The sequence below is a fragment of the Schistocerca piceifrons genome, chromosome 3, assembly GCF_021461385.2.
Source record: "Schistocerca piceifrons isolate TAMUIC-IGC-003096 chromosome 3, iqSchPice1.1, whole genome shotgun sequence".
Taxonomy (NCBI): Eukaryota; Metazoa; Arthropoda; class Insecta; order Orthoptera; family Acrididae; genus Schistocerca; species Schistocerca piceifrons.
The window spans coordinates 289,775,454-289,919,632 of NC_060140.1; the positions used below are offsets into that span (position 1 = coordinate 289,775,454).

At 42.1% G+C, this 144,179-nt stretch overlaps 1 protein-coding gene across 1 annotated transcript; it reads left to right on the plus strand.

Annotated features, from left to right (window-relative positions):
* The first annotated feature begins 10,320 nt into the window (after positions 1-10,320).
* On the plus strand, positions 10,321-75,269 carry LOC124788600 (facilitated trehalose transporter Tret1-like). Its single transcript, XM_047255869.1, has 5 exons — positions 10,321-10,378; positions 30,426-30,818; positions 51,836-52,095; positions 66,778-66,990; positions 74,793-75,269. Exons 1-5 carry the CDS (start codon positions 10,321-10,323, stop codon positions 75,267-75,269), a joined length of 1,401 nt encoding a protein of 466 aa, XP_047111825.1.
* The last annotated feature ends 68,910 nt before the right edge of the window (positions 75,270-144,179 follow it).

Below are 144,179 nucleotides of genomic sequence, written 5' to 3' on the forward strand. Positions count from 1 at the left end.
ACGGGTAACTATCAAGCGCCATCACCGGGTACACGAATTCCCGCCCTCTGTTTAGGGAAGTTACATGACTTGTGCGTGAACATCTGGTGCGGCATACCTCCACAAACCTACCAACAAATTGTCGAATCCATGATACTCAGAATAAGTGACGTATTGCGTTCCATCGATAGACCAAGAAGTTATGAAGTAGGTTGTCTTAATGCTTTGGCTCATCAGTGCATTGGCAACAAATTTCGCAAACAGTATCCACATATGCCACTGAATGTACTTATAAAATTATATTACTCTAAAACACATAGTTCGGGAGATATGACGTCGCAAGCACTGACATGCGAGAAAAACTATCGCATCATGCATGACGTTTTAATTTACTACCACTTTAGTAGCGACAGTATTCACCATGCATTTTGCGGATAGTACTCATTTATATTCCTAAATGTACCTAGAAAATTATATCATTATACGATTCATCATTCAGGAGATATGACTTCATAAACAGTGAACTGTGTGAAAAACTGGGGCCTCGTGCTTGACGTTTAAATTTATTATTTCTCTGCTACTATTTCTATACCTAACAAATTTCATAGACGGTGTTCGCATGTGTTGCTGAATGTACCTACAAAAGTACGTCACTGGACGACACAGAATTCAGAATAGGTAACATCATAAACACTGAGATTTGTGAAAAAATCCCACATCCTGCAGGATTCTCTAATTTATTGCTTCTTTACTAATAACTTTATTCACTCACATTTTGCGGACAGTATTCCCCTACATCACTAAACGTACCTGCAAAAATGTATCGTTGTGCGACACATAGTTCAGGAGATATGACGTCATACACACTCCATTACACATGAAGTTTTAATTTATTATTTCTTCACTACCAATTCTATTCGCTAAGCATCTCGTAGACAGTATCCACGTACACCACTCGATGTTTCTGTGAAATTACATCGTTGTAGAACGCATAATTCAGGATACACGAATTCATAGAGATTGATCTAGTAAAAATAAAACTGCAGAGCCAAATTAGCTACAGATGCAGGTGAAATATGTGTACAGATATATATGTGACGTGTTTACGCTCTGCAAAGCATTTCGTAAATAGTATTCACGTACAACACTGGAAGTTTTTTGCGAAATTGTATCGTCATAGCTATTACGCTCTGCAAAGCATTTCGTAAATAGTATTCACGTACAACACTGGAAGTTTTTGCGAAATTGTATCGTCATAGCTACCATAATTCAGGATACACGAGCCAAGTTAGCTACAGATACAGGTGAAATACGTTCACAAATATATGTGTGACGTGTGTATACTCTGCAAAGCGGCAGGTAAAAATCTCCTCCTGAGTCCCTCGATCGATTTCTCCTAAACTTGGTGAAAATGTTACTTACTATCTGGAGAAAAGTGCAGTGGCGGTAAGAAGCAGTAGACTCTCGTTGGTGTGGGGATGATGACATGGAGAGAGGAAGGAAAGGAAGAGATTGTCATGCAGAGAGGGGAAAGAAAGACATGGACACAGATAGGGGAGGAGGAGGTGGACATACTGATGGGGAGAGGGAAATGGACAGAGAAAGAGAAGCGAAGGAGATGGCAGAGAGAGAGGGGAAGAGGAGACAGTCTGAGAGATGGGAGAGGGTGGAGGACAAGATGGACAGAGAGAGTAGGAGGAGGAAATAAACAGAGAAAGGGAAGAGGAGGTGGAGAGAGAGAGGGAGAGAGAGAGAGAGAGGGAGTGTGTGTGTGTGTGTGAGAGAGAGAGAGAGGAGTAGATGGACGAAGAGAGGAAGAGGAGGAGATGAAAGGAGAGAGGGAGAAGAGGGAAGAAGAGGAATGGGGGAGAGATAAAAGGGCAGGAGGGATGGACTCAGAGGGAGGAGGAGGAGGAAATGGGCAGAAGGATAGGAACACATGGACAGAGAGGGGAGGAGAAGTGGGATAGAGATAATGGGGGGAAGCAGATGGACAGAGCGAGAGACGGATGTAACAGGGGAAGAAGGAGATGAGTAGAGTATGGGGGTCGAGGAATGGAGTGTGAGAGAGGAGTAGGAGATGGACAAAGGTAGGGGAAGGAGGAAATGAACTAACAGAATTGGAATAGAGATATACGCTGGTTACTCAGCTAGTAAATACCTAAGTAAATTCAGCGTGTACGATGATTGCCGCAATGAATTCTCTAAAAAGAGACTGCAAATAAGATTTCTAAGAAATTCGGTGGAAGCTGTTGACGATCTTAAAAGTACTTAGAAAACTACTAGAATTTACCGTCGGTGATTGGTTAAAATACACTTACAGATCGTTTGACGTTCGTGTTCAGATAAGCATATCAGAAAGTATATTCACACACACGTATATTTATTAGTCTACTGACCACAATGAGCTTCAATTTAGACTTTTACGGTTTTTTCGTCTTGAAAATCCCATCTGTCTCTATTGTACTAATTTTTTACAGAGTTTATAATCACTATTAATTTTCGCGGGAAACGTTGGCAGTTGAGACCTCGAGCGAATACTGCACGGCTTATTTACAAGAGCAATCTACAGCTGCCGTAAGGCGTTTGTTCTTCCACTCCAAGTAACAAATCAGTTTATTTAAGGAGACGGGTGTTTGCAAATTATCTTCAGATTGCTCGAAAATAGGTGTAATACTTTTAACTGAATATTATGTTACTGCAATAGCAATAATTTTTCCCTGCCACTCCATCTGGCGAGAATAATCACAGTGGGCAGATAGCCTTCTTTTGTCGATTATGTAGACAGTCACTAATTTTATTAACATGTTGTCTGAATATTTTAATAAATTCCGAATAACTCTTGCGTCTTAAGTAAATGGCTCTGAGCACCATGGGACTTAACTTCTGTGGTCATCAGTCCCCTTCTTAAGTAAATATTTTAAATTTAAAAAGAGATCAAAGACTGATAAATTCTGCCTGACATGTTAAAATAGAAGTACTGAAAAAGAGAACACAAAAAAAATCTCACGCTCTCACGACCTTATTCCAAACACCCTCTCCACACACGCAGTTGGATCTTCTTGCACTGTACATTGTCCTACATTAGTCACATAATTCAATTTATTTCATAGGTTTTTTTATCAAATAAATGGTAAAATGGCTGTGAGCACTATGGGACTTAACTTCTGAGGTAATCAGTCCCCTAGAACTTAGAACTACTTAAACCTAACTAACCTAAGGACATCGCACACACCCATGCACGAGGCAGGATTCGAACCTGCGACCGTAGCAGTCGCGCGGTTCCAGACTGTAGCGCCTTGACCCACTCGGCCGGCGGTTTTTTTATCCTAATAGGTCTTAAATTCCTATTAGTTGACTGATTACAACAACGAATGTCTGTAAGTTATTTCATAGTGACTAAATCAGCCTCATGAGTGTAATTATCAGTAGTAATTTCCGATGCATTGCATGAGAAGCGTATTATATGAGAGTTTTAGAGAGTATAACTCTTTGTGCAAATTTCCATACAACACTTTGAGGCATACGTGATTTAATACTAAACATAGGAATATTTTACAATTTCATTTATCGCGCAATACAACGCACAAGAATATTGTAACTAACGCCATCTTAGTTTCTCTGAATTAATAGAATTACTATACGAACTAGCGATTTTGCGGCTATCATATCTTAGATACAGTGTGGAAGGTAGCGTTTGATTTAAACGCCGATCTTGAATAAGTGAGGACATTAGCTCGCGGTAGAACAGACGACTATCAACGAACGCATCGTAGCATTGTGTATATCTTTGACATTTCGATTCGTAGTTCCGTGACAAATGAAGGGAGTCAGAAAATGTTTGTAATTTTTCAAGAACTGCCCAGAATTGTGCAAGAGGAAAAGTTTTTAAATCATTTGCCCCAGTGCACTTGAGGAGGAGGTTTTAAAACAGTGTTCGGCCAAACTGATGATGCCATCGACGAAGCTTCACTAATACAACAGAATAATCTGTTTTAAAGCACCCTGCATCTCATGCTTCTCGTTTCTTTTATCTTTAACAACGAATGCCTTGATGAAAGCGGGGAGAGTAAAAAAATTATCGACATTTTAGACTACAAAACGACTAACGGTTAATTGAAAACTGAAGATTAAAAAAGAGTTATAATCGTACCTTGGTGACTTGCTGAGATACCAGTTCTACACCAGCAGAACATAACGTAAGTATGAGATAACTTTTAACAGGCTGGTCTTTCATGCAGTTTATTTGTCTTTGTTGACGAATGTATTGTCCTACGTTGAGCCTAATACAATTACTGTGTGCAGTAGTACACGACGCAGCAATAGCCTGCAGTTTAGAAAGAATCTTTTAGCGCACTGTTTTCGGCGTTAAGAATAAATAACAACTTCCACAGTCATTCGATATGTACATCTTATTGTATAGTCTGCTCCATTGTGACGAAGTACAGTTACAATGCTAGCATGCAGCTGTGCTATAAGAAATGTATCTCTCCTTCACGGCATTTGTAATAACCAGTAGTCTGTGATATACAAACGAAGTTGCCCCTGAACTAATTCATATCCGACTCTTTAGGTAACAAACAGTTCCCGGTAGCTGGAAACTAGACAAGGATCAGTATTACGCTCCTTGAGATAGCGATTGTATTACTTCAAAGTTTGTTACTAACTCCTAAACCTATATTCCAGCAATTTGTGCATATGAGAAGGAGCGAGTTCAAATAGAGACCTTACGTTAAAATGTGGGTTTCCCAGCATCGGTAACATTCTCATAAGTACTTTTTCAGGTTGGATGAAGACGAGATCATATCATAAACCTGACGAAGCACAGTAGGTTTACGTGATAGTAACTTGTTTTAGATGTACCCATATTCTGCATAATTTATATTACTTGCGATTGTTGCAGTGAATTCACTTCATGCGGGGTAAAGATAAAAATGCATTGTTAGCCATTGTGTTTCACCAATGAAGCAGAGAACATACGACAAACGACGTAAACAACAGGACGACTCTGACATAGTAGCATCGGCGATACGCTGCTTCTATTACGAGAATTTACTGCAATGGGAAAAAATAATCCGTACTACAACTATTATGGTCAAAGAGATGTTTTAAGAACACATTTCTCGGAAAGGAAACGAATCATGTATCCTAAAAACAAGTTCAACAATTGTAAAGGACAGACAGTACGAATTAAAATGCTATTTACCGTAAATAAATGGAACATAGTAGCTTAAAAGTGGCCTGTTTTGCGACTAAGGCGTTACTTTATGACAAAGCGCACTTGAGCATTTTATTGTTAAATTCTGCAACCCGGTTTACAATTCAACAGACAGCTCTGCGGTAGCGTGTTCTTCCATAGTGATATCATTAATGATGGAAGTTACAAGCGCGTGCATTACATCTAAGACGATCACAGAGCTATTTTGTTTGTAGAGGGATAAACGTGTTTGTGGTTTTGTTGGAAACGTTATTCCACTTCCTAGAACTCTGAATAGCTGACTGACAAGTGCATGTCGATATAAAGAAGTTATATATACCGACTATTCAGTGAAAGAGTTAAATTTTACTATCATTTTCATCAGCCATTGGAAAGAGGAAAACAGTTATTTCGATAGATTAAAGCGGTAGGAAACAACTCTCTTTAATTAAAACAGGAACATTCGTGGGCGGTTTATTAAAAAAAAGACGTTGTTTGGTTTCCATTATTATTATTATTTCTAAATATAGCATAAATTTGCTAGGAATATTGTATTAAATGTGTTATTATTTTGTTTCCTCGCATACTACTAAAATTGCAAGTCATTGTGCATCAGTTTGATGTACTTACCTTTCTTAGAGATCATTGTGTTAAATGTACTTGTTGTGATCTGGTTTACTTTCTCATACGCTTCCACTGAACAGATACGTTAATAAGTGTGTGACAGGTTTATTTAATTACCTTCCTTAATTCAAGCCAGTTGCTTTCTTAGTTCTTATTTTGTGGCAATAATTTTTTGGATTTTAGGAAGGCCTGAAAAATAAATCTCACCAAACTGTCGAACTTTGTAACACATATTTTTCTCTATATCGATGAAACAAAACTACTAAAACTGGACAAAGTTGTAAATGACAAACTACCCGATGGCTTCTTTCTCGGGTTCTTTGGCTAAAGTTTGTCTGATGATATTCCTGACGTTTTGCTAGCAGGAGTGGCTGGCATTGTCTAAGCTTCACCCTCCATTGCTGGTGGTAGACTGGAGTCGAGCTCTCGGTCGCAGACTCTATGTACCTGGCGCGCCAATGTCCAAGGGCTTTTCTGTGATAAATTCCGTTGAGGTTTCCTCTTGCTACTTGCAACGGGTCCAGGATTTGTTCACCTTGAGGCTTTCTTCTTGAAGCTGTTGTCATGTTTGTGTATTTCTATAGTTTCTCTGAACAAGCGGGTGTAATAGCTCATACAGCTCTACAGTCAGGGCCGGCCGCAGTGGTCGAGCGGTTCCAGGCGCTACAGTCTAGAGCCGCGCGACCGCTGCGGTCGCAGGTTCGAATCCTGCCTCGGGCATGGATGTGTGTGATGTCCTTAGGTTAGTTAGGTTTTAGTAGTTCTAAGTTCAACGGGACTGATGACCTCAGAAGTTAAGTCCCATAGTGCTCAGAGCTATTTGAACCATCTACAGTCAGAACTTCCGTGTCGGCGAATTTTACAGTGTGGTCGGCATCACACAGCGCGTGCTCTGCCACGCCCTATTTCTCCACCTGCCCCAACCCGCAATGCCGCTTATTTTCAGTGATCCTGGTGTTGATTGATCGTCCAGTCAAAAAAATAGTTCAAATGGCTCTAAGCACTATGGGACTTAACATCTATGGTCATCAGTCCCCTAGAACTTAGAACTACTTATGCCTAACTAACCTAAGGACATCACACAACACCCAGTCATCACGTGGCAGAGAAAATCCCTGACCCCGCCGGGAATCGAACCCGGGAACCCGGGTGCGGGAAGCGAGAACGCTACCGCACGACCACGAGCTGCGGACTCGTCCAGTCCTTCCAACATAAACTTTTCCTCTTGTGCATGGTATGCGTTATATTCCCGACATTGCAAGTGGGTCCCTTTCTTCCTTTGCTGATCTGAGACACCCTTTGATCTTCTTTGTCGATTTATAAATAGCCTTTACGCCGTGTTTGAGCAATATACGGCCGATTCTGTCCATAACGCTGGGAAGTATGGCGGTAAGGCCGTGCCCGACATTTCTTTTCCAATGTGTCGCTTCGCCGGTTGTTTGACTCTGTTACACGTCTTATATGACTGGGGGAGTGCCCATTGCACCTCATAACGCTTTCCAGGTGTTGCATCTCGCGTCTGACGCGCTGCGGCTCACATATTCGTCTTCCTCGCGTTATGAGCGTATTAATCATACTGATTACTGGCTCATGTGTTGATTTCACAGTATGAACAGATATCGGCCCGTGTGTGTCTGGTTGCGGTACACGCTGTGTCCCAGGTTTTCACTATCGCTTGCGACCAGCACATCTAAAAAGGGTAGCTGTTTGTCCTTTTCTACTTTCATGGTAAATTTTATGTTGGCATGAAGGCTGTTCAAGTGTCTGTGAGCTGCTACTCACCATGGCTCTACGCAACGAAGGTGTTATCGACTTATCTGTATCGCACCTTAGGTTTAAAAGGTACCAACTCCAGTGCCTGTACTTCGAAATGTTCCATGATGAAGTTGGTCTCCACTGGACTAAGAGGATTACCCATGGTGACGCCTTCCAGCTGTTCGTAGAAGTTGCCATTCGATGTGAAATAGCTCGTGGTGAAACTTGCGTGGAAGAGCTTGATGATGTCTTGCAGGAAAATGGAACCGATGGTCTCCAGAAATAATAATGGGATATTTTGATAAGCGAAAGAAACAGTCAACACGGTTTTTAAAACAAGTAACCGTCCCCATAAACCACGTTGCAAGTTTCGTGCGTGAATAGAAACGACTGTATGATGCCACCAGCGTAATACGAAACACTTCGTCAGTGATTATCATAACAATTTAAATGCCGATTAAAACATTCATAGACGATTGTAAATATACAAATGTCCTATCGATCCTCAAAAGAACTGCCAACATCAACTGCGAACCATGATTACTTATTGCTTGACATATAAATCTCGAGGCTCTCTTGATCAACGTGCAAGAAAAACGAGAACCTTATGAGCATATTCTCCTACTTAAGATAAAAAAACTGCATCTAAAAACATTTCGGAGGAGCAGGGTTCAAATCTGTTCCCCGCTATCAATATTTGTGTTGTAGTGGTTTCTCTAAATCGATAAGGATGAATACTGGGATGGTTCCTTTGAAACAGAGACTGTCGATTTCCTCTCGTAGCTCGCCTAGAGTCTCCAATTCTCTTCATATGATAGCCGTGTTCACTCTTGCTTTCTCAAGATCTTTTATTTTTCTGTAATCTTTTCCGTGGCGTTTTGTTTAGGTGTATGTTTTTTATGATGTTTTTGAAATGTTCTCAATTTTTTGCGGAATAATGTTAAATAGGAGGGGGGAGACTCCATTTTCTTGGCGAACACCCATATGGATTTGAAACGCTTCTGAAGTTTCTCTCGTTACTTTGAATTTCGAGATAGTACCTGTAACGTCTGTTTGATAACTGTCCTTGTATTCCTCTTGTCACCGTTGATCTTCGAATATCGAAATCCTTGTCGATTTCTGAAATGGAATGTTCCATGTCATTAACTCCAACCATTATTCGGCGTTCAAAGTCAGTTAATTTCCATCGTGCGGTCATAACCACGTCGGAAACGTTTTCACATTAATCACATGAGTAGAAATGACAGCTCCGACAATTCCAGGCTCTTTTATAACGCTGTCTCATAACTTTTGTCACCACGCGGGATTAGCCGAGCGGTCTGGGGCTACAGTCATGGATTGTGCGGCTGGTCCCGGCAGAAGTTCGAGTCCTCCCTCGGGCATGGGTGTGTGTGTTTGTCCTTAGGAAAATTTAGGTCATGTAGTGTGTACGATTAGGAACTGATGACCTTAGCAGTTAAGTCCCATAAGATTTCACACACATTCGAACATTTTTTGAACATAACTTTTGTCACCTCGGTGTGTATATTTACCAGACATCAGATACAGGACCCTATAGATGACAGCGTAATAGGTAAGCAATGAATAACGGAAGTTTTTTGAACTGTTGTTGACATCAGGGCTACGGTCGCAGGTTCGAATCCTGCCTCGGGCATGGATGTGTGTGATGTTCTTAGATTAGTTAGGTTTAAGTAGTTCTAAGTGCAGGGGACTGATGACCTCTGATGTTAAGTCCCATAGTGCTTAGAGCCATTTGAAACACTTTTTGTCAATCTGTACAAACAATATGCCATTCACATTACAGCTTCACAAGCTTCTGAATATCTGCAAGTTAACTACTTGCTTAGAGTTCATCATAAATTATTAAACGTAAGGTAACCATAAAAGTTTTATCTTGCGTACATAACCAGTGTGTTGTACATAACTTTCACACACATTGTGGTGTAAATGTTTTTACTGGTTAATGTCAATATATAGTTGTCAATGAGATTAAAGAACACATTCCAAAAAAAAAAAATGGCAACTGTTTTGACCAGTCTTATAGTGATAGCACAAAATTATTTTTGAGATCAAATAGATGCTTTCCATGGGCCACAATGTTCCGAGTCCTGCAGGAAGGGAAAGGTTAAGAGTAAAAAAAAAATTAGTTGCAAAAGAGAGATTTTGGTGCATTGTGTAGCGTTTTCACACATACGTTGTCAATATTTCAATGAAAATGTAAAACCCTGCGAGATCTTAATTTTTTATTATTTTTTTCTTATTCTCGGCGTATATCGATAAGTTACAAAACGGTTCAAAATGGCTCTGAGCACTATGGGACTTAACATCTGTGGTCATCAGTCCCCTAGAACTTAGAACTACTTAAACCTAACTAACCTAAGGACATCACACACATCCATGCCCGAGGCAGGATTCGAACCTGCGACCGTAGTAGTCGCGCGGTTCCGGACTGAGCGCCTGAACCGCTAGACCACCGCGGCCGGCATAAGCTACAGTTATACGGCCGTAACACAAGTACTTTAAGAACGGAAATCCTGAGAAAACACTGGAATTGAAAAGAAAAGAAAACTGACTCAGACTTTCTGCTCTCAGTTCATTGAAGAACAACTATTGCATAGTCCATTTGTTAAGAAGTCATCATAGCATCCTATGGCCTGTTATTTGTTAAGTGTAACTTTCTTCTTTGTACCATCAGATCTGATTTTTAAGGAGCGTGTAATATCTGTTTCAGACAGTGAAAAAAGGAGTTAGTCACTGTCGCAGTCATGGACAAACCTTCTTTGATTAGGAGGAGGCTGCCTCAGCTGTTCGCCGCTCTATCGGGTATGTACGTACGTTGTGTTGCCACTTTTTCAGGTTAACACTATAATTTGGTTGTGAAGCGGATACGCGAAAGTACTGTGCTATAATTTTCAGATACACTGCGGAACTATTAAGTCTATTTATTTCAAGTAAGGCATCACTAGTGATGACAACAAAGTTCGCTTAAAGTAATCATGTGGTCAGTCTAATCGCATAATCATTTCTGTGTGAGGTAATCAAACGTCCCTCTACGTAAGGCAGTCATGTGGCTAGTCCATTCGCAACGGAATCCCATGTTTATTGTTCTGATTACTGGACATATTTTCTATGCATGTTGACGTTGTAGTATCTGGAACGATACCAAGCGACTGCAGCAGACCGTTTTCAATCAGATTTTTATGTTAGGCCAGTTACAACAGAAAAGAAATGGTCTTAAGTAACACACTATGTGATCAAAAGTATCCGGAAACACCCACAAACATACGTTTTTCATATTAGGTGCATTGTGCTGCCACCTACTGCCAGGTACTCCATATCAGCGACCTCAATAGTCATTAGACGTCGTGAGAGCAGAATGGGGTGCTCTGCGGAACTCACGGCCTTCGAACGTGGTCAGGTGATTGGGTGTCACTTGCGTCATATGTCTGTACGCGAGATTTCCACATTCGTGAATATCCCTAGGTCCACTGTTCCCGATGTGATAGTCAAGGGGATAGGTGAAGGGACACGTACAGCACAAAAGCGTACAGGCCGACCTCGTCTGTTGACTGACAGAGACCACCAGTAGTTGAATAGGGTCGTAATGTGTAATAGGCAAACATCTATCCAGTCCATCACATAAGAATTCCAAACTGCGTCAGGATCCACAGCAAGTACTATGACAGTTATGGAGGGGGCTTGCACCCCTTGTTGTTTTGTTTGGGACTATCATAGCACAGGCCTACATTGATGTTTTAAGCACCTTCTTCCTTCCAACTGTTGAAGAACAGGTCGGTGATGGCGACTGTATCTTTCAACACGATCGACCTGATCATAATGCACGGCCTGTGGCGGAGTCGTTACACGACAATAGTATCCCTGTAATGGACTGACTTGTACATAGCCCTGACCTGAATCCTACTGAACACCTTTGGGATGTTTTGGAACGCCGACTTCGTGCCAGGCCTCAGCGACCGACATCTATACCTCCCCTCAGTGCAGTACTCTGTGAAGAATGGGCTGTCATTCCCCAAGAGCAACTGCAGTTATACAGTCTCCTGATGTGGATTTCATTCTCTCTGACGTCTCTCTCGACTCCTCTTCTGAGGCGATGGAGGTTGATGTCAGACTGGGGCAATCATCTCGCCCCAAAACTGAGCCTCCACCTGTTGTGGGCTCTCCTCCCCGACAGAAAGTGAGAATGAAGGTACTCCCACCCTGATAGATGGCTCCCATTATACAGTGGAACATGAATGGATTCCGGGCACATGTGGAGGAACTGAACCTCCTAGCACGGCAACGCCCCCTGTGCTTGTGTTTACAGGAAACGCATTTAAAACCATCTGATGCTCCTGTACTAAGGGGCTATACGTCATATCGCAAAGATGACCTGACTGGAGAAAGGGCCAAAGGCGGAGTCGCTGTGTTTGTCAATAATGACCACCACACCTCTGCCCTCCCCCTGGATACTGACTTGCAAGCAGTTGCAGTTGAAATTCATTCACCTCGGAAGCTTACCGTTTGCTCCCTGTATTTACCCCCTCTGGATGCAATGACCTTAGACGCTCTCACAGATCTTATTGACCAACTCCCCCGCCCATTTCTCCTCCTGGGAGACTTCAATGCCCATCATGTCCTGTGGGGGGGCTCCACTTCTCTTTGCGCTCGAGGTCGAATTTTGGAGAGCCTCCTAACATCTCAAGTGCTGTGCATCCTCAACACAGGTACTCCGACTCATTTCTCTACTGCTACAGGGTCATTCTCAGCCATTGACCTATCTTTCTGCTCTCCAACCCTCACCGACTCTGTTCACTGGGAGGTCATTGACGACCTTCATTCCAGCGATCACTTCCCTATCCGCATTCATCTCCTGGATGGCGTATCACTGGAGCAGCGGCCACCATCGTGGATGATTGGCAGGGCTAACTGGCCACTGTTCACTCGGTTGGCTGTCTTTGACCGCCACAATAACGTACAGGAATTGGTGGATCACATCACGCTTGTGGTCCATCATGCTGCTGACCTGTCCATACCACAGTCTTCTGGCACTCTTAAGCGGCGCCTTGTGCCTTGGTGGACAGAAGAGTGCCGTTCAGCCATCCGGGACAGGCGTGCGGCTCTTCGCCGATTTAAATGCCGCCCAACAGCGGTCAATCTTACCGCCTTTCGAATCGCGAGAGCCAGGGCACGCCGTGTCATTAAAGAGAGCAAGAAAAGGTCATGGCAGGAGTTCCTGGACTCCATCAACCGTTCCACTTGTTCCACAAGAGTATGGGAAGCCATTCGGAGGATTTCCGGTAAACATAGCCGTTTACCAATAGCTGCTGTCCTGAACCAGGGACGCCTCCAAACGACACCCAGAGCCATTGCTCAGACGCTGGCAGAGCATTTTGCACAAAGTACTGCCACTGCAAATCAGGATCCAGCGTTTCGTCGCTACCGTGCGACTGTCGAAAGAGCGACCTTGGACTTTCGGTCGAACAGTTCTGAGGCCTACAATTCCCCTTTCTCCATGTTGGAACTTGAATCGGCACTTACTGAGACTTCTGACACTGCACCAGGTTACGACCGCATCCGGTACTCCATGCTTCGACATCTGCCAGCGGCGTCAAAGGAAATCCTCCTCGAATGTTTTAATCTCATATGGCAGACAGGAGTGTTCCCCACCTCGTGGAGGGAGGCAATTCTCATCCCTCTCCTCAAACCAGGAAAGGACCGCACATGTCCCGGTAGTTATCGTAGTATCGCCTTGACAAGCTGTGTCGGAAAGACCCTGGAACGGTTAACCGGCGTCTGGTCTGGCTGTTAGAGACCAGACAGCTCCTTAGCCGCTTTCAGTGTGGATTCCGAAAATTTCGGTCCACGGTCGACAACCTGACCCTCCTAGAGGCGGCTATTCAGCAGGCTTTTCTCCGTCAGCATCACTGTATCGGTATCTTCTTTGATATCAGTAAGGCATATGATAATACTTGGAGACACTGTATTCTTGCACAAATGCATCAATGGGGCTTTCGTGGCCGCCTCCCGATTTTCATTCAGTCTTTCCTGTCTCAGCGGTTTTTTCGGACCCGCGTTGGTAACACACTGTCTGATCGCTTTGAGCAAGAGAACGGTGTCCCCCAGGGCAGTGTTTTAAGCGTTCCCTCTTTGCCATAGCCATCAACAGTATAACGTCTACAGTGAGGAGTCCAGTACAGTGCTCCTTATTTGTGGACGACTTTGCTGTTTTCTGTTCCTCCTCCAGTATTGCAACCCTGAGCCGGTTAGAGGAGTGGGCTGCGAAGACGGGTTTTCGGTTTTCTGCCGAAAAGTGTGTTTGTGTTCATTTTAATCGTTCTCGTCATCTTTTTACTTTGCCTGCCTTGCATATGGGGGATACTGTCCTACGTTTTAGAGACACGGGGCGGTTTTTGGGCCTAATTTTTGACTCCAGGTTGTCATGGCTGCCACACCTACGTGACTTGAAAGCCAGAACGCTGAAGGCACTGAACATCCTCAAGTGCCTCAGCCACAGGTCTTGGGGTGCGGACAGGGCGTGTCTCCTACACTTTTATGGAGCTTTTGTGCGTTCACGGCTGGACTGTGGGTGCACAGTATATGGGTCAGCGAGGCCATCTTATTTGCGGATCCTTGACGCTGTTCACCATGCTGGGATCCGACTGGCCACGGGTGCTTATCGGACCAGTCCCGTACCCAGCCTCTGTGCTGAGTCTGGCGAACCGCCACTTACCATCTGGCGGCAGCTCCTGCTGGTGCGCCAGGCTTGTAAGTTTCTTGCAGCTCCCAGATCGCCTGCTCACCATCTTGTTGCCCGTCCACCTCTGGACCGTCTTTTTTCCCGCCGTCCCCGGGCTACGTTGCCGTTTGGGATCCGTGTGCAACGTTTACTAGAGTCCCTCGGTGTGGAGTCTGTACAACCCCAAATCCAGGGTTTTAACCGCCTGCCACCCTGGTTGCTGAAGAGGCCCGGAGTGATTTTAGATTTATTGCAGTACAAGAGAGATTGCACTCCTGCCACTGTTTTTAATGCAGCATTTTCTGCCATTTTATCTGAGCACCACGACTATGTAGCTGTTTTTACGGATGGGTCTAAACAAGGGGATTCTGTTGGTTGCTCAGTTGTTTTTCCACATCGTGTCCTCAAGGTCCGACTGCCTCAGACTTTTACTGTCTTTGATGCAGAATTGTTTGCGATCTTGCGGGCACTGGAGCACATGAGACATTCTCCCTCTCCTAAATTTCTTGTCTGTTCCGATTCACTCAGTGCCCTTCACTCATTGCAACGTTTGTATCCGGCAGACAAAATTGTCCAGACCATCCAGGATGCCCTCCTCCGACTACAGCGACTGGGGAAGGTTGTAGCTTTCTGCTGGGTTCCGGGGCATGTTGGCATTGCTGGGAATGAAAGTGCAGATCTCGCAGGCAAGGAGGCGTGTCTCGCCCCACAAGTATCTCAGTGTGCTATCCCCTTGCACGCACTCACCTCGCTGTTGAGCTCACAGGTCATGCGTCGGTGGGAGGATGAGTGGCTGGAAGTGACTGACAACAAGCTCCGTATAGTCAAGCCCACAACGCGTGTGTGGTGAACTTCCTTTCAGCCCCATCGACGGGACGAGGTTCTCCTCACTCGGCTTCGAATAGGCCACAGCCCTATGACGCATGGCTTCCTGCTCCGGCGAGAGGACCCTCCAATGTGTAGTGCTTGCAGCGTCCAGGTCACTGTGCGCCACGTTTTATTGGATTGCGTTTTATTTTCTGACCAGCGGGTCGCGGCTGACTTGCCAGCGGACCTGCCATCTCTTTTAGGCAACAATCGGACGAATGTGGTTAAAGTTTTAAAGTTCTGTGCCCTGTCGAATGTTTTTACAAAGATTTTAGGGAGAGGATCTTAATTTGCTCACTGTGTGACAAACTCGCCCATATTTTATGTAAGCGGCCAGCCAATAACAATTTCCTGTGACATTCTTGTTGCTATGTTTCCCCTTTCCTTAGGTTTTACTTTCTTATGTAGCATTTTCCTTCTTTTCCTGCTTTCTTTGAGTGTGTGCTTTAGTTTTCTTAGGTCTGTCCACATTCGTTCCTTTTAATGTGTGTCAGGGCGCTGATGACCTCGATGTTGAGCGCCCATAAGCCCCAACACACCACCACCACCACCCAACAGCCGGCAAGGGTGGCCGAGCGGTTCTAGGCGCTACAGTCTGGAACCGCGAGACCGCTACGGTCGCAGGTTCGAATCCTGCCTCGGCCATGGATGTTTGTGATGTCCTTAGGTTAGTTAGGTTCAAGTAGTTCTAAGTTCTATGGGACTGATGACCTCAGAAGTTAAGTTCCATAGTGCTCAGAGCCATTTGAACCATTCCCCAACAAACCTTCCAGCACATGATTGAACGTATACCTGCGAGAGTGGAAGCTGTCATCAAGGCTAAGGGTGGGTCAACACAATATTGAATTTCGGCTTCACTGATGGACAGCGCCAAGAACTTGTAAGTCATTTCCATCCAGATGCCCGGATACTTTTGATCACATAGTGTATAAAATAATTAATTCAAAGTCGTCACAGAGGGATGGAATGACTGGTATACACTGAGCAGTCACATCAATGTGACCACCTGTCAAAAGCCCGAATAACCACCTTTTGCAGTGCCGATCGCTACGAGGAGTGCAGAAAGAGAGTCAGTGAGGTTCTAAAAGTTACCGACAGGGATGCGGGGCCATGCCGACGCCAGTGTTTTTGCAGCTGCGCTAGGTTTCGCGGTTGAGGATCCATGGCACGAACAGCCCGATCACAGTTGTCCACAGGTTCTCGACTGGGTAAGTGTCCGGAGAGTCTGATCGGCAGGAGAGTACTGTAAACTCATTATGCTGTTCTTCGAATCACGCACGTGCATTGCGAGCTGTATGACACTTTGCAGTGTTCTACTTGTAGCTGCTATCTTGCTGAGGAAAAACAAATTGCATGTAGCATTGGACATGGTCCCCAAGGACAGGTGCATACTTGTGTTGATCCATTGTGCCTTCCAGAACTACATCATCTAGAGAATGCTGCGAACAGTAAGGCTACCATTCGCCACTCAGCGGATGTCCATTTGCGGTATTGGCGTAAGTTCCGTCGCAAAGAACAGCAGTCAGCTTGGGTGCATGAACCACGTGCCTGCTACGGAGGTCCATGCACAGCAACGTTTGCGTAGCGGTCATTGAGGGGACACTGTGGGTAGCCCCTAGGTTCATCTGGGTGGTGGGTTGCGCAACAGTTGCACTTCTATTCGCCCGTACAGGTCTCCGCACCCGTCTGTAGCGGCAACTTCTGCCACCGAATGTATCAGGATGACCAAATGCGGCGGGAAGAGGTAGAGGGCACCATATTAAGATTCGTTTGAGCCTTCTACGTGATTTATTGTTTCCAGCTACAGTGTCCCTCTTCCTCTCAGTCTGCGTCACTGGGCCCCACAATGCTGAGGAAGCGCCTCAGTGGCCCGTGCAATGCAATGCTGTGTCGAGCCAGCCTTGGCCAGCCACGGAGTTCTGCTGCCGTCAGGATGCGCTGGCTGCTGACCAACTGTCCCCATCCTTGTTGCCTCCGTGTCACTCCGAGGAGCTGCCGAGCAGCCCACTGACAACTGCAAGATGGTCAGCACCATGTTCGCTCGGCAGCATGGCTTAGGATGCGGCAACAACAAGCACCTGTGATCCGTAGCTGAATCTGCGACCCTCGTCCCAGATGTCACCAGTGCATGTTGGAGCCCAGGAGACTGCCCTTGGTAGTGAGCCAAAGAGTGTCCTGCTGCAGGCTCAGAGGGTTGAACCAACGACCCACCGTGGATTTGGACGCTTGTGTCCCATCTGTTTCTGCGTGTAGCTGGTGGTGTGACACGCCCCACTGTCCAGCAGAGCTGCCACACTTGAATGAATCTCGTTAGAAACCCACACCCATTTATATGTGGCTGTGCACCTCTGTTTTGCCATATGCGTCACTTCGCGTCACATACTCATAAGATGCTAGGTTGGCCAGTGGGTCCCTTCTGACTGTGATTTGCGACATGCAAAATTGCTATGTATACGCTTTCAGCAATTTGACGGCTCTGTGGCCTCTATTCTACTGTTGGTATGCATAACTCACTGCGATTCAGCCTGCACCTGGCTGTAACTTGTGCTCAGAATACTGCACAAAACTAACTTTCCTTATCCTAAGCGATGGTGCCGCTACATTCCGTTCACTCTTGTCATCTGTGCCCTGTGGTGCACCACTGTTGTAATGCTCGGCATATTTTTACCACAGTGGCACATCAAAAGCTTACAGACTCAGCCGTTTGGGAAATGCTTTCACTCTCTGTCTGAAAGCCAGTGATCATGCCCTTTTGGACGTTAGAAAATCGTTCTGTTTTCTCATTATGACAAGGTCGTACTGTTTCCTGCCTAGCCCCCACAGTTTCCCGACATGCTTTCTATACCCTTCACTGCTACTGCTGCCTTCTGCCATCTGTTAGTCGTTATTGCAGGTTGGCTTCGAACATAGGTGGCCTCTTCTGAAATGGTACCCCAGACAGCATCACAAAAACGTGCGACAGCAATGCCAGAATCGGAAGCACTACTTTAGCTTTGCGAATCACATGCTGTCCAAGAATCAAGCTGATATCATTCCGCAGGCTGTGTATTTAGAACAGTGCCTGTGTGCTCTCCGCCAGTTCAAATTGTCGGGCTACTGCAAGCAGTACCTCAAAGAAAATGACTTATTGACTCACAGCATGGATTGATAAAACACCGTTCTTGTGAAATACAACTGTCTCTTTACACTGGTGAAGTAATGAGTTCTATCAACAGACAATCAACATCTACATCTACATCCATACTCCGCAAGCCAGATTGAGAAAACACCGTTCTTGTGAAATACAGCTGTCTCTTTACACTGGTGAAGTAATGAGTTCTATCAACAGAGAATCAACATCTACATCTACATCCATACTCCGCGAGCCACCTGACGGTGTGTGGCGGAGAGTACCTTGAGTACCTCTATCGGTTCTCCCTTCTATTCCAGTCTCGTATTGTTCGTGGAAAGAAAGATTGTCGGTATGCCTCTGTGTGGGCTCTAACCTCTCTGATTTTATCCTCATGGTCTCTTCGCGAGATATACGTAGGAGGGAGCAATATACTGCTTGACTCCTCGGTGAAGGCGTGTTCTCGAAACTTCAACAAAAGCCCGTTCCGAGCTACTGAGCGTCTCTCTTGCAGAGTCTGCCACTGGAGTTTATCTATCATCTCCGTATCGCTTTCGAGATTACTAAATGATTCTGTAACGAAGCGCGGTGCTCTCCCCGTATCTGGTATGGATCCCACACCGGTGAGCAGTATTCAAGCAGTGGGCGAACAAGTGTACTGTAACCTACTTCCTTTGTTTTCAGACTGCATTTCCTTAGGATTCTTCCAGTGAATCTCAGTCTGGCATCTGCTTTACCGACGATTAATTTTATATGGTCATTCCATTTTAAATCACTCCTAATGCCTACTCCCAGAAGATTTATGGAATTAACTGATTCCAGTTGCTGACGTGCTATATTGTAGCTTAATGATAAAGGATCTTTCTTTCTATGTACTCGCAGCACATTACATTTGTCTACATTGAGATTCAGTTGCCATTCCCTGGACCATGCGTCAATTCGTTGCAGATCCTCCTGCATTTCAGTACAATTTTCCATTGTTACAACCTCTCGATATACTGTACTACAGCATCATCCTCAAAAAGCCCCAGTGAACTTTCGATGTTATCCACAAGATCATTTATGTATATTGTGAATAGCAACGGTCCTACGACACTCCCCTGCGGCACACCTGAAATCACTCTTACTTCGGAAGACTTCTCTCCATTGAGAATGACATGCTGCGTTCTGTTATCTAGGAACTCTTCAATCCAATCACACAATTAGTTTGATAGTCCATATGCTCTTACACTGTTCATTAAACGTCTGTGGGGAACTGTATCAAACGCCTTGCGGAAGTCAAGAAACAGTGCATTTACCTGGGAACCCGTGTCTATGGCCCTCTGAGTCTCGTGGGCGAATAGCGCGAGGTGGGTTTCACACGATCGTGTTTTTCGAAACCCATGCTGATTCCTACAGAGTAGATTTCTAGTCTCCAGAAAAGTCATTATACTCGAACATAATACGTGTTCCAAAATCCTACAACTGCTAGACGTTAGAGATATAGTTCTATAGTTCTGCACATCTGTTCGACGTCCCTTCTTGAAAACGTGGGTGACGTGTGCCCTTTTCCAATCTTTTGGAATGCTGCGCTCTTCTAGAGGCCTACGGTACACCGCTGCAAGAAGGGGGGCAAGTTCCTTCGCGCACTCCGTATTTCTAGATTTCCAGGAGGCTTTTGATACGGTTCCTCATAAGCGACTTCTAATCAAATTGCGTTCCTATGGAGTATCGTCTCAGTTGGGCCACAGGATTCGTGATTTCCTGTCACAAAGGTCACAGTTAGTAGTAACTGACAGAGAGTAATCGAGAAAAGGAGGAGTGATATTTGGCGTTCGTCAGGGAAATATTACAGGCTCGCTGCTGTTCGTAATCTGAATAAATTATTTGGGAGAAGATCTTAGATCGTTTGCAGGTGATTCAGTCACTTACCGTCTAGTAAAGTCATCATAAGATCAATGATTTATATAAGATATCTAGATGTTGTTAAAGTGCAGGTGACACTAAAGCGTTGAGGTTATGCATATGAGTGCTGATAAGAATCCACTTACGTTATAAGTAACACGAACATTTGGCGATGAGAATTACGAATAACTTAAAATGGAACGACCATACAGATAATATTGTGGGGAATGCGAACCCCAAAGACTGCATTTATTGCCAGAACACTTAGAGGCTGCAACAAACTCACTAAAGACACTACCTACACTACGCTTGTCCGCCCTCTGCTAGAGTACTGTTGTGTGGTATGAGAACCTTACTAAACGGTTCTAGGCGCTACAGTGTGGAACCGAGCAACCGCTACGGTCGCAGCTTCGAATCCTGCCTCGGGCATGGATGTGTGTGATGTCCTTAGGTTAGTTAGGTTTAACTAGTTCTAAGTTCAAGGCGACTGATGACCTCAGAAGTTAAGTCGCATAGTGCTCAGAGCCATTTAAACCATTTTGAAGACCCGCTCAGCTAGCTGTAACGCCGCACGGAACCCATACTCACACATTTGCGTCCGGAATGTCACCTCTCCACATTCACATCAAGTGTTCCACGGTCCAGACGCACTCAAAAATAACTACACTATGTGATCAAAAGTATCCGAACACCTGGCTGAAAATGACTTACAAGTTCGTGGAGCCCTCCATCGGTAATGCTGGAATTCAGTATGGTGTTGGCCAACTGTTAGCCTTGATGACAGCTTCCACTCTCGCACGCATACGTTCAACCAGGTGCTGAAAAGTTTCTTGGGGAATGGCAGCCCATTCTTCACGGAGTGCTGCACTGAGGAGAGGTATCGATGTCGGTCGGTGAGGCCTGGCACGAATTCGGCGTTCCAAAATATCCCAACGGTGTTATGTAAGAATCAGGTCAGGACTCTGTGCAGGTCGCTCCATTACAGGGATGTTATTGCGTGTAACCACTCGGCCACAGGCCGTGCATTATAAGCAGGTGGTCGATCATGTTGAAAGATGCAGTCGCCATCCCCGAATTGTTCTTCAACAGTGAGAAGCAAGAAGGTGCTTAAGACATCAATGTAGGCCTGTTCTGTGATAGTGTCATGCAAATTAACCAGGGGTACAAGGGCCCTCCACGAGAAACACGACCACACCATAACACCACCGTCTCCGAATTTTTCTGTTGGCACTACACACGCTGGCAGATGACGTTCACCGGGAATTCTCCACATCCGCACCGTGCCATCGGATCGCCATACCGTGATTCGTCCATCCACACAACGTTTTTCCACTGTTCAATCGTCCAATGTTTAAGCTCCTTACACCAAGCGAGGCGTCGTTTGGCATTTACCGACGTGATGTGTGGCTTATGAACAGCCGCTCGACCATGAAATCCAACTTTTTAACTGTCGTAGTGCTTGCAGTAGATCGTCATGCAGTTTGGAATTCCTGTGTGACGGTCTAGATAGATGTCTGCCTATTACACATTACGACCCTCTTCAACTGTCGGCTGTCTTTGTCAGTCAACAGATGAGGTCGGCCTGTACGCTTTTGTGCTGTACGTGTCCGCGGTCTAGGCGCTTCAGTCTGGAACCGTGCAATCGCTACGGTCGCAGGTTCGAATCCTGCCTCGGGCATGGATGTGTGTGAAGTCCTTAGGTTAGTTAGGTTTAAGTAGTTCTGAGTTCTAGGGGACAGATGTTAAGTCCCATAGTGCTCAGAGCCATGTGAACCATTTGTACGTGTCCCTTCACGTTTCCATTTGACTCTTACATCGGAAACAGTGGACTTAGGGATGTTTAGGAGTGTGAAAATCTCACGCACGGGCGTATGACACAAGTGACACACGATCACCCGATCACGTTCGAAGTCCGTGAGTTCTGCGGAGCGCCCCATTCTGCTCTCACGAGTCTAATGACTACTGAGGTCGCTGATATCGACCTGGCAGTAGGTGGCAGCTCAATGCACCTAATATGAAAAACGTATGCTTTTGGGTGTGTCAGGATACTTTTGATCATATAGTGTATTTAAGTCTACAGTCAACCCACAAACTGTGATTAATACTAATCAATTGCCACGCCCAGATGATCTCATGGACAAATTAGGCGCTGGACGCTACTTCTCAAAAATTCATTTGCTTGACGCATATCTTCAAATACCGCTCTATGAAGACTCTCAAAAAGTGTGCGTAGTAAATACTCGTTAGGGCTTGTTAAAAATATTTGCTTTTGTCTTTTGACAGTGCTTCCGCACACGCCATTTTCCAACGGTATTTTGAACAGCTGACTGCACAAGTGCCAAACTGTTCAAACTATTTGGACGATATTGTAGTGGTACGTCATACCCCTGAAGAACATATTTAAAATTTTTCGTTAATTATCTGATGCAGGACTATAGTGTATACTGGACAAGTGTGATCTTTTAAACCTGAGTTGCAGTATCTTGGTTATGTCATAAACAGTCAAGGTGTACATCCTCTTCAGTCGCATATGTTAGCCATATGAGATTTTCCAGTTCCTCGCAATATCACAGAATTGCAGTACGTTTTAGGAAAAATGAACTATTATATTTGGTTAATACCGAATGCTGCACAAATCGCAGCTCCATTGCATCGCTTGCGTCTCAAGAATGTAGCCTTTGTCTGGACAGATGAGTGCCAGGTAGCTTCACAAAAACTTAGAGATGCATTTCTCAGTGATCGCTGCTTAGTTTACTTTGATGCTGACAAATCAGTTGTATTGCAAGTTGACGCTTCCTCTTACGGAATTGGTGCATTGTTTTCGCACAGAATTGATGATAAAGACAGACCTATCGGTTTCGCATCAAAAGTGTTGTCCAAAGCTCAGTGTAACTATTCACAAATTGAAGAAGAGGCTTGGCTATTGTGTACGGTGTCACCAAATTTCACCAGTACCCATATGGCGGAAAATTCTACTTAGTAACGGATCACAAGCCTTTGCAGTCCTTGTTTCATTCGACGAAACAGGTTCCTGTACGAACTGCCCAAAAATTGCAAAGATGGGCTTCGTTGTGGTTTCAATACCAGTACGAGATTGTGTATCGTCCGGCGGCTCAACATGGTAATGCGGACGAGCTTTCACGTCTTTCGATTGGTTCTGATACAGACTTAGACGCTTCTGCTGCATTTTGCTGTCACATCAATGCTCAGGATTCTGAATTGCTTAAATCTTTTCTGCTGAACTATAAGAAAATTGCACAGCTGATCCAGATTTGAACATTTTGCTCAACTACATTCGCACATCTTGGCCTCGTTCCTTGCATTACATAGAGAAGTCCGTAGTACGCCGATACTTTGCACGTCGGCATAGCCTCGCTGTATAGACAGGTGTGATTCTTCTTCAGAGTGACAGTGGCCAGTCACGTTTGTTGATCCCAAAAGCTTTGAAAAAAAAAAAAGGGTTCAAATGGCTCTGAGCACTATGGGACTTAACATCTAAGGTCATCAGTCCCCTAGAACTTAGAACTACTTAAACCTAACTAACCTAAGGACATCATATACGTCTATGCCCGAGGCAGGATTCGAACCTGCGACCGTAGCGGTCTCGCGGTTCCAGACTTTAGCGCCTAGAACCGCTCGGCTACACCGGCCGGCGGCGCTTTGCAAGAGAAGTGATACAGTTACTACACCATGGACACGGGGGGGGGAGGGGGAGGGGGGGAGGGAGGGGTTGTTAGTACGTAACAGGTAGCGCGTCGACATTATACTTGGTAGGGTATGGACGCCCAAATAGAACAATGACGTCACAGTGTCACGCAAGTGCGGAAAATCAGTCCGCTCCGCCATAGAAATTCTCTACCTGGCCTAAGTCGCAATCACCATGGCAATATGTTTACATAGACTTTGCGGGACCATTTTGGAACACCCGCTGGTTGATTGTGGTTGACTCGTATAGCAACTTCCCTTTTGCTGTGCCAATGAACTCGACAACATCACGTAGCACAATCCAGGTGTCATCGATCTTTTGTCTAGAAGGTTTACCTGAAGTAATAGTGTCAGACAACGGACCACAGTTCACTTCAAATGAATTTGAAACCTTCTGTGAACGCAATGGCATACGGCATATAACTAGTGCACTATTCCATCCACAGTCAAACGGCGAAGCGGAACGTTTTTTCAGGACATTCAAGCAGCAGACGGCCAAACTTTGGTCCGCACACACCAGGGATCAAACACTGTTTCTGGCCTCATATCGCTCGCACCCACGAGATGGACCATCAATGGCGGAATTGCTTCACGGCCACCGCCATCGGACACTGAAGACCTGCTCCACCCTCCTTAGCATCCGGTGCCGAAGGAAGGCCACAAGTATCGCTTCGTGTCGCATGATATTGTCTTTTAGAGTGTTTTCAGCGACAGCAGACGGTGGGTGCAAGGCAAGATCGTCCGTGTACTTGGCGCTTGCATGTTTCTTATTTCAGATCTCGGTGGCTTACAGCGCTGCCATAAAAATCAACTTCGCCTCTGTCGTGTCCACGATGTTCTTTCAGTTTCTCTTCCCCCAGTTTCACGGGTTCAGAGGGCAACGCGGCCACAGCAGCCGATAGAGGGTTTCACTACTACAGCGCGGGACGATCCCATGGAGACGGAGCCTTCGCCTCCTCTCGTTCTACCGATGGAGCTGGACTCGCCCACAATGCAGCAGTCGCAACCTTCTTCATCTGGTTCATGGAAACAGGAGGTGGAAACGTACCCCTCTGGTCGTTTTCTGGGGGACGATTCCTCCAGAGCGCAGGCCGAATGGCGGGGTACCGCCAGAAGCTTGACGTCCCCTGCAACCACAGCTTCCGGCCCGACTTTGCGCTCACACACGTGTGAGATGGAGTTATCAGCACCTGCCGAGTTTGAAAGGTGTCACATTGTGAGTCTCCATCCTGCATCCCCCCGCCGTGGTCGCACTCCCTAAAAGACGACGGTCCGTCGCTTTAGGGGGAGGAATGTTCTGGCGCCGGAACGAAGACGAAGAACGCAAGATCAGTGACGGAGGTGAAACGACGTCGCCCAATGGTGCGCTGATCAGGACCGCGCCACGACAGGAGGGACACCTACAAGAAGCGAATAAAAGCTGCCGCCTATGCCAGCCTCGAGCGGACATTAGCGGACACTAGTGCTCAGTAGCGGACATTAGTGGAACGTATTCGCAGAGCACAGCACGGCCTAGCAGAGAGTGCTACAAGAACAGTTAGCAGTGATAAACAAACCGTGTGACAGTCTTGCTTGTTTGAACATTGTGTATAGCAAGGACTGGGATTTACGTTGCATGTCGCCCATCGCTTGCGACACCTTTGTGCATTAAATTTAAGTATTGTCTATCTGATTTATAGAAATAAAACTACTAATTTAATATGCTTGAATTGTTGTATAGCATTCCGAGAATGGATCATCCTTTAGGTATCCTATACGAGATGAGGGGGTTAGACCCAACATATGGAACGTCACTGGGTTGGGTTGATTTGGGGGATGGAGACCAAACAGCGACGTCATCGGTCTCGTCGGATTAGGGAAGGATGGGGAAGAAAGTCGGCCGTGCCCTTTCAAAGGAACCATCCCTGTATTTGCCCTAAGCGATTTAGGCAAATCACGGAAACCCTCAATCAGGATGGCCGGACGCAGGATTGAACTGTCATCCTTCCGAATTAGAGTGTTGCAATTCGAGTGTTAGCAGACATAGGTGACATAAAAATGAAAAACTTGCATACTTTGCCTACTTTCATTCCATAATGTCATATGGTATAATATTTTGGGGTAACTCTTCAAGCCAAACAAAAGTTTTCAGAGTCCAAAAGCGTGTAATACGTATTATTTGTGGACTAAATTCACTGACGTCCTGTAGAAACCTCTTCAAAGAACCGAGTATACTAACTAATGCCTCTCAGTATATTTACTCCTTAATGAAATTTGTCCTAAATAATATATCTCTTTTTCCAACAAACAGCTCAGTTCATACATACAATACCAGGAACAAAAATGATCTGCATAAGGACTTAAAAGCACTTACTTTAGTTCAAAAAGGGGTCCACTACTCAGGAACACTCATCTTCAATAATTTGCCAGCAAACATAAAAAATTTAGTTACAAATAAAGATTAGTTTAAAAGGAGCCTGAAAGACTGACTAGTGGCCAGCTCCTTCTACTCCATTGATGAATTTTTTAAAAGAAACAAATGATTTATTGTATATACTCATACTAGTAGTATAGTTATTTCAGCTTAAAAAATAATGTATTGTATATACTCATACAATTAGTATTGTTATTTCAGCTTAAAAAACATTTGACATGTTCCACATCCACGATGATCTCCTCAGCACGGATCTATGGAACGAAAAACTAACCTAATCTAATCTAATCTCCAGTGTGCTAATCACTATGCCATCTCGCTCGGTGACCTCACGGAGGACACGAATGGCATCAGATTGTGTCTTCGGATTATTCCAGGTTATGTTTGTTTGAAAATGATGGCCACATTCTGGTTCGGCACAGACAGAGAGAATGGCATCATAGTGACTGCATTCGCACAAGACATACAGCGCCAACTCAAAGCCTAACCGTGTGGGGTGCTGTTGGGTGCAACCACAAATCACAGTTGGTGCGTGTCCAAGGCACTGTGACCAGTGTGACCTATGTGAATGACATTTCGCAAGCTGTGGCAATACCCTTTCTGCGCAACACACCAGGTGCCAATTTTCAGCAACACCATGCACGACCACATGCTGCTGCATGAACGCTTGCCTTCTTCGTGTCATGGAATGTCAGCTTTTTGCCGTGGCCCGCCAGATCACCAGTCTTGTCCCAAAATGTCGAAAATAAATGGGATACAGTGAAACGACAGGTGCAGCATTGTGACCCAATGCCAACCACCACAGATGAATTTTGGAACCAGGTGAGTGTTGCATGGATGGCTATACCACAGGATGCCATGCGCTCGTTATATGCGCGGATGTCACCACGTATCAGGGCCCGTGGCGCACAATGTGCTTACAAGGCAACAGAATACATGCTGAAGCGAGGTCACTGAAATGCTAATCATTTCTGAAGTACACTCCTGGAAATTGAAATAAGAACACCGTGAATTCATTGTCCCAGGAAGGGGAAACTTTATTGACACATTCCTGGAGTCAGATACATCACATGATCACACTGACAGAACCACAGGCACATAGACACAGGCAACAGAGCTTGCACAATGTCGGCACTAGTACGGTGTATATCCACCTTTCGTAGCAATGCAGGCTGCTATTCTCCCATGGAGACGATCGTAGAGATGCTGGATGTAGTCCTGTGGAACGGCTTGCCATGCCATTTCCACCTGGCGCCTCAGTTGGACCAGCGTTCGTGCTGGACGTGCAGACCGCGTGAGACGACGCTTCATCCAGTCCCAAACATGCTCGATGGGGGACAGATCCGGAGATCTTGCTGGCCAGGGTAGTTGACTTACACCTTCTAGAGCACGTTGGGTGGCACGGGATACATGCGGACGTGCATTGTCCTGTTGGAACAGCAAGTTCCCTTGCCGGTCTAGGAATGGTAGAACGATGGGTTCGATGACGGTTTGGATGTACCGTGCACTATTCAATGTCCCCTGGACGATCACCAGTGGTGTACGGCCAGTGTAGGAGATCGCTCCCCACACCATGATGCCGGGTGTTGGCCCTGTGTGACTCGGTCATATGCAGTCCTGATTGTGGCGCTCACCTGCACGGCGCCAAACACGCATACGACCATCATTGGCACCAAGGCAGAAGCGACTCTCATCGCTGAAGACGACACGTCTCCATTCGTCCCTCCATTCACGCCTGTCGCGACACCACTGGAGGCGGGCTGCACGATGTTGGGGCGTGAGCGGAAGACGGCCTAACGGTGTGCGGGACCGTAGCCCAGCTTCATGGAGACGGTTGCGAATGGTCCTCGCCGATACCCCAGGAGCAACAGTCTCCCTAATTTGCTGGGAAGTGGCGGTGCGGTCCCCTACGGCACTGCGTAGGATCCTACGATCTTGGCGTGCATCCGTGCGTCGCTGCGGTCCGGTCCCAGGTCGACGGGCACGTGCACCTTCCGCCGACCACTGGCGACAACATCGATGTACTGTGGAGACCTCACGCCCCAAGTGTTGAGCAATTCGGCGGTACGTCCACCCGGCCTCCCGCATGCCCACTATACGGCCTCGCTCAAAGTCCGTCAACGGCACATACGGTTCACGTCCACGCTGTCGCGGCATGCTACCAGTGTTAAAGACTGCGGTGGAGCTCCGTATGCCACGGCAAACTGGCTGACACTGACGGCGGCGGTGCACAAATGCTGCGCAGCTAACGCCATTCGACGGCCAACACCGCGGTTCCTGGTGTGTCCGCTGTGCCGTGCGTGTGATCATTGCTTGTACAGCCCTCTCGCACTGTCCGGAGCAAGTATGGTGGGTCTGACACACCGGTGTCAATGTGTTCTTTTTTCCATTTCCAGGAGTGTATATGTCGTGTGAATATGAACGTCCTATTTCAGCTGTTCGAGGTGTTCTGTTCTTTTTTAACGTGAGTGTACATTACAACGGCCTGTAGACGGAACATTGTATTTTCTGCCCGTACTTTAGGCAGTTTCTCGCTAAGCACCATGTTTGCCATCACTTGATGCCCAGACATCTAACAAGAGCACTTAGTCTCTTGCCAGGGTGAAACACTGAAGTGTGTGATCGGATAATAGACTTTCTGCTGTCCCATAGATGACACAAAATGTACACTACTGGCGGTTAAAATTGCTACACCAAGAAGAAATGCAGATGATAAACGGGTATTCATTATACTAGAACGGGTATTCATTATACTAGAACTGACATGTGATTACATTTTGACGCAATTTGGGTGCATAGATCCTGAGAAATCAGTACCCAGAAGAACCACCTCTGGCCGTAATAACGGCCTTGATACGCCTGGGCATTGAGTCAAATAGAGCTCGGATGGCGTGTACAGGTACAACTGCCCATGCAGCTTCAACACGATACTACAGTTCATGAAGGGTAGTGACTGGCGTATTGTGACGAGCCAGTTGCTCAGCCACCATTGACCAGACGTTTCCAAGTGGTGAAAGACCTGGAGAATGTGCTGGCCAGGGCGGCAGTCGAACATTTTCTGTATCCAGAAACGCCCGTACAGGACCTGCAACATGCGGTCGTGCATTATCCTGCTGAAATGTAGGATTTCGCAGGGATCGAAATGAAGGGTAGAGCCACGGGTCGTAACACATCTGAAATGTAACGTCCACTGTTCAAAATGCCGTCAATGAGAACAAGAGGTGACCGAGACGTGTAACCAATGGCACCCCATACCATCAGGCCGGGTGATACGCCAGTACAGCGATGACGAATTCGCGCTTCCAATTTGCGTTCACAGCGATGTCGCCAAACACGGATGCGACCATCATGATGCTGTAAACAGAACCTGGATTCATCCGAAAAAGTGACGTTTTGCCATTCGTGCACCCAGGTTCGTCGTTGAGCACACCATCGCAGACGCTCCTGTCTATGATTCAGCGTCAAGGGTAACCGCAGCCATGGTCTCCTAGCTGATAGTCCATGCTGCTGCAAACGTCGTCGAACTCTTCGTGCAGATGGTTGTTGTCTTGCAAACGTCCCCATCTGTTGACTCAGGGATCGAGACGTGGCTGCACGATCAGTTACAGCCATGCAGATAAGATGTCTGTGATCTCGACTGCTAGTGATACGAGGCCGTTGGGATCCTGCACGGCGTTCCGTATTACCCTCCTGAACCCACCGATTCCATATTCTGCAAACAGTCACTGGATCTCGAGCAACGCGAGCAGCAGTGTCATAATACGATAAACCGCAATCGCGATAGGCTACAATCCGACCTTTATCAAAGTCGGAAACGTGATGGTACGCATTTCTCCTCCTTAAACGAGGCATCACAACAAACTTTCACCAGGCAATGCCGGTCAACTGCTGTTTGTGTATGGGAAATCGGTTGGAAACTTTCCTCATGTCAGCACGTTTTAGGTGTCACCACCGGCACCAACCTTGTGTGAATGCTCTGAAAAGCTAATCATTTGCATATCACAGGATCTTCTTCCTGTCGGTTAAACTTTGCGTCTGTAGCACGTCATCTTCGTGGTGTAGCAATTTTAATGGCCAATAGTGTATGTTCTCGTTGGCTCTCTTACCCAGCTGGACGTTCAGTTGATTTGCAGGTAACACTGAGTGGTTGCTGCAGCGACTCTGGGCGGCTTCTGTCTGGGCACCGTGCTGGGCTGGTCGTCGCCCGCAGGCCCCCTCCTGGAGAAAGAGCTGGAGCTGTCAGAAGAGATCATCTCGTGGCTTGGCGGGATCATGCCGCTGGGCGCACTGGCTGCCATGGTGATGGGGTCCTTCACGCTGGACAGGGTGGGCAGGAGGCTGCCTCTGCTCTGCCTGGCGCCGCCCTTCGTGCTCGGCTGGATGCTGCTCTCCTTCTGCAAGGACGCGTGGGTCCTGCTTGTGGGCCGCTTCATCACTGGCTTCTGTGGTGGCGCCTTCTGCACAGCCTGTCCTGTCTACACTGGAGAGATCTCCGAGAAGGAAATCCGCGGCGCACTAGGCGTCTGTTTCCAGTTCATGGTCACTTCAGGTAAACCTAAACTTTGTAACACTGAAACGTCCCCTTAGAAAAATTATAAATGACTGTGCTGATAGTTAACCCCTTACCGTATTTGAATAAAATGTACTCGGGTTTCCAACCGCGTCAATTGGTTAAAACTACACGAGCTTTCGGCCAAGCACTCCTTGGCCATTGTCAAGTGTTATGACTGCCAGTGGGCTGTTGGTGCTCCCTTATATACGCTAGCTGCCGGCTGTGACGTCACTGGTGCCCGTGACATTGCCATATATGGGCACGTTTTGAGTTGCCTTTCGATGTGCTCTCTTCAACGGCGCGATCGCTGGATCCCACGCAGCGCTGAGCTGGGTGTTTGTGGTAATTTTTATTTTAATAGCTTCCTGTATTAAACTGTCCCAGAAGCCGTTAGTACGAGCCACGACAGAGGTATCGTCAAATTTTATGTGGTGACCGTTTTCCAACGCATGCTCAGGTAACGCAGATTTTTCTGGATAGTGTAGGCGATAATACCTCTCATGTTCTTTCATGCGTTGTTCCACAGTGCGCACTGTTTGTCCGATGTACTTCTGGCCAAACTCACAAGGTATTTCGTAAACTCCAGGTGTTCTGAGACCTACAGCGTCTTTAACTGGTCTCAGTAATTGACGTATTTTCGTTGGAGGCCTGAAGATCGATTTGATCTTGTGTCTTTACGATATTTGATTTTCAAACAGCTGAGCAGAACTGAACGTACTCAGACATTTCGCTCTTTACTTATTCCGATCAACACTAAACTGACACACAATATTTTTTAGCGCAATCTGACTTTCAAAAATCCCTACAAAAGAATACCCTGACTAACAATAACCTATACCTTTCATGAGTCACTTACCACACAAAAATCTTCGTTACTCGAACTACAGCAATACAGCGAATGCCATTACTGCCAGCCAAATAAATGATTCTATCTACTGAAGGGACTAACTACTGATAGACATAGTTAGCAAATTAAAGATTTTGAAAAAAGAACAAACAATCTATTTACCTTAATAGTGTTCAAAAGTCATAATATATATATCAGTTCTTGACATCCTCTCTTACAAGTTTACTGTCTCTGATGGACACACGTCCAGATCATCCGCTCTCAAAACTCCGCCATCTCTCTCCCCACATCCACCACTGCTGGCGGCTCACCTCCAACCGCGCGACGCTACGCGCTGTTAACAGCCAACTGCCCAACACTACAATAGGAAATTCCAACAATGAAAACCAGCCACAGACTGCACACAGCATAGTCACTGATTTTCATATAGAGCGCTACATGGCGTTACCAACATAAAAACCTAAACAACCTACTTAAATACACTAGGCGTCTCTTTCCAGTTCATGGTCACTTCAGGTAAACCTAAATTTTGTAACACGTGTCGCATACGCAACATCCAAAACAGGGGTCCAGTCTGACGAGACGCATTTGGCAGCGTGTTAGTGTGCCTATCCAAATCTGTATCAATCAGTTTAACCAGCGACAAGGAGGAAATCGAATTTCGAAGTAGGAAGTGTGGCTCTAAGATAATGCGACATTTACTGTAAAACATTTTATTTCAGAAACATACATATCCAAAGAGAGCAGCTGCTGACAGGTGTTGAAATCACCTAACTGTCAGTTTAATAAGTCATGCTTGCAAAATACTAACACAAATTCCATACGAAAGAATAGAAAAACTGGTAGAAGCCGACCTCGGAGAAAATTGGTTCGGATTTCGGAGAAATGTAGGAACACGTGAGGCAATACTGACCCTGCGACATCCATAGCAAATAGGTTAAGGAAAGACAAACATAAGTTTGTGGCATTTGTAGACTTAGAGAAAGCTTTTGACAATGTTGACTGAAATACTCTCTTTCAAATTCTAAAGGTGGCAGGGATAAACTACAGGGAGCAAAAGGCAATCTACAATTTGTACAGAAAACAGATGGCAGTTATATGAGTCGAAGGGCATGAGAGGGAAGCAGTGGTTGAGAAGGGAGTGAGACAGGGTTGTAGTCTACTCCGCATGTTATTCAATCTGTATATCGAGCAAGCAGTAAAGGAAACAAAAGAAAAATTTGGAATAGGAGTTAAATTCCAGGGAGAAGAAATAAAAACTTCAAGGATTGCCGACGACGCTGTAATTCTGTCAAAGACAGCAACGAACTCGGACGCGCAGAATGGACAGTGCCTTGAAAGAAGGATATAAGATGAACATCAACAAAAACAAAACAAGGATAATCGAATATAGTCGAATTAAGTCAGGTGATGCCGAGGGAATTGAATTAGTAAACGAGACACTGAAAGTAGTAGATGAGTTTTGCTATTTGGGCAGTAAAATAAGTGATGCAGGCCGAAGGAGCGAGGAAAAAAAATGGTTCAAATGGCTCTGAGCACTATGGGACGTAATTTCTGTGGTCATCAGTCCCCTAGAACTTAGAACTACTTAAACCTAACTAACCTAAGGACATCACACACATCCATGCCCGAGGCAGGATTCGAACCTGCGACCGTAGCGGTCTTGCGGTTCCAGACTGCAGCGCCTTTAACCGCACGGCTACGTCGGCCGGCTAAGGAGCGAGGACACAAAATATAGACTGACAATGGTAGAAAGAGAAGAAGAGAAATTTGTTAATATCTAACACAGAGTTAAGTGCGAGGAAGTCTTTTCTCAAGCTGTTTGTCTGCAGTGTAGCCATATATGGGTGTTAAGCACGGACGACCGACAAACAATTTAGAAAAGAAGAGAATAGACGTTTTTGAAGTGTCGCGCCAAAGAAGACAGCTGAAGATGAAATGAGTGGACCACGTAACTACTGAGAAGGTACTGAACAGAACTGGGGAGACAAGGAATTTCTGTCACGACTTGTTTCGAAGAGGGATCGGTTGATGGGATACATTCTGAGATATCAAGGGATCATGCATTTACCGCTGGAGGGAAATATTGAGGTGGCGGGGGGGGGGGGGGGGGGGGGGAAGGGGGGGAGGCCAAGGAACGAATACACTAAGCAGATTCAGAAGGATATAGGTTGCAGTAGTTATTCTGAGATGAAGAGATTTGTTGAGGATAGAGTAGCATGGAGAGCTGCATAAAACCAGTCCACCACCACAACAACAACGTATTTATTTACTGTCACCTTTACTATACTCCCATCCTGTGTCCTTACAACTCTTCACGCGGATTTTTCATCGATGGAAATAGTGCTATGAGTTCCTTGATGAGGCGTGTCACTTTTTGTTTCACTGCTTCAACGGATTGAAATCTTTTACCTTTTAATGCAGATTTGATCTTGGGGAATAGATAAAAGTCACGTGCTGCTAGGTCAGGCAACGCTAGAAGTCTCTTAGCAGACAATGCGGTATGAGTACGTACTCTTGATTCAGAACCCATGACTTGTTCTTCTACAGTTCCGGTCGTTTTTTTCCTACTGTCTCACGAAGTTGAGCAAGAACCTCAAGGTAGTAATGCTGATTAATAGTTTGACCTTCAGGAAGCCAGCGAAGATACGCAATTCCATAAATATTGAAAAAAACCATCATCGCTTTGAAACTTCATTTGCTCATTTGAGTTTTTTTCGCTCTCGGTGAAGTTGGGCCTTCCAGTGCGTGGATTGGCGCTTAGTTTCTGGACCATAAGTGAAAAACCAAGATTCGTCACACGTTATCTCTCTTTCCAAGAAATTAGGATCATTTTCAGTGGTATTCGAACCGTCAGTACATACAAATTCACAAACCTCTTTTCATTCGATCGTGATAACTCGAATTGACCTTAAGGGACCCGGTATTCCCCTGGCCGTGGAGTGGACCTTGCTATGTTGAAAGTATTGTGGTTGCAGAGCCTAGTTGAAACAAAGTTCCATCCAGTTCTTCTACCGCATGCCGTTCCAAGTCAGTTATGGTGTGGCGTGCAACCAGAAAGTCGAGTCCGAGAATAATGTCGTACCTACCATTGGAAGAACTTCTGCATCCACTTGGAAATAAAGTTCCTCCACTCAAAATTTCAGCACTCCAGCACCAAGTGAATTTTAACGCCCTCCACCTACGCCACTGAACCTTTAGCATGGTTCACTTAACCTATTTCCTCCAATGCTCGCTTACTTACAACCGATTCCTGAGAGTCAGTATCCAACAACATTTTACATAATTTATCCCCCACATAGCTGGTCAGAATAAAATCTGCCACTGCTTTCTTACATGCGCTAACTCTTACTGGGAGCGTGGCACAGTGGACAATCCGCTCCTTGCGCCGTTTAACTACTGCGCGTAAGATTTACCCTGAGACTAAAATTTCTGTTGTTGCTGATTCCTGTTACAGCATTGCCGGGCTAAATGACCAAATTTTTGACATTGGCTACAACGTTGATGTCTGAAATCTTTTTGTACATAATCCCTTCGTCCACAGCGAAAACAAATTATGTCCAGACTACACAATGTCCGGTGACTTAGCCAATGACTCAACTTCATCTAATGAAAATGCAAAATACACTACTTCACTCAAATACTTAGGAAATTCCAAATGAATCTTTCTTGACATTTTCGGTTGTAGCCCCCTCAAAAATGCGTTATGAACCCTCTGCTCTGCTTCTCGCAAAATTACCGAGTTTGCCCTATCACCATCCGTGAGCTCATAGGTACCTACACTGATTTTACGAATACGGTCTGCGAAACCTTCAGTCCATTAATTCTGCTTACAAAAAAACCCTTGTAAGCTGTTTACGACAATATCTTACCGTGTTCTTCTTCCGATATCTCTGTATTAACCCTTCCTAAAAATCGTCAAATGTTTTAGCCTCCCTCAGATTCTCACATTACACATGACATGTACTCTAGCATCTCCCGTTAACTTCAGTCTATCAGCGCGTAGTAAATGCTCCTTAAACCCCTCCCCAATTTGGTGACTGTACCCAAATTGTCAAAAAGGTAAAAACATCTTCACTTCCCTGAGAACGAGGTAAACAGCAGTACCATCCAAAGGGGTGGTTTGGGATGTGACTGTTCCCTCTCTGCCCCTCTGAGCTGATTACCTCTATCTGTAATTTCTCTATCTGATCCCTAAGTTATTCAATAGTATTAGCAGCTGAAAGTTCCTTCTCCACAAGTACAGTTTAATCAAGAGGAAAGTAACCGAAAGAATACAAAAGTGATCCAGCAAAAGACAGGAAAAGGGACAACCCACCTGGATCGAAACGAAAATAATAGAAATCGGCACTTCTTTGTTGCGTGGCACACAGCTGCTGTAGGTGCTCCACACTGCTGACCCTTAATTCCGCAAAGCCCGTCCTCCACGATGATTCAACAGTTTTCCAGATACCAGTGTAAACAGGCATGAGACTCCATTGTCCGTCACCAGATTCAAGGGTGGGTTCTCTGCTGGGCTTAAGGAAGAGGATGGTGGGTGTTTGTCCACGGATGGCTCTTGATAACAGAATAACAAAATTTCTTGGTCAACAGTAATATATTGGTTGTTGGCCTTCTGGGCCAGTTTGCTTCCGCTCTTAATTTTCTCGGCAGCGACGAAGGTAGCCAGTGGACGCTCGGACGTGAGCCCGCTAGGCTTTGCTCGGTTGTACCGCGGTGACTGGAACCACCCGCTGTTGGCCTCTGTTGTGATCGCAGCCGGGGGCCGTGACGGTAATGGACCCGTTCTTGGAAGCTGTGCCATTGGATGTCCGTCAGGAAATGTGGTTTCAGCATGATGGAGCACCACCTCACTTTTCACTGGCTGTCCGGGGACATCTCAACAGACAGCTTGGTGAAATATGGATAGGCCTTGGTGGTCCAACCGCGTGGCCGCCACAAATGACGGATTTAGCCCCTATGGACTACTTCTTATGGGGTCGTATGAAGAGCCTAATTTATGAGACACCTGTAGAGACAGATGAAGATCTGCTGGCACGAGTTCTAGGCGCTGCACAAGACCTTGATGAGACACCAGGTACTTACTTACTTTCCGTGTCCGGAACTAGACTTCAGACTTCCAAAAATCAGCAGCCAATATGGCTTTGTCATTTGCCTCCCATAAGTCATTCATTGTGCAGGGCTGGTCTAAATATGACAGATAAGCAGGTGTTGATGATCCTGGACAGAACCACACAGACAGAGTGTGTTCTCATTCTCTTTTAGGAAACCCCATTGCTGCAGGTTTGTCTTGCACTTTGGCACTTCTACCCTCGTACGGTTTAGGGTTCTCCAGACTGTGTATGGTAGGTCTCCACCAGGCGCCAGTTCTTCTTTTACATCTTTATGGGGGTCTCTCAGGTCTATTTCCCACCTTTTCAAACGATTCTCTGCAGCCGACCCTTCCAGGGCACGGGTACGTGACAGGAAACTCTTCCTCGAAGAAAGCCGTCGGTCAGCAGGCTGGTGTCCATATAAAGGATGTCGCATGTCCTTTTCTTGCTTGTTTTTTTTCGGCTTCCGCAGCGATGTCACGTCGTATGTTGGGCGGTGCGATCCCCATGATTAAGTACATCTTGTGCACTGGGGTTGGTCTCAAGCATCCGGTAACAATCCGTGCCATTTCATTCAGCGCGACATCAACTTTTCTCGCGTGTGTTGATGCAGACCATACTGGAGCGGCGTATTTCGCGGCTGAGCGTAAGGGCTGAAGTTCTCAGGACTTTTGGGTTTGCACACGAGTATCCGCTGGTTAGTTTCCTGATGATGTTGTTTCTAGTTGAGATTTTTTCCCTTGTGGCATTACAATGATGTTTGTAGGTCAGTGTGCGATCCAACGTGACACCAAGATATTCGGGCGTTTTTCAATGCTCGAGACGTTCACATTTAATTCAAGATTTGCCTCCCTGTTCTTTAAATGGACTGCACAGGTGGGATGGAGAGAGTGTACCAGAACATGTTTCGGAGGTACAATGTGTGTAACAACGCTGGTGGTCGTCACATCGAGTCGCTGTTGTAATGCATCGGTACGTTGCGGCTGGTGCCGTAGATGTTGGGTTCTTATTGTTGTCGACTAATGTAAAGCATAAGGTGTACGGTGTAATGCAAATGCGTAAATAATAACGGAACGAGTCAGTATTCTTTTCAAATGGATTACAACAATTGTACTGGGTCACGCCTAAGTACATTCCTCACGTGGGTGTGGATGAGATAATCATCTGCATTGAAACTGTCATAGAACGGAAACGATACGTTTCCGAACATGGCTCTGAGCACTATGCGACTTAACTCCTGAGGTCGTCAGTCGCCTAGAACTTAGAACTACTTAAACCTAACTAACCTAAGGACACCACACACATCCATGCCCAAGGCAGGATTCGAACCTGCGACCGTAGCGGTCGCTCGGTTCCAGACTGTAGCGCCTAGAACCGCACGACCACTCCTGCCGGCTTCCGGACATGGGTTCCTATTCAAAATGTTATGTACTCACTACTCTATACATGTCCTTGAAGTCTGTAACGGGAATTTCCGACCATGCAGTATAAGAGAAAATCAGAAAAACATCATCCACTAAGTCACAACGCGGACGGAAGTATGTGTTGAGTGATACTGACGGATGGTCACTGAAGAGGACTGCGACGAAAAATAAGAGGCCGATGGTTGCAAAAGTCGTTGCAGACGTGGCTGTCGCTCTCGCAGCCCTGACAGCACCAAACCAACCCAAAAGGAGCTCTAAAAACAAGGAATTTCAGGATGAGCTGGAATTCCAAAACCACTCCTCGGTAATGCAAATGCCTGTACCAGGAAAACGTGGTGTCGAAGCTATACAACCTGGAATAGGGAGCAAAGGAAAAAAGTGATTTTGTCGGATGAATCGCGTTTCACACACCAATTTCTGGCCGAGTTTATGTCCCAAGAGTGAAATTTGATGAGAATTCGGTGATGGTTTGGACAGTCATATCGTGGCATTCCATGGGCCCCACTGCTGCTCTGCGAGGTCGCGTTACATTCAAGGAGTTCGTGACCATTTTGACTGATCAGTTCGATGCCATGGTTCAATGTTTGTCCCCCAATCGTGATACTGTATTCTAAGACGCCAGCTGCCTGTTCTCACAGCTCGCGTCATTCAGAACTGGTCCTGTGTGCACGAGGATGAAGTGTCACATCTTCCTCGGCCACCATCCCGAGATGGCTAGAAGCTGTTTTAAACGCTAACGGTATTCCTACAGTGTATTGTGCTTTTGGTGGTTCCCTATTTTTATGCACCTCCAGTATAATATCTTCCAGGTGCTGCCGGAGTTATACAGAGGGCTCTAAAAAATGTATCCACTGTTTAAAAGTCCATAACTGGCAAACTAACTGACGGAGTTGTCTCATCTTTGGTAGTGTAATAGTTTGTAGTTCCGGCAATCGCCACATAAGCGTTGTATTGCGTTGTTTTGTTTTGTCAGATGACAGTCGCCAGACAGTCAGTGTTTCGTATTTAGTTGCACCTAGTTACTCGAGTAAACATGGCTGGAACAAGACTTACATTCGATGAAAGGAAGTCAGTTTTGAAGTCGTATTTTAAGTACGAAAACATTAATGAAGTTCAACGGCAATGGCGAAATGAGTATCAAACAGAGCCATCGACACGTTTAACGATTCGTCGCATTCGAGACAAATTCGAAGCCGAACGCTGTGTCAAAGATGTACACAAACAACGATCTGGACGACCTGTAACAGTAACAAGTCCAGCTAACTCCCGTCGTGTTTTACAACAATTCACTCGCTCACCACAGAAGTCTGTGAGACAGTGTACCCGTGTAACTGGAGTGAGTCGCTCAAGTGTTCGGCGAATTTTGAAGACAGCAAAGTGGAAGTGCTACATCCCACGATTGCTACACGCAATGAACGAGGACGGCCCAGATCGTAGAATGGAGTACTGCGAGTGGTTTACTAACATGGTGGGCAACGATGAAGAGTTTGCAGAGATGAGGCACAGTTCAAACTCAATGGTACAGTAATTCGCCACAATTGCATCTACTGGGCCACCGAAAATACGAACGTCCATGTAGACAAAGCCGTGAATTTGCCAGGAGTAAATGTTTGGTGTGAATTGTCTTACCGGGGCTTGATTGGGCCATTCTTCTTTGACGGCACAGTTACCGGTGAGTTGTACCTACAAAAGCTTCAGACTTCCATTTACCTGCCATGTGAGACTTGTATGGAGACGGAAGAATTTACTTTCAACAAGATGGTGCCCCAGCCCACTACCAAAATCGTGTTAGGGCGTATCTGGACGAAAATCTACCATGAAGATGGATAGGCCGTAGAGGTGTCTCCTCTGGACTTTTACCTGTGGGAAACACTAAAGGACGTCGTTTATCGACAAAAGCCACGCGCATTAGATGAACTTCGAGAATCCATCGTACATTCATGTGCGAATATCCAACTGAACACGTTGCTGTCAGTAGTTCGTGCTGCAGTTCGGCGGCATCGTTTGTGTGGATGTTAATGGTGACCATTTCGAACACCTACAGTGATATCTTTAAGTTGGACTTTAAACTACACTTTCACCAAAAATGAGACAACTCCGTCAATTAGTTTGCAAGTTATGGACTTTTAAACAGTGGATACATTTTTTGGACCCGTCTGTATATGTATTTTTGAATGACTGTTGATGGAGTATAAAGCTGAAAGACTTTCATTAATGCCATACATCTTACATGAACAGATATATGTCCGACTTGTAACAGTACCATGTTGACTACCCTGTCTGATTCACATGCTAACTGCTCGTACCAGTGCGCAGAATAAGTGTTCCGTGGAGCACGTGTTTTATTTCATTTCCCCAATATCGCTCTATGTGATCAACAGCCAATAGTCCGTGCATATTCTGTACTCTACATGAAACACATGTTGTAAGCCTGGCAGTGGGCTGTAACTGTTTTCTTCTGTTCCTTTCTGGGAAAGGCGACGGAGAGTTTCCATTAACCTTCTCGCCACAACAACCGGAGGGATCTACCAAAAAAACGTGCAGGCGGTATACCCGTACATTCCTAGGTGGCCTACACGGTGAGTTCGGCGTACACGAGATGAAGCTTCACTTATTTTAACTGCGAGACGTTACATTGACTCCTCTAGATTCATTGTAAAAGCTTCGATATTTTCAATTTCTCTCTGTTCTGGAGGGAGGCTACGGTGACATCCTCCCGCCCTTTCTCCCATATCCTGATTTGGCCTGCGCGCCATTGTTTCGGAGCCAGACCGCGGATTGGCCACTTAGTACCCACCAAAAATTTCAGCCGTTCCGTTTCACTGTGATGTGGGGCAGGAATTGTTCGTTCGGTCTCTGACTTTGAGTATTTTATCTGTGGCGCTAAGCTCTTTGGCCAACATGGGCGCACGGGCCTTAGTTTTACTATAATACAACATACAGTCACCATTGATCTTTATTTTACAATTGCCATTGCCGACTTTCGCCCATATAAACAGGTACTCATCAGCATTCAACTTCTTCTTTCTGCTGGTAGACAAAACAAATGGCATACTAGGAACTAGAGTACCATAAGGCTGTTTAGTCAACAGTCCTGTAGTCTCAGCTATACTCCACGTATTCCAAGTAATAATATTTGCATCTGGAAACGGTTCAAGGCCACCATAGTCTGCGTGATTGCCCCAAACAACAGCCAACGTAAGCCATGTACTGCCTCCAAACACTGCTTGTACATCACAAGTTCAGACGCAGTCCACGAAAAACTTTTGGTCCACCAATCAATTGCTGTTTATTAAACTGTCCAGACAAGTCAATATCAATAGCTTTTAAGCTCCGATACACAGGTACACTGCGCCGCCAGCGACGACGGTAACCTAGACGTCGCAGAGGAATTGCTGAGGCATCTATAGTAAACCAAAAGGATTTGATTGCCCTCGCAAAGTTTGGTCAACTCTTAATCGCATCAGAACCAACTGTGGGAGACGCGTCGACTCCTTACACAAATGGGGTAAACTTCCTTCGGCCACTTGCGATTGTGGCGCTGAGAGACAGACGGTCAAACACATCGTGCAGGAATGCCCACTAAGGGCATATGAGGGTGACCCACAGGATTTCCTAATGGCGACCCAAGAGGCAATCGACTATATATTTTCTAAGCTGGACGTTTGTTTGTGATTGCTCTTCTGTGAGTGTAAATTTACAATTGGTTGTGTCCTTATATACAAACTGTTATTTATTGTTCTGTTTATACATATGTGTTTTTTTTAATCGTGTTGTTTCTGTAATTTTTATTGTGATGTTATGAGCCATATGCTAAATAAATAAATAAACTCAGTCGTGGCACGTAGCGTCTGCTGGACATTAGCTGAAGGCTGCTGGGAAGAGGACATAGGATGGAGTGGTTGTGAAGAGAACTCCGGATGAAGCGGAAGTCGGGTCATGTGGGATATTATGACGCGCAAAATGCTGACGGCTTCAGTGCTTTCAGGAACAGGGAGTGCTAGTTTGGTATTCACATTACCTTTGTGTGAGGGCTTAGACTTTCGAGTCACACTTGACGCCATGACTTCAGTGTTCGAAAGGAGCCAGTGTCACTTGCGTCGAAAATCTTGGTTCACGGCAGTCCGTCCTGTCCTTGGTAGTAGACAACTTACATGATGGAACTCTAGCCTATCGACCCCAGTTCGGTTCTGGGTTCGTTCTACTGTAAATCTTTTTTTACTCTGTTTAATGGAGAAGTTGTAGCGCCTGACTGGCTAGGAACCGATTCGTTAGCAGATTATCTCTGAAAGCACAGGGTATCCCAATGCTGAGCCATAAGCGAACTGTCTACATTTTCCACAATATATAGGAACGGGACCATCATAGTTAAAAAAACAAAAAATGGTATTCTTTAATTTTCTGTTCATCCTACATTAATCAACTGTCAGCATCGCTTTATCTTTATAATTTGTTAGACCTATTTAGCTTATTAACACTCCTAATGTACCTTAGCATGTGGTATCTGAGATATTTTAGGTTTGGAACTGAATATAAAACAAAGCTAGTCGTCACCGTAAGGTCCTACCGAATTAGGGCGCTTACCTTGTCCAGGATTAATCTGGGCGTGTATCATTTTAACTTCAGGGGTTAGACGGTTCATGAATAACTTAGAGCTCAGCGTGGCCATCGTATTTATAGTGAACTAGTAAACCCTGCAGTGCTTCGCAATTCCTAAACATGTATTGCAGTTGGATATGCATCACAATCTCCTTCTCCCCCCCTCTCTATCTAGCTCCTCCCCCTTTCACTCTGTCCATCCCCTCCTCACCCTCCCCCTATCAATTTTCTCCTGTCCCATCTCTCTACTTCCATCTTCTTCTCCCCCCCCTCTCCCTGTCCATGTGCTCCTCCTCCCATCTCTCTCTGCTCGTATCCTGTATCCTCTTTCCCCCTCTGTCCATCTCTTCCTCCCCCCCCCTCCCCCCTCCCACTCACTCTCTGTCCTTGAGCCTTATATTCTGTTGTTGCAGACAAAGCTTTGATTGGGGGCTACATCGGTTGGGACCGTTGGTATGAGAAAGATCGCCCCACTTGCAGTATCTGTGAGGAGAGAGGCTTTCACGACAATATTTCACACACTTTTTTTAATGTATGAACAGGTAGGATTTAAGCTTCGGATGATACTGATTCCTTAGTAATATTCTGATCATAAGCTGGCGGTCCATAAATATAACTTTCCTGTTTTCAGTTAAAACCAACTGTGAAGAAGAAAACAAAACAGCACATTGTGTATAAGGATAAAGAATATTTGGGAGAAACAATTCGTCAAATGATTAAAATATCCTGCTATCGTAGTTAAAATTGACTTCAAGAAAGAAAGTTAAACCACACGTTTTCGTGTATAAGGATAAAGAATATTTGGGAGAAACAATTCGTCAAATGATTAAAATATCCTCCTATCGTAGTTAAAATTGACTTCAAGAATGAAAGTTAAACCACACGTTTTCGCAGCACAGTATTATTTTTCACAGTCGGTTTTAGCATAAAACCTTTAAGAGTTCTTGATGAAATGTCGTGTCAATCGGTCAATAACTTTTTGAGATTCTTGCTAATATTGTTTCTATGTCATGTATACTGGGTGATCAAAAAGTCAGTATAAATTTGATCACCCGGTATATATGTGATACATGATACTTTAATAAATATCTGGATGGACATATGGACATGGGAAGTGAATCTTTCATATATATATATATATATATATATATATATATATATATATATATATATATTAAAAGATTTATTTCCCATGTCCATCCAGATGTTTATTAAAGTATCATGTAAAAGTTTCAAGTAAACTTCCAGATTTTTGCTATTAACGTTTGCCTTTCATGTATTGCATATGTACTTATTTACCCTATATATTTAAAAAATATGTAGTCTGTGTCCATCCGAAATTTTCGACATTTTTGTTAACGACACTTGCGCTTTATACACCAACGGGAAAAAGAATCACAAGACCAAGAAGGAGTTGTATGACATAAAGGACAGTTGGCAGTAGTGTTTCTACATCTTAAAGATGAAATTCAAATTTCGCGCTAGTAGCGCCAAAATGAGCGTGAAAATCAGGTTTGCTTTAAATACGGACTGTAATGGTCATGAGCGTTCGTCACCTTTGAGACTGGACGTGGAGGACTGCTATTAGTCGAGAAGATGCTATTATCAACACTTCACTGAGTTTGAACGAGGTCGTGTAATAGGGCTACAAGAAGATGGATGTTCCTTCTTGGTAGGAATGTAGCCACTAAACACGATTGCTGGCAGCTTTGTTCACGAGAATGTTCGGTCACAGAAAGGCCTGGTTCTGGCCGGCCACGTGGTATTACCGAGAGTAAAGACCATCATGTTCTGTGTATGGCTCTGTCGCATCGTATGCATCTGTAGCAACAATTTGAGCCGTAGTTGGCGCCAAACTGAGAAAATGCATTGTTACAAATCGGTTACTTCAAGGATCGCTTCGAGCCAGATGATCTACAGGGTGTTACAAAAAGGTTCGGCCAAACTTTCAGGAAACATTACTCACACACAAATAAAGAAAAGATGTTATGTGGACATGTGTCCGGAAACGCTTAATTTCCATGTTAGAGCTCATTTTAGTTTCGTCAGTATGTACTGTCCTTCCTCGATTCACCGCCAGTTCGGCCAATTGAAGGAAGGAAATGTTGACTTCGGTACTTGTGTTGACATGCGACTCATTGCTCTACAGTTGAAAGTTTAGCCGTACCTTTTTGTAACACCCTGTATAGCGTGCGTTCCACTAACCCCAAACCACCTTCATTTGTGACTTCAATGGTGTTAAACGGTAGCTCATTAGAGGGCAGGGGGTCAAGGTCTGTTGTGTTTTCTGGTGAAAGCAGCTGTCCTCGGTGCCAGTGATGGCCGCGTGTTGGTTAAAAGGAGGCCAGCTGAGGGACTGCAACCAACCTGTCTCCGTGCTAGGCACACTGGACCTGCACCTGGACGTACGGTCTAGGATCCGATTTCGTATGACAGCAGGAGGCCAGCTGAGGGACTGCAACCAACCTGTCTCCGTGCTAGGCACACTGGACCTGCACCTGTACTTACACTCTGGCTGAAAATTTGTACGTCAGTCTGCTGATTCGACTAGTTGCGATGTCATTGATGAACAGCACTTCAGCGGGGTATTTTCCAACAGCATTCCGCTCGCTCACATACCCCTTCTGTAACCAAACATTCTCTACAGAGTGTCATCATGTTGCCTTGGCTTGCTCCATTACCAGATCTATCAGCAAATCGAGCACATATGGGACATCATCCAACGACAACTTCAGCGTCACCCACAAACGGAATTAACTGTTAGTCTACTGACCGACGAAACGCAACATGCAATGAGCTCCATACCAGAAACTGATATCCAGCCCCTGTACAAAAGTACATTATGCATGAGTGTCTGCGTGGCGATCTTGCAGTGTTACGCACTTAAATGTATTCTCGAAATTTTATTATTCTACATTAATTACTTTTTGGTGTTTTTCTGTCAGTATATATATACACTACTGGCCATTAAAATTGTTACACCAAGAAGATATGCAGATGATAAACGGGTATTCATTGGACAAATATATTATACTAGAATTGACATATGATTACACTTTCACGCAATTTGGGAGCACAGATCCTGAGAAATCAGTACTCAGAACAGCCACCTCTGGCCGTAATAACGGCCGTGATACGCCTGGGCATTGAGTCAAAGCTTGGATGGCGTGTACAGGTACAGCTGTCCATGCAGCTTCAACACGATACCACAGTTCATCTAGAGTAGTGACTGGCGTATTGTGACGAGCCAGTTGCTCGGCCACCATTGACCAGACGTTTTCAGTTGGTGAGAGATCTGGAGAATGTACTGGCCAGGGCATCAGTCGAACATTTTCTGCATCCAGAAACGCCCGTACAGGACCTGCAACATGACGTCGTGCATTATCCTGCTGAAATGTAGGATTTTGGGGAGCCGAATGAAGGCTAGAGCCACGGGTCGTAACACATCTGAAATGTAACGTCCACTGTTCAAAGTGCCGTCAATTCGAACAGGAGGTGACCGAGACGTGTAACCAATGGCACCCCATAACATCACGCCGGGTGATACGCCAATATGGCGATGACGGATACACACTTCCAACGTGCGTTCACCGTGATGTCGCCAAACACGGATGCGACCGTCATGATGCTGTAAACAGAACCTGGATTCATCCGAAAAAATGACGTTTTGCCATTTGTGCATCCAGGTTCGTCGTTGAGTACACCATCGCAGGCGCTCCTGTCTGTGATGCAGCGTCAAGGGTAACCGCAGCCATGGTCTCCGAGCTGATACTCCACGCTGCTGCAAACGTCGTCGAACTGTTCGTGCAGATGGTTGTTGTCTTGCAAACGTCCCCTCTGTTGACACAGGGACCGAGACGTGGGTGCACGAACCGTTACAACCATGTGGCTAAGATGCCTGTCATCTCGACTGCTAGTGTTACGAGGCCGTTGGAATCCACCACAGCGTTCCGTATTATCCTCTTGAACCCCCCGATTCCATATTCTGACAACAGTTATTGGATCTCGACCAACGCGAGCAGCAATGTCGCGATACGATAAACTGCAATTGCGATAGGCTACAATCCGACCTCTATCAAAGTCGGAAACGTGATGGTATTCATTTCTCCTCCTTACACGAGGCATCACAACAACGTTTCACCAGGCAACGCCGTCAACTGCTGTTTGTGTATGAGAAATCCGTTGGAAACTTTCCTCATGTCAGCACGTTATAGGTGTCGCCACCGGCGCCAACCTTGTGTAAATGCTCTGAAATGCTCTGAAAAGCTAAGCATTCGCATATCACAGCATCTTCTTCCCGTCGGTTAAATTTCGCTTCTGTAGCACATCTTCGTGGTGAACAATTTTAATGGCCAGTAGTGTACATAAAGTTTTGCATCACCTCTGTTCCGAGAGTTCCGGAACTTGTACTGAAAACTGAAATAGAGATCAACATAAACATCATTTCCGCCCTTTTCATTGCTCATGAAAACCACGCATTGCATGTTGTACCTCCATACAGCGTGACCTACAGAGGTGGTGGTCCAGATTGCTGTACATACCGGTACCTCTAACACCTATTTATGTATGCCTGTATTCGTCGTGGCATACTGTCCACAAGTTCATCAAGGCACTGTTGGTCTAGATTGTCCCTCTCCTCAACGACGATATAGCGTAGATCCCTCAGTGTCGTTGGTGGGTCACGTCGTACATAAACAGCCCTTTTCAGTCTTTCCCAAGCATGTTCGATAGGGTTCACGTCTGGTGAACATACTGACCACTCTAGTCCAGCGATGTCTTTATCCTGAAGGAAGTCATTCACAAAATGTGTACGATGGAGCGCGAATTATCGTCTATGAAGACGAATGCCTCGCCAATATGCTGCCGATATGGTTGCGCTATCGATCGGAGGATGACACTCCCGTATCGTACAGCCGTTACGGCGCTTTCCATGACCACCAGCGGCGTACGTTGGCCCAACATAATGCCACCCGAAGACATCAGGAAACCTCCACCTCCTGCACTCGCTGGACAGTGAGTCTAAGGCGTTCAGCCTGACCGGATTGACTCCAAACACGGCTCCGACGATTGTCTGGTTGAAGGTGTATGTGACACTCATCGGTGAAGAGAACGTGATGGCAATCCTAAGCGGTCCATTCGGTATGTTGCTGGACCCATGTGTACCACGCTGGTGTTGTGGTTTTCAAAGACGAACTTCTCCATGGACGTCAGGAGTGAAGTTGTGCATTATGCAACCTATCGCGCACAGTTTGAGTCGTAATACGACGTCCTGTGGCTGCATGAAAAGCAGTTTTCAACATGGTGGCGTTGCCGTCAGGGTTTCTCCGAGCCATATTCCGTAGGTAGTGGTCATCCACTGCTGTAGTAGCCCTTGGGCGGCCTGAGCTAGGCATGTCTCTCTGTATCTCCCCCATGTCCGAAAAACATCGCTTTGGTTCACTCCGACACGACTGGACACTTCCCCTGTTGAGTGCCCCTCCTGGCACAAAGTAACAAAGCAGACACGATCGAACCGGGGTATTCACTGGATAGGCATAGTTGAACTACAGACAACACGAGCCGTGTACCTCCTTCCTGGTGGAATGATTCAAAATGATCGGCTGTCTGACCCCCTCCGTCTTATAGGCGATCCTCATGCATGGTTGTTTACGTCGTTTAGTGACATCTCTGAACAGTCGAAGGGACTTTGTAAGTGATATAATATCCACAGTCAATGTCTATCTTCGGGAGTTCTGGGAACTGGGATGATGCAAACCTTTTTTTGATATATATAATACAGGGTGGTCCATTGATAGTGACCGGGCCAAATATCTCACGAAATAAGCATCAAACGAAAAAACTACAAAGAACGAAACTCGTCTAGCTTGAAGGGGGAAACCATATGGCGCTATGGTTAGCCGGCTAGATGGCGCTGCCATAGGTCAAACGGATATCAACTGCGTTTTTTAAAATAGGAACCCCCATTTTTATTACATATTCCTGTAGTACGTAAAGAAATATGAATGTTTTAGTTCGACCACTTTTTTCGTTTTGTGATAGATGGCGCTGTAATAGTCACAAACGTAGAAGTACGTTGTATCACGTAACATTCCGCCAGTGCAGACGGTATTTGCTTTGTGATACATTACCCGTGTTAAAATGGACCGTTTACCAATTGCGGAGAAGGTCGATATCGTGTTGATGTATGGCTATTGTGATCAATGTGTGCTATGTATGCTGCTTATGCTGCTCGGTATCCTGGACGACATCATCCAAGTGTCCGGACCGCTCGCTGGATAGTTACGTTATTTAAGGAAACAGGATGTGTTCAGCCACATGTGAAACGTCAACTATGAACTGAAACAAATGATGACGCCCAGGTAGGTGTTTTAACTGCTTTCGCGGCTAATCCGCACATCAGTAGCAGTCAAATTGCGCGAGAATCGGGAATCTCAGAAACGTCGGTGTTGAGAATGCTACATCAACATCGATTGCACCCGTACCATATTTCTACGCACCAGGAATTACATGGCGACGACTTTGAACGTTGTGTACAGTTCTGCCACTGGGCACAAGAGAAATTACGAGACGATGACAGATTTTTTGCACGCGTTCTATTTAGCGACGAAGCTTCATTCACCAACAGCGGTAACGTAAACCGGCATAATATGCACTATTGGGCAATGGAAAATCCACGATGGCTGCGTCAAGTGGAACATCAGCGAACTTGGCGTGTTAATGTATGGTGTGGCATTATGGGAGGAAGGATAATTGGCCCCCATTTTATCGATGGCAACCTAAATGGTGCAATGTATGCTGATTTCGTACCTAATGTTCTAATGCTGTTACTACAAGATGTTTCACTGCCTGGCAGAATGGCAATGTACTTCCAACATGATGGATGCCCGCATATTAGCTCACGTGCGGTTGAAGCGGTACTGAATAGCAATTTCATGACAGGTGGATTAGTCGTCGAAGCACCATACCATGGCCCGCACGTTCACCGGATCTGACGTCCCTGGATTTCTTACTGTGGGGAAAGTTGAAGGATATTTGCTATCGTGATCCACAGACAACGCCTGACAACATGCGTCAGTGCATTGTCAATGCATGTGCGAACATTACGGAAGGCGAACTACTCGCTGTTGAGAGGAAAGTCGTTACACGTATTGCCAAATGCATTGGGGTTGACGGATATCATTTTGAGCATTTATTGCATTAATGTGGTATTTACAGGTAATCACGCTGTAACAGCATGCGTCCTCGGAAATGATAAGTTCACAAAGTAACATGTATCACATTGGAACAACCGACATAAAATGTTCAAACGTACCTACGTTCTGTATTTTAATTTAAAAAACCTTCCTGTTACCAGCTGTTCCTCTAAAATTGTAAGCCATATGTTTGTGGCGCCATCTATCACAAAGCGAAAAAAGTGGTCCAACTAAAATATTCATATTTATTTACGTACTACACGAATATGTAATAAAAAATGGGGGTTCCTATTTAAAAAACGCGGTTGATATGCGGTTGACCTATAGCAGTGTCATCTAGCGGGCCAACCATAGCACCTCTGTTTTCCCCGTTCTTTGCAGTTTTTTTTTTTTTTGTTGTAGATTTTTCGTTTGACGCTTATTTTGTGAGATATTTGGCCCGGTCACGATTAAAGGACCACCATATATATATATATATATATATATATATATTCAGGGTGTTGCAAAAAGGTACGGCCAAACTTTCAGGAAACCTTCCTCACACACAAATAAGGAAAAGATGTTATGTAGACATGTGTCCGGAAACGCTTAATTTCCATGTTAGAGCTCATGTTCTCTTTACGGATGAGGCTTCATTCCAACGTGATCAAAATGTTCATTTTTCACAATCAACATATGTGGGCTGACGAGAATCCGCACGCAATTGTGCAATTACGTCATCAACTCAGATTTTCTGTGAACGTTTGGGCAGGCATTGTTGGTGATGTCTTGATTGGGCCCCATGTTCTTCCACCTACGCTCAATGGAGCACGTTATCATGATTTCACACGGGATACTCTACCTGTGCTGCTAGAGCATGTGCCTTTACAAGTACGACACAACATGTGGTTCATGCACGATGGAACTCCTGCACATTTCAGTCGAAGTGTTCGTACGCTTCTCAACAACAGATTCGGTGACCGATGGATTGGTAGAGGCGGACCAATTCCATGGCCTCCACGCTCTCCTGACCTCAACCCTCTTGACTTTTATTAATGGGGGTATTTGAAAGCTCTTGTCTACGCAACCCCGGTACCAAATGTAGAGACTCTACGTGCTCGTATTATGGACGACTGTGATACAATGCGCCATTCTCCAGGGCTGCATCAGCGCATCAGGGATTCCATGCGACGGAGGGTGGATGCATGTATCCTCGCTAACGGAGGACATTTTGAACATTTCCTGTAACAAAGTGTTTGAAGTCACGCTGGTACGTTCTGTTGCTGTGTGTTTCCATTCCATGATTAATGTGATTTGAAGAGAAGTAATAAAATGAGCTCTAACATGGAAAGTAAGCGTTTCTGGACACATGTCCACATAACATATTTTCTTTCTTTGTGTGTGAGGAATGTTTCCTGAAAGTTTGGCCGTACCTTTTTGTAACACCATATATATATATATATATATATATATATATATATATATATATATATATATATATATATATATATATGAGCATCTGGTCAGAGTTTTATATTTAGGGCCTACTGGTTAACAACTTTTTGAAATTTTTTGTAACTACGTCAAATAATGTTTTGAAACGACACAGTACTATAGATGAACAGCCACGTATAGAAGAGAAAACATTTTTTGCAGGAATACCATAGCAGTAAGGCAGAAATCAGTAAAAGGCATGGGCTCACGTTTTCATAATTGGTATATGTCCTCTCCATTCTTTAACGGGTCCTCTCACAGTAAGGTAAATAAAACCAACAGACGTTTCTGGAAGTAAAATAGTTCCTCCGTAGGAAAGGTGGTATTATGTAGGAAAAATTAAAGCTGTGGCTTATAATAAGATAAGTGTGGTATTCTGATGAAGATGGGTGGAGGGCTACATGTTGTGGACCACCTGCAGGCATCTTGTATGTTTACGTGGTGGGTAAATGGTCGAATCTGATGTGGCTGTCGCTGCTGTGCGCCATCCCGCCCATCTTATTCTTCGTGCTTTTCTTCTTCGTGCCGGAGTCGCCGATATTCCTGCTGAGCCAAGACAAGACGGAGAACGCGACGGCGGCGCTGCGGTGGCTGCGCGGTGGCGCCAACGCCGATATCAATGCTGACCTCGCTGAGATGACCGAGGTAAGCAGACTTTTCACCGTACTATGTAACGGATCATCCCCATTGTATTTCGTGTTAACCATTCATCGCCTTATCACAATATTCTGGTCAACTGTGTTGCATTCGAATGAATTTCTCGGGCTAGCCCAAAGTTCCGTCTCCATATGAACAGCATATGTTCATCGCAGATAGTACCTTACGGTTTTATCGTTGTCAGTCTTGTGACTCGTTTGCTGCTGATGCTACGACTTCCTCTGCTGTACCAACTTTTTCATCTCCCTGTATCACTTAACACCTGCAGTCCTCTGTTTGATATATTCCAGTCTCTGTCTTCCCTACAGGTTTTACCTTATGCAGCTCTCTCTAGCACCATAAAAGGTATTCCTTAATTTTGTAACATATCAAGAGAACAGAAAAAGACTGTGCTTTGCCTACATGAACAAGTTTTTCAAGACAGAAATAGTAAAGGTTGAAAGAGAAATTCAAGGGCACTAATGGATAAAATTAATGAATACTTAAGTTGTTTGGAAGGATGGTTGTATGCATTAAAGTTAATACAAACTGATAACTTAAATATTAAAATAGTAGTTTTATTGGCGTGATATTTAAAGTAAAGTCATGCGTAAAAAAAGACGAATGTGCTACTTGTATGTAGCGGAATAGAAGATATTGCAAGTAAAAGTGTACTTTTTCTTAAACATTAGCTGTAAGAATATTTTGTAATGAAATACGATGTTTGAAACAATAAAGATAGTTCTTTTTAAATAATTTGTCTTTGCTGTTTTAACGTCATGTGATAAAGTGGTAATGAGAATAAAGTAAAATATCACTTTGTCCCAATATGTAATTGTAAGCCTAGTGTAAAAGGTTTGTGTAAAACTCTCTTCCTCTTGTCCTTAATATTCCTTCAAAATCTAGAGGTCCAGACACTTTTCTTTCGATATTGTTAGAGGACTTGTAAAGACAAATGATTATTACTATTATTATAAAAATATGCTAAATAATATTTTATAATATTTTCAAATTTTACCTCAAATTTTACCAAGTTATGTAATCATATTCTCTAGCCTGCTGCTCCTGAAGTCACTGTGAAGCCCTCACCATCTATGAAATCCAAACTCCATTATAAATTTTCACGATACTGAATGAGGCAGAGCTGTGTCTTTTGTGTTGACTACCGCTCCGAAAGGGTCTTTTCAGCATTTTTTCAAATATTCTTTCTTTATAAATGATTCCCAGTTTTCTTTCAAATCCTGACTGACCAGCGCAGCATAAAATGGTTTAGGTTTACATAGGGTTTCAACCAATGATTCGCACCCAGTCCACTGGAACTTCTGCTACTGCTTTATGTTAATTACCCCGATACGCTTATCGTACTACATAAAAAGATCCCCCAAGAGGGAAAATATTTAGTTCATTCACTAGGCAATTAAGATAACTTAGAACAGTTATTCTTATTCTGACCTGAACACGAATCATAAAAAACTTAAAAGTGTTTGAATTCCCTGCTCACTAATTTTGTTACAAGGTGATTTAAAAAGGAAACAACTTCATTCGGCGCTTTTCTCCCAGTATCTTAAGTGCAAGTACAGAACACTGAACTTGCACATGGAAGCTGATGAATGTTGAAAAAGTAAACAGGCATTTGCCTTTTGTACTAGATGTCATTAGTACTTACTGTAGTACTTGATAACCATAAAGTTCTGAGGTAGCCCATGCAATTTGTCTCGGTATCATTAGAATTTCGGCTTCTTAAACGAGCATTTCTGTTTCTGGAATAAAATGTTTCATCTTTGACTTTGTGTATCATGTGGTCACTGGTGATCTTAGCAGTTTATACCAAGACTTAGTTTTTTCGCGTCATAAATCCAAATTTTCAGATAATCTTGCATTCAGAATTTCATCTCAGCAGTGTATTTATCACAGGGTGAGTATGTACCACTCCTTGTATACCAATAGCTAATTAAATTTCGTGCCGAGTATTGTTCTAAGCGTTTCATATGAAAGGTCAAGTTTTGGATATTTGTCCTGGAATATTTCATACATTTTATTCCCCGAAAGTTCCTCTAGAAGGTAAAAATTCTTGGTCTTTTCATTGCTGTAATGCCGTGATCTACCTTTAAGTAGACCAGTGTGATCATAAACTGCCTTTTCTACTTCTTCCTAAATTTTCCATGGCCTACGGCCATATTTACACCTTTCATCACGAGGAAACTTGCACAACTTCATACATTTCTAAACTGGCATCAATCATCACTTTGTTGTTATGTCATGAACGCTTTTCTGCATTTAACAACTTATCGTATAACGTCGTCACATTCCGCTCTTGCGTTGTACTTCAAATTATACTCTGGAAGGTGTGCTTCATCTTCGTCCTTCCTTGTTCGCCTTCTGTGAACCGCGGGTATTGTAATGAGGCCTGTCAGACGCAATTATTGTCCATTCTAGTCTTCCAAACCATTAAATTTTCTTATAAAATTTGATATTTCTTCATCACTCACATCCTCAAAGTATTTTGGTTTACAGATGTAGTTTTCTCCTAATTCTTGCGAATGAACGTTTAATTTCTTTATGGCGGTGCACATTCACCCTCGTACTTTCCTTTTACTAACACTGTTAGTACATGAAGGTCTGTCTTTCAAGCTAAAATTAAGTACTCGTCATTCAGAATAAAGTGAATCACTTACAACATATGCATTAATAAACAAAATGTCTGAAACTAAAGCAGCGGATTTCACTAGCACCAACAATACACATAAATGGAAAATTCTCTATTCCTTATTCTAACATTGTTAACCAATACACAAGGAATCTAAAACATAATATACAATACTGGTTAAAGCAAATTTATTCCCTGTAGTGAAAGAAATTAGAGCGCTGTTACCCTGGATGCCTGACTTAAAATGGGTTACACAATGTGGACTATTCGTATTATCACACTGGTCGGTTAAAAACGTTAAACAACAATGAATACTGCATCTTATAGCACACATAACACATTTTTGAAAAAAAACGTGGACAAAGCACGTTCTTCTCCTGTACTATTCACATGTCATATCATCATTCCCATTCATCTTCGCCGTTTGCAAGAGCTTGAAAACTACTTTTGCGGTCAGCCAGAAAGCGATGGAGAACACACTGACCATAATTTCCAGTCTGCAAGTCGACGTTACTCGTTGTATTCACTGAAAGAAAATGTTCCTGTTTGCTATTTAGCCGGCCGAAGTGGCCGTGCGGTTAAAGGCGCTGCAGTCTGGAGCCGCAAGACCGCTACGGTCGCAGGTTCGAATCCTGCCTCGGGCATGGATGTTTGTGATGTCCTTAGGTTAGTTAGGTTTAACTAGTTCTAAGTTCTAGGGGACTAATGACCTCAGCAGTTGAGTCACATAGTGCTCAGAGCCATTTGAACCATTTTTTTTGCTATTTACTCAGTGCTATCAGGGAATATGACTATAAATAAAAGTTTAGAGTTGTAACTGATTAATATATTCAGTAAAAGTTCACACACACAAACATTATAACATTCTTGGTAATAATAATAACGTCCTATCGGAAACAGCACTCTTAGCAGTTCAGGGGCTACCTCTGCGTAAGTTACAAGTAAAATGGTCTATCGTCTGGCTTCTGATCACCAAAAGTTAGTTGCTGGCCTTAAATTTGGGAAATAATCTCGCCACTTACCACGTGGTTTTGTCGACACTACGGGCAGCACACAAACAGTTACTTTAGTGAAATCTAAGCGATCCAGGACGGCGTACAGTCCTCATGGGTTCTTTTCCTACTTTTACCATAAACGTATTTGGCGGCTCTGCGGCTGTGACATCATCCAAGGCACAGTGCTCGCAAGCATTTAACTGACGCGGACAGATTGATATCTCAGTCCGATGTGCCTCCTTTTAGTGCCACTCTGGCCGTATTTATATATGGGCGCAGCAAATCATCAGACGTAACTTTTGCTGTCAACCTGTCTTGGCACAGGTAGCAACATCTAAATGGCCCCTCTCTCGGAAACGTATTAATTACTACCTCTGTCATTTAATAGTTCACAATTTTCTTAATTTTTATTTGAATGGAGTTAAGCTGGTTTTAGTTACTGAAAAAGTTTTAGCCCGACTACATTTAAATTTTGCTAGCTAGAATTTTTAGAACGGAACTGGCAGTAGAACATGACCTCTGAGCTGCCTCATTAAGATTCCATGTAGTGATTTTTATTTACAATACAGTCTTGAAAGCCGGCCGTGTGGTCGAGCGGTTCTAGGCGCTTCAGTCTGCGACCGCTACGGTCGCAGGTTCGAATCCTGCCTCAGGCATGGATGTGTGTGATGTCATTAGGTTAGTTAGGTTTAAGTAGTTCTAAGTTCTAGGGGACTGATGACCTCAGATGTTAAGTCCCATAGTGCTCAGAGCCATTTGAACCATTTTTGAACAGTCTTGAATCTTGGTAGAGCTGCATTATTTAATGAAAGTAATCAAGTGCTGTAATTAGAACTTTCTATTAATAAATACAAATAATACTTAAACTAATATGAATAGGGACGTTTTCGTCCCAAATTTAGTTTTTAGTGAATAACTTGAAAATTAATAGAGGTAGCTTATTGGTGTTACATATTTAGTGGTTTTATATCAAACTGAGACTACATATGAATTTTCATCTTTCTTAGTCTAATATTTAGTGTCTTCAATTTTTCGTAAAAACACCAATTTTGACCAAAATATTGAACCGATCAACTTGAGACTCGCAACGTTTGATTGTGACATAAATTTTCAGATTCTGAAAAAATTGTCAGACTTCTATCTTCATTATTAAGTGCCACTTATTTTTTTCTTAAAATAACGCATTTAGCGAAACATATTGACTAGATCATTCTGAGACTTCACAATGTTAACATCATACACTAACAACGTTTGAAAAAGGTATTTTAATTTTTAATTTCATTTTCGGATTATGGCGCAATACTTTGTACTCTATGCACGGGAAGATAATGACAATGTGGTGTTGGTAGTAGTTAACTGGGGTAAGTTCCAGCACACTCACTCTCCTCTGTATCTCTCACAATGATACAGCGCTTGATTCGCCACATCATGCCTATTTTTTGTGAAAAAAATATTTTTGAACAAAATTAAATATTAGATACAACTGATGTTACTACAGCTGCCCTCTTTTAAATTAAGTTGATTTTAGATAAATTTTCCTTAATCCTAAATCCACAAAATTAACGATAAATAGGGCATACACAGAAAAACATGACATAATGAACTTCTGCTAATCATGTAATGAAATAACGTAGAAACACGAAATAAAATTTTCAATTACTACAAAATTAATTTTCTGTTTTAGAGATTTTAGTCCTTACCTGAAGGAGAAACACATAAAACATTTTACTCTTTCACAGCTTTTCACTACTTATTTAATCACAATCTTAGGCACTGTGGTGTGCGTCCATGCAAACTACTTTCACTAAAACATTGAAGACAGGGGGTGGGCAGTCACTATATACGGTGTTCTTCACGATACTCTATTCAGAAAGGGAATGGAGAGGGGGAGTCACAGTTGTATGTGTCCTCCTCTGTTCCTTCTCCTCCTCTGAATATAATATAGAATGTGTTTTGTTCTCCTTTAGATGTAAGCTGAGAACAGAAGCTTAGGCTATGTTACATGTTTCTTACAGACCTGGAGATACACCTTGTAGGCTGCCTTTCATGATGCCTCCAGGTCTCTAAGAAACATGTAACATAGCCTAAGCTTCTGTTCTCAGCTTACATCTAAAGAAGAACAAAACACATTCTATATTCTATTTTCCTTCCATAATTTGAGTAACCATAGAGAAGTTACTAGAAAGAATTTTTTAAATTTTTCTTAAAATTTATTAGTTGGAAAACTATTATTAACTTTTTCAGAATGATTATTGGCAATACGCTACTTCACAAAATAGTGACATTTTATTTCATTATTAAGCTTGAATCACAAAACTTTCAATTTTTGTATATAAATTGTAGATATCATATTCTGAAAGTCAACATAGGATTTAAATAGTCGCACTTATGATAGTCTGCAATTTATTTCATTAGCTGTTGCTTTACTTAGAAAATCGAGTAACCATGGTATATTCTATCTTCAAATGGTTCATTATTGCATGGATTAGTATGCTAAAGAAGTCATTTGTTTAACAGCAGTTACTTAGGTTTCTGACACACATAATGAAAGGGCTGTTTTTATTATAACATTACTCTACAATCAGCATTTCTTAACACGTTTGCTTACCTGTATTGTTGTTTGTATGTGTCAATCTGTATCTGTTAAATGACCATCTGCCTTAAGCAAAATTACGCATTTATCAACCTTTCCACGAGGTGTGAGGGAATTCCTCATCAATTTTCCCTCCATTTTACTATATAAGTCAGCCTACAGACTTCATATCTCCTGTTTCTCCCTATTTTGATTTATTCATATATTCTGACGCTTCTTTCTCCCTGTTATCTTCGTAAGCCTACTCACCTCATTATTTACATATATTTTGGTGCGATCTTCATACCACCCCCACCCATCTCGTTTAATTGATATCGAAACGCTTTGGCTTACCACTAGTGGCACCACTTTATTACCCTTTCTTATCTATAGACAATCTTACTTCCAATTAAAGATTATTAGTCTATGCAGAGTTTACTGTTTCAGGTTCTAGAAATTTTCATCTTTAATTACTTCTCTTAGCGGAAAGTATCTGTATTTTACTGCTACTAATCCTTTTTGTGGATATCATTTATTATTTATTTACTTCTGCCATTATTTTTCTATCATTGGTGCACATAAGTTACCTACTGCCATTTTAACATTTAGAATTTACTACTGCAGACAACCTCTCATACTCTCTTGCAACACATCATAAGGGTATAGCCATTTATGGAAATAAGTTATTACTTACTATGAAGATGCTAAAACTAACGGCATTCCTTACTTACTATAGAGAGGACAGAAGAAGAGAATCCCGCATAGATTTATTTGTTTTCGCTGAAATTTTCTTAGTTTTTTTCTTTAGTTTTGACTAACACTAGTTCACCAATGTTAAAATTAGTGGGCGAAGATTTTGAGTCACGCCGTCTTTTTCTGTCCAAAGCTATTTTAACCGAAATTTGATTTGTGGATTGTACTTTAGCCTCTATTTCTTACAGGATTAAGTTCTCTTCCACATTAGCATCATGCACATTATTACCAAATTCAGTATTTTCGTGCAAATATCCCTTATTCCTTATTACTCTAATAGGTAGTTCCCATGCTTCATTATTAGTAGCTACATAATTTGCAATGAAAGTCCCCATAATCACCCGAGAATCTAGTACAGTTAATATTAAGTGGCTCCCATCAAAGAAAATTTTTCCTTGCTATGTCGTTAAAAGATCTGTGCCAGTCTACACACTTAAACCATGCGTGATTATTATGTTACCTATATCAATCGGCATCAAAGGTTCGTGCTGTAATGGTCTAGAAGCTTTTCCAGTAGCAACTTTTATTCCTAAACCACTTACTTTCACGACAGTTAGTTCATTCTTCTGAGAAATAGAATCAAAGAATGCATGGAACAAAGCATTTGCTTCACTGCCACTATCAAGAACACCACTGTTACCCCAGGATGTTAGTTTTTATAATGCGTGAGTTATTGTAGGCTGAACACGTTCCTCATTAAAGTCTTTCCACCTGGTGAGCGCCAGTTTCCTCATAGACGGGACTTAGTTTCCCAAGCGCGGCCCATTGTGTTCATTCGATTCGGAATCAGATAGGGTAGCGTTCGGCTCTCCTCCTTGTCTCAACGGAACATTATTTAGTTTTCTTTTTCGCCGTAATAATTACTGCGAAGGCACAGTGGCTGTCTATCTCATTTTCCTCTACCACAGCCTTGACAACGATAATCAGATTGTGTGTTCTAAACTTCTATACTTCTAACATCCACATTTACACTGCCATTATTTCGGTTGTTTACATGACTGCTAGAAGACGTATTATTATTCTGTATCTGCTCCTCAACAGCAGCTACTCTTTCCACTCACTTCAGATATTCGAAGAACCTACCCACATTACCTTTATGAGCGGAAATGATTCTTTTTTGCTAATAGCAAGACAGTTTATCTACTGGTCCCATGATAATCATTTCCCGCTTCATCTTTTCTGTCAGATGTAACAGCCGCGAGGCCCGCTTTCTAGAGAACTCTTTTACTGATTCACGACCTGTAGCAAACTTTTCATCACTCCAAAATTCTCTCAGAACATCGTTTTGTTTGATATGTGACCAGTACTCATTAATAAATGCACTTTAAAATTAAGAAAGAACTTTGCATCTAATCATTGCGTCAGCTGACCATCACAAAGCATCTCCTGACAAATTACTTCTTATGGAAGAAATTTTCTCTCTTTCTGACCATGCCTTTGGCTAAACATTCTCAAAATCATTCCAGAACTCTAATTGGTGAATAACTCTAATTGGTGAATTTGTTTGTCTGGACCAAACGTAAGAACTGACGACATTTGAGGAAAGCGGAGTCAACTGAAACAGCATGCTGTACAGTAGTATTTCAAGAGCCACCAGACGTTGCTCTGTTTCCTATGTTCGTATTTCCTCTACCTGTAGTTCTACTGAATCCACTCTGTCAGAAAACTTTAATCCTCATATAATTTCAAACAGTCAGACTTTATTTTCTTAATATCATTCTGACAAGCATTTGAAACATCCCCTTGAAAAATTATGAATGACTGTGCTGGTAAACTTCTACGTTATTTGATTTTCAAACAGCTGAGCAAAACTCAACGTATTCAAATAGTTTTCTCTTTACTTATTCTGATCATCACTAAACTGAGACATAAATTTTTAGCGCAACGCAATCTGACTTTCAATAATCCCTACAAAAGAATGGCCCCCACTAACAATAACCTATACCTTTCATGAATCACTTACCTCGCAAAAATCTTCGTTACTCGAACTACTGCAATACAGCGGGCGCCAATATTGCCAGCTAAATAAAAGATTCTAGCTACTGAAGGCACTAACTACTGTAGGCATGGTTGGCAAATGAAAGATTTTGATAAAGAACAAACAATGTATTTACCTTAATAATGTTCAAAAGTCATCATATATATCTCTCAATTCATGACAACCATCTTTGCAAATCTCCTTTTTCTGGCGGACACATGTCCAGATCGTCCGCTTATAGTAACCTCTCAAAACTCTGGCTTCTCTCTCTCCACAACCACCAGTGCTGGCGGCTCACCTCCAACTGTCCAACGCTACGTGCTGCTCACATCCAACTGCCCAACACTACGCAAGCGAATATTCCAACAATGAGTCCAACCAACCACAGATTGCACGCAGCACAGTCAGTGATTTTCATACAGAGCGCTACGTGGCGTTACCAACATAAAAACCTAAACAGCCTACTTGCACATTTACTTTATTACTTATATCCTCAAATCGATAAGAGCAAAGTCTGGATACACTGTCGATTCTTTCTCACACTCTCCCTCCATGAGATCACCTGCGTCTTTGGAATCTTTGCGAACTACTTTAATTTCGGTTTTGAAAATACTATGCAGTTTCGTTAGCTGTTGCCCTGCTTTGACTTGCATATCATGATAGTTTTCAGATCATGATAATTTAAGTCGTTCATTTTTGAGGTCATTTCATCCTATAGTGTTCTTTACTACTAGATTCAGTCTTAATGTTTGGTTGTTTATTACTAGACCTAGTCTTACCACTTAACTGTTTACTGCTGGATTCCGTCTTACTTTTCAGTTCTTTACGATGCTATTCAAGTTTTGAAAACAGTAATTGAATCCAGTTTGATGCGTCTACCTTGCCACTTGGCATTTCAACCAGTTTTATAGCCGTTTCTAGCATTCTCTGACTTGTTATAATTTCAGAAGTATTGAAGTCAGTTTCATTATTTGATAACTCTATTAATTCTACTTTTTCTTTTTTTTTTGAGCTCAACTTCAATTACCTCATCATCAGAAATTGGTTCTAACTTCTCAGTAACATTGAATTTTACCTCCGATTTTACTTTGGACAAATCACCTTCATATTTCTGATTTGTTGCTTTGACGGGACCACGATTGTTAATTTCAGTTTCGAATTTTTGGGATTCATCGTAAAGCATTGGTTCCATCTTAACTTTCACTACTTGGTACAATACACACATCTCACGCAGGTCGTTTGGAAACATTAGAGTTTGCAGAGAAGCATCCCACTGGTCGCAACCCCTGGTCCACTCATTTTTCAAACAATTGAAAAGGTATGTATACAGCGCCTCCAAAACTCTTTATGACGAATAATCCAGCCAGGAAAGTTAGCCCTATTCAATTTGGAAAACTGCTCATCTCATCGTGGACTAAATGAATTACAGCTGAAAATGGTATGAGTGGCCCAAAGACACGAAGTAATCCCACTGAATAGGGCCGCAGTCCCAGACTATGCTTATCTGTTGGAACATACGTCTGTTCCAACAAATGTGGAAGCAGAATCTCACACACAGGCAGACCAATCATTTCAATGCTTTTCAAACGACCTAGTGATCCCAATCAGAGTTATCTGCACAACTCAGATTCTTTCAGGGATACAATTTCGGACTCCACTCCCAGTAAAACTAAGACTTTCAGGACTACCAGTTCAAAACTTTCTACTCTTGAGCTAATTCGACAAAACTGTTTGAATAAATATCGCCTGTTCGTTTTGTTAATTAAACAACGAATTTTAATGGGAAAGTGAAAATTGATTACAAAATGCTAAACATTCCAGAAAAATAGTAAAACTGTAAAGAAAAAGAGTGATGAAAAAAGAAAGGAAACAGAGAAAGCGAACAACAGTGAAGAGAAAAACAGACCGAAAAAGCTGTAAAAGAAAAATACTCGAAACAGCTCAACTTGTTAATCAGTTGCAGAAAGCAACAACACTGATGACATTGTAGAAGATTACAAAAGTAGCTTTGATGAATGAGATGAAGATAAATGTGTTGAAAGTGTCACGAAACTAAAACAAAGACAAGGATTCAGTGCGTTTCCTATTGACGACAATCACATGAATGGTGTTCGAATCTGGAAGTAAGTGCAGCTGGTGTGGTAAGAGGATAACTGGCTAATGCTTGAATAAAATCAACAACTAATTAGAGATCTGAGGTTCAACCAATATTTATAATAAAGTGAGAAAATTGTTTTAGACTAAAATATTTAATAATATAATTCCGTATTCATCACAACACATTCGAAATAAAAACATATAATTTTAACTGACTTTTTTCTTCATGTTTAGCTATTTTTATATGGTCCATCTCTCCCAGTAGACTGGTCCATCTCACCCATGAGCCTATGTGTGATATGGACCACTCTTGATTATTTTCATTCCATCATATCTCTTGTATTATAAGTGGCAGTGCCTAAGTAATATCCTGTACTTAAGTATAGATGACACTATATGCGAACATGCTGCCAGGAGTAAAAAAGTTAAAAAAATACACAAATTTAATGCTGAAGTGATTCAAAACCCAAGAACTTACCATAACAAAGTACAATTTTTACGATGACAGACTGTGTGGTAGAATAAATTTAGAGTGTATCTGATGAATGAGTCCTAAAATTGTAAGTAATTAAGCTGAACGAGCGTATGGTTAGCACTCTCCAATCGTTGGATAGCTGTCCATAAACACTGTATGAATGTAAGGCTCTCGCCCCGACTGCGATCCCGTGACGAAACGCGCCGCTTTTCGTTGGACCTTCTCCGACTCTTCTGTCAGTGATACCTGGTAATTATCTCAGATTGATGAACAATAACCAAAAATCGGTCGAACACGAGCTTTATTAGTATCCAGGTGTCGAACGGTCCTAGTTTCCCTTTCATTTTTTCTGTCAGTCCTACCTGGTAATAATCCCAGGTTGCTGAATAATACTCAAGAATCGGTCGAACAAGAGCTTTATAAGTACCCTGTTGTCGACCATACGTCAAGTCCTAGTTCCCCTTTCATTTTTTTCTTTTATTACTTTTCAGACAGTGTTATTGTAGGCATTCTGTACATACCGCAAAAATCACAGTTCTGGTCATGGTGGACTGAACTTCAAATTAAAGATAATAGTTCTGTGTATTTATCCATTCACATGGGCCAAATCTCAATGTCCATATGCCTATAGTTTCTCGTATTGCTCTCTTGATCCCTCTGCGAGGTATTTGGCGAAAACAATAGAACAGCCAATCCGTCTTCTTCGAACACCTAATCCCCAAATTTTGCAAGAACAATGTAAACCTTTCCCGCAAATATTTCCGTTTAAATCGTCATGCCATATCCGTTATATTTTCGCATCCGCAGTGCCGGTTTGTTATATTCCTAGCAGCTTCTCTCTGAATTCGTTCGAAATCTGCTGCGATGCTTACTTTCTGAGGGCGTGAATCACTGAAGCAGTGATCTAGAAATTGTCGCACTAGTGTTTCGTACTGGGCGACTTTCACAACCACACTACACTTTCCCAGAGCCAACCCAAAACACTTAAGCCTTCCGTTTCGCTCGCCTCTACTGCTTTAACGAAAGAGTCCCATTTCATACTACTTGTAAGTATTATCTATAATTACATAGCCGTCCGCTGTGGACGGTTCTAGGCGGCTTCAGTCCGGAACCGCACTGCTGCTACGGTCGCAGGTTCGAATCCTGCCTCGGGCATGGATGTGTGCGATCACCTTAGGTTAGTTGGGTTTAAGTAGTTCTAAGTTTAGGGGACTGATGACCTCAGATATTAAGTCCCATAGTGCTCAGAGCCATTTGAACCATAATTACATAAAGGATGTGATGGGCTCGAGAAGGTTAGCTGTAATCTTGGAAACGTGTACTGCCAAATACTTTCCCTTTATGGGAATCATATTTAATAGCATAACAGCAGACATTAAAGACACCAAGTGGAAATTTTGTCCACGGTATTAACATTTTAGGGGTCGAGCCTCTATCTGTAAAAATGGAGCCCTTACAGGATCAACTTGGTTTACATCTGTCTGCCTGTCTGTCTGTATCTATGTCTGTCTGTCCGACTGTTAGAAACCCTTTTTCTCAAGAACGGGTAGACGTATAAAGTTGGAATTTTTGTCACATACTAGGGTCTATGGTCCCTTGGTACTACAAAAAACTAAAGCTTCTTGGCGGTGTTAAAAATATAAGCTACTAAGTCAATTCGATGAAAATATTCCTCCATTCGTGTTACATATTTTCAAACGCGCAAACTCACTCAGTAAGACTTACACAATAGTTCTCGTTGACCTAGAATCTTGACATTCGGTAACAAGCAAGGCTTCACAGCACAAATAAAATAAAAAATCTGAACCCTGTTAAATTGTAATTATATCACAGAAAAATATCATTTTGACATTTGAAGATACATTGCATTCATCATATGTCGAAATCGTAATAAATGGACGTTACTGGATGCAAATGTAAACTGTAAGAAGTTATAAAAGATGTATTATTAAACCTTGTCTTTGTACATATATAAACAAAAGTCTCCTGCTCGCTTCTTTTTTTATGTCTGAGCTAATCTGACGGACTACTGTAGAGATTTTTATTCCGTCTTGGAATTTCCGGGACTAATATCTTGCCAATACTGATATGTTCGCTTCTTTTTTTATGTCTGAGCTACTCTGACGGATTACTGTAGAGATTTTTATGCCGTCTTGGAATTCCCGGGACTAATGTCTTGCCAATACTGGTACCGATAGCAGGCAAAACTCCTTTATATTCTTGATTCCCAGGACGAACTATAGGCGTAATTAATTTTGTGTGGAATACTCAGTGCGCGAGTTCTGCTCGAATTTGACTAATTTTTCTAATTTTACTTCCTTTCGAGCGTTCAGCGATGATACTTTTGCGTGGTCGAAGGCATCGTCAGATTTCCGTTTGAGAGTATTGCTAACTCTGTCAAATAAATCATGAATGTATACTGAGAGCCTTAGCAGCCTTCTTACACTTCCTTCGGGAACATTCACAACCCCGTGTGTTGTACTGGTTTCTGTTAGTCAAAAAATCTTGAACTCTCATTGTAGAGATGTCGTCCCTGATAAAAGTGAACTGCGTCTTATGTAAGTTAAAGGCAGTGTTCTTGTTGGCTTACGATTATGTCAAAAAGATCGAATTTCAAGTCTGTACGTAATCCGTTTTCCTCCAAGAGCACCAATGACGACATCGTCACTCTGAGTGTAGTGATCACATTTCTGATAGCAATAAAAAAAATTTCCTCAGTCGATCGTAATACAGTTTTTTAAAGAAATGATCGTTTTCATTGTCTTACACAAGCCGTGTGCACTTCCGTATCATAAGCAGGAGAGAACCTTAAGAAAAAAATTGTTACCAAACTGACGTTTGGTCATCAATAGTGCTTTACGACCTCAAAGCGTTTACGCGGGTAATGACACATAGCAGTAGGCATTTGTATTGATGGTGATGATCAATTATTATAACAAGCACCCTTTTCCGTGGTTTTCTTGAATCACTCATGATGAATACCGGTATGGTTTGGCCACCAGACCACAGCCACGGCTCGTACTTCCCATCTTATAAAAGAACACCGACGAGAAATTAAACTAAAATTTTGTAGTAATAATAACTTTGTCCACGAATGTGAGATTTCTTGGAAACGACGTCTATAACTTAATCCATAAGTTTCTTAATAATCATCATTTTTTTGGTTTCCTGCAGACAGTGGCCCACGCAAGGGCGCGTAAGGGGAAGTTGAAGGATATGTTCGTCTCACACGCAGCAGGGCGTTGCCTGGGCATCGGTTTGGGACTACAGTTTTCCCAGCAACTGTCCGGTATCAACATCATTATCTTCTATTCTGTGTCCATCTTTGTATCTGCGGGCAGCAGAATGGACCCCAGCGACTGTGCCATCATAGTCGGCGTCGTACAGGTAAGCACAACCTGTATCCCTTACAAATATCACAGGCGTATGTCTTGTTACTTTGTATGTGAGAAGGCTGTGTCATGACCACATGCCCCTATGGGCTGGCAATGAAACGGCGATCGTTCGGTACCGATGGACCTTCAAGGCCTGATCGGATGGAGTATAATGACGTGTAGAAAAATGGTTAGGAAATTGTTTCATGCCCACTTTTAGTATTTGATAAATTTGCCAAATGCTTTAAAAAACATTGTGTTCTACCTTACGGCAGGGGGGAAGCCTCGTCAGAGAGGTCCACCGCATGAGCGTCTAGGGAAGTGATTCCAGTGGTAGTTTTCCGTTGCCTTCCACTGGTGATGATGAAATGATAATGAGGACAAAACAACATCCAGTACCTGAGCGGAGAAAATCTCCGACCCAGCCGGGAATCGAACCCAGTCCCTTGGTGTGACAGACCGACGCGCTGACCACTCGGTGCTATAGAGACAAGCATTATTTGTAACTAGCGACATCGAATCATGCAGGCCATCCGAGCAATCGTACTCCACTTTTATTCTGGTTGAGCACAAAGTTCAGATTTATTGTAGCTGAATAAAACATCAAGAATGACTATTTCCATTTTTTTCTCTCTGCCGCTCCCTCTATTACCACGGAAATTATCCGCCGATATTCCGTTCCTAGCCGCTTCCCTCCAGAACCTCCTCATCCCTTCCGTTATCAGTCCACCTTACTTTCAATATTCTTCTGTAGCACCACATCTCAAATTCTTCGATTCACTTCTGCTCTGGTTTTCACATAGTCCGTGCTTCATTACCGTACGTTTCTGTGCTCCCAACGTCTTAGAACTTTCTTCCTTCCTTATATCAAAGCCGATGTTTGGTACTGGTAGGCTTATCCTGGTACGGAATGCCCTTCTTTCTGGGGCTAGTCTCCTTTTTATGTCATCTCCGCTGCGTCCGTAATGGGTTAGTTTGCTGCCTATGTAGCAGAATTCCTTGACTTAATCTACTTCATTATCACCAATTCTGATGTAATTGTTTCGCTGTTTTCATTTCTGCTACTTGTCATTACTTTGGTCTTTCTTGGATTTATTCTCAGTCCATATCCTATACTCATTAGACTGATCATTCTATTCAACAGATCCTGTAATTCTTCTTCACTTTTACTGAGGATAGCATCAGCGAATCTTATTATTGATAATCTTTCACCATGAATGTTAATACTTCTCTTGAACCATTCTTTAATTTCGGTCATTGCTTCTTTGGTGTATAGATTGAACAGTAGGCAGTAGGGGTGAAAGACTATATCTCGGTCTTACACCACTTTTTATGCGCACTTCGTTCTTGTTTTTCCAGTCTTACTGTTGCCTCTTCATCATTGTATATATTGCGTATTACTCGTATTTTCCAATAACTTATCCCTATTTTCATCACAATTTCGAACATCTTGCACCACTTTACATTGTCAGACGCATTTTCCCGGTCGACAAATCCTATGAATGAGTCTTGATCTTTCTTCCGTCTTGCTTCCATATCAACCGCAACGTCAGAACTGTCCCTCTGGTGCCTTTACCTCGCTAAAGCCTGTTTTCAGCTATTTGGACACATAAGCTGTTGAACTGATGGTGCGGTAATCCTTGCTATCTTCAGATATTGGCTTTAGCGAATATTGTAATGTAAGCAGTAATAAAACAGATTTTGATTCTCATTTTAAAACATGGACATACAGTATGACGCACAGATCAACACGATGATGTTTGTCACTATATTCCTAAAACCTGATATCTGGATGTACTAAAGAGCTTATTTAAGAAAATAACCGAATCAGCTGTAAAATGGACAATGCGATTTCCTTGAAGTCTTTTTCGAAGTACGCTAATTTTGGAAAAAGCGAAACATCAAGACCGAGAATGTGATAATGAAACTTATTCTATCGATTAGGATCATGACACAAACACAAATGATTAGCATTACAGATCTGTACATGCACCGTGACTTTGGAAATTCAGTACGGAGCAATGTCACCAAGTGCTGCAATCAAAATCACTAGACGTCGTAGCATGGAATCAAAGAGCGCCTGAATATTCTGCTGGGGAGTAACCTGCTAAGTTGTTTGTAGCCGCGTCCACAAAGCGTCATATGTGGCTGGCTGCAAGAGGACCTGAACGAACAAGTTGCCGACCGACCGTATCCCAGGCGCGTTCGTTGGGCGACATGTCAGGCGAACGGCGGGCTAGGGAAGCAGTGGTAACCGTCGTTCTTATCAAGAAGCCTTACACAGGTCTCGACACACGCACATGTGGGACTGCATTCCCACCCCCCTGAACCGAATCGTGAGTGGTACCAACTGACTTTCGCAGTGAAAAGTGAGCGGCTGCGTATTCTCACTGAATGATAGTGATGTGACTGGTGACTGGAACGCTGTGTCTGCAAGGCAGGGACTGATGGAACAAGTTCAGCAATCTGTGCTCGCAATGCGTCTGGAGTATTATCTACTTGAGGCTGTGGACTAACAGCTGCAACACAAACGGACGGGTACATTTCCACAATGCGATCTACAGTCAGTGCGAACGCGTCGAGATCACCAGTACATACCTTTAATATCTTCCACACATCAGATGGAAAGCACGGAAATTAGGTATTCTGTATCTAGAGTGAAATTTTCACTCTACAGCGGAGTGTGCGCTGATATGAAACTTCCTGGCAGATTAAAACTGTGTGCCGGACCGAGACTCGAACTCGGGACCTTTGCCTTTCGCGGACAAGTGCTCTACCAAGTTTATGTGAAGTTTGGAAGGTAGGAGACGAGGTACTGGTGGAATTGAAGCAGTGAGGACTGGGCGTGAGTCGTGCTTAGGTAGCTCAGTTGGTAGAGCACTTGCCCGCGAAAGGCAAAGGTCCCGAGTTCGAGTCTCGGTCCGGGACACAGTTTTAATCTGCCAGGAAGTTTCAGGTATTCTGTAATATGTCGCCGTTGACGGTGTTCCTCACTAGAGTCCGCAGGAGGCGTAGTAACTACAGAGGAGTGTGGTCGCCTAGCTCGCCAGTACGTAGTAACTTTTCTAGCCGTTTTGTCTCAGACTGCGACAGGGGGATGATCAAGGTATTCTTGAAGGACATCTAACGATCGGTGCTCGGTGGCGATGCTAAAATGTCCTGCACTTCAGTAGCCATGAGCTCATTTAGCTGAGCGGCAACGTAGCTGTATTTTGTGTCGTCAGCAGTTACGTGAGCAAGCATGAGCAGACTCTCCAGCTGCGCAAACCATGAAACCGGTCTCTGTTGCCAGAATAGTGACGGCTTAAATATGACGCGGTTGATAAGCATGCTTGTAGGTAGGTCAGCAGCCGGTGGCTGATCTTGCTTAGCGAAGTTATGGAGGTGAAATGCGCAGAAGATTCGCGGCGTGGTTCATGCGGATATTCCGTATATAGCGCGCGACGCGGTACCGTACGAGGTGCCGGCTAGCATTGGGTATCACGTGAGGGTCCGCAAAACGTAGCGGTTCAAACAGATTTCCTTTATTGCAACATTAATCACCGAAACTGTCCAAGAAATTACGTACAAAAAGCTACGGGATACCAATAAAAACATTAATAAATGCATGTCAGAGGTTATATGTTAACACGTGGTGATCATTTTCTGTGGAGCCCAATATTTAACAATTTGTGCTGAACGTTGTGCCCGAAATACAGGGTGATTGTAATTAAAGTTAAACTTCCAAAACGCTGTAGAAATAATACCACTGGTCAGAATGACGTCAAATTCCAGAGGAATATAACCGGAGAAGGGGGAAAACGTATGGCAGAAGAAAAATAAATAGGTACAAAATGTAGCAATAGATGGCGCTGAAAGCATAATTGAATATTCGTCGACTACAAATGACAAATGAATCATACAAAAATGCCTAAGGTGTAGGTTTGACGTTAAACAAACTGTACTACTCAGTGTGCATGGGAGTACAGGTGTGATATGTTAGTTACGTAAGCCCATGCACCACGGCAACGTCATATCACATGGGATGGGAAAAGTCGGTTTTTAATTGTACCGAGGCCAAACACCGCATAACAAGCATCAATCACATCGGTTTTTAACTGTCCTGATGACAAAGACCGCATAAAAATCATCAATCAAAATCTAATCGGATTATTAATTTCCGTGTGACTGGCATGTTCAATTTGCACTCCACCGTTTTCTGCAACAAGTTGAAATCGAGAAACAGCATGTCCCACAACTGATCGAAGTGTCTACGAGGTCACGCTCATTATGTGTTGCGCAATGTGTGCCTTCAGTGCCTTCAGTGCAATCGGAACACTGAACACAACATCTTTCAGATAGAGCAACAGCCAAAAGTCACACGGATTAAAATCAAGTGATCGGGACGGCAAGGCTGTAGGGAAATGGCGGCTGGTAAGTCTAGCATTTTCGAAATGGTGCTTCAGCAGCTGCTTAACTGCATATGCAATGTGCGGAGGTGCGCCATCTTGCGTAAAAATGATCCCATCCACACATCCACGCTGTTGGAGAGCTGAAATGACGTGGTTGCGCAAAAGACACTCATAGCGCTTACCAGTAACACTACAGCAGCATCTGCCCCTTCGAAAAAATATGGCCGTATGATAAATGATGCCGTAAAGCCGCGTCACACAGTGACCTTTTCAGGATGAAGTGGTACTGGTTGATTTGCGTTTGGATTTTCCGTTGCCCATATTCGACAGTTCTGTGTATTGACATAACGTGCCAGATGGAAGTGTGCTTCGTCTGTCCACAAAATCTTCCACGGCCAATCATTGTCCACTTCCATGCGAACAAGAAATTCTAAGGCAAAGATTTCTCTTCCTGGCAGGTCAACAGGAAGCAACTGGGGCACAATGATGTTTCGTAGGATTTTACCCACCGTGATCACGAGTTTGTCCAACGTTCGGGCAATTCTCCGTCAATTACACGTTTGCGCACCACTCGTCTCCTCCTGCATTGCTGTGGCCACTGCTTCCACTGACGTCGAATCAATTCGTTTCCTCCCTCTACTAGGTTGCACACCGAAAGAACCCGTCTTTTCGAATTTCCGAGTCATTTTCTCCTGACCCATGGCTGTCATCGGACCAACGCCTTCAAACCCTTCAGCATCCGGAACTTCTGCAGAGCTACGTGCACACAGTCATCATTCTTGTAATATAACTTTACAAGCAGAGCTCGATCCTGCATTGGGACAGTCATTGCGAACGTTGCAGGCGCGAAAGAAGGAGAAGCCGTGTACCCGGCGTGTTTATACCAATTTCAATGGGTCGTGCGCATGGCAAGTGTTTTCATTTACGTACTCTGACACATACAGCGCCATTTATTGATCAATTTTCACACTATTCTTTTCTTCTGCCATACCTTTCCCCCTTCTCCGATAATACTCCATTGCAATTTGAAGTGATTCTGACTAGTGGTGTTATTTATACAGTGTTTTGAAAGTTTAACTTTAATTACACTACTGGCCATTAAAATTGCTAAACCAAGAAGAATTGCAGATGATAAACGGGTATTTATCGGACACATATATTATACTAGAACTGACATGTGATTACATTTTCACGCACTTTGGGTGCATAGATCCTGAGAAATCAGTACCCAGATCAACCACCTCTGGCCGTAATAACGGCCTTGATACGCTTGGGCATTGAGTCAAATAGAGCTTGGATGGCGTGTACAGCTACAGCTGCCCATGCAGCTTCAACACGATCCACAGTTCATCAACAGTAGTGACTGGCGTATTATGACGAGCCAGTTGCTCGGCCATCATTGACCAGACGTTTTCAGTTGGTGAGAGATCTGGAGAATGTGCTGGTCAGGGCGGCAGTCGAACATTTTCTGTATTCAGAAAGGCCCGTACAGGACCTGCAGCAAGCGGTCGTGCATTATCCTGCTGATATGTAGGGTTTCGCAGGGATCGAATGAAGGGCAGAGCCACGGGTCGTAACACATCTGAAATGTAACGACCACTGTTCAAAGTGCCGTCAGTGCGAACAAGAGGTGATCGAGATGTGTAACCAATGGCAACCCATACCATCACGCCGGGTGATACGCCAGTATGGCAATGACGAATATACGCTTCCAATGTGCGTTCACCGCGATGTCGCCAGACACGGATGCGATCATCATGATGCTGTAAACAGAACCTGGATTCATCCAAAAAAATGACGTTTTGCCAATCGTGCACCCGGGTTGGTCGTTTGAGTACACCATCGCAGGCGCTCCTGTCTGTGTTGCAGCGTGAAGGGTAACCGCAGCCATGGTCTCCGAGCTGATAGTCCATGCTGCTGCAAACTTCGTCGAACTGTTCGTGCAGATGGTTGTTGTGTTGCAAACGTCCGCATCTGTTGACTCAGCGATGGGGACGTGGCTGCACGATCAGTTACAGCCATGCGGGTAAGATGCCTGTCATCTCGAGTGCTAGTGATACGAGGCCGTTGTGATCCAGCACGGCGTTCCGTATTACCCTCCTGAAGCTACCGATTACATATTCTGCTAAGAGTTATTGGATCTCGACCAACTCGAGCAGCAATGTCGTGATACGATAAACCTCAATCGCGATAGGCTACAATCCGACCTTTATCAAAGTCGGAAACGCCATGATACGTATTCCTCCTCCTTAAACGAGGCATCACAACAACGTTTCACCAGGCGACGCCGGTCAACTGGTCTTTGTGTTTGAGAAATCGGTTGTAGGTGTCGCCACCGGTGCCAAACTTGTGTGAACGCTCTGAAAAGCTAATCATTTGCATATCACATCATCTTCTTCCTGTCGGTTAAATTTCGCGTCTGTAGCACGTCATCTTCGTGGTGTAGCAATTTTAATGGCCAGTAGTGTATAATCACCCTGTACTTGTGCTTGCCCAGCATTGTACTCTGCCGTCAAATATGGCATAGACGGCTGCACATCCTGATTTACAGAGCGGGCAAGCGTCCGATAACCACATTCTGTGGTAAGCTTCATGTCCTCTTCTCTTAGTTTCACCATGCTACAACATGGACGCTCAGGACAGTAGCTAGTAAGATGCAGACTATCATCGGTGTCTCCGATGTGCTCGTTCCGAAGAGGCGGCCCGTAACATCTGTCCTTCGTGGAAATCTCTCATGTCTGAGGATTTCCACATTTTTATGCTCCGTTTATAAACTTTCCTTACAGCGTTACCACCAAGGCGGCACTCAGTCTCACGGTGAGATTGGTTTAGCAGTGTACACTGGAGGGGAAAAAAGTAATTGGATAATAATATGCTCATATACAGATGACGGTAGTATCACGTACACAAAGTATAAAACGACAGTGTATTGGCAGAGCTGTCTTTTGTACTTAGGTGATTTAAGTGAAAGGGTTTGGTCTAAGGCGCTGCAGTCATGGACTGTGCGGCTGGTCCGCTACGGTGGCAGGTTCGAATCCTGTCTCGGGCATGAGTGTGTGTGATGTCCTTAGGTTAGTTAGGTTTAAGTAGTTCTAAGTTCGAGGGGACTGATGACCTCAGAAGTTAAGTGCTCAGAGCCGTTTGGTCAGAAGTTCGAAAACAACAGAACATTGATGTAATGAAAAACTACTAGAAAAACCGGAAGTTAAATCAGGATGTTGTTAATTGGATGCCAAATGAGGTAAAAAATGTTAAAAGACGATGGCAGTATTATTAGTACTTGTAATATATCAATTTTTTCTTCGCTACAGTAAACTGTCTTCTGTTAGTTGCACTAACTGACGTCGCCACGCACTGCGCTATAGCATTAGGTGTTCACATTTAGATATGTGTTAGACAATACTGATGACTCTTTGCGTTGCAGGTGCTGGCGACCTTTTTGTCTACAGTGCTGGTAGAGTGTGCAGGCCGGCGAATATGGATGATGCTGTCCATGAGTGGCATGGGCATATGCCTCCTCTTAATGGGAGTGTACTTCAACCTCAAGAACAGCGATCCAGAGACCGCAGACCACATCGGCTGGCTCCCCCTGCTGTCCATGTGCCTCTACCTGCTCTTTTTCTCTCTAGGGGCCGGCCCCCTACCCTGGGTCGTCATTGGGGAGATCTTCCCAGGAGAGATCAAGGGCATCGCCGCCTCCATTTGTGGTGGCACCAACTGGACACTCGCCTTCATCGTCTCAAAGACATTTGTCAACTTGGTAGGCGCCATTGGGACTGACGCCACTTTCTGGCTATATTCTGGCATCTGCTTCCTCGCCACCGTTTGGATCTTCTTCCGCGTTATTGAGACGAGAAACAAGACACTGGATGAAATCACGAAGGAAATTATTGGCGAATAGATTAGTTGCTTTCTTTTCACTATATGAAAGTCAGTTCGCTGTTGCACCAAATAAAGTTCATTTCCTGTGGATATCCTGTGGCATTCTTCTTCTTAATAATCAAACACAAGAAGAATTCCAATCTATCCTCCATTACCATATTTCAGTGTATGTTGCCTTACCTCTGGTTTTTTTACCCTTTCATTTCTTCCGAATTTCATTTCGAAAATTGTCATCAAATATAAACTTCTCATCTCCATCTGTTCTCACAGCTTCTTTTATTGTAATCACAATAGTTTCTTAAAATTGTGTACTACAACTTTTTCTCTGAATTCCTATACATATAACTGTTTTGTCTGTTTTTCGTTCTGTGGTTTTATTTATTTCTGCCACTCTACTGCAGGTCTGGACTAAACAGTTTTTATAGTACTGGAATATTGCTGTTAGAAGATTCAGTGATTCTTCAATCACATACAGTGAAATGCTGTAATGACTGTTGTATTTAACATTTTAAATAGAATAAATACCTAATGTCATTGGTGTATGTAGTCCACAACTCTCATTCCTCTGTAACTGTAGAACATTTCGATTTTTATGACTGTGAATGTAAGTTTAATATTTGATGTCAGTCTTAACTGAATTTTCAGATGAACGTTATTAATTAAGGCAAGCATTGGACTTCGAAGGTTACATCACCTGTTAATGAAGTGGAGTAGGATTCAGTCGCAGCTGTGAGAAAATATAAATGAGTATGACTGATTTTGGCTGTAGAGACCACTTACTGCAACGTAGATGATAAGTTACATACCAACAATCGATATTTGCAGATGACGTGAAAGGCTGATTACTGGCTATGAAAATAACTCAAATTATAAGAAAAGTGAAGCTTTCACATGAGAGTCATGCAGGAAAGACTGCAGATTTCCGATATTTTGTGGACATCTCGTACCTTAATATTCTGTGGGTCAGCCAGGTTGATAATTCATCTCAATCTTGGTCATCCATACAGTTCAAAGAAAGTTTTGCATGACTCTCACCGATTGAACAGGTAGTTATAGAGTTTCACAGTTCATGTTTCCACCGTTAACCGCCAGTGCTGTCACGGTGCTGAAGTTGTAGGAGGTGATGATAAACACAAAGATGCAAGATGGTGGCCACCCCTCTCCTACCCCCTACCTATCACATGACAAGTGACATCCTCAAATTCCAGTCACAGTCTTACTTTCCCACCATTTCCCTCCCATTCGCTCTCCAGCCCATATCAGTGTAACATTAAAATGAAACAACCATTCACAGCATAGTATTTTAACGAATATTAAAATGAAATCACAATGTAGCCCATGAGCAGCAGTAAATATTAGTTGCACTCAAATGTGTCTCAACGATCGAAACATAAACACACACACACACACACAGACACAGACAGGCACACATTGTTTATGCCACGAATTTACAGATTAAGCAGCACTAGTGAACATGCAAAGTGCGAATTCTGTGCCTCAAATGTCTTAGGGCACACTGGAGTCTCAAATTAATTATTTTTCATACCTAAATTATCCTATGATGCCTGTCAGGTGTCATAATGTTCTTTACAAGCCAAAACATATGCAAAAAACTTCTAAGTTACAAAAAATGCAGTGTTTGTGCCAAACGTCATATTGTTATCTCCCCTAAATATTTTTCACATCTAAATTGTTCAACGAAGTTTATTATGTGCTACAATTATATCTCCACATCTAAAATACGTAAAAACTGACATCATTTCAATCTCAATTTATGTTACTGGTGGTTTCATGGAACGCACTGACATCGCCTATCGTTTTACAAGTTTGTTGATAATTTATCATCTTAGCAAGGTACACATCTCCTCCAGATCACAGGGTCCTGGTTTCTATTCCTAGCAGTGTTGATCTTCTCTCAGGGACTAGTGGTTTGTCCAGCCCTAATTATTTCATCTCATCTTCATCAACGCCGGAAATGCGTCGGATAGAATGATTGGTGCCAGGTTGCTAAAAAACACAGATGAAGGTATTCCAGCCAATAATGTTTTTCCAGAATGAGATTTTCACTCTGCAGCGGAGTGTGCGCTGATATGAAACTTCCTGGCAGATTAAAACTGTGTGCCGGACCAATACTCGAACTCGGGACCTTTGCCTTTCGTGGGCAAGTGCTCGGTCCGGCACACAGTTTTCATCTGCCAGGAAGTTTCATATCAGCGCACACTCCACTGCAGAGTGAAAAATCTCATTCTTGAAACATCACCCAGGCTGTGGCTAAGCCATGTCTCCGCAATATCCTTTCCTTCAGGAGTGCTAGTTCTGCAAGTTTCGCAGAAGAGCTTCTGTTAAGTTTGGAAGGTAGGAGACGAGGTACTGGCAGAAGTGAAGCTGTGAGGACGGGGCGTGAGTCGTGCTTGGGTAGCTCAGTTGGTAGAGCACTTGCCCGTGAAAGGCAAAGGTCCCGAGTTCGAGTATTGGTCCGGCACACAGTTTTAATCTGCCAGGAAGTTTCAATAATGTTTTTACTTTATCAAGTGCCACTTTGGGGGTGAGTGGCACATAGGCAATGCATGATATTCTACCCTTGGAAATATAATTGATGTTATTAACAGCCTAATAATGAAACTTCCTGGAAGATTAAAACTGTGTACCGGACCGAGACTCGAACTCAGGACCTTTGCCTTCGCAGGAGAGTTTCTGTAAAGTTTGGAAGATAGGAAACGAGGTACTGGCAGAAGTGAGTGAGGTCGGGGCGTGAGTCGTGCTTGGGTAGCTCCGACAGACTGCTGGCACGGTAGCTCAGCGTGTTCGGTCAGAGGGTTAGCTACCCTCTGTAATAAAAAAACTGAGTGAACGGATCAATGAAGAATCTGAACGGGTGTCATCGGACGTCAGCCCCAAACAAATTCAACCAACAATACACAAAAAAATGAGATCAACTAAAAAGAAAAAGAAAAGACGGTAGAGCACTTGCCCGCGAAAGGCAAAGGTCGCGAGTTCGTGTCTTGGTCCAGCACACAGTTTTAATCTGCCAGGAAGTTTCATGTCAGCGCACACTCGGCTGCAGAGTGAAAATCCCATTCTGGAGCCTAATAATGCCTTTCATTCACCTATGATTTATATTTACTACGGGTTATGCCGAAAATGAACTTACAGGGACTGCTGCAATATTTACCGATCGGAAACACGGTCCCAAGGTTCTCTAAAACATTTACAAACCGTATTTCCTTCAATCATCCACTAAGTAACACCAAAATATAATCAAAATACGCAAATTAAAATCACACATACATAAAGTAGCCAAAACACAAACGAACTGATGAAACATGATTTTAGGAAAAAGGGAAGAAAGTGTTTTGACGACATTTCATTGTGATGTTCCTCTTACACTGCATATTTTCGTAAAACATTAAGAGAACTTCAGCACCATTAACTTGCGTCACAACATATGGTGCTGCAACAAGAAGGGATCAAACATAACCAAAGACAGCGGAGCAACAAGACAGATGAAATGTTTCCAGGGCTCTAGGGTGTCCAGCCGGATGCAATCGTTGAAGTCCCAAGATATTTCGGCGAATAACCTTTCCTCCATCATCAGGTGGTTTTGATGGAATGGTCTGTCCGCACTACTCACTGCACAAAAGAGCGGACTGGCAAGTGGTCCGATTATGTTGGAGGGTAAGCAGTATGGCTGCTGTTCCTTATAATGGTCGCCTAGTCGTAGATATTGCTATAATCGCACTATTTCACTCCCATTTACGGAGCTTGTTAGCACTTGATGTTAGGTTGGCGCCATTAAAATGAATTCTTGTAATCGCTGCTGCTTGCTGGTTCGCTGCTGTGTCTCGATGCTAATGCTGGCTCTAAATCTGGTTGTCTAAGGGTAAAAAGATGAGGTCCCGTGTTTTTGATGTGCTTTTGATGATAAATAATGAGCGAAACCATCAACTATTTAACCTTCAAATATTTATTACTCTGCTGGCCATCTTAATTCCACAGTCCACCAAAGACAATGACACAACACAAAGTAGCACGTCTTTTACCAGTTCTTTGCAGTGTTTATCCACCTCGAACAATAACACACATACACTTTACCAAAGTGACGTTCAGACTCCGCTCCCGACCCTTCTTGCTGTTTGTATTTATAATCTTGTCAAAGAACTACTAAAAAGAGATACAGTTTATAAGTCACATGTACATCTGTTATCGTAATTTGTGCAGAAAAGTTATTAATTTATATCGAGTGTCTTAATTTAACAGGTTATTAAAATGACAGACAGATTTGTTGACTTGACAGAATAATTCTTTTTTACAAAAAGGCCGTTTTTTAGAAGTTTGTCAATTGACTTCTCTAATTTGCATAATTAAATAAATAACATGAATTATTAAGAATTACATTAGTTTTCGTCTAAAATAGGAGTGTTTACGTGAATACTGAGTGAAAATGCTTCTAGTGAACAAATAGGTTTCACTGGGTGATTTTTATTTAAGGAGATCCAAAATACGTAAGTTGGCCACTATTATTCGTACTTCATATTAATTATTTAAGATGAACTTAGTGTTTTTACTTGATGACATTTGGTGTATCAGTGATCAAGTGATATTAACTTTTGTGTGGGTCAGTTATTCAGTATAATTTAATAGGTTGACTGTTTATGGGGACATGTTATGCAATCATTGTTAACATACACAATAACTTTTCTATAATCATAAATACTCGTTAAACTGGTTGAATTTGGATGGTATCGCATACTTCGGTAAAGTAAAGCCTTTAATAGGTTCCGTTACACCCTCCTTTATCCTCTTGGGTGATTCGGTGACCTCGCGTTCGGATGAGCATACTCACTGTCGGTGTTATTTATGTCCGTCAGTCGGGCTTCGATTCCCTGCGCCGACGATCCGATTGCGGCCGCGCTTCTGCTGCGGTGCCGACAATCCGTTTGCGGCAGCCGACCCAGGTCCGCGCCGCCCTCGGCGTCGCGCCCGGTGGTGGAAGATGCAGAATCCCGTGGAGTGTCCCCGGCGGCCGTCGTGGCAGGATCTTGTGCCCGCTTGAGGTGTGACTCCTTGACGGAGCTAAGTAATGATTTCCCTGCCTTGCTGAGTTGGAAATCTGTGTCTCGGCTTATGAGATTGTCCGTGGCGCGGATTTCAATGGCCTCCTTGAAGATGCTTTCGCAGTTGAAGCTGGTGGGGGCCAGAATTTTGGTCTCTCGTGTTTCTCATTGTGTCTAGTTTCCAAGCAGTGTTATACCAGTCCTGATTTGTTGGGATGGCCTAGGCGCGTGTGGCATTGGTATTCTTTACGTGACTGCCCAGGGATTTGTTGTAAGAACCGTTGGCAGATGAGCAAAACTGGGGCAGAGAGTAAGTGGCCATTGTTCCAAGTCACTCTGCCAGACACACCCAGAACAGGCGTGAGATCAAGGATGTTCTAGCAGTCCCTGTCACCACGGAGCCGCTCCGCTGCAAGAACAAGGTAGTGCAATGTTTCAGGTGTCAGAGACTGTATCACATAGCCGCCCATTGCCAAATGTCCGTGCGCTGCAGAAAATGCGCCAAACCCCATGACAACAGGACTTCTACAGTGAAACACATGGACTCGCAGATAAGGTGCGCACTGTGTTGGAAGAACCACACAGCAGTGTACCAAGGCTCTGAAGTCCACGTCAAAGGCACACAGAACGTAAAAGGTGCGAAGGTCACTCCCCGACATACGAAAACAAGACACCACCAACCCATCAAACCACACAGAGACAAAACAGGACAACTCACACAGACAAAACTTGGGTAAAACCAAGGCCCAACACACCAGGGGCTACGTACATGGAAGTGGTTTCTCCACCAAAAAGCCACGGAAATGTCGAGAAATCGAAACAAGGCCAGTCACTACAACACCAGACGCACACACAAGACCAACACTGGGAAAAACAGAACAAGGACCAGGTCCACAAAGACAGAGGAAGTTCTAGGGAACCCCACACTCAGTCCACCCCGCCGGATCAGTTGTTAGGCATTATGGTCCAGACCATGAACCTTGTCATGGAAATGATGAAGGAATTCAGAGAGGCTCAGAGGCAGAATACTCAGATTCTCATTGCCCTTCAGGCAGCAGTCCAGCAGTCGCTCCCCTCTGCGACTTCCTCAGTAGTTTCAAAACCCCATCATGGATAGGCGAGCAGATATCCAAGGCCTGACAATGTGCATCTTTAACGCAGACAGCACTGCTAATCAAGAGGTCGAGTTCAGATAACTCATGAAGGAGTTCTCCATCGACATATGCATGATGGGTGAAACCCACCTAAAACTGGAAAAAAAAGCGACAGTTCCCAAATACATTAGCTACGATAAAGACAGGCCAACCCAAGTTGGAAGAGTGGCCATATACATAAAAAGAGGGATTCCCCGCCACCAGGTATACTTACCAGCTACCAATAAAATTGAAGCAGTGGTGGTGGAAGTAACCACTACCACAGGACCCCTAACAGTTGTTGCAATCTACCGACCCCCAGAAGACGAGATAGACGAGGGAGACATAGCTGCTCTAGGGAAAATTGAAGACAAACTCCTAATACGAGGCGACTTCAGTGTGAAACACCCCGATTGTAACTCTAGAGTAACCTCCAGAGCAGGAGCCAAACTGCAACTACTAGTGCGTGATCACCACTTCGAAACATGGGGTCCGGTCGAGCCCACACATTTTCCAAAATATGGAGGTAGGCCCGACGTGTTAGACATAGCCGTCACTAGAAGGAACACAGGGTTTGTGGCCGCAAGGACAATCAACAGTATGTCCTCCGACCACAACCCAGTGATTCCAGAGGTCGATGTGGGAGAATGGGTAGCACTCCAACGGTACCAGACGTCTTACAAACGTACAGATTGGGAGTGATACCGAGAAACTGTCGCCTCTAATATCGCTCGCGGAAGTAGTCGTGATACACAAACCAGGGGAAAACCCGTTATTCCCGCAGCGCTACATGCCGATTCCCCCTTGCCAACTCTCAGCAAGTTCTATGAGCTCCTTCTGCTAATACCCATACGAGATCACATCACCAACGAGCGACTTCTGCCTGATTTCCAACTCGGATTCCGGCAGAAGCATTGAGCTCCACAACAGACCATGAGACTGGTGGAAGCAGCCGCAGGGGGCTTCAACTGCAGAGGCTACTGTGAGATAGTGCTACTTGATGTAGCCAAAGCCTTCGATTCAATATTGCATAAAGGGCTATTATACGCCGGCGGGTGTGGCCGAGCGGTTCTAGGCGCTTCAGTCTAGACCTGCGTGACCGCTACAGTCGCAGGTTCGAATCCTGCCTCGGGCATGGATGTGTGTGATGTTCTTAGGTTAGTTAGGTTTAAGTAGTTCTAAGTCTAGGGGACTGATGACCTCAGATGTTAAGTCCTATAGTGCTTAGAGCCATTTGAACCATTTGGCTATTATACAAGTTATACACACAGGGGTTCCCAAGGGGCGTAGTCAGGCTAATCCAAAGCTATCTCATGAACAGAACTTTCTCTGTCAAGGTAGAAACAGTCACCTCCACCAAAAGGCGTATTTGTGCTGGGGTGCCACAGGTGTCGGTCCTGGGACCCGTTTTGTACAGTCTGTACACTGCATACACCCCCACAGGCCCCCTGGTGCACTCCACACAGCACACTGACAAGACAGCCTTTTACACTCATAATGCGAATAAGGACCTGGTCTTTCGTAGGCTACAAAGGGTTTTGGATGACACAGAAACCTGGGCCTGTTGCTGGCGCATCACCATCAACCCTGAAAAGATACAGATTATGATGATCACCTGGAGGCTTGGGAGACAGAGATCCCCCCTCCCCCCCCCCCCCTGCCGCTTCACCTACACCTACATCTTTGTTGTCACATTGAAAAGTGTGTAAAAGCGCGTATTTTTGTGCTAATTTTGCGACATTAAACATGTCAAGTTACACAGGGTCTTGAATCCTAGAATAAGTAAACCACAGAATATTGCACCTTACAAATGGCGACCCTGCCAGGATGGCAATCGGTCTGCCTGGATGGCAATTAGTCAAATTAGTAAGAAAAATAAAAAAAATGTATGTTGCTTTACGACGAGGTTACCCAATGTATGTAAATGTATAGTGGACAGAACACAGTAAATGTCTGATACAGAGTGTAGAAAAGTTATATTAGCAACTAGAAGAACACTTGTCATTGTGTAGAAGTAGCTTGCGCATGACATTGCTGGCGTGCACGAAGTTATTCACAGCGTTGTTGGGTTGGGTTTGAAAATCCACAAACAGTGAATGGTGTTGCTAACGATGTGTAAATAAGCGCAATTCGAGAAAGAAGTTAGCGAGATGGTCAGACATGGTGGAAGAACGGAGAGTGTCGCAGGTAGGTCAAACTGAAGATCTTGACAAGATAAAGATAGACCTAGAACAAAAAGCATCGAGTGCGAGTCACGAAACGGAACGTAGTGATAGTGCAGAGGGAATGGTAGCAGCTTCATGGTTGGTATCACAGACTGAGAATGCACGAAAGCAAACAAATGACGGGTCTAGTGGGTCAGAAATACAATCAGAGGACGAGCAACATCGGTATGTTGAACCAAATATAGTAATTTTGAACCAAACGGGACAGTTTCCAACACAAAGAATGTATGTAAGTGCGTCCGCACTGTGTACGGAAGTCGGTGAGACGCCACGCGAAAGACTCGAAAGGCAAAATTTTCATCAAATGGTGACAGGTGACGATGGCGAAGAGTCAGACAGTGAGTTTTCAATATTGAAGCAACTCACTATGGTCGTAAAGTAGACAAATGCAGGGTTAGCAGACCTAAAAACAGAAACAGTAGATTTAAAATTTGAAACAAATGCAAGGTTAACGAATTTAAAGATAGCAACAGATGCAGGATTAGCAGACTTAAAAGCAGAAACAAATGCAGGGTTAGAAATTTTGAAAACAGAGACAAATGCTGCCTTAAGTAGTCTCCAATTTGAAACTTACGCTGGGTTCGAAAAAGTCCGCGAAGATCAGAAAAAACTACGAACGAAAGTTAATGAACAGTTCTTGAAATTCGGAGAGAGGGGAGAGACTCGCGGGAGGCTATACAGTCGTTAATGGCTGACCAGAAAAAGATGCGTTCTGACGTTGCCCCGGTGGAGGATGCAGTGTCTAACGTTAATCAAAGAGTGGATAAGTTAGCACGTAAGACGTCTAGTAAGGCGCAAGTAATCGTGGAAGAGCTCAATGTCAGAAAACGTGCCACGCGGGCCGCTTTTAAAAAGTTTCGACACACGCATTGAAAAAGTAGTCGCGAAAAATCAGAAACAGTATGAAGACCTTCGTACAGAATTGAAACAGTGCATTGAGAATCGTACAGAAAGCAATAGTGAGGGAACGAAATCGGTGGTATCATCCGACAAAGTGGTGGACGGAAATTCAGAAGTAAACAAGTCAGGTGTGCAATCTTCCGTAGCAGTAGCGGAAACACAAAAACGTCATGAAATTACAATCGTATAATAACAAGAGGTTGCGTCCGTAATTACGGAGTGAAACAAAAGCAAATAGGAAGCAGGTCGTGTGCGGTCACAGCAGGCAAGGGAGCCAGAAATGGTACACGAACGCATTCCGACCCTCGGAACGTACGCGAGTGACGCGAGAACAGATCAAGTTACGGCGATACATGTACCAATTTAGAGATTTCCAAGTTGCAGTACAATAGGTTATGGACCCCAAGAGAATATGAATATAATAGAAGGGCAAAATACTGAACCATTAACGGGAAATGTAAACGAATCTTTCAGTCCGATACACGAGGAACGGTACGGTGTAGATAACTACACATCACTGCGTAGATACGATGCTAGACGGGACATAAATACGTCATATCTAGACCCAAATGTGGTAGAACGAGTATGACACCGTCTAAGGGAACGAGTAATGTTGTGAATACACAAACGTCGTGACAATGATAATTTTTGACAGTCAGAAAATTCCATCACCACAAAGAAATCGGGAACGGCTTACATCCACGCACATTTATAAATCAATTTCAGATCGGTTTACCAGAGCATTGGCCATAGCCATAGACTTGACTTCATTTGTGGGCATATGGACGGCGCAATAGCAGAATACATGCAAAGAGTAGCTGTAAACTGTCAATCGCATGACCAATTTAAATCCGAATTCTTGGAGCGATACTGGTCCACGAAACACAAAATAGAATAAACTATGGGTTATTACAGAAAGAGTTGTTCGAAAATTCAGGGAAAAAGAAACCTTTTAGATTTTTCGAGGAAGTGTCAATCAGTGATGGGGAACTGGTACGGATGTGCACAATGAAGTTAGCGTTACGTTATCACCAGTCATTGGTTGGTAGGACAAGAGATAATATACAAGAATTTAAAAGAATGTTGAGAGAACTTGAATTCATATTCAGTGAAGATGACGCAAAGGAACAACGTACAATAGAGGGCAAACAGCAACCGATCCGGTTTTAATAATAATAATTCCAATGGCAATAATATCCTAGAAAAAGGTAATGGTTTTGGAAGGAGTGGTAATCGCCCATGGGCTAACAATAATAATTATGGTTTTGGAAACGCACAGAGGGCAAATAACAATTATGGTTTTGTTGGGCCATCGAATTACAATGGTGCATTCGGTCCTAGAAACTACGGTGGTAACTATGATCCGAGATACAGTCGCAGTGCGAAAGAAGGCAGAAGGTTTAGAGGTTTTCAGCAGCAAAATCCAGGTTATTCAGGTGGTAATGGAATGACCAGAACGCAGAAAGGTTGGGAAAATCAAGCTTCAGTGGAACAAAACACGCGAAATGAACCGGTAGAAGAAGTCGAGTTGAGGCCATCTAACCCAGGTAAAAGAAGAAGTCGAGTTGAGGCCATCTAACCCAGGTAAAAGATTGAAGACATGAACGGTACGAAGACCAATAGTAATACCCAAGTTAGAAGTGAAGTCTCTCCAGTACCTAATGTAAAACATCGACATTTTGTAAAATTAGCACCAAGCAATAGGAAGGTTATAGCATTGAAAACTAATTCTTATCTATATACAAAAGCCCCATGGAAGTAAGTAGAGTAGTCCATGAAAACGCAATACAATTGATTAATCCAGAAACAGGGAAATCATTAGGTTTTGCACCATGTGAGTCATTTAAGAGTCTATAAAGGTTAAACAAAATAAAAAAAAGAGTAACTCCACACAAGAATTTAGCCGTATTAAATGTCAAGAAATCAAAGAATATGAAAGATAGCAAAATGCACACAGATAAAACTTTTAACTTGTACTTATCTCAGTTAAATAAATAAAATCTTGTTAGGAAGGTAAATGGAGAATGATGAGGAAATGACAGGAAAATAAGAACTAAAGCAAATCTTCTACAGACGAAATGTGTTCTTGGGAAGGAGTGAAAAGTAAGGAGGAAAATAGAGATCAGCATGTGAATAGTTTGACGAAATAGTAGTAGATTCTCTCTTAAAGTCGTAGTGTGAAGGAGGAGGAAGTTGATTTTTGTAGATGAATGGAAGTGAAGAAGTAGGAAGGAAATAGATAACTAGGTGGGAAGGAGATAGGCACTTTTAATTTGTTCCGTCGAGGACGGTGAACAAATAATTGAGGAGATATTCTGGGGGAATATGAGAAGCATATATGATTTGTGGAAAGTACCACAATCTGATGTTGAAAGAGAGATAGGAGGGAAATAAATATTAGAAGTCATAAGGATGTAATAATTAGGAGAGAGAATTGAAGTATGCAGTTAACCAAGAAATACATTATTTCGTGGAAGGAGATAATCACTGGGTAGAAAAACTAACCCAGAAAAGATTTCAATAAGAAAGAGTACGATGAGGGAAGAAAGGGATATAATAGTTTACTATCGAGAAGGAAGTTGAAAGGAATAAGTACAACTGATAAAAAGAAATTTTAAGCTTTAAAAACAATACAATAGATCAATAGAGAAGATTTTTGAAAGGCAAAAGAACAATAGCAGAGATAAAGTGTATTTTGAAGTTCCGTTACAGCTAAATACAAAAAGAAGAGATTGCAGAGACAAGGACGCTGGAGTCGGAGTCAAGATGCGAAGTTTTCAAAATAACATAGTATATTTGTAGTTAGAAAAATAAACAGAAGTAAAATTTGAAACTCACTAACTTATTAACGTCATAACCATGAATTCCACTCTTACTAAACATCGTGATGAAGGTGAGGAAACGATGACCTTTATATTAAGGTAAAACAATGGGGAAAGAATGAAAATAAAACTTATATAGGGATAAGAAAAACTGTTTTGGACAGAGTAATAACACTTTTTGTAAAGTCATGAAAAGTTAAATGTTTGTAAAGTTTTAGCGTAATTTAAGAGAGAGACATTGTATTAGATTGAACTCAGCAGACAAGGTGCGGCATCATTGCGGCTAGATCGACGACAAGACTGAGGAGAGTGGTTAGGTGTGAGAGTGCCTGGTACGTCAGCTACGAGATTACGAAAGAACAGGCCTAGGTGGAAGCAACGTTCATAGACGTTAACTCCTCTATGGAAAAGTTTGGAGAGCTACAACGCATCCTGGATACAATTATCATGTGCCATGACATGAGCTTTATTCATATGAAAGCCACACACAAGCATTATTACAATGATTTTGCGAAAGTGTTCGATACGTGGCACTTCCATCGTCAACTATTCAAAGCAGCACATGAATAGATAATGGATGTCCACCGAACTGGAATGGAGGCGGACATATTAGGGAGAGTAATAGCGGCGATTTATATCCACCACAGGAAGAAGAAGATACGCATTTCTGTAACTCAATGTGTAGAATAGCGGAAACTGTTATCAGACCATACGAAATTCGACAACTGCGAAACAATCCCTGAACACTCAGGGGACGGAACAAGAAAACTATGGAAGCCTGTGCAACTTATCTAGATGAACAACCAATTAAACAATTGCAAAGAAGACACCATAAGGATAGATTAAACGAGAACGAGGTTAAACAGGTCTTCAATCCTAATTCCCAGTCCAGAGAAGAGCGAACATACAAGTGAGAAGACAGCAAGATGCACCAAGAACAGAAGATGCAACGCAGAAGATTTGGAAGAAAGAAGAACCTGGACCAGAAGAGACCAAAAAACCTTTTCAAATCCCTTCCCATACAAGACCATTGTTGCATTTAACTACCAACGAGAATCAAACTTAACTGTTCTAGCGATATAAACATCCGATATTCTTTCTGGCAAACTGCAACAACTTCAGATGTCATACCGAAAAATGGGAAATAACAAATCGTATGGAAACCTAGAGACGAAGTGACCAACGATGAACCAGAAAAAAGACTAAACGAAAGATAAAGAAACGTTAATGCTACCGAAAAGGGATCCCCAATACAACGTCACCATGGGCAAATGCAACATGAATCAAAGGAAACCACGCACATACGACACTCTCAGACCTTCAGCAGCCTTTCTCTCTGCCGACCGTCATTCCATACTGGACGGAAACGTGGCGACATGCATACCAACAGTCGTTCCATGTTCAGCAGAGACACAGCGAGGCACACGACCAACTGTCATTCCATGTTCGACAGAGATACGTCGAAACACTCGGAAAGAAGTGACAATTTTTAAGAAACCATGTTAAAGATGTAGGAGAAAGAACTGTCTGTGACAAACTACTATACCAAAAAAGGGAAATTTTTTACTATGGTTAAAATATTTGAATCTGAAGATTTTTAGGTGTTAGCAATAGATCTTTATTAACGACGTTTTTTTTATTTTATCTAGATATGTCACTAATATTTTCTTATATTGCATTTTTTACATGATTAAGTTAAGAAAACCTAATATTAACATTTATGGAGGGTTCTAGTGTGATGTGTTCATTAAAATTATAGGATAGATAAATATGAAGAGGTTTAGTTATTCCATGATATCAGTTTAAAATTTTGTAAAGTAATCAGTAGGATTAGAAATTTAATATGTTTGTGAAAGTCAAATTTGAAAAACTTTGTAAAGTTATAACACATAGAGTTAAGAGTTTTGGGGAATATAAATTTTTTGACAACATGGTTGTGGACAGAAGAAGCGATTCGTATGATTAATCAATAATTCAAAAACAGTCTTAATTGTGGTATAATAATAATAAATGCGATTAAGACTGTTTTTGAATTATTGAATATAAATTTGTTCATGTACAGGATTATGCCTTAAGGCATGGGAAGGGTTGAGTTATAGATCATAAAGCTTTATTGTAAGTGATTTAACTGAATTAATTATAACTGATATGGAAAAAAATTATTATAAAAGGGGAAAATAATGTGAAATGAAGGTCTCCTCAACTTCAATACACATCCATCATCATTTAACATAAATCAAGCAAGAAACAGATCAGTCTCAAAGTAGAAGAACTATAGGTATGATACAGTTTTATACATCAACTCAAATTGCTTGATTTTCAAAATACATTTAAAATGTGCACAACTATTCTGAAAACAAAATACCTTAGGTTAGTTAAACAGAATTGTATAAAAAGCAAAAATTTAATAAGAATGTTAAAGTTTGAAAGGAAAAAAGAAAATCTCTTAATAAGTCTAATCTGTAAATAAGAAATCGAGAAAAATGTAATCTAGAAAAATAATGAAAGTGAATCGAACCACTGTTTAACTTATACAAAGCAATAAAATAGGAAGATGTTCATAAATATGTCAAGTGCTATAGTCAGCAGCTGGAACCAATTTTGCATTGACTTCAATCAATTTCTCAAACATTGATTGATATAGCACAAAACTGAACATGGAAAGAGGAGAATATGTAAGGTGGCAGAATGAATGAAGGTCTGATTCGCATCTTACATGAAAGCTTTACACATCGCAACAGGAAGGTGAATATGGCAACTAACTTCATTCAGTGATAATGAGCAAATTTTTCTTGCAGTATATAATGCAAAAAGGGATGACTTTCAATTGACAGTAATTAACAAGCCGTTCCTATAATGCATGCTTGAGTGGAAGGTGAAACAAGCAAGGAGATGCGTTTTAGTTTGGAATTCAGAGGGACAAACAGAGGCAATGCCACATTACAGGGGGTACCACTGAAACCACTTAAAGGGGTGTCCCAGGCAGAACGTCAACAACCAACCAGGTGATTCAGATGGGGAGAGTGAGTATAACGGCCCAGCTGAGAGAGGACAGGAAAGAAAGCTTTCAGAAAACTGCATTTTGGAATTCCAAATTAATACGAAACAAGACCAGTGACGCATTTTAGAGCATATGTCCAGTGAGTGGTATACACGTGAGAGAATCAATGTATGCATTTAGGGGTCTGGAACGGGCACAAAACGTCCGATTGGCTGAAACGCTCCAGGAAGGAGAAAAGAGTCAAAGTTTCGACGCAACTTAATGGTAGGGACCCTGCGATTGTTAGAGAGTTTCCATAAAATAAGAGGAACGCTCCTATTGGTCGAAAAAAGCCGTGACGTGAAGGATGAAAGAACCCAGGTGGGGAGAGAGTTCGGCTATGAGTAAGACAAGATGGAAATTTTTGGGGACTCTTCTCTGAAGTGGCATCAAGTGCAGAATGGACTGCATGATGCAGAGGAATAATTTGGGTGAACACTGCGTTCACAGCAGCTGATATCCAGCTAGAAATTAGCTGTAGCATTGTATAGCTCCAACTGTGGAGAAACGAACCAGCCCATTAGTTAATTGTTCTTGCAAGAATGGAGAGGGCATTATAATATGCATGCTGCTCCAACCATGTGTGTGTATGTCGCCACATTCTAAGACTAGGGAAGAGTAGTCTACCTGTTCTCTCGCATAAGCAGAAACATAGGGAAAGTTTCTGCTGGAAAATTCAGCAAAGGTGTAATTACTTTTACAGGAATTTCATCGGAAGAGAGCGGCCTAGGAGATGAGAGCTCATCACAGTTTAAGGTAAATACCACGTGCAGAGGCATAAACTTGTTGGTTCAAAAGCTTGCATCCACTGTAAACTCCAGCGACCTTGGGTAATCTTTTGCTTAATTTCTCACATAACTAACTACCTGCCGTATACTTGATTGTCATCCTCAAATTAATACCGAATTTTGGACCGGAATCTGACGATTTTCGTAGTACCGACCATCATAACGTAAGTGTAGGAAAATTTTGTAAAGAAACTTCTAGTTAAACTTTAATATTGTTGTGTTTAGGGTAATTTAACCTTCTGAGATTTAATATTTAATATTGTTGTGTTTAAGATTATTTCACTGTTTGATGCTGACGAAATGCATTATCCTGACAATTGTTTTTTGTTGTCACACTGAAATCTCTGTAAAAACATGTATTTTTGTGCTAATATTGCGACATTAAACATGTCATTTCAACTTACACAGTTGTCTTCAATCCTAGAATAAGTAAACCACAAAATATTGTACCTTACAATCTACATGGATACCAACTTCCCTGGCGCAGATCCGCCAAGAATCTCAGCATAACCTTGGACTCGAGACTAATGTGGAACCCCACATAGACGATGGACATAGTAAGGTGTGTGGCACAGTGTCTGTTCTATACCCAATCCTCAACACATCCAGCTCCCTCTCCCGCTCGACAGGGGTGAATGTATGAATAACAGTCACATGTCCAATAACTTAATATGAGTGTCCTGCCTGGGGGTATGTGGCGAAGCAGTGCCTGGTCAAGCTCCATAGGCTGCAGAACTACACCCTCAGGAGGGCTCTGCATCCACACCATTGGTTTCCAACAGACTACTTGCACGCCACTGCTGAAATCCCATTCCTCAAAGAAAAATTCCAAATCCAGCAAGGGTATTCTATAAGCACTCTTCCAGATGAGGAAATAACCTCATCCCATCCCTAGGTCGGTATGAGATGTCCTGTCATAAGCACAAACACCCCATGACGACCTTCAAATACAGAGTCAAAGAGAAAAATCCCAAAATCTCTGAGTCCTAATACCAATCCTTATCCTAAAAATACCCAACGTCTCGCTTACCTCAGGCAAGTACAAGACACAACCTGAACACCATCACAATACACAGACATCCAAAACTATCAAAGCACACAGAAGCATACAATGTGGAGCAAAAGCCAACAGGCTACAGACCCTTCCAGGTGCTTCCACAAACAGGGGAAAGTAAAAGGTAAGAGAGAGACTATGCCCTACCGAACGTGAGGTCATCGAAACACCAAAGAGGATTAAGGGGGAACAGCAGCCTTGCTCTTACCCTCTATCACACTCACACCACATGCTAGTCTACGTGTTTGTGCAGTGTGCAGTGCAGACAGACCATTCCATCAGAACCACCTGATGATGGTGGAAAGGTTATTCGCCAAAATATCATGGGACATCAACATAAAAGTATAATTATTGATCTGAAATTGTACACGAAAATTCGAACTTTGTTTCAAAATGAAACTGTAATATCGATTTTTGTACCATACTTTGCAAGCACAATGGAATTTCAAATAAAATAGCCCCACTTATAAATTTGTAATTTTTGAAAATTACATATAAAAATACACTCCTGGAAATGGAAAAAAGAACACATTGACACCGGTGTGTCAGACCCACCATACTTGCTCCGGACACTGCGAGAGGGCTGGACAAGCAATGATCACACGCACGGCACAGCGGACACACCAGGAACCGCGGTGTTGGCCGTCGAATGGCGCTAGCTGCGCAGCATTTGTGCACCGCCGCCGTCAGTGTCAGCCAGTTTGCCGTGGCATACGGAGCTCCATCGCAGTCTTTAACACTGGTAGCATGCCGCGACAGCGTGGACATGAACCGGATGTGCAGCTGACGGACTTTGAGCGAGGTCGTATAGTGGGCATGCGGGAGGCCGGGTGGACGTACCGCCGAATTGCTCAACACGTGGGGCATGAGGTCTCCACAGTACATCGATGTTGTCGCCAGTGGTCGGCGGAAGGTGCACGTGCCCGTCGACCTGGGACCGGACCGCAGCGACGCACGGATGCACGCCTAGACCGTAGGATCCTACGCAGTGCCGTAGGGGACCGCACCGCCACTTCCCAGCAAATTAGGGACACTGTTGCTCCTGGGGTATCGGCGAGGACCATTCGCAACCGTCTCCATGAAGCTGGGCTACGGTCCAGCACACCGTTAGGCCGTCTCCCGCTCACGCCCCAACATCGTGCAGCCCGCCTCCAGTGGTGTCGCGACAGGCGTGAATGGAGGGACGAATGGAAACGTGTCGTCTTCAGCGATGAGAGTCGCTTCTGCCTTGGTGCCAATGATGGTCGTATGCGTGTTTGGCGCCGTGCAGGTGAGCGCCACTATCAGGACTGCATACGACCGAGGCACACAGGGCCAACACCCGGCATCATGGTGTGGGGAGCGATCTCCTACACTGGCCGTACACCACTGGTGATCGTCGAGGGGACACTGAATAGTGCACGGTACATCCAAACCGTCATCGAACCCATCGTTCTGCCATTCCTAGACCGGCAAGGGAACTTGCTGTTCCAACAGGACAATGCACGTCCGCATGTATCCCGTGCCATCCAACGTGCTCTAGAAGGTGTAAGTCAACTACCCTGGCCAGCAAGATCTCCAGATCTGTCCCCCATTGAGCATGTTTGGGACTGGATGAAGCGTCGTCTCACGCGGTCTGCACGTCCAGCACGAACGGTGGTCCAACTGAGGCGCCAGGTGGAAATGACATGGCAAGCCGTTCCACAGGACTACATCCAGCATCTCTACGATCGTCTCCATGGGAGAATAGCAGCCTGCATTGCTGCGAAAGGTGGATATACACTGTACTAGTGCCGACATTGTGCATGCTCTGTTGCCTGTGTCTATGTTCCTGTGGTTCTGTCAGTGTGATCATGTGATGTATCTGACCCCAGGAATGTGTCAATAAAGTTTCCCCTTCCTGGGACAATGAATTCACGGTGTTCTTATTTCAATTTCCAGGAGTGAATTTTTATTAGTTTAACTTATTTGATTCTTTGTTAATAATTTTTCTACACATTGGATAATTAATTTGTACTTTTAACTATTGGTCAATACACTCTTTATGAAAAATATGATTACCATTTTATTTTCACAAATTGATTATTTTTATTACTTAAGGATATAGGATGATCATTATCTTCAGATTGTTCAAGTAGTTCATAAGGTTTCAATATTTCTTCTAAGAATTATTCAGAGAGATTTTGGTATTGTAAAATATATCGCCATTTAACTTTATATTTAAATTCTATTATAAAATATTTGGATAATTTTTGATCACCTGAACTAACATCGCAATTTATAATATCTTGAGAATCTGTTATAAAATTTTCAGATAAAATTTAGTGTAAAGACATATACTAACAGTTTACTTTATCTTGAAATTCTGTGATGAAATTTTCAGAGAAATTCAGCCTTGTTGACATTACAACCCAATTTACTTTATCTTGGAATTCTCTTATAAAGCTTTTGGATAATTTTTGATGTACAGTAATGATATAATATTCCAGTTTGTTTTACCTTTAAATTTTCTAATAAAATTTTCAGACATTATTTCTTGTGTTGATATTTCACCCCTGTTTAAATTGTCTTGATATTCTCTATTAAAATCTACAGATAAATTTCTTTTCTAAAAATATTCATGTCTACTTTATTCTGAAATTCTCTTATAAATTTTTCAGATAAATTTTCTTTATTTGATTTACTATTCCAATCTACTTTGTTTTGAAACTCTTTTATGACCATTTTAGTTAAGTTGTATATATTAGATATAGTATTTTGAGTTAAATTGTGTTTTGCAATTGTATTTCAATTTACTTTATCTTTAAAATCTCGTATAAAATCTTCAGATAACTGTTGTTTGATTGACTATACATCCCATTTTATTTTGTCTTGGAATTCTCATATGAACTTATTAGTTAAAGTATGAAAAGATATTGAATTTCAATTCAATTTGTCTTGGAATTCTCTCATAAAATATTCATTTAATACAATATATCTTGATCAAATATCCCAATTAATTTTATCTTGAATTCCTGTAACAAAATCATCATGCAAATTTCATTCTACCACTATATAGCTTCCCAAGTTAATTTATCTTTATATTATTGCATAAAATCTATAGAAAATGCATAATGTCCTGATATATATTTCTATCAATTTCACATAGAAGAAGGTGTAATTTGATGAATGACGAACAGTAACTTCACTTAATGAAGGTTTATTCAGCACTTGCACATACAAGAGCATGGAGCTAACTGCCGCTGGCCAGAACACATATGGTGTATATACAGGTACAGAACATTCCAGTACAATGATTCTTGACATTTGTGGATACTTCTAGAATGTACTCAAACTGAATATAGAAATTAAAATTGTACAGATCAGGTGAGTTTTGAACTCATGACCCTCCATGCAAGAGTCTAATATCATAACCACTACACCACAGTGACTGTGCTACTCAGTTTCTACTGTAACAATATGTGTCACTGTATCTAATATACACAACAATTTCATTTTTATGTTTCAGGTTTTGTCAAATATAATTTATATAATCCCCTCAAATGTAAAGTTTAAGATTATTATTAATCAATACACTAAGTTTCTCAACTCCCATTATACAATAACATTTATTCTAGTTCCTTTACTTTAGCTTTTAATTTCATAATATCATTTTTCACTTCACTGTTGCTGTTATTCATTTCATTGTATATATTATTGTTAAAAGTAGCTGTTGTTTTCTCATTTTAGAAAAACCACTAACTCCTAATTATTTTAATCTAGCTTTTAATTGATTGACTTTCAGACTATTTAGACTCATCATTTATTAGAAATAACTTTCACAGCGTTTGTAAAAAAATAAAGATTCCTAAATGTTATTTTCTTTTTAAAAATTATTCCATTCTTTTAATGATGAAATATAATGAACAAAATGTAATATTAAAATTTTCTGCATGAATCCCGGACATTAAAAATTAAATCCTTGAAAATTTTATAGAACATCATAATCAGAGGTGGAGAGGAAAATTTCTGAAAATTTTCAAAATATAAATCTATATTTAATTAGTATGGAAAACTATGATATCTCACAAGCCAGTAATATGAACACTGAAAATTCTAAAAAAATATAAGGAATTGAGGTGTAACCAACAGTTACATGTACACTCAGATACCAATTTTATTAATAAACCAGGATTGTATTATTTAAAATAAAATAAAAAGTCTGATGAAAATTACTTTTAATAAATGGCAGCTATTGCTAGTACATGTAATTCACAATCTTCTATGAAGAATATATTTGAATTTATTCAGAAAAAGAATTATCAGCTAAATTGTTTTGTAGATATTTTCATTCCCTTATTTGAAGAGAAAAATGTATTAATTACAAATAATATTTTAAACTTCATTCATTATGGAATTTCAGACCCTTTGAGGGCAGTCTCTGAAAAAATAACAAATATTAAGTCAAATTTTATTCATTCCTTAAGGAGTTTTAAAAAGGAGTATACAAAAAAATTTTTAATTCAGTAGTTTTAAAATACAAATATATAAAAAATGAAATTGAAAATGTAACACCAAATAATTTTCATATAAAAACCTGGTTTTCATTAACTGTCAAATATTTTTAAAAATTAAAAATCTGTTTAAGAACTATAGTTTCCAATTAAATTAAACATTATTACATTGCTTTAGTAAATATATTCTTCAATTATCTAAAATATGCACCAATTGTTGAAAAATATGAATCTAAACAACTTGCAATAGAACTTAAAAATTTTTAATTAAATGTCATAGGTGAAGAAAAGGAATAATCAGAAAATACAAAAAAGTTAAACAATTCAATATGTATATAATGAAATACTTTATTGATAAGATTAAACAAGAAACAGAAAATAGGTATATTTACATTGCTAATTAAGAGAGTTATTTTTAATCACTAAGTATAAAGTGGGAAAAACAGACAATTTGACTGTTGGAAACTCTAATTTTAATTCTTCACACAATGAACAACATAAATTTTGTGGATATTTTTAGGCTAAAGAATCTGATGTAAATGAAGTGGAAAAAGTAATTAATAAATTACTTGACGATTTAGAAACAAGAGAAATAAAGAAATTTCTTTTTTCAATACAGACTGTTACTTGAGATTGTTAAATTAAGTACTAAAATATAAATGAGCCTTTTAATTATATTAACCACATAACCAACACAGAAAGATATATGATAGAACCAATTAATCCTAACAAAATAGAATTATGTAAAGAAAATATTTTGATTGAAGATCGACTAGAGAAAATAAATAAAGTTTTCCATGAATGGTTAATGAAAATAATTTAAGTTTAATTAGAAAGCAATTATTCGATAGAGTTGAAATTGATCATGTTAGTAATACAAAAGAATGAAATTATTTTAAGGGAACAAAACAATAGAAAAATAGTAATGAACCAGTATCACAGAATGAAATTAGAATTTCAATTTTATATGTTACTTCTCAATGAAAGTACATTTCTAATTACTTTTTCGTAATTAAATTTTATATAACATTCAAACGATTGTTAAATACATATAATAAAGAAAACATATTATTTTCTATTATTGGAATAAATATGTAAAGTTGTGCGTAAGTTACACAAATTACATAGCTTTGTGATATACCTGTTTGTCACATTTGAGTGTTCACATTGTTTATTATTTAAAGAGTTCTACCAGTGACTTTACTCGTTTTTTATAGCTGATCACATTATAAAGGTGACAGGTTGGTCACACAATTCATGCCAACAGCTACTGCTGGGGTTGTGGAAACTCCTACTAATACATATTTTATGGCGGTATCCATGCACTGCTATTGAGCTCAGCAGGTATCAGAGTTCTTGATCTGTGTTGGTCCAGGATCTCTTTGATTTGCCTCTGGTGTATAAAAGTCCAGCAAAATTTTCCTTTTCTGCTTCTCTCTTTCATGTATGAACTTATTCGTATTGTCTGTGGATGGAAGTCTCATACTCAGTTCCTCTATGAAAAAGGGTTCGCTGGTGAGTTCGTATACTAACCTCGATTTTGTGCATTTTGAAACACCCAGGGCGGTTTTCAAGAAGTGTGATTTAACTGCTTCCAGAGTCCTTAGGTCCTTTAGACTCTTTTCCCAAATGAGATCTATTCCATAGGTTGCGATGGGAAATGTATTAAACCCCTCAAATTTAAAATTCTCAAATAAGTCTGACATTGAATCATTTTTGATGACCTTTATTTTAACATCTAGCAATATTCTATCGTTCTTAATAAAACAATTAGCAAATCGAAGATTTTAATCAATTCCAAATTGATTTACATTATCAAAAATATTCTCAATTTACATGAAAAAAATTTTAAAAACATATTTAATGTGGGTATTTAATGAAGATAATACGTTACAGTTATGAAATTTATAAGAGGTCATAGTGGGAGACCTCTATAAAACTGATCATAAAACGATATTTATTAATGACTCTGGTCTATATTCTTTAATTATTTACAAATAAAGGAGGCTATCAAAGAGTACCCCTTGAAATACATAACGAAAATAAAATATGTTCATATTAAAGAGATCCTTGATTTAAGGTGCTCTCAAAATCTACAACCACATACAACACTTATCAATGAGTCTGGATTGTACTCATAAAATTTAAAACAAAAGAAAATGCAAAATACTATAAACTTGTCCAGTTTGGAAGAGTTAAAGGATCATGAAAAATCCACTATATTTTTCAATGAATCTGGATTGTATGCTACAACATAAAAATAAAATGCTAATGATAATAATTTTTAATAAAGGGAGCCAATTCCAGGCATATCTAATGCTTTAATGAAGCTATTTAATTGGTTTGTTGATAATAGTAAAGAAGTACTTGTGATAATTGATAAAGAGAATAATTCAGTTTTTTAAAGGAAAAGATGTTGCAAAAATATCACAGTATGAAGATAGTGATGGTGCAGTTAGAAAACATGTCGATACTGATGATAAAGCAAAATATGAAGATATTTTTAACTCTGCCATTTACAGTGGATAAGATGTAATGAAAAATTATCAATATTTACCATCAATCTCGCTTTTACAAGTTAATATTTATATCAAATATGCCCCTGCTTAAATATTTACAAAATGGGTAACTATAGGCGTTTAACCTTCAGTTTGAGGAACTGGTCAATACAAACTACAATCAACTGAATATTTACAAGAAAAAATTGAATATTTACAAATTCATAAGGAAATGGCTATGTGTGTTCTGAAGAAAAGAAGAGGAACAACTTAATGACAAAGCTGAAATCATTAATGTGATACAACCACATGTTGTGACACCAACTGATAATATTGAGCTGAGACATATGTTTCTTCTTTTAAAATTATCTGATGATGAAAGTGAATATAATTATTACGTCATAAGAATACAAAGGAGAAATTTGCAAAGATAGGTACATGGAATTCTTGATAGACATAGTCCCTGTGAACAAATGTTCAATCTTGAGTACAATGTTAACACAATAAACTTATAGCAGAGCATGAAAGGAAATTTGAGGATTGCCTGTGATCTGAACTATTTTAACCCATTATGTCCCATAGTATGATTTATCATATGCTTGCCCTTATCAGGCTTATTTGTTATCAGAAGCTCTTTTTGACAACTGAAATATTTCTTTTATGATTTATGATTAGTTTGGAAGTCCATTGTTGAAACTAACATTAACAGTGGAGATAAGGACTGTTTATTTCCTGATGGAAAGCATTTGGTCTAGTGCTATTGGTTCTGCTGAATCTCTTCATGGACAGGCTGTAAGTTATAAAAAAATCACAATGTGATGGTTGATAATTTCGCTCATATTATTATAGATCAGTAATCTGAATACTTAAATGCAGTATATAATTACACATTGGAAAAGAGTCCTTTATTTGCTTTTTAGCAGTAGTGGCTTATATCTTTACATAGGAAATATCGTATGGTGGGCAGTAAGGGGTCATTTTCTCGCAGCTGGTCTAATTTATTTGAGATATAACTTGGAAAAAGAGAGAAACTTTAAGAGGCTCTTAAAATCATTTTCTCCACAGAAGAAGATGATGAAACTTTGTCTGACATATTTGCTACATGTCAGGAGCCCAAATTTTCACTTGTTCCACCTTATGATGGTGAGGACATTGATAAAGATATGCAGCTAGGGATGCAGAAGGAGGATCCACCACTGTTGCTAGTTTAGGGACGAAGGTTCTGGGTCAAACTGCAGAGATATGGTAAGTAAATACTAACGGCCTTGAAGAAAATGTTACATCTTTATCCACTCAAGAGGTGAATCCATGTTGTTCCAAATCACAATTGCAGTGCTGAGGGAAGAAAACAAGACACTAGATAGGAGAAAGACCAGACTCTTCACAAAATTTGAGGTATCTCATGATCCGACACCTGATATTATATAACATCTCCACACATCAGACTTGGCTCCAATAGATCTTTTCTGTGAAGTTTTTCATGCTGATTTGATCGAGATTCCGGCGAGAGAGATAGCAAAACATGCTGCTCAAAAGAGACACAACATACAAACAAGTCATGATGACATCTACAAATATGTCACTATTTTTTTGTTATCTGGATATTGTAAGGTCATGCATACAGGTATGTAGTGGAAGACAAGACCTGATATAAACAATGCACTTTTTTCGAATTTTATTTCCAGAAATACTTTTGACAAAATTCGTAGATTCTTCATTATAAGTGATAATGACAGCATTGAAAAAGAAGATAAATTTTATAATGTATGGCCATTAATTTCACATCCAAATAAATAATTTCAAGACATCATAGAGCCTCTAGCATCAAACTTCATCTGGGACAAGCCCATGGAGCCTTATTATGGCCACCACTTTATGAAATACACTCCTGGAAATGGAAAAAAGAACACATTGACACCGGTGTGTCAGACCCACCATACTTGCTCCGGACACTGCGAGAGGGCTGTACAAGCAATGATCACACGCATGGCACAGCGGACACACCAGGAACCGCGGTGTTGGCCGTCGAATGGCGCTAGCTGCGCAGCATTTGTGCACCGCCGCCGTCAGTGTCAGCCAGTTTGCCGTGGCATACGGAGCTCCACCGCAGTCTTTAACACTGGTGGCATGCCGCGACAGCGTGGACGTGAACCGTATGTGCAGTTGACGGACTTTGAGCGAGGGCGTATAGTGGGCATGCGGGAGGCCGGGTGGACGTACCGCCGAATTGCTCAACACGTGGGGCGTGAGGTCTCCACAGTACATCGATGTTGTCGCCAGTGGTCGGCGGAAGGTGCACGTGCCCGTCGACCTGGGACCGGACCGCAGCGACGCACGGATGCACGCCAAGACCGTAGGATCCTACGCAGTGCCGTAGGGGACCGCACCGCCACTTCCCAGCAAATTAGGGACACTGTTGCTCCTGGGGTATCGGCGAGGACCATTCGCAACCGTCTCCATGAAGCTGGGCTACGGTCCCGCACACCGTTAGGCCGTCTTCCGCTCACGCCCCAACATCGTGCAGCCCGCCTCCAGTGGTGTCGCGACAGGCGTGAATGGAGGGACGAATGGAGACGTGTCGTCTTCAGCGATGAGAGTCGCTTCTGCCTTGGTGCAAATGATGGTCGTATGCGTGTTTGGCGCCGTGCAGGTGAGCGCCACAATCAGGACTGCATACGACCGAGGCACACAGGGCCAACACCCGGCATCATGGTGTGGGGAGCGATCTCCTACACTGGCCGTACACCACTGGTGATCGTCGAGGGGACACTGAATAGTGCACGGTACATCCAAACCGTCATCGAACCCATCGTTCTACCATTCCTAGACTGGCAAGGGAACTTGTTGTTCCAACAGGACAATGCACGTCCGCATGTATCCCGTGCCACCCAACGTGCTCTAGAAGGTGTAAGTCAACTACCCTGGCCAGCAAGATCTCCAGATCTGTCCCCCATTGAGCATGTTTGGGACTGGATGAAGCGTCGTCTCACGCGGTCTGCACGTGCAGCACGAACGGTGGTCCAACTGAGGCGCCAGGTGGAAATGGCATGGCAAGCCGTTCCACAGGACTACATCCAGCATCTCTACGATCGTCTCCATGGGAGAATAGCAGCCTGCATTGCTGCGAAAGGTGGATATACACTGTACTAGTGCCGACATTGTGCATGCTCTGTTGCCTGTGTCTATGTGCCTGTGGTTCTGTCAGTGTGATCATGTGATGTATCTGACCCCAGGAATGTGTCAATAAAGTTTCCCCTTCGTGGGACAATGAATTCACGGTGTTCTTATTTCAATTTCCAGGAGTGTAGTTTATAAGAGACAAGCCAATTAGCTACAGTTTCACATGGTGGTGTTTAGCTACAGATATGTCATCAAATTTCAGCCATATGTTGAAGCAAGTCAAAGATTTCCCCATGTGCCACTGGGACATTCTGTAGTTGAAAAGCTCTGTGTGGGCTACATCGCTCATAACAGCACATTGTACATTGATAATTACTTTAGCTCTGCGCCCCAACTTCAATATCTTACTTCATATGGAGTGAAATGCATAGGAACCGTGAGAAATGACCGCTTGAAGAAGGCACCCATGCCAGATAGAAAGAAGGCACCACGAGGTACCAATGTGTTACGAGATAAAGAGAATTCTGTGACACTTGTAAGATGAAACAATAATAATCAAGTGACTCTGGGGGCAAATGTACTGCATGAAGGTGTATTAGGTGAAAATACATGCTTGAGGTGGAATAGAGAATGATGACAGAAGGCTTCCATACCACAGCCTTCCCTTGTACAGAAATATAATCGCAACATGGGAGGGGTAAATCTTTTTGACAATCTACATAGCATATCATGTTTGAATAAGATCAAAGAAATGTTACTGGGCAATAATCAGGATCTGCCTAAAAGGTGTTGTTGTGAATATGGAGATCCTATAATGGAAGATAAGTAACAATGTAAGCTTACTGGAATTTATCAGCTGTATATTACTTTCAATTCTTGCTTTGCCTGACAAGAGGTGTGAGGCCCAGATATCTGTCACAGGTGCAAGAAGACATATGACTTGATAATGCTGGATGCATGATTGATGAGCTGGGCACACAAAGAAGATGTCAACAATGTGATAAATGCACAAAATTTCACTGTGTAAAATGCAATGTGGGACTCCATACAAAAGTGAAGTTTCATTTTGTATCACTGGTGCTAAGAAGACCATTATTATTGCAGTGCCTTACTTTATTCATGTAATGCAGTACAGTTATTTTGTTGATTCTACTATATGAATTTTCCACATGTACTTAATACACAAATAAGTAATGTAACCTTAACATATAAATTAAATGAACATTGAAATACCTGAAAACTATTATTCTACTTCTTCTTCATTTATTCATGTAATGAATGGTAATCACGAAAAATTGAACATACTGGTATTGTTTGTGACAAAATTATGAAAGGAATTCTATCCCTTACTGCATATTGTATGATATATCATACCTCAATAATTTTACCCCTTACAACACACTGTATGATATACATAAAAAATTATGAATTTAAGAGAATCATTGTAAGTTAACATAAATTACCATAGTGTGATTATTAATCCATATTGGTAGTGAATCTGATATTTATCAAAATCTAAAAAAATTAATAGTGGGACATAATGTGATAATATTATGGATGACTATACACAAGGACAATTAATGATGTAATAAATCTTAATAAGGCAACTTTTATAAAACGCTTTTATCTTTATTGGCCCAACTACAATGTGAATGATCGGAACCTAACGTTTTAACATACACTTTACCTCATTTCTTTCCCAAAACTTTCTCAAATTGATATACATCAGGATATTTTGTTTTCTGAAATTCATATTGACAACACCGTTCTTCTGCTTCTTCATATTTACATCTCTTGGGTCATGTTTAATTGGAATAAAATGAGTATCAGATTCAGTGTGAAAAATTTGCCTTATCATTAGATAGAGCAGTAGTTCATTTATAATTATTTTCATTAACTTCCATTGGTTTCATTTTTATTGTTGACTGTTTTGTGTTTTCATATTCTTCAACTAGATTTTTAAGTAAATCAGCCCATTTATGATTTCTTTGAAGAATAAATTTTTTGCAGATCTTTTCTTTTAATGCTCCATTAAATCTTTCAAGAAAAGATGCTTTTAATGCAGTAATGTTGAATAATGGTTAATCTGTTAATACTGTTTTTTTTAAAATTTTGTCACTGCATTCTAAGTTTTCTTTGTTCTTCTTCTTCTTTGTGGACTGCATTTTCCTGTTCTTTCTCCACAACCTCTTCATTCTCTTCTTCTCTTGTGATCTTCTTCTGAGATATTCAGTGTCCTTTTCTCCTGTCAGCTCCACTGGTGACACACTAATCTTTTGTTGTACTCTTCTCTGTCGTTTATCTTATGCATATTGGTCAGTGTATATCTGTTCATCCAATTTTCCTTCCTTGAACCTTGATCCTCAGATTCAATCAGTCTTTCCAATGTTCAACAACCCACTTGGTTCCTGTCTTTCACCTTGTCCTCCCTCTTTCCCACACTCTCTTCATCATTCTGTCCATACTCATCCAAATTACATGTCCAGCAAATCTTGCCCTTTTGAGTCTGATTTCCCTGGATGTTGTTCTCATGTTCGGGTACAGTTCTTCTGTAGGTCTTTGCACCCATCTCTCTCCATCTTTTTTGAGACCCAGTATTTTTCTCTCTTCTTTCCCTAGTTTCTTTATTCTTCATATTTATTCAATGCATCTTGTATTTCTGATTCACTTAATGTATAGTCATACTTACCAACATACTGTGTACACCCATCATGTAGTTGTTTAATTGGTGTTAAATCTCAAAAATGTTCTGTAAACTGACCATAAGGAACCATCTGTTTTTCAACTTTTCTGGTCTCTTCAATACCTTTCGAAATATTATCGCCTAAAGCTTCGATTCCTTGTTTAACTTGTTCAATTGCTTCATTCACAGGTCGCTTTTTCATATTCTGTTCTTGGTTGTTTTTCCAGTTTTTAAGCTTTTCTTTGAATTATTCTTTTACACTTCTCTTTTGTCTGGCTTTTTATAACAACCTTCAGGTTGAATTTTGTAAATATTTATTAGAGAAGGAAAAACATTAAACAATTATTTCTTAAAAGTTAAGCATTTATGGTTAACATTTATGTTGTTACAGAATCAAGATTCTGGATTCGTTACCCTTGTGTTGTTAAGAAATGTTTTATTTTATTTCTGAACTATCTATCTAGTCTTATCTACCATAAAAAATGCAAACTGATCATTCCAACATTTACTACACATTTTATTAAATCACCATGAACAAATTCATGATAAACATGGTTTAAATTTGTGTCACCTTGTCTGAAAACACTTAAAAAATTAAGATTATCTATGACTAATTGTTTCGCTATTTTCGAATGAGTTTTGCTATTTTTGAGCCAAATAGAAGCAATCAATTCCCTTAATATTCTCTATCTACATCCTGATTTTCAGGAATGAAATCATCAAATTTTACTACTGAATTATCTAGACATTGATCTAATGGAATAAATTCATTATTTATTTTCAATAAAAGTAGAAATTATTTGGTTATACTCATATTATATTTTTTAACATTTGTTTATTAATTGTGAGTATTTTGGTTGATGTAAACCATTTTAATACACACACAAATGATTAATTTTATTTCAGTTCAGTCCTCCTGGACCTAGAATATAATTATCAGTCATTACTGGTGTCTTACCAGAACCACTATGAACAATTATTGACATTGAATAGTATTTGGTGAAAGTTTACCATACTTATTTTTAATTTGTTTTCTGGGATTCTTGTTTTTGGTTCCTAATGTGTCATTTATTTAAATTATTCATATTGATGATATCTCTACTTCTGTTGAGTTGTAAATCATCTGTTCTCAAAAAGAGATTATCTGAACCAAGAAGAGAAACATATATGAATGTTACATTAGTTGGTTTTTATACAACATTTTTTACTCAAAATAGTATATCAAAAACTAGTGAACTATATTGCGATGGAGGAATGATAGAAATTCCTATGGCCAGTAGAGTTTTAAACATTTAGAAAAATTTATTCATTTGAAAAACGCAAATATTCACATTAATGCTTATGAAAATTCAAATAGAGTTACTATTGAGAGCGATTTTAAGTTGTATATTGATGTAAGAGAAGATAACATAGCAAGTGCGCTAGGATTTAAAATATCAAATTATTGAAGCTAATGAAAAGACAGTTGCTAATAATGTTCCTAAAATTATTCCATTTGAACCAATAAATATGAATTTTAATCTAGCTGATGAAATGTTTGTTAAACAAACTAATCTTCTTCATATAGATACCAATATTATTGCTTCATTTAAACCAAATGCAGAATTTGGTGGACCAATAATTTATAGACCACATTATATTTTATATAGTCCAATTCATGTTAAAATTTATGACAACTATAACTGATGAAAACGATAGTTTGATTGCCTTAATGGTGCTTGTGTAACACTTCACTCAGAAACATCTTAACAATTTTGTTTCCTTAATAAATCTTGAACAAAATCGAGAGTTATCAATTTTACTCATTCCCTATGAATGAGAAGAGTAAAAATAATTTTAATGTAGCCAATAGGGAGATTAATATGGCTTCATCCTAATCGTGTCCTATTGTACATGGACTTTAGAATTGTTATAGCTAACCGTGATGAATCAGAATCAGATTATCCAACATATGATGGAAAATATAATAAAACATTGATAATTATGTGACAAGCTGTTCGCTTTTATAACCATAAACAAAAGGAATGATATTTCATCTAGAATTGATCATAGTTTTATTTCTTCATTGGTTATGTTGAATTTGACTTCATTTGTCACTGATAAGTATGGAAGGTTGTAGTTTTAATAATGAAAAAATAAGTTGTAAAAAAACGAGGTACTTTGTCCATTGGACTACCTCATGCACTTTTTAAAGATTCTAAAGAAATTATGTGGAATTGAACTGTAATTTTCGCAAGGAGTTCAAATTTTGGAGATCCTATTCTTAGATGGCCAGACTATAATGAAGCTGGAGTTGAAATAGAAGATACACTTCCAAAGAAGTTTTCATGTATTGCTGTGTACATTGGGTCAGCAGAGTCTGCAAAAACAGAAGTTGTGTTGAGGACAATGTGGGGGTTATTTTTGAGTTTTTGAGAATGAATTTATTTAAGTTGTTATTCACCTCTTATAATAATATACACTGAACTAGAAAGCCAGTAAAATAATTAGATATTTTGGGTATGGAGCAAAAGATATAAAAAAATAAAAACCGTTTTAATTTTTATCTTAGGTTCTCCTTTTTTCAGAAAACATTAAATTTATTTTCTTATGTGAATCTTTTGTGAAAAAAATATTTTTTTATAGTAAGTGAATGTGATAAGAAAAAATATTCATATTTCCTCAATTTTCTATGTAATTTATAATAAAATGGGTTTTTTAAATGAAAATAAGTGAGTTAGACCTAAAACTGGAGTTTAGCAGAAGGTAAGTGTAGGTTCTGGATAACTTTTTTACAAGGTAGGCAACTTTTTGACTCATGAAGTGTATCAAAAAGTGAGTTAGCTAGGAAAAAAGAGAGTTAGGGCCTACACTTAGCTTCTACTTGAAAGGTACAGAAATGAACACTCCCCCTAATTTTTGTATCGCTTTGATATCATTTTTTAAATGATTTGGCAGAAAAACCTACCCTGAATGCGGTCAAAGTACTACCAACTGCACTTATATCCCCATGCTTTCTACAAGTACTTTGGGTTGTGCTTGGAACAGGTCTGATAATGTATACACATCACTGTGTTCGAAAGACCACCTATTTATTTTCATGTGGACATCTGTGTGGCATACCCATGAAGATGGACCAATCTCCTCTGTGAGCAACTTTCTGGCAAGCCTAGTATTGAAGAGGTTGCTGTGTACTAGGGATGCGTTATTTTAAAACATTTTAACCTATTTTAATCTTAGTTATCCATTTCTTATGGACTCCCATTTTATATAGCCCCGAAGATGGGACAATGGTCCTGAAATCAGGTTGTGATTTCTTTTATAGAAACAAGTTATTTTTGCAACTGTAACATTCTTTATCGTTGATGACTTTGTCTAGGATTACGACTTCAGGATAGGTCACAAATACATTTTTCTTTCGAAAACTGAGGAAAAGTAACTGATCAGCCAGTAAGTGTTTGACCATCACATTCACTATGAAGTCTTTCAATAGACTCACAATACCCATTCAATTATTTTGCAATTCGCTATCTTTTATTAGAAAAGAAAGAAAATGAAGTTTTTTGTCTCAGCATTATGTTTCTGCACTAACACTTCTTTCTATACAATGAACTGATGAGGACCGCAGGCACATTGCATTGTCACATCTCTCTTCCATGTTGCGTTGACTGAGTAATGCTTAAAATAGTTTCCTACAAGAATTTAAAATTTATTACAACAATCGAAGTGAAGTGACGAGACAACATGTAATTACACCTTTTATGTAACAACACAAACTCAGCTCAATAGGCTATTGGGTGGTAGGACTGGGCCAAAGTAAGACATCAGGCAATCACCATCGACAGTTGCTCCTAACATTTTATATGGTACCTTTAAACAAGAAAACTTGACAAATAAACCCATCACATGTTTAATACTACTACACGTCTTTAAAACTCACCATTCAGGTGAAAATAAATTAGTTCAATTTTAAACGTAAGAATGTGGCACTTATGGCCTAGTCCACATTTACTGAAAGGAATTCAATTTTATAACTAATGTGACAGTGATTGTTATTACCAAAATAATTCAATTAATTTAGCGTATAACACATCAAATTGCATGTGAGCAGGAAAGCTCGTGACATTCTACAACTACGCTCAGAAAACAGACGCCCACCTGTTCGGCTGTTTCCAATACAGGCTTGACATGGACCCCCAGATGGGAACAGCAATGGTCATGAATGGGCAAGAGGAAATCCCAGAACTTGTGGGTATCTACAACAGACTGACATCTGCCTTAAATAACTAGAAACACAATACCTCATTACAACACATCAGTAAAATGAATACATGAAATTAATTGCAATATCGATCCACTGTCGTTGAAGGAATTCTATTGCCACCATCAATAGAAAGAATCCGTCTCAGCCCATTAAACACACAATAACAACTGACCTCTCAATAACTGGTTAGAATTTAGGAAACTACTGATTTCAAAATTATACACATTTCCCTAAGACACGCTATTAGTTCAAACAGAAAGGTAACAGTAATGTTATTACAATTCAGAGATAAGCACACCGTGTTGTGATATAAATACAGTAACCAGGTGGTACTTCAACAATGACCAGCAAACTGCTTTCAATGGCGGTTAAACCTTGACACTAGGGATTTACAACGGAATGTCTCAACACTCCAGGCCCACGTAAATGTAAGTGATCACACCACACACAACTTAAAACATTACGTATTAAAACATTTAAAATCAACACATTGTAGGGCAGACTCAGTAGGAGTAGCGACGGCCGCCCAAAGAAATACAGTCATCCGCACAGAACCCAGACATGGCTTAGCCACGGCCTGGGTGATGTTTCCAGAATGAGATTTTTACTTTGCAGCTGAGTGTGCGCTGATATGAAACTTCCTGGCAGATTCTGGAAACATCCACCAGGCTGTGGTTAAGCCATGTCTCCACAATATCCTTTCTTTCAGGAGTGCCAGTTCTGCAAGGTTCGCAGGAGAGCTTCTGTAAAGTTTAGAAGGTAGGAGACAAGGGACTGGCAGAAGTAAAGCTGTGAGGACGGGGCGTGAGTCGTGCTTGGGTAGCTCAGATGGTAGAGCACTTGCCCGCGAAAGGCAAAGGTTCCGAGTTCGAGTCTCGGTCGGGCACACAGTTTTAATCTGCCAGGAAGTTTCATATCAGCGCACACTCCCCTGCAGAGTGAAAATCTTATTCTGGTAGCTGAAATCATGTCCGAACTGCTTTCATGCCCACCCACAGGACAGTTGCCCATCCCGTCAAGCACAGTGTTATTTTTGTAATAAGAAAGGACACGTGCAAGCTGTGTGCAGTAAGAGAAACTCTAATTCACAACTTGTCTCCCATTCGCGTGACTCACGTGGGCGTCACCGCAACGGAAACCGCCGTAATCATGGTTCACGTCAGCCTAAGGACGTTAATGCCATTTATTGAAAGCCTTCTGCTTCACGTCCTTCTATTAACAGCTCATCGTGTGAATAAAGTTTTGCCAGACACTTACTCTCGCATTCAGTGGGGTGCGAGGAAACTTTTTGTGACTTTTGAACATTCGTCGACGTTCTGGTCGGGTGCAGCTGGACACTGGTGCGTCGGTTTCTTTACTGAACAAATCAACGTGTGTGTATTGCTTGGTTCGTCCCCGCTTCGTCGTTCACATTCCACACAACTACATTTACTGGACAGTAAATCTCAGTGCTCAGCCTGTGTAGTTTGCCAGCCACGTATAGTGCAACGACGGAAACTGTGTCTTTTCATGTGCTCAGCTCTAATGATGCTCCTTACTTTTTGGCATGGACTCCTTTGAACCTTTTGGCCTCGTGATTCAGGACAATGTACTTTGCATCAACGCTAGTGACCATGCAGACAGTCTTGCCGCACTGTGCGATGATTTTGCTGAACTCTTCTCTGTTGGCCTTGGTTGCGCCGCAGACTTTGCAGCGCATTTTGTGGTTAAAGACAATGCCATGCCTATTTTCCGACGCGCACGCCTGGTACCACACACACTGCGCGACGCTGTAGCTGCTGAACTTACGCATTTGCAAGGCAGTGGTGTCACTGAAATTCTTTCTGCTTCGCCATGGGCTTCGCCTGTAGTGTGTCTTGTAACGGAACATATTAAAAGCTTTACTTTAATGAAGTAAGCGATACCCTCCAAATTCAACCAGTTTAACGAGTATTTATGATTATAGAAGAGTTATTGTGTATGTTAACAATGATTGCACAACATGTCTCCATAAACAGTCAACCCATTAAATTATACTGAATAACTGACCCACACAAAAGTTAATATCACTTGATCACTGATACAGCAAATGTCATCATGTAAAAACACTAAGTTTATCTTAAATAATTAATATGAAGTACGAAAAATAGTGGCCAACTTAGGTATTTTGGATCTCCTTAAATAAAAATCACTCAGTGAAACCTATTTGTTCACTAGGAGCGGTTTCACTCAGTATTCACGAAATCAATCCTGTTTTAGACGAAAACCAATGTAATTCTTAATAATTCATGTTAATTACTTATTTATGCAAATTAGAGAAGTCAATTGACAAACTTCTAAAAAATGGCCTTTTTGTAACAAAGAATTATTCTGTCAAGTCAACAAATCTGTCTGTCATTTTCATAACATGTTAAATTATGTCACTCGATGCAAATTAATAACTTATCTGCACAAATTATGATAACAGATGTACATGTGACTTATAAACGATATCTCTTTTTAGTAGTTCTTTGACAATGTTATAAATACAAGCAGCAAGAAGCGTCGAGGAGGCAGTCGGAATGTCACTTTGGTAGAGTGTGTTTGTGTGTTATTGTTTGAGGTGGATAAACAATGCAAAGAACATGCAACGGAAATACTACTTTGTCTTGTGTCATGGTCTTTGGTGGACAGTGGAATTAAGATGGCCACCTGAGTAATAAATTTTTGAGGTTTACATATTTGTTGGTTTCGCTCATTCTTTATCATCAAAAGCACATAAAAAACACGGGACCTCATGTTTTTAACCCTAGACAACCAGATTTAGAGCCAGCATCAGCATCGAGACACAGCAGCGATCCAGCAAGCAGCAGCGATTACTACAACGCATTTTAATGGCGCCAACCAAACATCAAGTGCTAACAAGCTCCGTAAATGGGAGTGAAATAGTGCGATTACAGCAGTTAGCAATATCAACGACTAGGCGACCATTACAAAAGTGGGGGCTCGTCCGGGATCTTTAAGTGCATCGATGATAATAGTGCAGCGATAAATTTCGTAAGTGCTTATCATTCCAAAAAAGTTTATTTGTGCAGTGTGGCAACAGTGAAAATATGTCAAAAATAAATAAATAAATAAAGTGTGTTTGTGCGACTACGCCGCTCGGAAGATTAACATCTGGATTACGGCAATGGAATTCATCAATCAAGACTTCAGCTTCGATAAAACCCAATAGAAGTGAAGAAAGCCAACAGGAACACCGATCACGACATAGCTACATTTAGCAAGGTATTTTGTTGTTGTTGTCATTTAAAATAATTATTAGTTAACATGTCTCTACTTGAGAGTGATGAGATCGTAGGAAATGTAAAAATTGAACCAGGGGATGGTGAACAATTAAACTTAACAGAGTGGCTAGCGGGGTTTGCAACTCAAATAAGCTCGCAACTTAAACAGTCAATTGAACAAGTAAGTTTGGATTTTAAACAATCAAGTGAACAAGTAAGTTTGAAACTCACAGATAGACTTGATAAGTTAAGTTTGGATTTTGATCTATTAAGTACTCATCTCAATGAGAAGTGTGAGGAAATTAAAACTACCCTCAGTAAGGACACTAGAGAACAGTTGATGCACTTCAGAAAAGAACTTCAAGTTAAAGTTGAAAGTTTAAACGAAAACATACAAGCTAACACAGACAGCATTGCTGTCATCTACAACAGAGTAGATACTGAAGTTGAAAGATTAGATCAGAGAATAGACAAAACTTCAGAAAACCTTAAACAAGAATACAACCTGTATACCACTAATGTAGATACAAAAGTAGAAAATATACATACTAAATGTACACAATTGGAGGACGCATTGATGTCCAAACAAACGATTTACAATCAAAATACAATGTATGGGCACATCCAAGTGAAATGCTTTCCTGGTGAAAATCTGCACCCTATTGACTTTATTCACCAATGTAAGGATATGTTTGTTGTAGGAATGTCAGATAACATAAAAATTAAGTTAGTAAAACGGTTCCTTGAAGGGGAGGCCCTATCCTGGGCAAATGAGAATAATGATTCTTGGAATACTTTTGAAGAGTTTGAAGCTAAATTTATTTGCAAATTTTGGTCACAATCCATACAAGCCAGATTAAAGTCAGAATTTCTAAATGGACCAGTGTATAGAGGGAAAGTAGGGGGAATGCAAAAATTTTGCAGAGATCAGTTGAAAAAACTTGCTCACTTGAATAACTCTTTTGATATTATGACACAAATTGATGTTTTAAAAAGAAGGTTACCAGAGAGACTGCAGTGGGAATTGGTCCATGGACCAGACGATTCAATGGAAGAGTTCCTGAAATTTGTAGATAGATTAGATAGGGCCTTGGAAAGAGAAAATAACCAAAGATTTGGCTCTGACAACAACCAGTATGGGGGGTGGAACAGGAATGTAAATAGAGATTATTATGGGAGGAGAGACTTTGAAAATTCTGGAAATAATGCTCCAAATAGGGGAGATAGGAGATATGAAAATGATTTCAGAAACAATGCACAGGAGGGAGGATGGAGGAGAGATAACAGGAATGATAGAAATAGGTATTGGGGAAGAGAACAAGAAAGAAGGGGGTTTGTTGAAACTAGTGAACAAAACGACAACTACAAACGGACAGACCGAGGGAACCAGCCGGGAAACAGTGGACAGTCCCACTAGATGTCCGTAGTTTTGGGGCTAGACAATATTATGATAGGACAACATATAACCGAAACTGGAAAAGGAGAGGATACAATGTAAAGAGTAAAGACCATGAAAATACTGATGTTGTTAGAATGAACAAATTAGAATTTAATAAAAGGTTTTGGGATACTATGAGTAAAAGTGATACAGTTAATAAAAACAGTGTTCAAGCACAGGTGGTTAGTGAAAGTGCAGAAGTTGAAGGTATTGCAGAGTTCCATAGTTGGGCTGAAAAAGATACTGGTGTTAATAACAAGTCAGACACACCACAAATAGAATCTATTTTGGGGGGTTTATTTGATAAGAAGGGGGATGCCGAAGTGTTTAATGGAGCCAAAGGCTCAATTGCTGAGATTCAGATACATAGGGGGGAAACTGAAGATGGGGTTGTTGTGGAGGAGGAGGAAGAAGTAATAGAGGGACATTTAAATAATGATCCTAAATCAAGTGATGTTAATGATGAGAGTGTGGAGGAAGAAATAAAAGTATTTGTAGAATTGAAAAGTGGTGATGTAGTAAAGGTAAGTGATGTGACAAACATGGGTAATAATGAGGTTAATTTAAGTGAAATGCAGACTAGGGAATGTGTATCTGAGGACAAGCTATTGCCTATTGGGAACTATGGAACACTAATCTATGACCATGGTAATAATAATAATAATAATAATAATAAAGAAAATATAAAGGGATGGAATGTAAATGTGTGTTTTCAAGAAAAAGGGGAAAAGTTTTTAGAAGTTTTGTGGAACAACTATGGAAACTGTATAAACAAAGATGCCTTTTGGAAAGAATTAGCAAAGGTAAGTGCAACCTTGTATCCTACATGGTGGACAAGAATCCGTAGTGGATTTAATAAAAAATGGGGTGAAATCAGTAGTTTGTTAAGTGACAACACAGTGTTAAGAGGAACAGATGAAAACAAAGGTTTATGTTTAAATGTCAATGCTTTGCAAACAGAGAGGGATGTGTCTAAGTGTAGGAAAGAGACATTAGACTTAGGAACTAAAGAAATTGAAAATGATCTATTGTTTGTAAATACTGAAATAGACAATGATGTTGAGCTAGGTTGTCCATATGTTAAAGTAAACATTTACATTGGTCCATTTGAAATAAAAGAAAGCCCACATCCTAATGCATATAGATTTATCTTTGCCAGATCAAGAAGGTTATTTGGATTAAGAAACATCACTGAATTGAAACCATATAAACATGATTAAGCACATTTCCCTGTTTGAATACAGTTACTTACCCATTTTCTGTAAAGCATTTTATCAGCAAAGATTTTTACTGGGTGTGTCAAATAGCAACTACCACTCATCCTACAGACCCTGGAAAAGTTCCAGATCTCTGTGACAATGTTTTTATATTTTTATTGTCACTATTGAATATTAAATTTGGAGACATCTTCTTTACTTGCAAGGGTCAAGTTTAACCATGCACCCAAAGAGGTGACAAACATTTATTACTTTCTGTTTGTGTTGTTGAATATGGGACATACTTGCACCAAATATAAAAGACAATGTAAAAATTGTTGTGCAAGACCCATCATTTTGTTACTATTGTTTTCTTAGGCATAAGATTTGTGTACAATTTTCTACAGCTAATCAGATGTTCACCAAGTTTGATGTTTGTGTTATGTTGTGACCAATTTAAGTGTCCAATTTTAGTATTAATATGTTCTTGTACTATCTTGACTGTGTCTCAATGGGAGACAAGTTTTTTAAATATTTTCTTTTTTTTAAATGCATATTATATTCATACATGTGACTTCTCTAGTGTTTGTGTTTATATATCATGTCCATACTTCTAATTATGTTCTTTGTTTTCATTTCCTTTATGTGGCTCAAAAAGAGCAGACAGTTGCAATATTTTCCTATGGACATCTGACCTGTCCATCTATGTAATATATTTATGTTCCTTCTATTATCTTGATTATTCTGTGACTCAATGAGAGCTGACTTTGAAATAATTTACATATATTTTTTTATATATCTTAAGATCGCATGTGATATATTTGTGTCTGTTTTTGATCATTTTCCATGTGGCTCACTGGGAGCAAAGATTAAGTTTTTTTTACTTTCATATATTACTAAATATTTTTATTATGCTGTCATACTGAGAGCCATAACACAAAGTGCATTTGAAACAACATAACTAAAATATTTGCAGGAAAAAGTCATTTTGAAATGGTGTAACGGTCATGGTATACATACACATTATGCATAGTAAAACAAAAAAAATTATTAAAATAGTATTTTTCCAAATTTTAAGCATTTGACACATTTGTCCTAGTCGGCTAATATCATTAACATTCTGTAAATGATATTACCCAAGGGGGGTATTGTAACGGAACATATTAAAGGCTTTACTTTAATGAAGTAAGTGATACCCTCCAAATTCAACCAGTTTAACGAGTATTTATGATTATAGAAGAGTTATTGTGTATGTTAACAATGATTGCACAACATGTCTCCATAAACAGTCAACCCATTAAATTATACTGAATAACTGACCCACACAAAAGTTAATATCACTTGATCACTGATACAGCAAATGTCATCATGTAAAAACACTAAGTTTATCTTAAATAATTAATATGAAGTACGAAAAATAGTGGCCAACTTAGGTATTTTGGATCTCCTTAAATAAAAATCACTCAGTGAAACCTATTTGTTCACTAGGAGCGGTTTCACTCAGTATTCACGAAATCAATCCTGTTTTAGACGAAAACCAATGTAATTCTTAATAATTCATGTTAATTACTTATTTATGCAAATTAGAGAAGTCAATTGACAAACTTCTAAAAAATGGCCTTTTTGTAACAAAGAATTATTCTGTCAAGTCAACAAATCTGTCTGTCATTTTCATAACATGTTAAATTATGTCACTCGATGCAAATTAATAACTTATCTGCACAAATTATGATAACAGATGTACATGTGACTTATAAACGATATCTCTTTTTAGTAGTTCTTTGACAATGTTATAAATACAAGCAGCAAGAAGGGTCGAGGAGGCAGTCGGAATGTCACTTTGGTAGAGTGTGTTTGTGTGTTATTGTTTGAGGTGGATAAACAATGCAAAGAACATGCAACGGAAATACTACTTTGTCTTGTGTCATGGTCTTTGGTGGACAGTGGAATTAAGATGGCCACCTGAGTAATAAATTTTTGAGGTTTACATATTTGTTGGTTTCGCTCATTCTTTATCATCAAAAGCACATAAAAAACACGGGACCTCATGTTTTTAACCCTAGACAACCAGATTTAGAGCCAGCATCAGCATCGAGACACAGCAGCGATCCAGCAAGCAGCAGCGATTACTACAACGCATTTTAATGGCGCCAACCAAACATCAAGTGCTAACAAGCTCCGTAAATGGGAGTGAAATAGTGCGATTACAGCAGTTAGCGATATCAACGACTAGGCGACCATTACAGTCTGAAGAAACCAAACGGTCGTCTCCGTATTTGTGCTGACTTTAAGTCTACAGTAAATCCCCAGACAGTGGTAGCCACGTTTCCATTACCGCGTCCTGAAGACATTTTTGATAAATTTGCGAGAACATTCTTTTCCACGATTGACTTGAGGGACGCATACTTTCAGATTCAGCTCGACGAACAGTGGCAGCGTTATTTTGTGATCCACACCCACCTTAGACTGTTCATGTTTCGCCGCCTTCCCTTCGGTTGTGCTTCGGCTCCTGCTATTTGTCAGTCTTACTTGCAGCAGTTATGTGCCACTGTCCCTGGTAGTTCCAATTATCTCGACGATATAGTTGTGTCAGGCCGCACCCATGACGAACATTTGCAGAATTTGCGTGTCTTATTTACTGTACTTTTGCAGGCAGGACTGAAGTGTAACAGAGACAAGTGCATTTTTTTTTTTTTCAAACTGAGATTCAGTATTTAGGACACATGATTAACGGACAGGGTATCCACCCCTCGCCGTCCCATCTCAGTGCGTTTAGAGACTTGCCATCACCCAGGAACTTGAAAGAACTTCAGTCTGTGTTGGGTAAAATTACGTATTATATTCGGTTTATAACAAATGAAGCGAAGATTTCAGGGCCTTTGCATCGCCTTCGGCGTAAGAACGTTCCTTTTGTTTGATCTTCGAAATGTGACGCTGTTTTCCACACGCTCAAATCTGCTTTGTTGAGTGATCGCAGATTGATTCCTTTCGATCCCTCCAAACCAGTGTTTTGGCTGTCGATGCATCTTCTCACGGCATCAGAGCGGTTCTCTCCCACTGCATTAATTCTGTCGATCGCTCGATCGCTTTTGCGTCTAAGTTGCTCAAGTCTGTCCAGCAAAACTATTCTCAAGTCGAGAAAGAAGCTTTAGCTATTGTATATGGAGTGTCAAAGTTTCATGATTTTTTGCACGGTCGCAAGTTCTATTTGGTCACCGACCATAAGCCTTTGACGTCGTTGTTCCACCCGTCAAAGCCAATTCCGGTCTGTACAGCACAAAAGTTGCAACGTTGGTCTTTATTTTTGTCTAACTACAATTATGAAATTTTGTTTCAGCCTACGGCCCAGTATGGCAATGCTGATGCTTTGTGCCGGCTGGAGTGGCCGTGCGGTTCTAGGCGCTACAGTCTGGAGCCGAGCGACCGCTACGGTCGCAGGTTCGAATCCTACCTCGGGCATGGATGTGTGTGATGTCCTTAGCTTAGTTAGGTTTAATTAGTTCTAAGTCCTAGGCGACTGATGACCTCAGAAGTTAAGTCGCATAGTGCTCAGAGCCATTTGAACCATTTTTTAAATGCTTTGTCTCGTCTCCCTATCGGTCCTGACGGAGTGTTTGATTCTTCCAAATTATTATGCATGTTTATTGATTCGCAAGATAAGGAATTAGCTGATGGTTTTCCGGTGGACTTTCGTCGCGACAGCCGCCGATGCTTCTTTGCAGATTCTTTTGCAGTATATTCGTACTAAATGGCCTCCATCTGCTATGCAGATTCGTGAGCCACTTGTTCGACGCTACTTTGCAGTACGTCACAACTTATCTGTACACCACGGTGTTATCTTGTTACGAACTGACAATGATCAGTCTCATGTGGTTGTACCTCGTTCGCTGCAGTCGGAAATCCACCGATTGTTGCCTGCTGGTCATTGGGGTATAGTGCGGATGAAGCAATTAGCGCGTCATCACTGCGCTTGGGTCGACATTGACAAAGAAGTTGAGAATGTGCTTGCTAACCGTCGCTCTTGCGTGAAGCATCAATCTGCTCCCCGCCAGTGCTTCTTTGCCTGGCCGACCCCTACTGCGCCTTGGTAGCACGTTCATATGGATTTTTCGGGTCCTTTCTCGGACACCCACTGGTTGATAGTTATTGATGCATACAGGAACTTCCCTTTTGTTGTTCCTATGTCTTCTACTACATCTGCCAGTACTATTCGGGGTTTGGCACCTATTTTTTGCATTGAGGGCCTTCCTGAAGTTATTGTCTCCGACAATGGTCCCAAATTTGTGTCCTCAGAATTTGAAGCGTTCTGTGCTGCTCATAGTATTCGCCATCTGATCTCAGCCCTGTTCCACACCCAGTCGGACGGTGAGGCTAAACGTTTTGTGCGTACATTTAATTCGCAGATGAGCAAGTTGCGTGCCACGTACTCTCGCGAGCGCGCACTATGGACTTTCCTTCCTTCATATCGCCCCCAGCCACGCAGCACCTGTTCTCTAGCGGAATAGCTACATGGCCGCGCCCCTCGCTTCTGCAGCTTTTGCACCCTCCGCCACGCGCTCCCGCTGCTTCGCCTCGTTCTGGCTTGTGTAGCAGCCCTTTTTCTGTTTTCGCTTTTTCGTCTAATAGGTGAATTTTATTTTTTACACATTGACTGTCATTGAAGGGTTTTACTTTTATTTAATATTGTCCTGGCTAAGTATCAGTTTGATTACTTTCAAAACCCAGTGTTAAACGTGGGTCACTACACGTATAGTCTTCCCAACTCGGAGAGAAAAAATCTTTAGTAGCTTTACTACCAATGTTTACAGACGACGATACTTTAACCTTTCATTCAATTGTTTTAATTACGAATCGCTAGTTTGTTCTTGGCATGGATCACGTAACCTTAACGTTTATCAATCTAAGTTAAATTAATGTTCAAGACTTGTATTATGCTTCAAATTAACAACGTCAGTTTATTGACAAGATTTCACTCATACAATCTCATTCAAAGAAGTTCTTTAATTAGATGTCTAAGTAGGATTCCCGCTGCCATCAGAGATGTTAGATAATATCCTGTCACTTTCGGTAAATAAGTTATTTCTATTTTATATCCGCGCACTGTCATTAACTACGATCACTAGTCACGTGAAGTTAGTTTCCCACAATCACAATTCAAAGACCGAATCCGGTTAAAATTCTCAATTTAGTAAAGCGTTAAAATATTCACACGAATTGACATTAAAGCCAAACAGATTACTATTCACCTTCCCGTTTGTCTAATCTGATAAATGCCCAAATTAGTCTTGAATTGACAACCCTCAAAAACAATCTCGTCACGATCTATTTTTGATCCCAGTTTAATAAAGTTCCAATTGTTGTTCTCTAAAGCTGTACGTCCCAAATAACTTCCGAACTAGAACAGACTAGAGACTAGAGTATCGTAATTACAACGTATGGCTATTTATACTTTAATAAACACTATCCTCGGTCTCCCAGACCTACGTTCTATGACTATAATATTGATTTTCTTACGTATTGGAATAAATAATATTTTAATATTTTCTACTGTTTTTCCCCCTTCCCATGTTTCTAAAATTAAATGTTCCTTTTCTTTTCTATAGCTTCCTATACCAGATATTTCCCTCTATTTGTTTTTTATTTATTTTCCGTAATTACTACTTGTGGAGGGACTTGGGTCATTTTGTGAATTGATATTTTAAGGGCATGGGAGCTAATTTGGGAGCTATTTTTGTTTTTTCAACACCGAGAGACGCTGAAGGTGTTACACTTGGCGCCACATGATTTGGTGTTCTATCGCGTTTTCTCTGGCAAGCAGCGCTGGGAGCAGTTCCGCATTCTTCACCAGCTTGGCCGAGCCTTATTTGTCATTTCTGCTCCCTCCGGCACTACCAAGAGACACCGAAACCAGATCCGTTTTTTCCGTCCGCGGTTTTCTGCGGCTGGTTGTTTTCCGGCAGAATTGGAGGCTTCACGGCTTCCGCCGCCTCAGCCCACGACTCCACCGACGGCGACTCCGCCACTCGCGCCTCCGTCGCGGTCGCTCCTGCCGATGCTGCCGCCACTGCCAGTCCAGTCACCTGCACCGGACGGACGCCTCTCGCCGGCCACCGCCACCGCCACGTTCCTCTGTGGTGCCGGAACCGATGGACTCTGAGGCTGGCATCACGCCGCTGCCGCCGCCGCCGTCGCCCATGGAGGTCGTTGCTCCGCCTCCTCATCCGAACTTACCCAGTGGTGCTGCGCGGCCTGGGCAGCTCTTCCACAGGGTTTTTTCCTCGCCCCCCTCGCGAGCAATTCGGGGTCGCAGGTGGACAAGCACCCTGCACCCTGCACCGCCCCGGGGTCCCTCCACCCGCCGTTGGAAGCCATACTCAGCGACAGTACGTCGTTTCAGGGGGTAGGATGTCGTATCGATAGCTACAATGCCATGGCGTAGGTGCAAGTTCTTAGTTTGGCACTACGACACCGACACTGACGACAGCGCCCTCTAACTGGCGCTGTGCAGCTCTACGAGCTCTGCTCCAGATTCAGCCTATTTGATTACGAGCCGACGACCAAGCAACTTAGCTTGTACTTCATAGGCGGCTAGCCATTACAGACTTTGTTGCTTCAGTTACTTTAATAATAGTTTGTCCAACAACTGGTGGCTATTAGTGTTGATGCCTATCCAGCGTCTGACCTGTGTGCTCTTCAGTGCGAAGTTATGTATGTCATTTACTAGCCTTCTCTGTAAAGTTAAATGCAGTACCAAAGTATTTCACCTTTTCCTGCTCCTACTCACTTCCTAAATTCGGCCTACCCTTCAGTTCACGGGAGCAAACCTACGTGCCGCCTTCCAGGCGGGATACAAAAAGTGGCGACGAGCAGGGATTAAAAATTTTTTCCCCTCTCCTATCATTTCTTTTTTTTCTCGGTACTGCTTTCTTTTCGTGCTAGCCGTTACCGCTAGGCGTCCCAAAGCAAAATCACTCTCTCTTCCCCAGCTTTTCCTCTCGCTCCCTGTCGGCCCAGTAGGTGGCTCCAGCGCGCGCTCTTCGTACACCGCCGGAAAGATGACCCATACCGGCTGCGGGAATATCGCTGATCGAGCCACACGACTCACGAAGCTTATTATTATCGTAGTATGAAGTAGTTGCTGTCCGTTAGCCGGCCGCAGTGGCCAAGCGGTTCTAGGCGCCTGTCGGGAACCGCGTGACTGCTACGGTCGCAGGTTCGAATCCTGCCTCGGGCATGGATAAGTGTGATGTCCTTAGGTTAGTTAGGTTTAAGTAGTTCTAAGTTCTAGGGGACTGATGACCTCAGATGTTAAGTCCCATAGTGCTCAGAGCCATTTGAACCATTTTTTTTTTGCTAGCCGTTATATTTTGGTGGTACCAGCATATGCAGAGTTATCACGACTTCTCCGCTGTTGATTCTAAAATTCGTATTCAGCAGCGGGCGGCACAATTGGAATTTGTAAAAGCAATACAAGCTTATTAGTTATTACATTACACCCACCCAGACGATAATTTAAATTCATATATTATTATGACTCCAAATGCTATATACGATTAGATATGAATTCTCCGGATGGAAAAGGAGGGGGGGGGGGCAGTAATTTTTAATTTCGTGGGGAGGGTGGGCAAGCTTTTCCGTCAGGGCCTCGAAATGAATCCATCACTGAAGTGCTGTATTTTTAGTCCGTAGGAGCTGTGTCCGGTGGGGCACTGCCTGTGGTCACACTCGTCCAGTCGTACCGAGACTATCGGCAACTAGGACGTCGAGAGCCTAGAGCCGTCATACTTGTTAGGCTGATCCTGGATTTCAGCTACATGTCTTATTTTGCTTGTGCGCATCCTTGGCTGTCGCGGGATGCTTGAAAGTTTACAGGCTGTCCATAGTCGCGATAGTGTTCCGCAAGTGCCGATATGTTGTGCTGCCCCAGTCAAACAAGGCCCTATACAGGTTCTAACAGGCCTTCCAGCTTCCACAATGGAGGCGACACTGCACTCACAATGTCCCACAGACTTCGCCTGATGCGGTACTTTACTGCATCCATCGCGGAACCTATCAGATTCTAGATTCTCCTGCCACTCAGAAAAACTGGTTTGGAGCACCTTCGGTGAAGCACTTTGCCTACTAGGATGCTGACGCACTTGACGAAAGGCAAGTGCGCCACCAGTATCTGTTCTTTTGCTTAATTTTCGCCGACCAGAGTGGCCGTGCGGTTCTAGGCACTATAGTCTGGAATCGTTCGACCGCTACGGTCGCAGGTTCGAATCTTGCCTCGGGCATGGATGTGTGTGATGTCCTTAGGTTGGTTGTGTGTGTGTGAAGTCCTTAGGTTAGTTAGGTTTAAGTAGTTCTACGTTCTAGGGGACTGATGACCTCAGATATTAAGTCCCATAGTGCTCAGAGCCATTTGAACCATTTTTGGATATGGTGCATTGGACCCCGAGACGCTGCCCTGCATTATTGGCTTTGAAGGTGGCCGGAAATGACCCATGCGTTTTTTTCTGGTGGGGTTATGTAAAGGAAAGTGTATTTACCTCTTCTTTATCTTGTGATTTAGATGTGAAGAACATAATAACAGCCACCATAACTTCTGTAAAAGCAGATACATTGTGTAAAATTTATGACGAATTTAGCTGTCTCCTAGATGTTGTTCGTTCTACTGCTGGTGGACACACAGGAATTTCTAATAGACTAGCAAAAACTTTAGGCTTTTGTGACTATTTCACAATGCGTGCCATGATTGTAGTACGTTTTTATCAATAAATAAGGAGCTTTGAAATCATGTCACCCTTTTTGAAACACACTGTACTTCATTGTTTACGCTATTAAGTGCTCTTTTAACAAAATCTATAGGACAACTTACCCACCCTGGAAAATAATCCGTTTGTTGGCTTTTATATATACACCAGCAGATATATATTAAAACCATTAAAATAAAAACACACATGACAGTACAGTACACGTTCGAAATATTCGTAACTTATTGTCTGCAGTAATGACATTGTAAGCTCTGGCTTGAAGCTGCTACAATGCTGCAGCATACTCACTCCTAATTTTTCACACTTGATGCAGTGTAGATAGCGGTGCAAAGTAAACGGCATTACCTTGCTTAGCTCAACGCAACCTGTCACCTTCCGCACCGTTTCCTTTTAATTGTGCATATAAGAAAATCCGGGCACAACACCATTTTTCTAGGGCTGATCGATTGTGAAATTCAGCTTGTAATCATGGATTGTAGACTTGCAGAGCTTCACATCAGGACTGACCAAATCAGCGCATACATCACGCCAAATACTGTATATAAGCGGTGTTTCCTGTCCCACAGCCTTCATAATGTACGTTTGTGAGATGATAGTGTAGATCTACTCTACATTGCGTAATATATCAATTTATTATATCGTACAAACAACGATTCATAGGTTTTTGGTATTATAGGGAAGTTACTCCACAATATGTCTGGCTTAGTAACTTTCAACTGGTTGAAACAGGTATCCTTCTCAATTTTCCATTAAGTCTCGTATCTCTATTGCGGAAACACCCGTAATGGTGGTGGTGTGGTGTGTTGGGGCTTATGGGCGCTCAACATCGAGGTCATCAGCGCCCTGACACAAATTAAAAGGAACGAATGTGGACAGACCTAAGAAAACTAAAGCACATACTCAAAGAAAGCAGGAAAAGAAGGAAAATGCTACATAAGAAAGTAAAACCTAAGGAAAGGGGAACATAGCAACAAGAATGTCACAGGAAATTGTTATTGGCTGGCAACTTACATAAAATATGGGCGAGCTTGTCACACAGTGAGCAAATTAAAATCCTCTCCCTAAAATCTTTGTAAAAACATTTGACAGGGCACAGAACTTTAAAACTTTAACCACATTCGTCCGAGTGTTGCCTAAAAGAGATGGCAGGTCCGCTGGCAAGTCAGCCGCGACCCGCTGGTCAGAAAATAAAACGCAATCCAATAAAACGTGGCGCACAGTGACCTGGACGCCGGAAGCACCACACATTGGTGGGTCCTCTCGCCGGAGCAGGAAGCCATGCGTCATAGGGCTGTGGCCTATTCGAAGCCGAGTGAGGAGAACCTCATCCCGTCGATGGGGCTGAAAGGAAGTACACCACACACTCGTTGTGGGCTTGACTATACGGAGCTTATTGTCAGTCACTTCCAGCAACTCATCCTCCCACCGACGCATGACCCGTGAGCTCAACAGCGAGATGAGTGCGTGCAAGGGGATAGCACACTGAGATACTTGTGGGGCGAGACACGCCTCCTTGGCTGCGAGATCTGCCCTTTCATTCTCAGCAATGCCGACATGCCCCGGAACCCAGCAGAAAGCTACAACCTTCCCCAGTCGCTGTAGTCGGAGGAGGGCATCCTGGATGGCCTGGACAATTTTGTCTGCCAGATACAAACGTTGCAATGAGTGAAGGTCACTGAGTGAATCGGAACAGACAAGAAATTTAGGAGAGGAAGAATGTCTCATGTGCTCCAGTGCCCGCAAGATAGCAAACAATTATGCATCAAAGACAGTAAAAGTCTGAGGCAGTCGGACCTTGAGGACAAGATATGGAAAAACAACTGAGCAACCAACAGAATCCCCTTGTTTCGACCCATCCGTAAAAACAGCTACATAGTCGTGGTGCTCAGATAAAATGGCAGAAAATGCTGCATTAAAAACGGTGGCAGGAGTGCAATCTCTCTTGTACTGCAATAAATCTAAAATCACGCCGGGCCTCTTCAGTAACTAGGGTGGCAGGCGGTTAAAACCTTGGATTTGGGGTTGTACAGACTCCACACCGAGGGACTCTAGTACACGTTCCACACGGATCCCAAACGGCAAAGTAGCCTGCGGACGGCGGGAAAAAAGGCGGTCCGGAGGTGGATGGGCAACAAGACGGTGAGTAGGCGAGCTGGGAGCTGCAAGAAACTTACAAGCCTGGCATACCAGCAGGAGCTGCCGCCGGATGGTAAGTGGCACAGAGGCTGGGTACGGCACTGGTCCGATAAGAACCCGTGGCCAGTCGGATCCCAGGATGGTGAACAGCGTCAAGGATCCGCAAATAAGATGGCCTCGCTGACCCATATACTGCGCACCCATAGTCCAGCCGTGAACGCACAAAAGCTCCATAAAAGTGTAGGAGACGCGCCCTGTCCGCATCCCAAGACCTGTGGCTGAGGCACTTGAGGATGTTCAGTGCCTTCAGCGTTCTGGCTTTCAAGTCACGTAGGTGTGGCAGCCATGACAACCTGGAGTCAAAAATTAGGCCCAGAAACCGCACCGTGTCTCTAAAACGTAGGACAGTATCCCCCATATGCAAGGCAGGCAAAGTAAAAAGATGACGAGAACGATTAAAATGAACACAAACACACTTATCGGCAGAAAACCGAAAACCCGTCTTCGCAGCCCACTCCTCTAACCGCCGCACTGTTAGCTGCAACTGACGGCTCACAGTTGCAACACTGGAGGATGAATAGGAACCAGCAAAGTCGTCCACAAATAAGGAGCACTGTACTGGACTCCTCACTGTACACGTTATACTGTTGATGGCTACGGCAAAGAGGGTAACGCTTAAAACACTGCCCTGTGGAACACCGTTCTCTTGCTCAAAGCGATCAGACAGTGTGTTACCAACTCGGGTCCGAAAAAACCGCTGAGACAGGAAAGACAGAATGAAAATGGGGAAGTGGCCACGAAAGCCCCATTAATGCAGTTGTGCAAGAATACAGTGTCTCTAAGTAGTATCATATGACTTACTGATATAAAAGAAGATACCGATATAGTGATACTGACGAAGGAAAGCCTGCTGAATAGCCGCCTCGAGGAGGACCGAAATTTTCGGAATCCACACTGAGAGCGGCTAAGGAGCTGTCTGGTCTCTAACAGCCAGACCAGACGCCGGTTAACCATCCGTTCCAGGGTCTTTCCGACACAGCTTGTCAAGGCGATACTACGATAACTACCGGGACATGTGCGGTCCTTTCCTTGTTTGAGGAGAGGGATGAGGATTGCCTCCCTCCACGAGGTGGGGAACACTCCTGTCTGCCATATGAGATTAAAACATTCGAGGAGGATTTCCTTTGACGCCGCTGGCAGGTGTCGAAGCATGGAGTACCGGATGGGGTCGTAACCTGGTGCAGTGTCAGAAGTCTCAGTAAGTGCCGATTCAAGTTCCCACCTGGAGAAAGGGGAATTGTAGGCCTCAGAACTGTTCGACCGAAAGTCCAAGGTCGCTCTTTCGACAGTCGCACGGTAGCGAAGAAACGCTGGATCCTGATTTGCAGTGGCAGTACTTTGTGCAAAATGCTCTGCCAGCGTCTGAGCAATGGCTCTGGGTGTCGTTTGGAGGCGTCCCTGGTTCAGGACAGCAGCTATTGGTAAACGGCTATGTTTACCAGAAATCCTCCGGATGGCTTCCCATACTCTTGTGGAACAAGTGGAACGGTTGATGTAGTCCAGGAACTCCTGCCATGACCTTTTCTTGCTCTCTTTAATGACACGATGTGCCCTGGCTCTCGCGATTCGAAAGGCGGTAGGATTGACTGCTGTTGGGCGGCATTTAAATCGGCGAAGAGCCGCACGCCTGTCTCGGATGGCTGAACGGCACTCTTCTGTCCACCAAGGCACAAGGCGCCGCTTAAGAGTGCCAGAAGATTGTGGTATGGACAGGTCAGCAGCATGATGGACCACAAGCATGATGTGATCCACCCATTCCTGTACGTTATTGTGGCGGTCAAAGACAGCCAACCGAGTGAACAGTGGCCAGTTAGCCCTGCCAATCATCCACGATGGTGGCCGCTGCTCCAGCAATACACCATCCAGGAGATGAATGCGGATAGGGAAGTGATCGCTGGAATGAAGATCGTCAATGACCTCCCAGTGAACAGAGTTGGTGAGGGTTGGAGAGCAGAAAGATAGGTCAATGGCTGAGAATGACCCTGTAGCAGTAGAGAAATGAGTCGGAGTACCTGTGTTGAGGATGCACAACACTTGAGATGTTAGGAGGCTCTCCAAAATTCGACCTCGAGCGCAAAGAGAAGTGGAGCCCCACAGGACATGATGGGCATTGAAGTCTCCCAGGAGGAGAAATGGGCGGGGGAGTTGGTCGATAAGATCTGTGAGAGCGTCTAAGGTCATTGCATCCAAAGGGGGTAAATAAAGGGAGCAAATGGTAAGCCTCCGAGGTGAATGAATTTCAACTGCAACTGCTTGCAGGTCAGTATCCAGGGGGAAAGCAGAGGAGTGGTGGTCATTATTGACAAACACAGCGACTCCGCCTTTGGCCCTTTCTCCAGTCAGGTCATCTTTGCGATATGACGTATAGCCCCTTAGTACAGGAGCATCAGATGGTTTTAAATGCGTTTCCTGTAAACACAAGCACAGGGGGCATTGCCGTGCTAGGAGGTTCAGTTCCTCCACATGTACCTGGAATCCATTCATGTTCCACTGTATAATAGGAGCCATCCATCAGGGTGGGAGTACCTTCATTCTCAATTTCTGTCGGGGAGAAGAGCCCACAAGAGGTGGAGGCTCAGTTTTGGGGCGAGATGATTGCCCCAGTCTGATATCAACCTCCATCACCTCAGAAGAGGAGTTGAGAGAGACGTCAGAGAGAATGACATCCACATTAGGAGACTGTATAACTGCAGTCTCCTTTAGTGGGCGAGTCTTTACCTTTGTCTTTGGCTTCAATGTTCTGGCCTGAGGTGGCACTGGAGCCAAAACCTCAGAAGCAGTAGGGGGTGTAGCAGCGCTGGGCAGTGCACAAGACTGGACCCGGGAAGGGGCAGGAAGTTCCATGATGTCAGCTACCACGGCCTGGTCAGAAGGCCGGGGGGGAGCAGCAGGCTTCACAGGAACGGCAGCAGCACACGTACATTGACAGGCGCAGGTGCTAGTGCTGACAGTAGCAACCTCCGTTTGTGTAGCGGTATCGGTTTTCAAGACTGGTTGTTTGAGAATGGAAGAAAAGCAAGCAGCGAACGTGGGCGGATGCATGGACTTGTAAATTTTCTTCGCTTCACCATACGGGATGCGTTTTGTAGTTTTTAGTTCCTGGATCTTCTGTTCCTCAAGGAAAACTCTGCATTCCCTACTCCACACAGGGTGATCCCCAGAGCAGTTGACACACTTGGGAGGAGAGGAGCAACCAACTCCCTCATGGGGGGCTTTACCACAATTCCCGCAAGTGGCTTCCCCTCTACAGCCGAGAGTAGTGTGTCCAAAGTGTTGGCATTTAAAACACCGCATGGGGTTGGGGTAATAAGGCCGTACACTGAGACGTAGGAAACCTGCCTTCACATGCTCTGGCAGTTTGGTGCTGTTAAATGTAAGGATAAATGAGTCAGTCTTTATGAGAGCACCATCCAACTGTTTCATAATGTGTTGCACGTCGACAATTCCATCCCGGGACCATTCAGCCTTCAGTTCGTCTTGGGGAATGTCAACAAGATCTCCGCAAGTCACAACACCCTTGCTGTAGTTCAAGGTGTTGTGAAATTCAGTCTCTATCGCAAACTCCCCAAGAAATTGTGCCTTCTGAAGGTTCTGGACTTGCTGGAAGCTAGATGTTTCAACCAACAAGGTGCCATTTTGCAAGCGCTTTACAGATTTTAATGTGCCAGCAATACCTTCTAAGCTCTTCTGTATATAAAATGGCGAAATTTTTTCAAAACTCCCATCTTTTCTTTTAATTATGAAAAACACATTCTGCGAAGCAGCATGCATTCTGTTACTACTACCTGTATCGGGAGGACTGGCTACACGAGCCTTCTTGTTGGATTGGGTGTTAGAACCCACTAGCAGTCCACCCTTTCCGCTGGCAGGAGAAGAATAAAAGTTCGAGGGTTCCATCTCAGTCCCACGAGCAGCTAGGGAACTAGAAGTCCACCTAGACAGAGCCCCGTGTGCCTAGGTAAGCCTTACACAACTGGGGTGCAGCAGGTGCCCCAGAGGTTGCCCACTTGTGACTGCTCCACCGCAACAGCCATGCATCTTATAGGCGCGCAGCACACCGTAAAATTGAGGTTTTTTTTTTTATAGAGGTTGGCCTTCCTCGCAATCCAGGTGGTCAAGCCAAGATTACCATTCCCCACCGCACACAACATTCCACCGCCGCGCCATACGGTGGTCGCTGAAGCATGTCCGGGGGTTACAGTGACAGCAGACTGGCGGCGCTGACCAGTCCCCAGCTCAGGACCCCGGGGTCGCCAAGCCCGTACTCAGCGAATGAACGCTGAGGCCCTGGGGGCTGTGTGCTCCGCCATATTGGCGGGTGACCTTGAACGAGTTTCGCTCGGCCTTCGCTAGGGCTCGGAGGTTCGCGCTAGAGTTCGAACTAAGCGCGATCCGCCACTAAAAATACCGGATGCAGGCGCCATGTTGGAATATCAGCGCGCTACTTCCTGACGCGCCCAGTTTTGTGGCGCTTATCAGTGGCAACTTCCTCAGTACAGGCAGCTGCACGCTCATTCGACTCGAAGCAGCCGCACTGAGCACACAGCCATGCCGTACAAAATGGTTTATCAGTAAATACAACAGCTGTACCGTAATTCCTATCGCCCTGAACACCAATTGAACAGGTATGATAAGAGATAATGTCTCTATCATAATAGGACTCCAAGCCCAATTCAGGCTTATCACTGCCCCTTACAATACCAATAGTTAACCAACTATTACCAGTTACAACCTCTGTAGTTGTACAAGAAAAATGAATCTCAGGTCCTACAAAAGTAATAGGTCCATTTAGTCGCTCTTCCTGTGCTACATTATTAGCAGTAAGACTAAATGTAACTTTACAAGTGGCAACTATTTATTTACAGTTCGTACAAAATAGATACGTGTTTACTAGTTTTACTGACCTTCAAAGTAGTCACCAGCATTGTGTGTAACCCGTGGAACTCGTAGGATACTCTTTGCTGTGCCAGTTGTGTTGACAGTTCGAGCGGCGCGGTCTATTCCCGACGAATTTGTAGCAGTTCAGAAGCGAATGCCATGAAGTGTTTCCTTCAGTTTAGAAATCGAGTTGAACTCACGAGGACTTAAGTCAGGGGATTGCAGTAGGTGGTACAGCACTTAGCAGCCACATCAGTCAGATAAATCAGTAACAGCTTGCACTTGACGGTGCTTGAGCATTGTGCTGCAAAATGATGGTCAGCTCCTGCAGAAAGTGTCATCACTTCTGTCTCTAAGCTGTTCATTTTTGGATCACAACCTACGACCAGCTTAGAGACAGAACTGATGACACTTTCTGCAGGACCTTACCATCATTTTGCAGGACAATGCTCGAGCACGTACAGTGCAAGCTGTTACTGATGTGTTTCACTGATGGGGCTGCTAAGTGCTGTACCACCTATTGCGCTCCCCTGACTTAAGCCCTCGTGAGTTCAACTCGATTTCTAAACTAAAAGAAACACTTCACGGCATTCGCTTCAGAACTGCTACAAATTCGTCGGGCAGTAGACCGCGCCTCTCGAACTGTCAACACAACTGGAACTGCTAAGAGTATCCACGACTGGCAACGTGTTATACGCAATGCTGGTGACTACTCTGAAGGTCAGTAAAACTTTGAAACACGTATCTATTTTGTACGAGCTGTAAATAAATAGTTGGGACTATTAAGATTCCAACCCACGTATTTGATCTCGGTATAGGCCAGGGCCGGCCAAACGATGCAGAGTGTGCAGACGTGAGGAAGTGCTGCACATGTGCGCACGTGTGCGACAGCGAGCGACAGCGACATATGTTATTAGACATGTGTCCTAAATGAACGGCGGCGGCTCCACTTCCCTGTGGTACAAGCAAGAGCGCAACCTATCCAGTCTCGTTTACTCCTGGTGACCGTAAGCTTAACAGAGAAGTATTGAGAAATTGCAAGTACTGTGGAAAAGCAAAGGACGGGAGATCTATGTTCTCAGTCGTTTAAAAATGACTGGGAACTGCAATTCTTTTTTGTAGCCGTTGGTGAAAACTCACAGTGTTTGCTGTGCCGCCGAATAATAGGCGTCCAGCATAAGTTTTCAATTGAAAGACAATACCTATCACAAAAACGAGTGTAGTGTACTCAACAAGCAAAATTAAATGGCCTTCAGAAAATGGATGAGACACATCAGCTCGATTTTACTGTACGTCAGAGTAACTGATACTTCTTGAACTCTTAGTTTCTTGTGTTACATTTATGTCTGTTTTACTGTACGCTGTACAATGTACTGTTTTCAATTTTCCAGAATGACAACCACACTAAATCTTCACTGCGAGCAAGTTTTAAAATCGCATTAAGAATTGTACAATCTGGGAAACCCTTTTCCGAAGGGGAGTTTGTGATAGGGTGTCTGATTGATGCTGCAGAACTTGTGTGTCCCACGAACGTTATCAGGTTTCAAGAAATCAGTCTATCCAAACAAACAGTGACCAGACGTATCAGTGCTATGGCTGGCGATCTGCAGAGGCAGCTAATAAATAAGGCTAAATACTTTGTTGCTTTGTCTGTTGCGCTCGATGAAGCAACAGATCCTACAGTTACAGCCCAGGTTGTGATATACATACGAGGTGTCGATAACGCACTTTGTGTAACAGAGGAGCGACATCTGTTCGTAGAAACATGCACTACATGAACGCTGACGGCTGCGGCGTGCACGCTGTGACCCGTAAGTTGCACATGTGCAAGAGCACCGCACACGTGCAGAATTTCTGGCCGGCCCTGGTATAGGCTCTAAACGTTTGTTCTGCGAGACATGTGTCAGTAGATGTTCTCACATATGTCGTAGGTAAGTATTATAATGGTGCCACTCTTGTGTTTCAGATTTTGGTTTATTCATTCAACAACTTATCATTAGCTTATCGTTCAACAATTGACAGGTATAGAGAGTATGTATTACGTTATGCGTCTTGTGTATATCTACTGGAAATATAACCGGTTGCCATTTGCGAAGTACTGCGAAAGTTACTGTACGAGGCAGATCCGTATAGCAGCATTGAGTCTTACGCAATGGCTCTGCACTATTTCAAACGTGATATTCCCTGTTTGCGTTAATTAAAACGATGCGCATTATGTAACGTGTTGTACATGCTTTCCACGTGGCGTATAATTAAATCGAGCGTAGCAGAATTATCCCAGCACGCAGACTGCATACGAGGATTAGTCACAAGGTTTCAATTATCAGATCGAAAAAAATATAGTTACGTATTTGAGTATTTGTTTCACTGCAGGTACATGTCAGGAAGCCCAGCGTCACACTACCCTATCACTCAGCTAGAGAACCCAAACAAAATGGTACATACCAATTTAGTATAGTAGTGTAATGCGTTTTCCGCACATGGAGGGGAACAACGGTGCATCACGCCATGCTGGATTAGTGAAACAGTACGGCAATAATGCACTATCATATGACACTGTGGTCTGTTGATGTATGTGCTTCCGCTGTGGTTCAACAAGTCTGAAAGGTGAAGAAGAACCGGGAATGACGGCAGGAATGGAGGCGAGACTCTTATGCTCGAAGACGAGCGTATTGCAGTCGAGACTATACTTGTAAAAGTGAAAATCAGCCATGGACCAGATTTCAACATTTTACGCGATATTTGAAAAATGACGTAGGTCCCTGCCTGCTGGCTTCCTCAACTGCTAGTACCCGTTAAAACGCCCGTCGACCTGCAGCGGCACCAGCGGAAATGTTAATGGATACTGAAGAGATTGCAGAATTTAAATTTTGACATACTAATTAGTTTAGATTCATTACAATTTTTGTTCGAACTTGTTGAGAATAATGTAACTGAATGTTTCTATTAATTGAGCCCAGACATACCCCGTAGCAGAAAACATAATTCGTACCGTTGTTCAACAAACGGTGGCACGTTGTAGGTTACTATTAAGTTGGTGGGTAAGTTCGTGGCTTTTTTCTTTTGCGTTTTGGTATTCCATTTCTTATGAGTTTATTTATCGATTATCATATTTTGTTTGTAGTTCACTGTTGCTATTTGAGTTTAGATATTGTCATTTTGTCATTTGATGATAGTAAGTGGAGCTGTGGACGCTAGAAAATGGAGTGTCAAGTGGAGATGTAGGAACATTTCCGACATATTCATCTGTTTGAGTTCAGTAGAGGGGTGACAATAACTGAGGCACCCAGAAACATTAGCACCATGCATGGAGATAATGGCACTGTACAGAGCACGCCAAGAAAATGGTTTTCTCGTTTTAAGGATAACCGTTTTGCGATTAGTAACTCTCGAAGTTCAAGAGGATCGTTTAAAAGTATTAATACATAATGATCCAATCCAACGTGTACTCGAGACGCGTCAAATGGTATGAAGTGTGATCATTGCATAATCGTGCGACATTTGCATGCAATGGGAAAGTTTCAAAACTCCAGTGTATGGGTACCGCATGGTCTAAGCCAAAATCAGAGGGTGGCCATATGTACATCTATGCTTGCTCGTCATTAATTGGATCATGAACAACATCGACCAGTCCTATTATGGGTCGTTTGCTGGTGACGAGAAATGGTGCCTTTATGCTAACATACGGAAAAGGAAGCAATGATTGAACACAAACAAAGCAATAGCTCCCCTTCTAAAAATCTGAGCACAATCACAAAAAATAGTGTTATGCATTTGGTGGAAAAGTGACTGTGTGGCGTATTACGAATTGCTTACCCGAGGTGTAAGTGTCACTGTTGACATTTGTTAACAACAACTGAGACATTTTGCAGACGCCATCCAAGAACAACGAACAGGAAGACTGTGTAAAGTGACGCTACTGCGTGATAAAGCCGCCCGCATTCTCCTAGACTAACAAAAAACAATCTACTGGAGTTGAGATGGAAAATCATTCCGCACCCACCTTATACATCTGATCTTGCGCCCACAGATTTTCACCTTCTCCGCTCTCTATCGAACAACCTTCAAGGAACTTTTTTTCCGAATGAAAATATACGCTCCTGATATGGCTCGAAGAGTTATTCGCCTCAAAACCACTTTATTTCGACAGTCTTGGAATCGAAAAGTTACCTCAGCGATGGCAGACTTTTGTAAAAACTAAAGGAGAAAATGTTATTGATGACAAATGCCTTTACTACTCTACTGACCATTAAAATTGGTACACCACGAAGATTACGTGCTACAGACGCGAAATTTAACCGACAGGAAGAAGATGCTGTGCTGTGATATGCAAATGATTAGCTTTTCACAGCATTCACGCAAGGTTGGCGCCGGTGGCGACGCCTACAACGTGCTGACATGAGGGAAGTTTCCAACCGATTTCTCATACACAAACAGCAGTTGACTGGCGTTGCCTGGTGAAACGTTGTTTTGATGCGTCGTTTGAGGAGGAGAAATGCGTACCATCACGTTTCCGACTTTGATAAAGGTCGGATTGTAGCCTATCGCGATTGCGGTTTTTTTCGTATCGCGACATTGCTGCTCGCGTTGGTCGAGATCCAGTGACTGTTAGCAGAATATGGAATCGGTGGGTTCAGGAGGGTAATACGGAACGCCGTGCTGGATCCCAACGGCCTCGTATCACTAGCAGTCAAGATGACAGGCATCTTATCCGCATGGCTGTAACGGATCGTGAAACCACGTCTCGTTCCCTGAGTCAACAGATGGGGACGTTTGCAAGACAACAACCATCTGCACGAACAGGAGCGCCTGCGATGATGTAGTCAACGACGAACCTGGGTACACGAATGGCAAAACTTCATTTTTTCGGATGAATCCAGGTTCTGTTTACAGTATCATGATGGTCGCATCCGTGTTGGGCGACATCGCTGTGAACGCACATTGGAAGCGTGTATGGCGTATCACCAGGCATGATGGTATGGGGTGCCATCGGTTACACGTCTCGGTCACCTCTTGTTCGCATTGACGGCACTTTGAACAGTGGACGTTACATTTCAGATGTGTTACGACACGTGGCTCTGCCCTTCATTCGATCCCTGCGAAACCCTACATTTCAGCAGAATAATGCACGACCGCATGTTGCAGGTCGTGTACTGGCCTTTCTGGATACAGAAAACGTTCGACTGCTGCCCTGTCCAGCACATTCTCCAGATCTCTCACCAACTGAAAACGCCTGGCTAATGGTGGCCGAGCAACTGGTTCGGCACAATGCGCCAGTCACTACTCTTGATGAACTGTGGTATCGTGTTGAAGCTGCGTGGGCAGCTGTACCTGTACACGCCATCCGAGCTCTGTTTGACTCAATGCCCAGGCGTATCAAGGCCGTTATTACGGCCAGAGGATGTTGTTCTGAGTACTGATTTCTCAGGATCTATGCACCCAAATTGCATGAAAATGTAATCACATGTCAGTGGTAGTATAATATATTTGTCTAATGAATACCCGTTTATCATCTGCATTTCTTCTTGGTGTATCAATTTTAATGGCCAGTAGTGTAACATTGCAGTCTCTTGGCAGTAAATGACTTTGGCGTTATGGATGAATGTAATTATGTCGAAAATGACGTTACATTACGACAATGTTCGCCCAATGAACATCTTTGACTTTATCTTTTCTACTCTGCTTCATTAAATTATTCCTAATTACAATTTATTCAGCTATTTAACGAAAACATCTAACAAAAAAACAATAAATTTTTCCCCATTAAAAGATCCGCTATACACTACAGCCATCCCTTGAGAATAACTGAGTTTGTGGTTTTGGCCTTTCTGCATGTAAGCTCAAAGGCGGAGACGCTGTGTCACCACACAGCTAGCTTGAGAACGATGGTTGATGATTGCTTTTGCTCCAAAATTCTTTTTAGCCATTGAATTGAGTCGTCCCACCACTGCACGTGGTGGGGAGGACCCGAACAATTGAGAAACACCGCTCCCAGCTGGTGCTAACCTTATGTTTGTTAACGTGCGTTTTGTACACAAATAGTGGGAAGTTTATCCTGCGATCCCTTTTTTTGTGAAATAAGTGATATTCTCGTCAGTCACATTGGCAACAGCGTTGAGTCGTCCCCTCCATGTAGTTTCTTGAAAATAAAGTGGGGAGGGGGGGGGGGTGCTTAGATACTGAGCAAAACTTAGATTCTGAGAAAAGATTGTTAATAGGCTCAGGAATAATGTTGAGAAACCCGAAAAGAGGCACAGCAAAAAGTTGAATGAACTGATCAAGCCTCTGAATGTAAATGTCGTAAAAAGTGAGGTTAGCGTTGGGAAACAATACCCCAATGATGGGGTAGCTAATTTATCAAACATTGTACTGAATGATGAAGAAAAATACTTTGCTAAACAAAGATTTATAACATAATATCAATAAAAATGCTTCTAAGGAAAGTATTAAGCGAGTAATAGTTGAGACTAAGATGGCATGCGAAGCAGCTAGTATGACGAAACTAGAAATTGCGGACGCAACCATTAAGGTCAATAACGCTCTACCAATTAAAAATAGCTCTTACAATGTTGTTAATCATGAGATTCGTATTTTACAAAATCTCAATGCAGAGTTAGAGCAGGAGAAGGCAATGGTCACTCGAGCAGACAAGGGGAAAACGGCAGTACTTATATATGGTGATAACTGTGTTAGGAAGGTGGAAGAATTCTTTGCAAAAAACGAAATAATAGAAATTTACAGAGGTCAAACAGAAAAACTCAAGAATGATCTATGTAAAAACTTGACAGCTTCCAGTTTAAAGAAATCGCTTAAAATGATGATTGCGAAACTTCTCTATCTTATGGCTCAAGTTAAGATTAATAAAGATGGAAATACGGTTCATCCGATTGTGAATAATATTTCATCAGCATGCTATAAATTAAATAAATTTCTTAGGTATAAATTTAAATCAGTTTACATGCTCGCTACTTTTTCTGGCCTTTAAACCAGTTTTGAACTTGCAAATGCAATCGAGGTTATACATATACCAAACAATGTGATATTAGTTTCCGTGGATGTGATAAACCTCTACAGTAATGTCTCCATAACAGAAACTATAGAAATTATTAGACGTAATCTGCTAACCCATAACAAGGACAGTGCTGCAGAATGTACAGCACTAATTGAATTTTTAGATTCTGTTTTAGGTCTCAATTTCTTTTACCTTCCATATATCATCAAAAAGATGGACGTGGGATGGTACTCTAGCAAATATTTTTGTGAAGGGTTTAGTATATAAATCTTTTGCCAATATCCCACAGCTAAATGATAAACCATTTATTATAAACGGTATACTGATTGAGGTTGCCACCAGTGAGGTTAACGAATTTGCCCAACCAATAGGCAGCATGCGCCCAAACGTTAACATTGCGACGGAACTGGAAGGAGGGAAATCCATTAACTACATTGATATTACTATTAAGAATGTTGACAATACACATAAATTTTCAGTTTTCTGAAAACCTATATGCGCAAACAGTGTCATCACTGCCAGTTAATGCCATCCTCTACGATATAAAGAAGTTTTATTCATCTCAATGAGCCGTCCGGGGTGGCCAAGCGGTTCTAGGGGCTTCAGTCCGGAACCGCACGACCGCTACGGTCATTGGTTCGAATCCTGCGTAGGGCACGGATGTGTGTGATGACCTTAGGTTAGTCCTCAGAAGTTAAGTCCCATAGTGTTCAGAGCCATTTCAACCATTTTCACCTCACTGATTCACTAGCTCTTTCGTCTAGCTTTAGCCGAAACTGAAATACGTAAAGAACTTGGTATTTTAAAGTGAACTACAATAGCTAATGGTTCTCCTGTAATGATGTCATACGCCCTTACAGTAGGCTAAAGAAACGAAAATAAACAAGAAGCAAACGCGCAATCACTCCGAAAAGAGAATTAATACAGACGAAATGAAAACCATTCCAATGAAATTTCAGGGCAATATGTCCCACCAAATAGAGAAACATTTGAGAAAGCCTGTCAGGCTTTCACGTTAAAAACACCCTAAATTTTCGAGTAAACCATAAATTGAAAAGTGCGTATGAAAAATTTGATGGCTCTGGAGTATCAGAATTGTCTACAGTAACTATGATGAATATTATATCGGCCAAACCGGCTGCTCATTTAATGTATGATTTAAGGGGCATTCTCAGCCGCGTAAAAGATTTGCTTTGTGATTTCATGAATCAGAAAGTTGACTTGTCTCTTCTCAGTTCTATAACACTTCTCTTTAACTAGTTAATCTTATTATTTGACTGGAACCGCATTTTATCATTCTTTTCTTGGAACGGCGTGTCGCACGCTACGAGAAGGCCTCAGGCTGTTAAGTACCTCGGTCACTTCTCACCTACTGCCGTTCTGGCGCCCACTCCAACAGAGGGCGCTGATTGCTTACTGCAGTCTATTGTTTCTTGGCTTCTTTCCCTATTTATTTTATCATTTTTATATTATTCTGTTACCTCCACAAGCTTGTTACTATGTACGCCATAATATTTTTATCTAAATCGCCACAACAGCGACTCAGAATTACAGATCGTTACTTAATCGTTTCCTTTTAACAATCTAAGTTTAACTTTAGTTGTGTTTATCAATTAATGAAAATCATCACCTGCACCACCTGGTAAGTCTACCGTAGACTTCAACTAATGTATTCTTCTTTTTATTGCATTTTGTACAATTATATAATTGATGAATATGTGTAGGTTTACAGTAGGGACACCTAATGAACTTACAACACTTTCTGGGCACAATAGTGGATTTTCTCATGAATAGTAACACTGTTAAGAAAATGATTCCACCGGCACTGTGGCCTACTATATACCGTATGTTAAACATGCTACTCTGATTTTGTGGGTGTCTTTTGACGATGCCTCTATGCCTTCATTATATTATGACATGTTTTAAAACAGGTATGCCTCGTCATATTTTAAACGCATGTTTTCTACATGTGTGCCACTAATACATTTCATTATGGCCTATTTCATTGTTTTAAGATGTAGACAATCCAGTAGTTGTATTTCATTTTTCCTCTGTTTTGCTGCAGATTGAAACAGGTAGTGTAATGACCTAATAATTCTGTAGTCATAGACGGAAATAAAGGAAATGTATTGTACACTTTCTGGATCATTGTTCTATTCACGACCATGTCACAGCTTGTGTAACAGATTCACTTGTTCCTCACGTCCTGACGTTTTGAGACATACAGTGGCACCACTTTAAACACTTTTCCTTCGTGTATTTTTGTCACTCCTGCAACCACCCATTCTTGTTCAGTGTAGTGAATAACATCCACATTAACAGAGACTTTGTCGTTGTTTCTCTCAGATATTTCCACATGGAATACATTTCACAGAAATTTTCTCAGCATGTTATAGTCTTAGGTGGGGATTTCAATTTACCAGATATAGACTGGGACACTCAGATGTTTAGGACGGGTGGTAGGGACAGAGCATCGAGTGACATTATACTGAGTGCACTATCCGAAAATTACCTCGAGCAATTAAACAGAGAACCGACTCGTGGAGATAACATCTTGGACCTACTGATAACAAACAGACCCGAACTTTTCGAATCTGTATGTACAGAACAGGGAATCAGTGATCATAAGGCCGTTGCAGCATCCCTGAATATGGAAGTTAATAGGAATATAAAAAAAGGGAGGAAGGTTTATCTGTTTAGCAAGAGTAATAGAAGACAGATTTCAGACTACCTAACAGATCAAAACGAAAATTTCTGTTCCGACACTGACAATGTTGAGTGTTTATGGAAAAAGTTCAAGGCAATCGTAAAATGCGTTTTAGACAGGTACGTGCCGAGTAAAACTGTGAGGGACGGGAAAAACCCACCGTGGTACAACAACAAAGTTAGGAAACTACTGCGAAAGCAAAGAGAGCTCCACTCCAAGTTTAAACGCAGCCAAAACCTCTCAGACAAACAGAAGCTAAACGATGTCAAAGTTAGCGTAAGGAGGGCTATGCGTGAAGCGTTCATTGAATTCGAAAGTAAAATTCTATGTACCGACTTGACAGAAAATCCTAGGAAGTTCTGGTCTTACGTTAAATCAGTAAGTGGCTCGAAACAGCATATCCAGACACTACGGGATGATGATGGCATTGAAATAGAGGATGACATGCGTAAAGCTGAAATGCTAAACACCTTTTTCCAAAGCTGTTTCACAGAGGAAGACCGCACTGTAGTTCCTTCTCTAAATCCTCGCACAAACGAAAAAATGGCTGACATCGAAATAAGTGTCCAAGGAATAGAAAAGCAACTGGAATCACTCAATAGAGGAAAGTCCACTGGACCTGACGGGATACCAATTCGATTCTACACAGAGTACGCGAAAGAACTTGACCCCCTTCTATCAGCCGTGTACCGCAAGTCTCTAGAGGAACGGAGGGTTCCAAATGTTTGGAAAAGAGCACAGATAGTCCCAGTCTTCAAGAAGGGTCGTCGAGCAGATGCGCAAAACTATAGACCTATATCTCTTACGTCGATCTGTTGTAGAATTTTAGAACATGTTTTTTGCTCGCGTATCATGTCATTTCTGGAAACCCAGAATCTACTATGTAGGAATCAACATGGATTCCGGAAACAGCGATCGTGTGAGACCCAACTCGCTTTATTTGTTCATGAGACCCAGAAAATATTAGATACAGGCTTCCAGGTAGATGCTATTTTTCTTGACTTCCGGAAGGCGTTCGATACAGTTCCGCACTGTCGCCTGATAAACAAAGTAAGAGCCTACGGAATATCAGACCAGCTGTGTGGCTGGATTGAAGAGTTTTTAGCAAACAGAACACAGCATGTTGTTATCAATGGAGAGACGTCTACAGACGTTAAAGTAACCTCTGGCGTGCCACAGGGGAGTGTTATGGGACCATTGCTTTTCACAATATATATAAATGACTTAGTAGATAGTGTCGGAAGTTCCATGCGGCTTTTCGCGGATGATGCTGTAGTATACAGAGAAGTTGCAGCATTAGAAAATTGTAGCGAAATGCAGGAAGATCTGCAGCGGATAGGCACTTGGTGCAGGGAGTGGCAACTGACCCTTAACATAGACAAATGTAATGTATTGCGAATACATAGAAAGAAGGATCCTTTATTGTATGATTATATGATAGCGGAACAAACACTGGTAGCAGTTACGTCTGTAAAATATCTGGGAGTATGCGTGCGGAACGATTTGAAGTGGAATGATCATATAAAATTAATTGTTGGTAAGGCGGGTACCAGGTTGAGATTCATTGGGAGAGTGCTTAGAAAATGTAGTCCATCAACAAAGGAGGTGGCTTACAAAACACTCGTTCGACCTATACTTGAGTATTGCTCATCAGTGTGGGATCCGTACCAGGTCGGGTTGACGGAGGAGATAGAGAAGATCCAAAGAAGAGCGGCGCGTTTCGTCACCGGGTTATTTGGTAACCGTGATAGCGTTACGGAGATGTTTAATAAACTCAAGTGGCAGACTCTGCAAGAGAGGCGCTCTGCATCACGGTGTAGCTTGCTCGCCAGGTTTCGAGAGGGTGCGTTTCTGGATGAGGTATTGAATATATTGCATCCCCCTACTTATACCTCCCGAGGAGATCACGAATGTAAAATTAGAGAGATTAGAGCGCGCACGGAGGCTTTCAGACAGTCGTTCTTCCCGCGAACCATACGCGACTGGAACAGGAAAGGGAGGTAATGACAGTGGCACGTAAAGTGCCCTCCGCCACACACCGTTGGGTGGCTTGCGGAGTATCGATGTAGATTAGATTGCTAGCAAATGAAACATTTTCAAAAGTCATTGCATCGAATAAAGATGGTAATTAGACACACTGCTCACATGATTATATTCTGGGTACATAACTGCTATAATTAATCACTTGAAGCAATAACTATCATTCCTGTAATCAACATTCATCATGACATGTTTGTTTGTAATCGTTTTTGGTAATTTTGTATGCATTCTGTATAAAAGCCATTATTTATATTTTTGACACAAAATTTCGAAATTTCTCCTATCGCACAACTAGCAAAACGATCTTGAAATTTTCTAGTTAGCCTGAAAAATTCGTTTAATACCATTCATTGATTTCATACGCACCAACAGAGATGCATCCTTGCTGTTCATACACCTTCGCATAATTTCACAGGACTTGGAAATTAAGTATTTAAAGGAAAATGTGATATTGATCTTGCGTAGGTGTTTGAACTCACGTACTCTGTTGGTAAAAACTGAAAGGCAAGCATCAAGAAAGTGTTTGGTATACTTAAGCCCATTACGATATGCTATTATGCCGGTGCATGTCCCGCTTTTGAAAGTAGAATCCATAGAAATTAATGTAACAGTATCATCACTGATTTTATCTCCCTTTACAGATGGTTTTCCCATTATTTATTATTATATACAACTGCAGCAGCTCCTCTTCTACACCAACAGTTTGTAAGTGGAAATGTCACAGAATTCTGGAATTTCATGGTAATATTTTGTAGTTGCAAAATGGAAGGAAAAGACTCTTTGAACACTCTAATAGAAAAATATAAAAATGAGACCATTGGAGGTGAAGTTCTTTACACTTACAATCTAAAATAGAAGAGAGTTATGTGTGAACACAAAATATCTCGATGCTGCATGCACTCAAAACAGGTAATTGTGCTAGCAACAGCACCAGTGAGTCACTACTAGTGATTGCCTTGCTTCTGATATCTATCTACTTTCTCAGCAATGTCTCAGACAAACTGACGTTTGACTGCTGCACATGACCGTGTGTGTTATTTCTCATTTTAAAGAAATGTGTGATATATATTTTCAAGGAATCACTGGCCGCTATTTTGTGCACGTGCTGCGCAATTTCCAACTGTGTGATATCGTTTTTTTCTATCATTGAGCACGTCCATATTTCCCCTCGAGAATTCCCTTTCTTTGGCTATTATGAAATAGAGTTCTCTTGTTTGTTTCTATTTTACTGTAGTGGTGAGTTTCTTTTACAACATGTTCTACATATGTGGAATGAGTACATGCACTCTTCAGTGTTCTTATATGTTCTTTTTGCCTGATATTAAAATTGTCACTTTTACATTTTAATCTATATATTGTTCAAGTACTGCACTGTATTAACTGTCTCTTCATTCAAAGTTTTTAACTTGTTTTGTGCTTTTGAATCTGT

Coding starts and splice junctions, on each gene's coding strand:
- LOC124788600 (XM_047255869.1), top strand. CDS start 10,321: ATGGACAAACCTTCTTTGATTAGGAGGAGGCTGCCTCAGCTGTTCGCC. Junction 30,819..51,835: donor CCAGTTCATGGTCACTTCAG/GTAAACCTAAAC, acceptor ATTCTGATGAAG/ATGGGTGGAGGGCTACATGT. Junction 52,096..66,777: donor ACCTCGCTGAGATGACCGAG/GTAAGCAGACTT, acceptor GGTTTCCTGCAG/ACAGTGGCCCACGCAAGGGC.